The sequence below is a fragment of the Lissotriton vulgaris genome, chromosome 2_2, assembly GCF_964263255.1.
Source record: "Lissotriton vulgaris chromosome 2_2, aLisVul1.2, whole genome shotgun sequence".
In the NCBI taxonomy this organism is placed as follows: domain Eukaryota; kingdom Metazoa; phylum Chordata; class Amphibia; order Caudata; family Salamandridae; genus Lissotriton; species Lissotriton vulgaris.
The window spans coordinates 310,266,105-310,410,283 of record NC_141688.1 but is presented as its reverse complement, the minus strand read 5'-3'; the positions used below and the strand labels follow the sequence as shown (position 1 = coordinate 310,410,283).

Sequence of the window (144,179 nt, the reverse complement as noted above, 5' to 3'; positions counted from 1 at the left end):
CCTGAACCCCAAAAATACCCCTTTACCCAAAAACTAAAAACTGACCCTGAACCCTAAAAATACCCCTTTACCCAAAAACTAAAAACTGACCCTAAACCCTAAAAATACCCCTTTACCCAAAAACTGAAAACTGACCCTGAACCCTAAAAATACCCCTTTACCCAAAAACTAAAAACTGACCCTAAACCCTAAAAATACCCCTTTACCCAAAAACTAAAAACTGACCCTAAACCCTAAAAACACCCCTTTACCCAAAAACTGAAAACTGACCCTGAACCCTAAAAATACCCCTTTACCCAAAAACTAAAAACTGACCCTAAACCCTAAAAATACCCCTTTACCCAAAAACTGAAAACTGACCCTGAACCCTAAAAATACCCCTTAACCCAAAAACTAAAAACTGACCCTGAACCCCAAAAATACCCCTTTACCCAAAAACTAAAAACTGACCCTGAACCCTAAAAATACCCCTTTACCCAAAAACTAAAAACTGACCCTGAACCCTAAAAATACCCCTTTACCCAAAAACTAAAAACTGACCCTGAACCCTAAAAATACCCCTTTACCCTAAAACCCAAAACTGACCCTGAATCCTAAAAATACCCCTTTACCCAAAAACTAAAAACTGACCCTAAACCCTAAAAATACCCCTTTACCCTAAAACCCAAAACTGACCCTAAACCCTAAAAATACCCCTTTACCCCAAACATATAACATTTAAAATATAATTATATACTTACCAATACTTACGTTGTAATGGTATGCGTTGTAAAGGTACCTGCGTTGTAAAAAAATGCGTTGTAAAAACATGAGTTGTAACAGTATCTGCGTTGTAATAGATGCGTTGTAACAGTATTGCGTTGTAAAAAATGCCTTGTAACAGGTGTATACCGTCGTGTATAGGTACCATGTCCAGTTCCCTTTTTCCCCCCTCCATCGGTCGTTCGATCATTACTTAAGTCACGCACAAAATAATTCTCTCATCCATCCAAATGTGTGCAACGTATATTTAGTCGAGCTATACACATCAGGGCATGCACACGTGTGTTCACATCACACAAAAATCGTCACACTCTCAGGGGCTGTCCCCTCAGACAATCACGATTCTTCACAGTGCTAGCCTGACTTTCGCGCGGGACCGTGGCGTGTTGCCTAGCTCTTCTCCATACTTTAGTCGACGTCCCGACATGACCTGCAGAAAGAAGGGAAAAAGAAAGGGGTGGGGGCAGCGTTTTAAAACACATCAGCGCGCATAAACCCGAAAATGTTTTTACCTACCACATACTCGGCCTATCTCCACAGGATGCGGTCTCTACGATCTCGGCGTTTAAGCCCAGAGGGACCGGTTGCGTGGGAGAGATAATTATTGATGGACTGAGGAAGAGGGATGGTCTACAGTGGTATAAGGTCGTTTTTGTCTGTCAGGCACGGAAACTAAAGGGGCTAGGTGGTATTTCCTTCGGAGTGGTTTAGGACATTTTAAAACAACTTCCTTGATACATGCGGCACTTAAAATAGGAGCTAAATACCAGGGCCTTTATTGATCGCTTTATGCTGCACAAAGAAGGAAAAATACATATATCAAAAACCTGGAACATTCATATTCGCTGCTTCTGTGCACTATGCTTTTTAACCTTCAACCTTAATCGAGCTGCTTTATTTCACCTATATTTCTCTTATATCGGGGACAGTAGCCATACATTCGAAGCTTATCAATCCAAACACTACAATTATACTTGCTCCTTTAAAAACCTTTAATTAAAAATGTTGGTGCACAAATATGGGCCTACAACCCCGTGGGCCGGCCACGGAGCAGACTGGAACTGTGCATGAGGGGAATGGAGTCGGCGGTCATTGATTTCATAATGGAAAGTGCGACAAGTGCAATAAAATCATATCGAAACTTCATTTGTGAGCAAATATCATAAGTGTTGGAATTCAAACTTTCAGTAACCATGGTGCATCAAAACTTAATATCAATTCATTGTCCGAATGTTCAATCAGTACCCATTCTCATATCAATTCATTGTCCTAACACATAATCAGTACCCATCTTATATCAATTCATTGTCCGACTACATAATCAGTACCCATCTTATATCAATTCATTGTCCAACTACATAATCAGTACCCATCTTATATCAATTCATTGTCCAACTACATACATATCTCATAACATCAAGGCTGAGCAATCGGGGTACAACAAGGAGTTGAAAGTTCTATTTGTACCGGCGCCATTTTGGGTGAGGTCAGGCTGGTCCCGGTATAGTCAAAAAAATGTCTCCACCAACTCGTGGTTGGACCTGGACCTCTTTCGGCAGTTCAAAAGTCTTATGTTGAAGGGTAACAGAGGGGACTGGCGATATGAACCATCAGTCAAAAAGTGGGGGGAGACAACAATCTTTCCTACCGGGTCATACTGGTGTCCCACCGGAACTGATCACGTTGGTAGTCTTGCAGGATTTTGGGCATTTCAAGACTGAGGCTGGTGCCGGCATGAGTGCGCCGACGTCTCGTGGTTCCCATCGGGGGACGGGGGCGCCCGCGTGGAGGGGTCGGGCCCCCCGGCTCTTCTAGAATCTTCAAGGTCGAGGAGAAGAGCACAGGAAGTGCACCGATCCTGGGCAAAAGCGCCGCTTTTCGATAGGGACCCTTTAAATGGAGCGTTGGGGTGTCGCTGGGGAGGTGGGGGAGGCTCGTTCGCGCCGCCTCCTCCTCCCAGCGAACCCACGCTGTTTCTCGGTTCCAGCATTTCAGGATGGCCGTACCAGGCAAGGAAGAGGGGGGGGGTCGGTGGCATATGCAAGACATCCCCCCCCTCCCACTGTCGCAGCCATCATTGGAAGTGCTGTCGCAGGCAACAATCCAGTGTTGTCGCAGTATGGTGCTGTCGCAGCCAACAGTCCAGCGTTGTCGAAGCCATTATAAGAAAGTGCCGGTGTAGCCATAATTAAACAAAGGAGTGTTGTGGCAGCAATGATTGAAGAAAAGGTGCTGTCGGCCAGGGGACCCTGTCGGCCTCGGCTCCGGTTTTTCATGGCCAGAGCAGGCGATAAAGAGGGGGGGGGGGGTTCGGAGGCAGAGGCAAGACACCCCCCCCGTGGCCTGCAGGGCGGCAGAAGAAGGGAATGGGGAGAACAGTACATTTTCGGGCCTTCCACCCCACGGCCTCTCCTTCCGATGGCGGCCAGCCGGGCGATGCTCTGCACGCGTCGAGGCCTCGCCTTCCGGATGGGCGTGACCGTGGACCTGTTGCACTTCGGGAGCTTCCGGAATGGGGGTAGGTGTCTGCTGATTTGTATCTATTTCATTTTACAGTTATTGGGCGTGGCGGGCGGTGGGACAGACATGTTTGGAGCAGTGAGGGGCGGTGAAGCCTAACTACCTTGTGTCTGCCTTGGTGTCAAGCTTGGCTTCCCTCGCCATTTTTATGTTTCTTATTGCGGGTTATTTCTAACGTTTCTTATTTTTAGCGAAGTCGAAAGCTCATCAGTGGCCTACTGATTTCGCTCGACTCCTTTTTCCTTCCTTTCCTAGTGTGTTTCATGCTAAAGTTTCTGTTAACAGGATATGGTGTTTACTTCATATTTTACATATGTCCTTTTTACTAGGGTGGGTGTCCTCCGGTTAAACCAGACGATCCACCTCTAATAAATGGTCCGGGTGGAACTAGTTAATCAATCAGTGGGGAGTAGATAGGCATGACAGGTTACAACAGGGGACAAAAGTCTGCATTACCTATCCTTCACTATTTGCAAAGAGAGAGGAACGTTCCTATTCGTCGCTGTTTGCAAACAGAGAATGTCTCAAAGAGAACCAATGCTTCAAGTAGCAACCAAAGCTAAATGAATCAATCAAGATCAGTATTTAAATACCGATTCCAATACAAACAATCAATCAATCAATCAGATGGGTAAAGCCATCCTACCAATCAGACGTAAAGACGTCCTACTTAACCTTACCAGGACTGGACCGTGTGGACAGTTCTTCGCCTTCCCTTTCCAGCGCCCGATCGTTCTCTTATTCCATGTTTTTACCGCAGCATTCCTTTGGGATTCCAGTCAGGACAATAGGTCACCTGAGAGAGGTCCGTTCAGAATCGGTGAAGTTCATTCAATCGGCAGCCGGGCGAGGGCCCTCTCAAGGCAGGTATACTCCAATCGTTTCGACGTTCACCCCATCGTCTAGACCTCTCTTACCGGACCTTATGTCGCTGATGGGCCCCGCGTTGGGCGCCAATTGAGGAAAATTCAGCCCAAACTACTACAGGTGCCCAGGCTGCTGGCGCAAGGCGCCTCTTAGTTCCCATCTTGAATAGTTACCAAACAAAGAGACGGGCGCTGGGAACAGGGACACAAGAACAGAGTTTTATTACTCATTAGGAGAGCCTGTCATTTCAGACACGAAACACAGTGTCTTCGGGAGGTGCTCTAACAAGTTCTCTGAGACTGCGTCTTTTATACACAAGTTGATGATGCATAAACATTCCTTATTACAATAAAGACATTGTGAAGCAAGGAAAAGGCATCCCCGGTACCCCCCCTGTTCCGGTGTATTCCAACACGTGGCTACAGTAGAGGTCCTCACCCCCCATACAATAGGAGGGGGCTACAATGCAGCAGAGTGTTCCGCTGATTCCTTTGGAATGTGTGCGCCTGATCGGATCTCAGGGGGTGGGGAGGTCATGATCAATAGTAGCTCCTTTGAAGAGGGGCGAGTGCATACAGTAGCGGGCAATAAACTGTATCCTCAGGCTAAGGGATGACCAGCGATCCGTGCAGACAGTCGGGCTCAGTGGAAGGGGTCATCAAAGGAGGGGTATTCATGAAAGGAAGGGAGGTGTTGGTCAGGCGCGGGGTGTGATTCCCAGGGGCAGAGTCGCACAGAAGGAGAAGTCTTATGACCCGTGCAGGAGAGAGCGGGGGCAGCCAGAGTGCGCGGAGGAGGGGTGCCGGGAGTTTAACAAATGGGCAGAGAGGCCATGGTGTCTAAAATGGTTGTTTGTGTGTGTGCGTGCATGGGTCTATGCTGGCGAGATGATGCGGTCAACGCTTCACGGTATTCATTCTGCTTACAGTGAGGGTATGATGAAAGCAAATGAACGCCGCTTATGTGCATTAACATTGTCATTTTCCACACTGCTGCTGGGAGGCCTTCCAGCGAGGGATGCTTGGACAATAGGTTTCCTGTCTTGGCAGGTGCTAACACCACCCCAGACAGGCTCTTGTGTATTGGGGTAGGGAGGGTTGAAAGAAATGAGACACTGCCTGGGGCACACAAGGTGTCCCATGCATAGTCCATTTCAAACCGGTGCTGGGGCACTCCAGCCCCAGCTCTGGCGCGAAAATGGACAAAGGGAAAGGGGTCCCACCCATAGGAGGGACCTAGCAGGTAACCCAGCCCCTAGATTTGGTATATAGGTAGGAGCTGAGTCCCAAGACTTTAGATTAATCCTGACTGAAACTTGAAATGAAACTCTGGACCTTCGACGTTCTACTTGAAGATAGAAGACTGAAGAATCTCCCTTGTGGTCAAGGAGTGACCACCCTGCACATGCAGGCACCATCCAGTGATCAACGGCTTGCTTTGTCGATGCTCCCGCCAGAGCCCGAGCACAGAGCCTGACAAGACTTGGACTTCCAGACTTCCTTCAGCCCGATCCACAGCCCCAGCAAAGCTGAGACCCGTGGAGGCGATGCGAGACGTGGGACCGGCCATCTTGGAAAGTCAGCGAATTGCTTTCGTGCAACTTCTGAGGCACCCTCGAAGTTGTGCATTGGGGATTGAGAAGCCCCAGCCCCGAGCACCAACTGCACCGAAGACCAGCCCTCCACACTCCACGAGTTCTGCGTGGGGCCCTTCTGCATTTTCCTGCTCAACACATCTGTCCGGTCACTGTTGGCTAGTGGCCATCTTGACGACAAACCTTTGAATTTACACCACTGGTCTGGTTGCTCCAGACTGGCCCTTGCTTCCCTGAAAAGAAGAAGCCCATCAGACCTTGCTGGTCTAATTAAGAAGCCATCTTCGATTCCTGCGTGGGTTGCCTTTGCCTAGGCTTGTTAACTCCAATCCGGAAGCCGACAGCGAGAGCCTTCGTGGGACAGTCCGTGCCTGACTCCTGGTCATCGTCCACGTGGCTGCAGAGACAAGCTTCACGACATCACCTGTTGCTTCGCGACGTCGCAAGGTTCCTTCCTGGTCACTGTCTAGTGACCCAGACTTTCCCCTCTGCTTTCAGGTACTCTTCATCCTTGATCCGCCCTTGGATCCAACCGGACACTTCTCTCCTGGTCGCCTGTAGCATCTTTCTTCAAGGCTCCATAGGATTCAGCGACGAAACCCGACACACTTTGACACCTATGCACCTGCTTCCTGTGGGTGAGGTAACGCGAGTACTCCGGTGCTCCTGTGGGTATTGACTATCCTAGTGTCTAGGTTTCATGTAACTTTCATCGAGTCCATTGAGAAGTGCCCTAAAAGAACTAGTTTTTAATTCTTTTGTTCCCATTCTATCTCTATGATAACTTGCGTGTGAGTAAAGACTCTGCACACGCCTCCCGTGGGCCTCCTACTTCCTATCCTTTGGTAGTACAGCGTAGCCCCAGCGATTCCCTAGGCCCTAGGCCTATCCTTTGTTTGTGACGTGGTTCTTATACCACTATTTTAGTATATGGTTTAGCGTGCCCTAGGGCCCTCCTGCATTTTGTGCAACTTATTGTATGATAATTAAGTATCTTGTTATGTGCTTGTGTCTCTGACCTCATAAAGAGTTCAGAGGGGTTGTTTAGAAATAAATACATATATATTTTATATATATCCTGTGTGGTGTCCTTTCATCTGGTATTAAAGGGGTTACATATGGTAAAACAGCTGGCTTCACATGCCCTCTTGAGTTTAGGCTAAGACTGCTTTGTCCATGCTACCACTAGGATAGCTGGTCTATAAGATTGACTTTACAACCATCACCATAAGGGTTGTTTGGACTCGTGCAAGGTGCTCCCTAGAATAGTGAACATCATATACCAGGCCAACTCTCACACTGGTGTGCAGCGGTAGGGATTTGAGCTTGCTGTTGTTTTACCAATTGTAATCTTTCCAATATCACTTGAAAGATCACATAGGTACCTATAGGTACATATAACAAGACTTAGAATACTTAAGTTCTACTGAACGTAGTTGTTGTAGACCAAAGGCCTTAGCACACCTGACTGCAACTCCTAGGGAGGTTCAGTAGGAAAACACTTAGTGTAGGTAGTTGCACACACCTACACCTCACTAGATCATGGCAAGGACAGGTGAACCAAGTGGATCTCTACCTGTGGTAAGTGACCCTCCCAGGGCACCCTCCAAATTTGATATACTCAGCTTCAGAGAACTGAGACACTTGTGTACTTCAAGAAGGCTGAAACAAGGGTCTAACCCTACCCTTCAGCAACTAATAGAACTCCTAGAGGAATCTGAAGTTCTAAAAGCCTCTAGTTTAGGTTCTACAGGGAATGCAGATGAGGCCTTACCCTCAACAGATGATGATACTGACCCCCCAGTCATAGAAGATGAGGAGGATGAGGTTGATGAAGATTCTGGAGAAGAGGTAGACAACCAGGTACCAGTCAGAAGACTGAGCCAGGCTAACCTAAGCCAATTTGGGACTGAGAATGGGACAGCCCCATTCAGGCCTTCAAGTGGGCTTAATCAGAGGTATAGGAGGAATAGATCTCCCTCAAGGGAATCTCTTCGCTCCAATGCTTCTAGGGGTTCTTAGAGGGGAATGACTTCTACTCAGAGGAGAGCACACCAGGCTAGGATGAAGGAGGTCAATCTCAGAATTGAGAGAGAAGAACTTGCCCAAGCCAAGGAAAAACTTGCTTTTGACAGAGAAAGGACGTTAGGTGGGCTAGAGCCCACTGGTGGCAGCAATATCCCGAAGGATAAAGACAGGTCCTATGATCATAGAAACCTGAGTAAGATTGTGCCCCCTTACCAAGTAGGGATGACATCCACAAATGAATAACTGCTTTGGAGAGGGCCTGCAAAGTACAGCAGGTACCCTAAAGTCAGTGGGCAGCAATCTTGTGGCTCTCCTTCTCAGAAAAGGGTAGAGATAAGCTCCTCACAGTTAGTGATGATGATGCTAACAATTACACTGTCCTGAAGAGTGCTCTGATTGATGGGTTTGGCCTTACCACTGAACAGTACAGGTTAATAATCAGAGATACCCAGAAGACACAGACTCAGGACTGGACTGATTTTGTTGATTGTGCCACTAAGGCTCTGGAAGGCTGGTTGTTGGGAAGTAAAGTTAAGGACTATACAGATTTGTATAATTTGATCATGAGAGAGCAAATACTTAACAATTGTCAGAACCAGCTGTTGCACGAACACCTGATTGACTCAGATCTGACCTCTCCCCAAGAATTGGGAAAGAAGGCAGACAAATGGGTCAGAACCAGGGTTGAGCAGAAAAACAATGTCCTAGGTGGTGATCAGAAAAAGGCAGACCAAAAAGGTGGGGATCAGAACCAAAAGACCAGAAGTCTTCTACGGGGCCCCAAAAGTCCAATGAGGGGGGGTCCCAAACTTCCAAGAAGAAGAAGAAAGATGGCCAAAGAAAATCATAGTGTAATGTTTGTAAATCCACTAGTCACTGGACCAGTGACATCACCAAGAAAGATTCAGCCCCTACCACTGCTGCCCTTAAGGCAACTGCACCCCCTAGTTCAGCTGGCAGTAGTAGTTCTCCACCCAAGGCTATAGTAGGGTTAACCCTGGGAACTGAGATGGATTCTGGCCTAGTCAGAATACCAACTCAGGCTGTTCTTGTCTGTGATGGGGACATGGGTATGTCCTCTACTGTGAGTCCCAGTACTCTGGGCAAGTACAGGCAAACACCTTTAATCAATGACAAAGTGGTTAAGGCCTACATGGACACATGTGACAGTGTCACCATGGTGACACCTAACTTTGTGGACCCTGGACAGACTGTACTGGGTGATAATTACCTGGTGACCAATACTAGCAACGTCACTACTACACATAGTGTGGCAGTTGTTAATTTCTCTTGGGGAGGGGTAACTGGCCTCAAAAGAGTTGTGGTAAGTGCAGACCTCCCAGTTGAATGTCTGTTGGGCAATGACCTTGAATCCTCAATATGGTCAGAAGTGGAGTATAGGAATCATGCGGATATGTTAGGTATATCATCACATGTCCTTGCTGTGACCAGGACATAGACAAGAAAGTGCCAAACTGAACAGGCCTTGGATCCTGAAACTAAGGACCAAGTGCCACCCAAGAGAAAGAGCAGTAGGGTAAAGGCAGTGCCTTCCCCCTGCCTACAAGTGAAGATCAGCCTTCCCAGGAAGCTGATTTTGAGACTCCTGAAGGAACTGTCCCAGAAGAACTTGAGCCTGACCAGGTTGAGTTTCTTGGGACAGGGGGACCTTCAAGGGCAGACTTGAGGCAGGCACAGTTAGACTGTTTCTCTCTTGAACCCCTCAGACAGCAAGCTGCTTCTGAGGCTAAAGGGAATGCTGCAGGTTCCCACAAAGTTTACTGGGATGAAGGACTCCTTTATTCTGAGGCTAGAGACCCCAAGCCTGGTGCTTCCAGGAGGTTGGTCATACCTCAGGCCTTTAGGGGTTTCCTTCTTACCGTAGCCCATGATATTCCCCTCGCAGGACACTTGGGCCAGAATAAGACTTGGGAGAGGCTTGTCCCTCACTTTCACTGGCCCCATATGTCAGAAGATACCAAGGAGTTTTGTCGCTCCAGTGTAACCTGCCAAGCAAGTGGCAAAGCAGGTGGCACCACAAAGGCCCCCCCTCATACCACTACCTGCGATGGGGGTACCCTTTGAAAGAGTAGGGATTGACATTGTTGGACCAATGGATCCTCAAACAGCCTCTGGGCACATATTTATACTGGTGGTAGTGGATCATGCCACCAGGTATCCAGAAGCTATTCCCCTAAGGACCACAACAGCGCCTTTTGTGGCAAGAGCCCTCCTGGGAGTTTTCTCAAGAGTGGGCTTTCCGACGGAGGTTGTCTCAGACAGAGGTGAAAACTTTATGTCTGGATATTTGACTGCAATGTAGAAGGTGTGTGGTGTAAATTACAAATTCACTACACCCTACCATCCACAGTGCAATGGACTTGTTGAAAGATTCAACAAGACCTTAAAGGGTATGATCAAGGGTTTACCTGAAACGCTTATGCGAAGATGGGACATCCTTCTACCCTGTAGGTTTGCTTACAGACAGGTCCCACAAAAGGGGATTGGCTACAGCCCTTTTGAACTTTTGTTTGGGCATCCTGTAAGGGGAAACCTATGTCTGGTAAAGGAAGGATGGAAGTTACCTCTCAAAAAGCCTAAACAAGACATAGTGGACTATGTACTTAGTCTCCGATCCAGGATGGCTGAGTATATGAAGAAGGCTTCTAAAAACCTTGAGGCTAGCCAAGAACTTCAAAAAGCTTGGCATGACTAAAAGGCTGTGCTGACTGAGTACCAGCCAGGACAGAAGGTGTAGGTGCTGGAGCCAGTGGCCCCAGCAGCACTCCAAGACAAATGGTCGGTACCCCACACAATTGTTGAGAAAAAGGGAGAGGTCACCTACTTGGTGGACCTTGGAACTCCCAGGAGCCCCCACAGGGTGCTCCATGTCAACAGACTCGAAGCATATGTTGACAGGGCAGATATGGGCTTGCTCATGGCTACAGATGAGGGGCAGGTGGAAGAGAGTGACCCTCTCCCAGACCTGCTGACTCAGAATCCTGATGATGGTTCAGTTGATGGTGTGGCCTTAGCTGGCAACCTCACTGACCAGCAGCAACAGGACTGCAGACAAGTTCTACAGTCCTTCAGACATATGTTTTCCTTAACACCTACTCAGACTAACTGGTGCACCCGTGAGGTGGACACTGGTGACAGTCTGCCTGTGAAGAATAAGATCTACAGGTAATCTGACCATGTCAGGGACTGTATAAAGACAGAGGTTCAGAAAATGTTGGAACTGGGGGTAATTGAGCCATCAGAGAGCCCATGGGCCAGCCCAGTAGTCCTTGTACCAAAACCTCACACCCAAGATGGTAAGAGAGAGATGAGGTTCTGTGTGGACTACAGAGGTCTCAATGCTGTCACTAGGACAGATGCTCACCCAATTCCAAGAGCAGATGAGCTCATTGACAGATTGGCTTCTGCCAAGTTTTTGAGCACATTTGATTTGACAGCTGGCTATTGGCAAATCAGGTAAGCAGAGGATGCAAAGGCCAAAACTGCTTTCTCAACCCCAGGAGGTCATTATCAATTTGTGGTGATGCCCTTTGGCTTGAAGAATGCACCTGCCACTTTCCAAAGGTTGGTGAACCAAGTCCTCACTGGGTTGAATGACTTTTGTGCAGCTTATCTAGATGATATTGCTGTCTTCAGCTCCACCTGGGAGGATCACCTGATCCACCTGAAGAAGGTTTTAGAGGCCCTGCAGAAGGCAGGCCTAACTATCAAGGCCACAAAGTGCCAGATAGGGCAGAGTAAGGTTGTGTACCTGGGCCCCCTTATAGGTGGGGTCAGGTTCAACCACTGGAGAGTAAGATCCAGACCATCAAGGACTGGGCTCCTCCAACCACCCAGACACAGGTCAGAGCTTTCTTGGGCCTGTCTGGTTACTACAGAAAGTTTGTTAAGAACTATGGGTCCATTGTGACTCCTCTTAATAGCTTGACTTCCAAGAAGATGCCAAAGAGGTTTCAGTGGACAGTAAGCTGCTAAAAGGCATTTGTTGACCTGAAGAGGCCATGTGCTCTGCACCTATCTTAAAAGAGACCTGACTACTCCAAAGAGTTCATTGTCCAAACAGATGATTCTGAGTTGGGGGTGGGAGCTGTGCTTTTACAACTTAATGTAGATGGTCAAGACCAGCCCATTGCTTTTATTAGCAGAAGGCTGACCCCTAGAGAGAAACGTTGGTCAGCCATTGAGAGGGAGGCCTTTGCTGTGGTTTGGGCCCTGAAGAAGTTGAGACCATACTTGTTTGGCACTCACTTCAAGATTCAGACCATAAGCCCCTCTTGTGGCTAAATCAGATGAAGGTTGAAAACCCCAAACTTCTCAGGTGGCCCATTTCCCTTCAGGGGATGGACTTTACAGTGGAGCACAGACCAGGGACTGACCATGGCAATGCAGATGGTCTCTCCAGGTACTTCCACTTAGAACATGAAGACACAATTGGTCAAGGTCAGTCTAATGTCCCTGCGTTGGGGGGGGGGGGTTGTGTAGGAGAGTAGGGTCTGATTTCCTATGGTCCCCCCACTTTTTGCTTTTGCTTCACTGGTTTTTGACTTAATGTGGCTGTGGGCCTGCTAATCAGACCCACAGCCCAGCTGTGCTCTCTCTAAATTCACTACAATGTACTTTAGGTACCTTACCAATTGGACATTGGGTCACCTTATGAGCCCCTGTACAGTGTACTATAGGTACCCAGGGCATAGGTGCATCCAAGGCCTACCAGGGGCTGCAGCATGTATTATGCAACCCCTGGCGGGCCACTCCCATTGACACAACTGGCTGATCACTTAGCTGGGGCAAGGTTGTGTAATCACCCCTTGTTTAGATATAGTATTCCTATATCTAACCTTATATCTAGACACATATACACCTATAATTCACTCCTATGGCAGGCCTTAACAATCCAGGAGGCAGACTGCTTGGTTTTATGTGAGATGGTGCTCTGGCATGAGCTGAGCCTGTCTGCAGCTTTCTGAACCATGTCCTTATAGCTGTTCTAGGATATAGCCATACCATTTATTCTTACGTGCATTATGAACCTCGCGGTTAAATGCTAACTCTGGTTTGGCTTTATCAAAACATGTCGTGTAAGGTTTCATACGCTTTGGAATACTACCCCCTCACCAAGACTTTAGATTAATCCTGACAGAAACTTGAAATGAAACTCTGGACCTTCGACGTTCTACTTGAAGATAGAAGACTGAAGAATCTCTCTTGTGGTCAAGGAGTGACCACCATGCACAAGCAGGCACCATCCAGCGATCAACGGCTTGCTTTGTCGATGCTCCCGCCGGAGCCCGGGCACAGAGCCTGACAAGACTCAGACTTCCAGACTCCCTTCAGCCCGATCCACAGCCCCAGCAAAGCTGAGACCCGTGGAGGCGACGCTAGATGTGGGACCCGCCATCTTGAAAAGTCAGTGAATTGCTTTCCGTGCAACTTCTGATGCACCCTCGAAGTTGTGCATTGGGGATTGAGAAGCCCCAGCCCCGAGCACTAACTGCACCGAAGATCAGCCCTCCACACTCCACGAGTTCTGCGTGGGGCCCTTCTGCATTTTCCTGCTTGACGCGTCTGTCCGGTCAATTGCCCGTTGGCTAGTGGCCATATTGACGACGAACCTTTGAATTTACACCACTGGTCTGGTTGCTCCAGACTGGCCCTTGCTTCCCTGAAGAGAAGAAGCCCATTAGACCTTGCGGTTCTGATTAAGAAGCCATCTTCGATTCCTGCGTGGGTTGCCTTTGCCAAGGCTTGTTGACTCCAATCCGGAAGCCGACACCGCCGACAGCGAGAGCCTTCGTGGGGCAGTCCGTGCCTGACTCCTGGTCGTCGTCGACACCTCCTGGTCTAAAATCAGTAGAAATAATTGCCCATGGTTTAGAGGAGTCAATGGCAAATATGCTCTTCTTTGTGTTTCAGATTTCTTTTGAGCACAGAGCTTGTAGGAGTTGATCAATCTTGTTACAAAGCAGTGTAGAGAAGGGCATCAGAACTTGCTTCTCAGTGACTCCTCAGTGACTCTTTGACCCCTGTGTTCAGCAATTAAGAAATCATGGCATACTTGAAGTATACATCTATGAGAATGTTTTTGCAGAATAAAGAGTTTGTCTTGAGCAAAAATCAGACCATTTGTACTCTTTATCTGGAAACGAGGAATATGCCTTTCTTGGTTGTGGAGGGGGAATGGCCTCATTTATGAGGTTTTGACGTAGGGCAGCGCCACAAGGCATTTTGATGCACTGCCCTGCGTGAAAAAAGAAGGGCGGATTGTGCCGTTTCTATGTGATACGGCGCATTCGTGTTCTTTTCGCCAGCGCCGATGCCGAATGGGCTGCCGTGCACCAATGCAGGCACCCTTGCACCATGGTGCTCTGTGAGGCAGATTAATTTTGTGCGGGAATGGACACTTTCCTGCACAAAATCAATCAATTCAGGCAATAAAGGCTGCAATTTCAAGTAGCTGTCTACACTGACCACAGAAATCTTCAAGTGATCGGACAGGCTGAATGTCAGAATAGTATACAAGCCCGCTGGTTTTCTATTTTGGAGAAAGAACTTCCAAAATAGAATAGTCTCTTTCTGCTGTGGATATGTTTTTAGAGAAGAAGGATGTTTGATGTTCTTCTCCATCTCTAACAACTTGAATCAAAACTACTCATATTGCTAGATCTGAGGCATCAGTGTTGAAAATAAAAGACTTAGAGAAATCAGGTTGTTGTAATGTGGAAGCTCGAATGAACTCCTTCGTAAGCCTTTCCTAGGCTAGCATGGCACTTTTGTTGCACAGAAAAGTATTGTTCTTTTTTAGACGATCGGTGATCAGAGAGACAAGCTTAGAGACATTTGAGGTGAATTTCCAATAGAGATTGGTTATGCCTAAAAATCTCTCTTTTTTTATCACAGTAGGAGTGGGCCAATACAGAATAGCTTGAACCTTCTGAGGGTCCACGGCTATTCCTTCAGCGGAAGGAACATAGCCCAAATAGTCTACAGAATCTTGTTCAAATAGTCTATAGGAACCTGGGACTGATGTAGAAGCGAGGAGGCTTGATGTGATTTGGTGTCTTATATTATTTTATAAAAAAGTATTTTTCAACATGGCATTGTATCTCTCAACAAGACCATCTGTTTGGGGGTGATAGACTACCACGTATATTTGGATAACCCCCACCATGTGACATACTTGTCGTATCAACTTGGAGACGATGGGGGGACCTTTATCTGTCAAAAATTATTTTGGAAAGCCAACCATTGCAAATACATCTATCATGGCTTTGGCTACATTCAGAGTATTGGGGTTACGTAGAGCAATGGCTTCGGTAAAGCGTGTGGCATTGTCAACAAGCACTAATGCATGTCAACAACCACTCCTAGAGTGAGAGGACCTATAAAATACATCCCTACCCGGCTAAAGGGAACCTCTATTATTGGCAAGGGCATCATGGGCACTCTATACCCACTAGACCTTTGGCAGATAGGACATTCTTTGCAGTATTTTTGTACTTGTTTTTCTCTTTACCAAAATGTCCTCCCAATAGATGGCTAGAAGCTAGGAGCAGGCCTTCATCCCTAAAAGGAGTGGGAATTAACAACTGCGCAGGATCCTTAGAGCCCCCTTTTCTATATAATAACCTGTTGTGTACATAAAATTGGGGACCTACTTTCATTTGGTCTTCCTGTTTAGAAGCAATACGCCATGCCTCATGAAATATGGGGTCTTCCCTTTGAGCTGCTTCGAAATTTTGGTTGGTGTCCCAAATAAAGTCCTCAGATTTGGTGGAAAAAACCCTCAAAGGGGTTGGTCCTTTATCCTCACTTGCTTTTTTCTGATTTTTCGCTGTTTGGGGGGCGGCCACTCCTGATTGTAAACATGAGAGAAAAGAGCAGTGCTCCACCTTTCATTTCCCTCTTTCCAGGTTTCTTGTACCAGAGAATTGAGATGAGGATAATCACTGCCTACAACAGTGGTTCAGATGACATTGGCATGAGACCTACTTTGAGGCGATCAACAGGCAGTTCTCGGTGCTGTAGGCGCACTACTGCTACAGGATATCTCTTACTGTCCCTGTGAACACACTGAATGGTCACCATTTAACTGTTCTCAAGGACTTTATTTGCCAAGCCTTGGGGTTGCATTATGCTTTGTAGACATCCGGTGTCTTCCAGAGCAATGACCATCACATCGTTTACCGATTGGTCACAATGGTTAGAAGGCTTTTTCCCGGGATGATTTTTATACAAAATGCGAGACATTCCTATTTCCATCACCTCTTCCCTTTAAGGGCACTACCAGGCAATATAGCCAAACCCTCCACATTGGAAGCATTGGGGGCCCAGGCGTAGGAGTCCTTTCTGTGGGACCAGACAGTAGAGTCACTAGTTCTGTTTTTTTCTGAGGAAGAGGATGGGAATGACGAATATAAGCAAAGACCTCAATCTTCTCCAATTCGGTTCTTTCTTTCCTTTCCGTAGTTCCTGAGCCTGACTGTGGGCACTATCTATTTCTACAGCTCGGTCCAAAGCAAATAGTGTGTGTTGTCTGACACATTTTTGTATTGGGAGATGAAGGGAGGTAAGATATTGCTAAAGACATATTTTCTGTATTATTTCATCCTTGGTTGCTGAATGAGGTATTAGCCATCTGTCTGTCAGATCTTTCACCCGGTAATACATTGCTTTGGAGGTCTCTTGGGCTCCTTACTTGAGGTGACGTAATTTTATCCAGCAAGTCTTGTTGTCTACTACAAGTCACTCGAGAATTTTCCTCTTAATGTCATTATATAAAGTTGTCCCTTGTGGATTTGAATCCTGGTAGGCGGACTGTAACACCCCGATAGTAAAGGACCTAGATATAGACCCCATCGGTTGGCAAGCCAGGCAGTGGCTTGAGCCATCCTCTTGAAGTTGTTAAAAAGAGAAAACCAGATCCTCTACGCTACCAAATTTTTGTAGTACTATTGAGGGCAACGCAGTATGCCCCCTTTGTTGTCCTAGGGTAGCAGTCAATCGCCCAACGGCCGTCTATCGAGTAGTTGATTGTGTGGTCAGAGCTTAGTGTATGGATTCTCGATCCTCTGCTGCACTGCTTTTCTTGTGGTTTTCAGCCATCCTGCTCCCCGTGGCTTCCATACTTCCTGATCTCACTTCTGGCACCCCTTGTAGGAGACTGGGATGGATGTGTAAGAGAGGAGGCTTGCTTTGTTTCACAAAGGTGTCTTTATTTTGAATTTATTGCGGTGGAAACCTACATGTGGATGTGAGGAATCTTCCTGAAACGATGTTGAGCCTTTCTTCCTCTTCTTCTTTTCACTCCCTCTGGGTCCTCATATGTGGACGGACTCCCTGGATTCTCAAACAAAAGTAAGGAGCGGTAAGTAACTATTCACAGGAAAAAGCAATAACTTCCCTCCACCATCTCCTTGGCTGTGCAGGAGGGAAAGGGGAGTGCCAAAGTAGACTCAATGAAGAAGATAGATAAAGCTTCATAAGACAGGAAGAGTAGCGGTTATCCTCTCTGTTTTCTCTTTTCAATAATAATACTTTCCTCTCCTTGTTTCTTTGCCTGTCTTTCTTAGAGTATTAGAATGGATTTGGTACCCATTTGTGTCATGGGAATTTCCAGAAAATATCAAGGGAGACTTGAGAGTTTCGAAGGGTTCCTCAATTATCCTTGTCCCTTTTAAAAATAAGGAATCTGTTCTTAAATTATATTTCTTACCCCAGTACCTTCTGGGATATGTAGTGATCCGCATGCAAGGTGCTTTTAACTAAATATACAAACAATAGTCTGGCCAGTCTGGCCATGTAACCCACCACCAACACCTTCTGTGTACAGCGTCCCCTCCCATGCCCTCCTCCCTCTTCCCATCTCGTAAATAACCCCAACAATGCTGTCCCTGTGTACTCACTTGCTACGCAGCAACACTACAGACTTGTGGCAGCTGACCAGCATCCTCTGGGGCGATCCACCACTCCTTAGGACCGGACTCATCTTCTTCTCCTTGAGGACCAGATCCTTTGGCTCTTTCCTACTCAACGGTTTCTCTGGTGGCCTCCTGGATAGACGGCGCCCTTCCTCCACTCCGCGGGATCACAAGTGGTGGTCCCTTCTCCACTGGTGGCTACCGTCTTGTCTCTCCTGATGTCGGCGTCTTCCTTCTTCTTTTCCTCTTCCGGTTTTTGTGGTGTAGTTTTTCGCTCTCCTGCCTCCTTGGGTTGGCGCTCCTCTTCTGTGAACCCTTCTTCCTGTTTAAAGAGACAGTCACCTTTTTGTGTCTGTGTGACTGTAGTGCAGGCTGTTTAACACTTTTTCCTTTTCCCTTCCAGGTCTCGTGAAACTGAAGGAGTCAGTCTGGAGGACGACATGGCGAGTTACATCTAAGGGAATAATCTGAGAACACAACCTCTCACACCGACATGTTTAGGTTTGGGGAGCAATTTGTTTTCTCTCTGATGCTGTAGGACTTGCTTGACATGAGATGTATGATCTACTGGGTTTTAGGAAAAAACAAGTATGTCATCTAAGTGGACGAACATCGTCTGAAGGATAAAATCTGATAAAATAGGCTTCATAAAAAGCTGGAAAACAACATGGGGGGTTACAGAGGCCGTATGGCATCATCTTCTACTCAAAGTGCCCAAATGGTGTTCTGAATACTGTTTTCCACTCACCACCTGATCATATCTGGATTGTGATAGGCTACTCTCAAATCCAACTTAGTTAACACTCTAGCCCCTTGGACAGCCTCCACATTATCAGAATTGAGAGGCAAGGGATAACGGTCCTTGACAGTCACTAGATTTAAACCACAATAATCAATGCAAAGCCGAAGTTCAGAAGTACCCTTTTTCGGTATAAAAAATAAAGCGGCTCTAGCAGAAGGTTTAGATGGAGCAGTCAGACCATTCTCTGAGTTAGCGTCATGGTACTTGCTTAGAGTTTGTCATTTCGCAGGAGACAAGGAAAAAATGCACTGATAAGGAACTGTAGCCTCAGAAAGAATTTCAATGGCACAATTAAAGGGACGATGAAGAGGAAACTCCTTCATAATGAACTGATGGACATCATAAAAGTATTCACAATATATGTCAGGGATTTCAGACAGTTGTCTAACTCACTGGGAGGGACTGTTATAAAGAACTTACAGTCGCAGAAAGGTGATTGTTGGAAATTGCCCTTTTTGCAGGGTTATCCCCAAACTGTTTACTTCTTCCTCCTATTTTTCCCTGACTTGTTTGTGTTGGTTTTAGGATCCTGGGCACTTTACCACTGCTAATCAGTGCTAAAGTGCATATGCTCTCTGTGTAAATGGTGTTATGGATTGGTGTTTCCATGATTGTTTATTTGATAACTTGTTAATCCCTAGTAAACTGCACTGAGTTTGCCAGGGCCTGTGAATCAAATGCTACTGGTGGGCTGGTAGCACTGATTGTGCCACTGACGTGAGTAGCCTTAAAAAGGTAACTCAGACCTGCCATTGTAGAGTCTGCGCGCAGTTGATAACTGCCATGTCGATTTGGCCAGTGCACACACTTGCCAGGTCCTAAACCTTCCCTTTTCTACATGTTAGTCACCCCTAAGGAAGGTCCAAAGTACCTTCTGTGGGCAGGCTTGCAGTGTATGTGAAAGGTAGGACATGCCTGTGTGTGTGTGGTGTGTCCTGATAGTGACTAACAGCCAATTTTGTTTTTCACTATTGCAAGGCTATCTGTTCTCATAGGCCAGAATGGGCAGTTTGATTATAACATCTTATAATCCTAAATTGACCCAGGGAACAAGGTAGAGTTTCGAGTTTAGTATGCCTAAACTCAGAATGTTAAAATACATCTTCTAGTGAAGGTGATTTTTACATTCTGTGTTTGAAAATAACACTTTTAGAAAGTAAGTATTTTCTTGCTCAGTCATCCCTTGTGCCTCGGCTGGAAGGTGGATTGCTGTCTGGGTTTCGGATGACAGAAGGCTAGGGAGCAGGACGGCTCCAAATAATCTAGGCAGGGACAGGAAAGGGCTGAATAGACCTGGGCTGCAATGAGAGGAGATTTCCTTGCACCTCAAAGGGCCTGGTTTGCCTCTGACAATGCCGTCTCCACCTCCTGCCAGGAATTCACACCAGAGAAGGCAGAACTGGTTCTGGCTGGGCACAGACACCATCTGTCTAGAGGATCAAAGTATTTTTGATACAAATACTGGGCCCAGACCCCTGAACTTTAGAACTCATCTGGATCAAGAAGACTGCCAAGAAGAAGAGCTGGAGAAGCTGTGAAAAGGAACGCCTGCTTCTCGAGGTGCTTTTCTGGACTGACCTGCAGTGTCTGCTTCTGTCTTGGGCAGTGAAAGGCCTGGACTGGACTTTCTGCAACCTAAATTGTGAGTCTCTCCAAGAGCTTGAGGTAGAGCTTGCCCCCTGTTCACGAAGTCTCAGGAACAACAAAGACTTCAAGCTCTTCTGCCCGCAGCGCTGGGGATTGTGTGTTTTGTGCTGCAAACAGAGGAACAGCAACTTGACACCGTCTACGACGCCGCTGCTGACTCCGTGTCCTGAAGGCACCGCAGAGGGCACCGCCACAACGGGGCACTGCGACCTTGGTCTCGCCGACGATGCCTGTTGACCCTGCCACCGAGCCGCTGCTCGCACCGCGACCTGTGGGCACCGCACTCCGCACCGCCTGGCTTCACGACGAAGCCTTGGCACTGCAGAGGGCATGGCCGCACCACGACCCTGGTCTCACCGACGACGCCTGTTGAGGCTGCCACCGAACAGCTGCTCGCACCGAGACCTGTGGGCACCGCACTCCATACGGCCTTGCTTCACTAGGACGTCTTGGGCTCCCTGATGTTGCCACTCCATGCCAAAATCGACCCCGCTGCTTGCACAGTGGTACGAGGGCACCGCTCTTAAGTCATCCGACTCACCGCCCTCATCCTTGGCCTACCGACGTCGGTGCCGTCGACTCTAGTTCGTCAGCCGCCGACAGCGTTTCAGCAACGACGACGACGCTGCTTGCACTGTGTCCTGCTAGCACTGTGGCGAGCATCGCTTTCATCTCGCACCGTGACTCTGGTCTCACCGACGACGCCATTGGACGCTGTCACTGAGCCGCTGCTTGCACCGTGATCTGGGGCACCGCACACCGCACTTCCCACCGCAGCACCGAAGCCTGCCGGCGTCAGGGCCCCTGATTCCAACAGAGAAGAGCTCGACCTGCAACACGATTGACTTAAAGGGCCTCATCGGCCTGCATCTCTCACAGGTACTGTTTGAAGGTCTTCCCGACACCCTAGTTGGCCAGTGACCCCGGGACCAGCCAGAACTGTCGGATTTGTTGTTCATGATGCCATGATAGTCCCGGACAGAGCTATCGACAACAAGGAACTGTGTTTGAAACTTATTTTGATAACTGCAGATTTTTAAGTATAGTATTGTGGATTTTTATCGTAATTAGTCTTGCCTTAAAGTATATAAAAATATTGGCTATTTTTCTAAACTGGTGTGGTGTCCTTCTGTAGTGCAAACACTGTATTACTGTTAGTTATGTGCAAATGCTTTACACACTGCCTCTAAGATAAGCCTGACTGCTCATGGCAAGCTACCAAGGGGGTGAGCAGGGGTTATTTTAGGAGTGTAACTCCCTTATCCTGACTAGAGTGGTGGTTTCTGCCTCGCTTTGACGCAAGTCTCAGCTAGCCAGAAATCCCATTTTTAACACTGGTTGTCAGCGGTGAGGATAGGACTTGCGTTTGCACTTGATCTACAGTGATTGGTGTGCACTACTACCATATCGTAGACATTATGTGCCACATACTGGTTCTTTTTCTTTTTGGCCTATTTTTTGATCTTACCAGTTTGAACTTGCTGCTTCATCATGCCTGAATAAATTGCATCATCTGTTGCATCCGTGGAAGTGGCCTTTGAGTAGGAGAGGTTAGAAACCTACAATGTGAATTGAAGACGATCTGCAAAAAACTCAAAATCCAAATCAGGGGTCTCACCAGAAAAGAGAAGCTACAAAAGGCGCTGAGGGCTTGGGTAGCAGCCAGACATGCTAGTGTGCTGTCTGGAGATCTTGGCATGAAGCCAGAGGAGCCTATTCCAAGGGTGGATGATCTTTTGGGAGGGAGGGAACCCTTCCGACCAGGCAGGAAAGGTGGGAAGCAAAGAAGTTCGATTTGGAAAAACTCAGGATAGCCATGGAAGAAAGGAGGGTGATGTTAGACCATGAGTTTAAAATGAGAGAGCTGGACTGGGAAGCCAGTAGAGCTAGGCCCAGCCCAGATGGTGGCATCAAAAGTGTTAGGTCCAGTACTGAGGACGAGGTACCCACACACCCAGGTTTGGGTCCGTGCTTCAAGGAGGGGGTTGACATACACAGGGGGTTCAGGATTGTGAGGCCAGTGGTACGCAGTGTCCTTGAGGTGGATTGGGGAACTGGCACAAGGGATCATTTTCCTGGTAGTGGGAGGGACATTCTACTGACTCTAGATGAGAAGTGCAGGGAGAGGGGTCCCCCCATGATAGAAGCCCTGGTAAGTGAGTATGGAGACCAGCCAGAAGAGTATGGGTTCAGAGACAGCAACAGTCAGACACTGTCTCACCAGTCTTGTGAGAATGATGTGGGGATGATTGGGTGAAGGGTAGTTTGGTTAACACCTGTGTGGAGCTGTATGATTGAATTGTTAGAGAGCATATTTTAAGTCCCTGTTTTCCTGAGCTATGCCAACACCCAATGGAGTGTGACGTATCTGACCCCAGGGAGCTTGCACAGGAGGCAGGCCTTTTGGTGGATTCCAAAGGGTCTGGAGAAGCATCTGGGGGTGATCTGGAAGGGAGTGGCTTAGGTATTTCCCACCCAAGGGTGGTTGGAAAGGTTTGTGGTAGCCCAGATAGGTCCTGGTGTCGTAGGAAGGGTGTAGGGGCACACGTCCTATCTCTGCGGAGTGGAGTGGGGATGGACTGTGGCCCAAGGTGCCCAGAACCCAGTCCCAGAACCTGGGTGGTTCTTGGAGGGAACACCAGGTGGGGAGCCTAGGCTGTACTGGTAGGCCGTCCTTTTGAGGGGGATCTCCTAGTGTCAGGAGAACGTGGAGGGTCTGTAAACAGAGCTCCACTGGTTCTGGTGTCTGGCGGTGCTGCTCCTATATGGAGGGTGCAGAAGTCCAGATGGAGGGGTGAGAGGGGGATATTTCCCCAGTGAGAGAACCAATGGGTCAGGGGCCAGCCAGAAGGGCTGAGCCTCCTCGGAGTGACCATGGTGACACCACTTCTGTCCTGGGGATCTTCGCGCACTGTCAGATGAACAGGGGTCAGGAGATCTGCACCAGGCAGACTGTCACACAACCCATGAGTCATGTGTTACCCATGTGTTACCCTCAGGGGGGGGGGGGCGTGCCTGCTCCCAAGGAAGTCTTAGTGCATTGGGCAGGTGCCCAGTAACAGGGGTTGGTCTCTGGGTTGGGAGGTCATGTTCATTTCCTGCCTGACCTGGAGGGAAGGACGACTGTAAGCAGTGTCCTGACCGGTTTATCTTCTAGGGGTACCACTCCAGGTGGGAGGGTGCAGAACTCTAGAAGAGGGTGCAGAAGGAGGGAGTCCTCACCTCTCATCCCGGGTCAACCCGAGGGTTTAGATCCTAAGGTGGTGGATCAGTTGCAGGGTCAAGGCCCTGAAGTGGTGGAAGAATTGTGTAGGAGGTTTGGTTCCAGCATCCAGTTTTTTTTCTGAGGGTGCTTCTCCCGGGAGGAGAGTGCGGAACCCCGGAAGGAGAGGTAAGGGGAGAGCATTGCCTGAGACCGCTGGTCCACCTGAGGATACAAACCCTGGGTTGGAGGACCAGGTTCAGGGTGTCCCTCCTGATCTGGGGGAAGGGGCGACTTCTAACGGTGCCCCTACCAGTTTGCCTTCTGGGGGTGCCGCTCCATTTGGGAAGGTACAGAGCCCCAATGGTGGAGGACCAGGTGTGGGAGAGCCCACCCCAGTCCCTTGTTCAGCCTCAGGGTACAGACCTTGGGCTGAGGTACCAGTTGCAGGATAGTCCCCCTGAACTGGTGGGGGAATTGTGCAGGACACCTGACAATTCCAGGTGGGAGGGTACTGAGCCCCAGTGAGAAGGAGAGGGTGTGGGGGAGCCCATCCCACCTCCTGTCCAGCCACAAGGTACAGACCCTGGGCTCGTGGGCCAGTGTCAGGATGCCATACCTGAGTTGGCAGGGGGGAGAGTAGAGAAAGGGTGCCAGGCACCTGGGGCTACCGCCCCCCACTCTCTGACACCACAATGGTTGGAGTGGCCTGAAAGGCATAAGGCCTGGCTCTCATCACTGACAGTTGTCAGTGGCCACTGTGGCGGGCTGTCCGGAGGGACAGAGTTGTCCCTGGGAGGGGAAAAGGAGTCACACCCCGGGGTGGACTGGGCCACACCCTTATGTTGGCCATGTGGGTACTATCTGCCTATTGGGACACATCTGTGAGCAAAGTAAGTTTAGGTGCTGCACTGATGGGGTCCACAGGTGAGGAGAAGGATTCCCCATGGGTCAACTTAGTGGGCCCTGAGAGTATGGATAGAGGCATCCAACTAGGTTCAGGAAGGCGTAGAACGGGAAAGAAACCCTGCTGTTGCGGGCCAGGTCCCATGTTCTATCGCCTCTAGTAGGGAAGTCCATTGAGGTATGGATTGGTCTACTCTGGCTTTAGGCTGGAAGGGGGTTGTGTTGGAAATGGCCCTTTTTGCAGGGTTTTCCTCAAACTTTTTGCTTCTTCCTCTATTTTTCTCTGACCTGTTAGTGTTGGGTTTAGGACCCTGGGCACTTTACCACTGCTAATCAGTGTTAAAGTGCATATGCTCTGTGTGTAAATTGTGTTATGGATTGGTGTTTCCATGACTGGATATTTGATTAACTTGTTAGCCCCTAGTAAAGTGCACTGAGTTTGCCAGGGCCTGTGAATCAAATGCTACTGGTGGGCCGGCAGTACTGATTGTGCCACTGACATGAGTAGCCTTAAAAAGGTAACTCAGACCTGCTATTGCAGACTCTGCGCGCAGTCGATAACTGCCATGTCGACTTGGCCAGTGCACACACATCCCAGGTCCTAAACCTTCCCTTTTATACATGTCAGTCAACCCTAAGGAAGGCCCAGGGTACCCCTGTTGGCAGGATGCAGTGTATGTGAAAGGTAGGACATGCCCGGGTGTGTGTGGCGTGTCCTGATAGTGAATAACAGCCAATTTTGTTTTTCACTATTACAAGGCTATCTGTTCTCATCGGCCAGAATGGGCAGTTTAATTATAACATTTTATAATCCTAAACTAACCCAGGCAACAAGGTATAGATTTGAGTTCAGTATGCCTGAACTCAGAATGTTAAAATACATCTTTTAGTGAAGGTGATTTTTACATTCTGTGTTTGAAAATACCACTTTTAGAAAGTAAGTATTTTCTTGCTCAGTCACCCTGTGTGCCTCTGCTGGAATGTGGATTGCCTGTCTAGGTTTCGGATGACAGAAGGCTGTTGTGAGAGGTATTGTATTTGTTGTATGTGGTTCTTCCTAGGCGAGTATTCTGTAGCAGAGAGGATCGGTAAATTGCTTCACGCGCAGCACCTGTCGCTAGGAAAATTGTTATTGTGTGTGAGTCCTCTCAGCAAGGGCTAAGGTATAAATTGTGTAATTGTTCCTATCTTGGGTAAGTATTGTGGAGTGTTGTATCTTTTGGGTTCCAAGAGGAATGAGCTTGCATGTCCTGATTATTGGCAAAAATCGGGCCATTACATTTTGGCGTCGTGACTTACAGGATCGAAGGGGTGGATTCTAAGGGGAGAAAGAGATTATGGGCCATATGTATCAACACATTTCCCCATAGACACAGAATGGGCAAAACCCTTTGATACATCGGGCCCTATGTTTTCTAGGAAAGCAAAAGTTGACTCTCAGTTGTCAATGGAAATTCCCGGATGGGAATCGACTCCGTATGGAGAACTGGTCCATGAGTGGGCTAATGGTGCTGGTTTGAGGGAAAATTGGAATGCCTGTTTATTAGAAGCCGAACCGGCTCAGGTGGTTACATGTCTACAAAAAGTGCCTGTAAAAAGGGGAGAAGAGCTTCCTATATTAGGAAGGAGAGTTTGGGTCCTCTTAAACGCTTATAAAATAATATATGAGAAATGTGTACAGTTACAGCATACGTGTAAAGCGTTTAAAGAACAGTATCTTGAAACAAAGAATGCCACCTAGTTGTTAACATGTCAGAATACATTATTGCTTGATAAGCTAGAGACTTACCAGACCATAGCTGAGAGGGCTGCGGTGCGCATTGCAAAGGAACAGGAGAGGGAGAATTAATAGGAGGAAAGTACATTCGGCTATTGCAAAGGCAGGACTTGACTGGGATCCCGAGGAGTGTGATGGGAACATTTGGGATTCTTTTGAGTTTTCAGGCTCGGTGAGGAAGATAACAAGCAAGAGGAGCCTATTAAGACTGAGAAAGAGAATAAATCAGAAGGGCGCAGAGAGGTCCATGCGCAGCCGATACATCGAAGGAAGCTGCAGGGTGGTCCACAATACCCACAGGGGGTAGCTATAGATAGTTTGGAGGATTTTACGCAACAAGAGATTAATGACATTTTGGCAGAAACCTGGTGAACATTTACTTACATGGATGGTTCGCATCTATGATTTGGATACTGCAGGCGTGATGTTAGACCAAGGAGATGCAGTAAAATTTTGTACATTGAGCACAGATCCAACAGTTCAAGACAATTTAGAAATTACGGACTTAATGACCAGGTTAGTTTGTTGCACTTTGCTGTGATTGGATGCAGTCACAAATACCCGACTGAATCAGAATGGCCAATGAATGAGAAACCCTGGTATACTCTGATAGATGCGATACAGAGATTGAAGGAAGAGGTCACGAAAACCTCTATTTTCTTATACTAAGCACATAGACTGATGGAAGGATTGCTTAATACTTCTGTGCGAAATAAAATCATTTGTACTGCTACTCCTGCTTATAAGCAGGTGATGATGACATTATTGATAAATCAGACTGGAAATACTTTAGCGCAGGTAGTTGAAGCAGTTCGTGAGTTGAGCGAACTAGGAGAATGGATGAAATTCAAAAGACCTTCTAGACCTGAAACTCACACAGATAATAACAGATTGACCAGACAAGACTTGTTTACAGCTTTGTTAAACCATGGGGTGGAGAGAGAGTCAATAGATGGTATACCTACCACAAATTTATGGAGCATGGTTCGAAAAAGGGGTTTAGACAGGAAGGAAGGGAGCAGAAGAGTTAACAAACAGAATCATGAACGAAGACATTCAGACAAAAGCGGTGATGAGTCATACAGAGACAGAAGGGAAGAATCCCTGGAACATAGAAAGAGACTTGAGAGGGAAAAATCTTTAGACCGCAAAGTCAGAAGTGAAAGAGGTAGGTCTCCAGAACAGAGAATGGGGAATGAAAAAAAGAGATCCTTAGATCGAAGAACGCAAAATGACAGAGACATGGGAAATTCATATTATGAGGAGAGAGTGTACGAGGAAGATGTGCTTCCCAAATGACAGGAAAGTCTCTACCCTGATTTGTCTTAGGCGCAGAATAAATGTAAAGATGACTAGGAAATAGGTCAAGCTCCGGTACAGAATTGGGCTCGCAAAGATAATAGACCCTATGTGGATATAGAGATTTATTGGAAACATCGTAATGTACAAAGGGCCCGAGCCCTAGTAGATACGGGAGCTGAGGCCACTTTAATATTTGGAATTCCCAAGAAATTTAAAGGACAGTATTTCACAATCACAGGTTTAGGTGGTAAAGAGACCCCGGCAGTGCAAACTAATGTTAAATTAAAAATTAGAAGGATACCAAAAAGAGAATATATTGTATTAGTTGTGCCCCTTTCTGAATATATCATCGGAATTGACATTTTGAAAGGAATGACTATGTGTTTAGATGACGGGTACTATCAGCTTGGAACAAAACCTTACATTTCTGCTAACGCAGTGAGAGTAGGTCATTTGAAAATTCCTCCTGTAAAGGTGCCTCAGGTGACTTAAGTGATTTCGATGAAACAGTACAGAATTCCTGGTGGGCATGATGAAACCAGAGCCACAATTCAAGATTTAATGGATGCAGGAGTAGTGGTTCCAATTAATAATGCTTGGAACAAGCCCGTTTGGCTGTTGCGAAAAAGTGACAATTCATGGCGCATGACAGCGGATTATCGCAAACTGAATAAACACACGCCACCTTTGACTGTTGCCGTCCCTGACACTGTTACTTTGATAGAAAGAATTCAGAGACATACAGGGACTTGGTATGCGACTATCGATATTGCTAATGCTTTCTTTTCAATCCCTATAGCTCCCGAATGTCAGGAACAATTCAGTTTTTCATGGCGTGGCAGACAAATGACATTTTGAAGTTTGCCCCAGGGCTATTTACATAGTCCGACGATATGTCACCGGCTGGTGGCAGAGCATTTAGATGAGGTATGGTAATTTCTGAAGTACAGCTTTGTCATTACATTGACAACATAATGATACAAGGTGAGACACAAGAGTTAGATCGAATCGTAACTCATTTGCAAAGCAAAGGAGGGGAGATTAATCCTGACAAATTGCAAGGTCCAGCAGACAGTGTAACATTTTTGGGTATTTAGCGGCAACAGGGAAATCGAGAAGTAGTTCCTCAAGTGAGACAGAAAATTAAAGAATTTGCAGTACCCTGAAACAGAAAAGAGACTCAGAGGTTCATTGGTTTGTTTGGATTCTGGAGACAGCATATTCCCCATTTAAGTCAGATTTTGGCCCCTTTGTACAAAGTCACTCGAAAGAAGAATGCCTTTGAGTGGGGTGAGACACAGCAGACTGCATTTGAATTGGCGAAAGAGGCTATTCCGCATGCTTTGGATTTGTGGCCGGTGCGAGACGGCGATGTTGATTTGAATGTGACTGTACAGGGTCCATATGAAAATTGGAGTTTATGGCAAAAGCAAGGAAGAACGAAAGTACCTTCAGGGTTTTGGACGAAAAAGTTGCCAGACGCTCGTGAGCGCTATACACCTTTTGAGAAACAATTGCTTGCATGTTACTAGGCTTTAGTGGATACTGAACAATTGACTTTGGCACATGATGTTGTTTAGAGACCTGAGATTCCAATAATGCAATGGGTTGTGAGCTCTCCTAAAACTCACAGAATTGGACATGCACAGGAAGCCAGAGTGAATAAGTGGAAGTGGTACACACAGGATAGGGCTCGGGTGGGTCCTAAAGGCACAGCGATGTTACGCAGGTGCCAATAGAAGAGACAGATATGGAATACAACGTACCTATAGTATAGGTATCTCCTGTTAAGTGGGGTAGACCATTTAGCGATCTTTCCGCGGAGGACAGAAAGCATGTGTGGTTTACGGATGGTTCAGCCAGGTATGTTGGAGCGAAGAGGCAATGGAAAGCAGTGTCATATAATCCTAATACCCAGAAATTGTTGAGCACGACTGGTGAAGGAAAAAGTAGTCAGTTTGCAGAACTTTATGCTGTTTACCAAGCTTTGAAACAAGAGTTACCTGGAATTTGTCACATTTACACAGAGTCGTGGTCCGTTGCCAATGGGTTAGCCACATGGCTTCCCACGTGGCATGCTCACAATTGGTAGATTCACTTGAAAGAAGTATGGGGAAAAGAAGTGTGGGATATGCTTCCCCAAAGTACTGTGACTGTATATCATGTTGATGCTCATTGTTCAATTGATTCACTTGATAGGTGGTTTAACCTCATTGCAGACGAAAATGCTAAAATCTCTGCGGCAGAGGTGGAAACGCAGAATTCTGATCTTGTTGGATTGGCGACGTGGGAACATCAGAAGTGTGGACATTTTGGAGAACAAATCACTTGCAGGTGGGCAGCAGATAGAGGGATACACCTTCCCCATGATATGGTTAAAACTGTGGTTTTACAGTGTCCCATTTGCCAACATTCCCGATGTCGAGTGATACCGCAGATAGTGAGAGGTCAGTTGAATAGAGGTAAGTTACCAGTACAGATTTGGCAGATAGATTACATAGGTCCCTTACCAGTCTGTAGAGGTTGTCAATATATATGCACCATTGTAAATACCTATTCCGGATATTTGATTGCATCCCCATTCAAACGTGCTACCCAGATGAATACCCTTAAAAGTTTGGATTTGTTGATTTTATACTATGGAATTCCTTTACAGATTCAGTCAGATAATGGTTCACATTTTAAAGGGAGGATGGTACAGGAATATTGTGGACGACATAATATTGAATGGATTTTTCATATTCCTTACTACCCACAAGCTGCAGGCTTCATTTAGTGCTTAAATGGTCTTTTGAAAGATCAATTGAAAAAACTTTCTGATGGTTCTTTGAAAAATTGGAGAAATAATTTATTTGATGCTTTACAGATTTTGAATAATAGACCTTTGACCAATGCTGAGACTCCTTTAATGCGAACGTTAACTCCATCTGTGAATGTTCAGCCTCACACAGCTGTTAATACTGTGATTTACTGGGAAATGACCCCTGGAGCCTTGGCTCCACATAGAGCGACTCCTGAAGCTGCTGGTCTGGATTTACACACTTTGAAGCAGCATACTTTGAAACAAAGGAACATTGTTCTTATTGACACTGGAATTGGTGTCCAAATACCAGCAGGACACTTTGGTTTCATTGCCCCACGCTCTGGACTAGCGCTTAAAGGCATCCAGGTGGTGGGTGGTATCATTGATTCTGATTATCAAGGTGAAATCAAAATTATCCTGTTGAATAGTGGTGATCTTGATTTAACAGTCCAGCCCGGAGACCGAGTTGCCCAGTTGGTTATAATGCCCGTTTTGGGAGGTGTGGTGAGAAAGGGGACTGCCCCGACCCTCCTAACTGTACGTGGAGAAGGAGGTTTTGGCTCAACTGATAAAAATCCAGGAGCCAGAGTGTGGGTTCCGTCACCCAATCAACCCCCCGAACAGGCTGAAGTAATCGCCACGGGCAGTGATAATATTGGTCATGAAACCTGGGCAGGAAAAATGGGATTGCATCCCAGCAGATAAATGTTACCTTCGTGAATGAGTAATACCTGTTTTTACTTTTTTCTTTAGGTCATTGTATGGCTTGCTGCTGCGGGATTTGTCGTTGCTGGACTCCTTTTGGCATGGTGTGAATGGGGCCGAGAAGGGCTGGAGGGGTCCCAAGGCGAGGCGGTGGACCGTCAGCGCAGAGTGAATTCACTTTTGACCAACAAACTGAATGTCTGGGAGTACTTGGCGCAAACAGTATTGAACCGCTCCTATTTCTGCATGACAAACATGAGGAGTGTTCTTGATATAGTTTCCACTTGTTTTGTAACTGTGCCGACTCTTGCTGCTGTTTTATTGCAACTCTTCAACGTTACTCATGCTGACCTGAACATTGGCATTGATGATGTTCGAGCACACTTGTCCATTTATGAGTTTTGAAAATTTTGCCCAGCGACGACTGACTCTAACGAGTTGCGCATGTTCAAGATAAATACTTACAATGTCACTGAAGGTGACGTCTTCTACAATTTCACTTGCGATCCACAGTTGATTGGTAAATTTGTACAGACTAAACTGGAAAATGCTTCTACGCTTTCTCAACATGAACAGACTTTGTGCTTCGATCGTAGAATTAATATGTGTTCATCAGTGCATAACTCTATGTTTTGCAATTATGCCACTCTTGCTATTAGTCACTATAGAAATGTCTTCTGGCTCTTTTCATGTGGAAATGTATCTTGGTCCTTTAGTCCAGCGAACATTTCAGATGGGCCATGTGCCTTAACAAGACTCACTTTCACTTTTAATTAGTCTTTATTCGATATATTTCAATCATAAAATACATTTTACAAAAAAAGTGTTGTTTTTGTCCCACCCCTCCCCCCAGCCCCACAAGTATATAGGATCCACAATGAGTTAATACAATAAATAGACAAAAGTAAGGCATCTTCCTATCTCATCCTATTTACATTTTTACACAATCTTAAAATTTCCTATTTACATCATTACATAATCTTAAAATATCCATTAAAATACCAAAAACGATAAAATTTAGAAAGCTAAGTTCATTGGTGCCAACCGAAAGGGTAAGTAAAAAAGTAACAATTACTTATGTGGCTTGCATAGTTTATCACAAAAATATACTGATCAGAAGTTCAATTAATCACAAGCAGTGCGACAAACAATAACAATCCTAAGTTTATTCCAGACACATTTTGCGTGCCCGAATTATCCACATCCAGTGGAGAAATTTTGCCATAGCTATAACAACAGGCTGGGAGGTATCTGTTCTTAGGATCCTGACAGCCTCGTTTGACGTTTTTAAACCTAACTGGATGCAAATTGGTTTAAGCCATGAACGTCTAGGCATTCTCTATTCGGGGCAGGCAAACAACACATGTCCGATGTTTTCATTATGGTCCGGACAGAAGGGGCACCTTGGAGTTTGTACCTTATTCCATTTCACTATTAGGGCATTTGAAGGAAGTGTCCCCACCCTCAACTGGTGGTACCTCTTCCGGTCCCCTGGGACCGTAATCCAATCCCAGTAGGATTCGAGGGCCGGTGAGTGCTTGAGCTCCAAATAATCATATGTAAAAGTGCGATCCATATGATTCCTAAAGCACTTAATCTCCACCATGCTCCAATAAAGTTCTCGAAGTGTCTTTTTAGGTGGAAATACACTATTTAGGGGATCATCCCACAATTGAGGTAAGCCCAGTGCCCTATATAATAGTTTAACCTCTTTCATCCAGACTATCTTACAGCCAATATCCAGGGTTCTCACCTCTAGGAAACCTTGGGCATACTGGGAGAGTTCTGGGGTTACCCATAACCTTCTCCAGTAGGCCACGATTCTATACCTGGCCATGTCCCTAAAACTATAAAATCCCAAATCATAATTTAAAGGTATCAGTGGGGTTGACATTGGTAAACCAGTAATGTTGCGGAGAAATTTGTTCTGTGCTACCGTCAACTTGGTAAGATTACTGGACCCCCAGAGTTCAGCTCCGTAAAGAACTGCTGCTCCAACCTTGGCGTTATAAATTTTTAGGACAGGTCTAATCGGTTTGGTATGAGATGAAAAAAGCTCCTTTGTGAGAACTCCTGCTAGTTGTGCATGTTTTGTATCTAGTTCATTTGTGTGCTGTTTCCAATCTAGATTATAGGACAAATTAATACCAAGGTACTTAAAGACCTGGGTCTGTTCAAGCTGCACCCCATCCATAATAACTCTACCTCTAATGTGTTTCCGCTTGTGCATAACCATAAATTTAGTTTTACTTGTATTAATTACAAGTCCATGGTCAGTGCAAAATGCTTCAAAAACCCTAATGGCCCTTTGAAGTCCCTGCTGAGTCTTCGATATCAGCAGGGTATCGTCCGCAAACATCAACAGGGGGATCAGTTTTCCTGCCAACCTTGGGGCATCCGTGGGCTGATGTTCAAAAGACTCAGTTGGATGATGTTTTCTTTGAACCCTTCTATTCATGGTTGGACTGTACGTGAGAATCCTCAATTAGATGAACACTGCAAGTCTAATTTGCATTTGCTTTCTAGATCTGAATATGTTAGTTTAGCAGCCTCAATTGTATGGATTCCTGGACTGTCAATTTACAATTCTAGAGCTATTAATAGACTGGCTTGTCTTATGGTTAAGTCAATTAACCACACTTCCGTTGCCTTATCAGAATTCTTGCTTGATGCACGTGGTGAACGACGAGCCATTTTGCAGAATAGAGCTGCTATTGATTACCGTTTACTGAAATATGATCATGGTTGTTCTCATTTTGAAGGTTTATGTTGTTTTAATCTTCCTGACCACTCTAAATCTATCCGTCTCACATTAATGCTTTACATGAATATCTTCTGAAGTTCGTCAAATCTTAGACCGAGGATGGTGGGATTGGCTCTTTGGGTGGTTACCTGATGTTGGTTTACTTCGTTCTATCTTGGGTGGTGCGCTATTAGTTATTTGCTTTTTAGTTGCGATATGCTGTTGCATTCAATGTGTACCTAATCTTTTGAATATGCTTCGACCTGGGATTTCTTTTAACAGATCTGTCAGCTATGTTTCCTATTATTCAAGCAATGATTTGCGTACTGTTTGATGTTTCTGTTTGTTCGATGGTGTTGGACAACGGTCATGGGTGGAATGGAATGAATGTGCCATTTATATGGTTGAATGGCCTGATTATGACCGTTGCCCACCACCATCTAAGTATATTCTGAACTAATATAGTGATGTGTAGGCCTGCCTAGTAAAAATAAGCTACAAAGTAGGGCTTGATTATGTCCTTTCATGTTTCCGACTTTATCTTGCTAAATGGCAGTGCCTGCTATTGGCTTTGGCATACTCTTATGCCGTCTTGCATACTAATTTTGCTCGTTTACGGGAATAGTGGCTTATGCTTGAGCGACTCCATTTTCTAAGCTGTTGCCATCTTCTGAGCCTTTCTAGGTGAGAAGCCATGCTTTGCTTTTTACTTGTTTTCTGCACTTCGTATACTGGTAGGAACTGGTTCTTGTCAGAGGAATGTACTTGCTCTGCTCTGAAGTCATAACAGACGCCTGTCCACTGTAGCTGTGGCCTTGGTGCGGAGTGGTACGGAATCTGATGGGAAAGAGGGGGCGAGGCTAACAGGCGCTTTGTCTTACGTTTCCACTGATACTAAAGGAGGTGTCTGGGTTCCGATCGTTGGAAGTCCACCACAGGGCAGACGTGCAGCTGTGACGGTGGGATGAATGGTGTCACCCTGTCTCCTGATTCGACCGGAGAAACTGGCTTCCCTCTTGCAAAGTGGAAGCGGGATGAATAGACAGTTGGTGAGGTGTTCCACTAATTCTTATATTCCTACTGATGTTCCCTAACTATCCACTTCTGTTTTCAGGTTCTATACATTTATATACATATGAGTTCTATATATGTTTTACTGATTGCGTTTAGCAATTGCCTAGGTATTAGTTTGAGGATGGATATTTGCATATCGTACAATTTGACCTACCCCAGAGCATACAATTATTGGTCTGTTTTCCCTGGGACGGGTGGTGTGGATTCTTTTTAGCCAAGTGCTTATGTATAGAAGGATGATAAGTTTCCCTTCTAGCAGGTAATTGTGTATTGGGAAGTTGTTCTACTTCTAACCAGGGAGTATAAATTCTAATTCCTCCACCCCCGGCCTTGTTGTGAGAGGTATTGTGTTCGTTGTATGTGGTTCTTCCTAGGCGAGTATTCTGTAGCGGAGAGGATCGGTAAATTGCTTCACGCACAGCGCCTGTCGCTAGGAAGATTGTTATTGTGTGTGAGTCCTCTCAGCAAGGGCTAAGGTATAAATAGTGTTATTATTCCTATCTTGGGTAAGTATGGTGGAGTGTTGTTTCTTTTGGATCCCAAGAGGAATGAGCTTTCATGTCCTGATTATTGGCAAGAATCAGGCCATTACAGTAACTGACTTATCCTAGAGTGGTGGTTTCTGCCTCGCTTTGACGCAAGTCTCAGCTAGTCAGAAATCCCATTTCTAACAGTGATCAGCTGTACAATGAGAAACATAGAACTTGAAGCCCAAGGCCAAGGTTTTTGCAGACCAGTTTATATAAGAATTTGTCTAGCTAGACAGTTGATATTTGAAGCATTAGGATAACAAGGTGAAGAAATGAAATCAGGATGAGTTTCTCATAATGGGGGGGCAGCAATCCGGAGAGGCAGGGTTTGAGTCTCTTCAGTGACTAGACCCGAAGCCACTAATGTTCCATTAACAGCTTCTACTGCAACTGGAACCTCTTTCTTTCTGAAGCCAACTGAATATCAATGTAGACACTGGATGCTCCAGAGTCCACAAGAACGGGCAATAAAAGATGTTGAGATTGAATTAGTAGTTCCCCTTGCAGCAGGACAAAACTAGAAGATTTCAGAGGAGAAGGCAGGAATGTTTAATTGATAATGTCTCTATTCCCTGTACTAGGGATTTGCTTTCTGGGTTTACGACTGCTAAGGAAAACAGACAAGCACTCAAAAGATCTTTCTGTCCACAGTATGAACACGTGTTTTTGCCGTCTTGATCTTTCTTCATCAGTGAGAGGACCTCCAGTAATACCCACTTGTATGAGGTTGTCTGCAGGATCAGAGGCCTTGGATAATGCCTTGATTGCAGGTATGGAAAGAGGTTTAAACTGCGACTCACATTCTTTAGGATGACGTTTAATCTGGATGGAGAGTTGAATAAGGTCTTGCAAGAAGGATGTCCTCACTACTCTGACAAGTTCGTCCTTCAACTCATCATTCACCCTCTTTCGAAACAAGGTGAAAAGAACTGAGTTTGAGTTTCATCCTCGTTGGGAACAGTCAGGAGTGGAGCCTATCATCTTGATGCCACTGCGACCGAGGAAGCAAAGGCACATAGCTTGTTGTCACTTAACAAGAGCTTAAGAGGTACAGTGCGATTTCATACCAGGTATAATACTTTTCACAACTTCGTGGGAAAGTGACACACATGCTATGTAAAAACATCAGATAAATCTGACTAAAGGACTAAATATACCAGTGACCATTTAGATAGCACTTACAAGAAATATTTATTACTACCCAAAGGATGAATTATTTAGGTCTGGCCTGCCTGAGCATGCGCTAGCACATACGCTCTTGCAAGCAAGACTATTGTGTTGAGTAATAGGCTTGAGCCCACCCCAACAGGCTGATTCTCTTCACGATTGGGCACACAGACTCGTCTCAGCAGTGAATGCATTGAAATATGGTGTCGCGCTGTGCCGTGACGTGGGTGGTGACTATCCTTATATAATATTGTTACCTTATTATAACCAGATGCGGAGTACCCAAAGGATCATCGCTCAGTCCCATGCCCTTCAACATCTACATGGCCCCCCTCGCCGCCATCGCCAGACAGAGCATGGGCTCAGCATAGTAATATATGCCCACGACACCCAGCTCAGCCTCTCCCTCATGAAGAACCCTGAAGACCCCAGACTCCGCTTCCAAGAAGGAATGAAAGACATTGCAGCCTGGATGAGCGACAGCTGCCGAAAACTAAACTCAGAGAAAACAGAGGTCTTTATCTTGGACCCTCCCCCACTGCGTGGGACATCATCTGGTGGCACGCCACCCTCGATGCCCACCCACCCCGATGGACCACGCCCGGAACCTCAACATCATTCTGGACTCCTCCTTCACCATGACTCGCGAGGTCAACGCCGTCGCCTCCACCTGCTTCAACTCCCTCCGCATCATATGCAAGACCTTCAAGTGGATCCCACCTGAAGCCAGAAAAAACGGCACCTACGCACTCATTACCAGTAGATTGGACTACGGAAAACCCTCTCCATGGGAATCAACAAATCCCTGCCACAGAAACTCCAGACCATCCAGAACACCGCAGCCAGACTCATCCTCTGCACCCCACGACACAAGCACATGACCCAACACCTGCGAGACCCTCACTTGTTCCACATCGAGAAGAGAGTAACCTTCAAACTACTCACCCACACCTACAAATCCCTCCATGACATCGGATACAAATACCTCAATGAAAGAATCTCTTTCCACGTACCTCAAAAGAAGCCTCCGCTCTGCAGACCTCCCCCTAGCAACGACCCCGTGCATCCGCAGAACCAGAGCCGGGGAAGGGCCTTCTCCTATGTTGCAGCTAAAGCCTGGAACGAGCTCCCAGTCGACATCAGACGCTCCCCCGCTCTGCACACCTTCAGGATGAATCTCAAGACCTGGCTCTTCGGCTCACCCAGAGCTGCACCCCCTCCCCCAGAGCTTGAGACCCTCACGGTTGAGTAGGGCGCTTATTAACCCCTGATTGACTGATTGAGATTAGCAGCTACTAGAGCTGCAACTCTGGTCCAGCGCCCCCCTCTGGAGCAGCATGCGCAGTTTAATTTATTTATTTAGTATATTTATAGAGCGCAAACCTGTCACCCAGAGGGCATCCTGGCGCTTGAACTTGAGCGACAGCACTATTCACTTACACAGCAATTATAGGAAACAAGTGCGTTTTTAACGCTTTCCGGAACGGAAGATAGTTGCTGTGACTTCTCAAGGAGAGAGGCAGGGAATTCCAAAGTTTGGCCGCTGCCACACTGAATGAGCGGCCACCCATCCTAACTCTCTGAAACCGCGGGACTACCAACAAATGCGCAGAAGAGGAGCGGAGAAGTCGCGGGGCAGAGTACCAGGTGAACATATTCTGCAGAGGTATCGGGCCCAGATGATGTACAGCTTTAAACACTAAACAAGCGGCTTTGTACAGCACTCTCAGATGTACCGGGAGCCAGTGTAACTCTCTCAAAGATAGGGTAGAAGAGCTAGACCTAGGCCGTGAGAGAGCCAACTTGGCGGCCATGTTCTGCACTCGTTGTAACTTCCCCACCAGATTCTTTGGGGCCTCCAGAAGTAGCGCGTTACAATAGTCTAAGCGACTTAGTATAGTACCGCGAACTACTTGGCATGGGCGGGGAGAAGGGGCAGAACTTTACGCAGCATGCGTAACAGCATCATGCACGTAGACGTGGTTTTATTGACGTGCATGTCAAGCTGTAAATTTGGGCCGAAGATCACCCCCAAGTTGCGAGCAGATGACGCAGCCGAAACTGGCTCGGGGAAGTAGGCAGGCCAAAAGTTCTCTGGAAGTGCCCGCGAGATCCGATCTGTGGAACAGTAGAGGACCTCAGTCTTAGCTCTGTTAAATTGTAAGGAGTTGGCCCGTAACCAGTCCGCTGTGGCTGCCATGCAGCGATGGAATGTCTCCAGCGAGACCGCATTATTGCCCTCCAAGGAAAAGACCAGCTGGGTGTCATCGGCATAATTAAAAGCCGAGACACCAAAAGATTTTATAAGCTGGACCAGGGGGCGGAGGTACAGATTGAAAAGTATTGGGCTGATGGCCGAGCCCTGTGGCACCCACTGCCCTACTTTCCTTGGCTCAGAACAAAATGGAGGAAGCGAGACCAGCTGTTGCCGACTGTCAAGATAGGATATGAGCCCGTCTCTTGCGTCCTCTGTGACCCCACACTCTTCAAGTCTCCTGATAAGGGTTCGATGGCAAACCGTATCGAATGGGGCCGACATGTCGAGCAGCACTAAAAAGGCTGCCCGACCACTGTCGACACGCGAGCGAAGGTTGTTCAGTACGGTTACAAGCGCGGACTCCGTCCCGTGCCCGGGGCGGAAGTCAAACTGTGCCTCATCGAACCAACCGATGTTTTCCAGGAAACCTGAGAGCGAGCGGGTCACCCATTTTTCCATGATTTTAATAAGAAAGGGGAGCAAGGAAATTGGCCGATAGTTGGACAGACAAGTCGGGTCCAGCGTTGGCTTCTTAAGCAGAGGTGACACTACTGCTAGCTTCCAACACTCGGGGACGGATGCCAACTCCAGAGACTGAAGGCAGATGGAGTGCAACGGTTGAAAGAGTTCCGCCTGAAAAGCCTTCCAAAATTTGGGAGGCAGTGGATCACACGGAGAACCAGAGGACACCGTGTTAGCCAAACTGCAGAATTCCTCAAAAGAGGGACGAGGAAAAGATTTTAGTTGGGGTCGACTGGAGAGAAAAGCCGGAGCTCCCAAACTAAAGGCTGGAGTACTCAACTGGGGTCGACTGGATGAGCCGTCCGGAGCTCCCAGATCAGGGCCAAAGGCACCTGTCTGGGGTCGACTGGGCAGGTCAACCGGAGCTCCCAGGACAGGAGCTGCTGTTGGAAGGCACGATTCGGTCGGCTGGGGTCGACTGGATAACCCGTTCGGAGCTCCCAAGCCAGGACAAAAGCCGACTGGCCGGGGTCGACTGAGCAGGCTAACCGGAGCTCCCAGACCGAGAGTATTGGGCAAGGGATGTTTTAAGCCCTCTAAGATCTTAGCAGTTTTCTCTTCGAAAGCACCTGCCAGGGAATCGCACAGGGCCTGCGATGCGGGGACTGTATTAGCCACGCATATAGGGTGGGACATGTCCCTGACGATTTTAAATAGTGCTTGCGATTTATTGGGCGCCTGATTCAAGGTGGATTTCAAAAAGGCCGCCTTAGCAAGCTTAATCTGCGCTTTATAGCCCTGCAATGCGAGCCTGAACGAGGCCTTTGCTGATGGTGAATATTGCTTCCTCCAAGCCCTCTCAGCACGTTTACAGCTCAACTTCAGCTGTCGAAGCTCTTCCGTGTACCAGGGAGAAGCCCGGTTCACTCTCCCACAAGACTTACGAAAAGGGGCCACCTTGTCCAGCGTGTTAGTAATCGACCGGCACAAAGTCAAGTAGCTTTCCTCCACTGAATTACTCAGACAATAATTGTCTGGTAGTAGAGATGGCAGAGGAGATAGGCTGAGTAATCGAGACCAGGGTCTACCCAGTTTCGCCACTCCTACCCCGGCTGTCTCAGAGGAGTAATCACCTGTACGAAGGGAGAAGGCCACAAGTGCGTGATCCGTCCAACATTGGTACAAGATATTGGTGACCACTGCTAATTGAGCGTCAGCAAATTCAAGTCCAGGACATGACCTCCCTTATGAGTTGCTGAGCAGACCAGTTGCTGCAGCTGAATGTCACCAAAGGCCTGGCAAAGTGTCGTAAACGCCCCATCCAGTGGACCCCCCTGCCATAAGTTGAAGTCTCCCAGGACCAGCAGCTTAGAGTGAGTGTTGGATAAATCATATATTAGGTCAAGAAAGTCTGATAGAGAGGGCGCCGATCCCGGTGGACGATAGCAGAGCACACCTGAGAGCAGTGTTCTCTCCAGACCTCTAATGGAGAACCCCATCAGTTCAAAACCCGACCCCTCACCAATTTCATGCTGAAAAAGACCCAGCTTTTCTCTGTAGATAATACCAATTCCACCACCTCTGTTCTTCAGCCGAGGGGTGTGGATGATTTTAAAGCCTGGGGGACCGGCAAGTCCCAACTCAACTAGGCAGTCCTCCCGAGTCCAAGTTTCAGTTAGAAACAACACGTCCAGACCTGGGGATTCAATCAGGAAGGCAATCTCTGTATGGTGCTTGCAGAGCGACCGCACGTTAAGCAACCCGCAAGACAGAGATTGAGATGGGAGAGAAACAGGAGTCTTCTGAGGCTGAGACATCAGAGTCGGTCTGAGTTCCAAAAGAGCAGCCCGGGAGTAAACTAGGCGAGGAGTATGTGAGAGTCCAGAGGAAGCGGCCCTAGGCGCGCCCGTTGCGCGAACGGGCGCAAACGGGCTTACCTCTGGCGCACCTCCGGCGCGTCTTCGGCGCGTCCGCTGCGCGCACTCGCTGCGCGCCTGTTCCTCCATGTCTCTATATAGTATTACGCCGCGCGGGCTTCCGGCTGCTAGAGCCTCCACACCCGAAGCAATATGGCGCCTAAGAGTGTCCCAAGCTTCTACACTCACCCAAGATGGCGGATGAAGCACCACGATCTAAATCCTAAGATCCCGCAAAATGCGAGTGAGGACACAATTATAGTGCAGGTGAGCCTACAGATGTCCCTAGTAGCTGCAGTAACAAGCGCCAAGCAATTAGGTGACAAAAGCAGCAGCGCGATTATAAACAGCGCGAGCAGCGGAATTAGAATTAAAAATGCCCAGGAATATCTAAGCACCGGTAAAATGCTGTCCAGCAAAGAGTGCGGTCAGTTAAGGTTTTTTTTATATTGATTACTAGTGCTACTTGACAGCTCAGGAGGCGCTATTATGCGTCACTTAGCATTTCAGTACGGTGATGCGGAACACCACACTGAAATGCGTTAGTCTAACGCCTGATGCGTGGTGCTTGGCAGGCTCTCCATTTATGCACTCACCCTGAGGTTGAAAAAGAACTCTTAACCTCTGCAGCAGTGCCACCCTTCACTGCGGCGGAGCCCAAGGACAGCAAAGCTCCGGCGGCGCGCCCGAGCAAGCTACACCGCACCAGGGCGGTGCCGGTGTCTCGCAGCCCGCCTGCCGCGTCGGATCTCCCCACCTCTAACACCGTGCAACAGGCCCATGTCCCGCCACGCAGCTGGGTGCGGGGCGCGGACGCAGACCGGGACACTACTGGGCATCGAAAATGGGCCCAACCAGGAGCCACAGCCCACCCTCCCCAGGGCACGGGGTGGAGAGAAAGCAGCCGTCCACTGCAGGTAAGGCCCCCCCGCACCACAAGGTCCTAGGTGCCCCGGGCCAGCCGGAGCAACCCCCCAGACAAGACCACCACACGCTACAGAACCCCTCCACCATGCAAGGCCGCAGCGGTCCGGGCAGCGTCTCCCCAGGCACCACCCTTCCCTTGCTGCCCCCACCCCTGCAAAGTGATGAATCCACCTGAGGAAAGGAATCGGAACGGGGAGAGGTGCTGCCCAGCTTCCAGAGGACAAACCACCCTCCCCTTGCTGGCCCCACCCTAACAAAGAAATACATGCAACGGGGGATAAAATGCATTCAAATGCGGTCGAAGGAGTCGCCTGGCCCCCGGGGAAGAGCACTCACTCGTAACTTTTGGACTGGAAACACGTGTGCGCCCTGCCATTTTGGGACCGTCTTCTGTTGTCGCTCTTGTCCTTGGTCCACCATCTTGCGTTGGTCCACCATCTTGCCAAACAGCAGACATTCTACTGCCCTCCCTTGGTGCTGTGACTGCGTCCCCCCTCCGACCCCACTTAATGGAACTCTGCTCTCCTGTTTTTTTGGGTCTTGACCTGAGAAAATCTATTATTTGTATATATATGTATATAGAGATAACTCTAACCACTAGTATATGTTTAGACCTTTGTACTCTCTGCCATTCCTATGTGACTCTTAGAGTATATCCATGTGTATCCCTTCCCTATGTATATAGAGATAACTCTAATCACTAGTATATGCTGTAGCCTATGTGACTCTTAGAGTATATCCATTTGTATCTCTTCCTTGTGTGACTCTACAACTTGTACATTTGCAATTTTTTCTGTTTGTATCTTTTATGTAACTCATGTAATCCTTAGTCCTTATATTACTTATGTAAAGCTCTCTGACACCTTCGGGTAATGTTCGCGCTATATAAAATCGCATTAAAAAATAAAACTTCAAAGATACTCCTTATAGTTCTTTCCCAGTCTCATCATTTCATCTGAAGCATTTTCAATATTCTATTCTATGAAGCCTTAGTTGTTGCTTCTTTATCATATGCAACAAACAACCGCTGGCACAGGCGATATTGCTGTTTTTTGCAGGTATCATGTTACTTGTATTATATATCTGGTCGCATTGACAGAAGCACATTACCAGGCTGGCGACACACTATGCACAGCACAGATGTGTGCTGACTTTTTAGGCCACGCCCTAACTTGCATCGGCCGCGCCCCTTTACGAGCTCCCTCCCTACTTGAAGCCCGGTCTCCGCCTCCTCCTCCGGCCCCTCCCCCGTATGGCCACGCCCCTCCCTCTACCCCGCCCCCCCTCTTTCAGGCCCCGGATGCAGGAACAGGAAGCGCCGGGTCCAGGGTGCACCCCCCGCCGGAGCCATGGCCGCGCGCTGCGCCCAGAGGCTGCTGCTCCTGCCGAGGCGCTACCAGGACTACGTGGCGCGGACCCCGGGCGCGGCGGCGCAGCTGGAGGGCGCCGTGCGCGCGCTCTCCTACCTGCTGGCCAGTGAGTGCGCGCGCATGGCTCGTGCACGTCAGCGCAGCGCTTCGAAGCGCAGGCATAGCGCCCTGAACGTGCGGTGAAGGCTCCTGTGCACGTGACGCGGCTCCTCGCCTGCGAGGGACCCGTGCACGCGCTCCGAGCGCCCCTGGGCACGTGGCACCTGTACCTGGTGCAGCAGCACACCTGGGCTCACGTGCCACACACACCTGCTGATGGAGGCGACAGACATAAGTCTGTGCCATGAAGCCGGGGGCACCCGGGGCACGAGTCCCCTCTGCTTCTGTGGGTCACCAGTGCATGTGGGTGAAGCGAGGGCACAGTGCCTGTGTGTACAGACACAGCCTATGCACAGAGGTTCACTTACATGTGAATACATCTACACGTGTAACTTTACTCTTGCACTATAAGCTGCTCACCATTTAGAAGTCTGCATTCACTACAGAACATAAGCTTAAATGCCAACTTAATTTCCAAATGTAAAGTCACTACTTGTCATTTTTGACATGTAGGCAGAGATGTCCCTATGGTAAAGCATAGAGTAAGCCTATTAACGTTTAAAAAAGTTATATGGGCTTGCGAGTATGCCTGTTGTTCTCCCATGTTTAGTTTGTGCAGAACGTATCTTGAAGGATTTTTGGGAGCCAGGACTGACGCTAATCTTGTTGGTTGATTGCGTTGATTATGTAGAATTCAATCTCAGGAGACGCTAAAGGTGGTGAGAGATGAGAGGTTGGTAGCAACCATCTTAGGGGGGATTGTGTGGATAGGAGGAGTGTAGATAGTTTCTTGTCTCCAGCTCTTCAGATCAGTTCTATTGACATTTGTCCATATAAGGCTCGCGATTATGCAACGTCTGCACTTTGACACTCTGGATTGTCTTGTGGAGTTCCTTTGATGGGCACTCCGCATCGGTTAAACATGTGGAGTAGTGTTGTATTTTTGTGATTCTGATAGCCTCCTTGTAGGCATTTTTGCCTATCTTGTTGTTCAGGCACGTGGCTTTCTTCTTGTTCGTAACTCTGCAGGCCTCAAAAAATCAGATGTAGTGATAAGAGTAATTTACTCGACCTAACTAATGCGTTTCATCCATAAACTTGGCTAAAATTGTGTGATCCTAAGCAAATATTTATTTCACTGAGCCACCTTTTTCTTATTAGGTCTCGTAGCGAAAACACAGCGCGTGAGCGCTGTGTCTCGCCAGAGATCTTTTGTTGCTGACTGTGCTTCCCAGGAGACCGTACCGGCCGCGCGCATCGCCTTGGAGGCGATTTAAAACTGCCACACGCACGCGAACGCGCGCTGTGACCAGGCGCTGTCTCCTGGGAAGCTCAAGCACCACACACGCGCATACTCACAGACACACACACAAGCGCCCACGCACGCACATACATACATACAGAGACACCCCCCCTCACACATACACACACGCGCGCACACACACACACACACACACACACACACACACACACACACACACACACAAGTGCACCGAGGCCCCCCTCCCCCGCCGTCACCGTCACCGTCGCACACATACATACACACACGAGCATACACACACACATACACACAAGTGCACCAAGCCCCCCCAGCCTTTTGGAACTTACCTGGCCAATGTCGGGGACTCTGCTCTCAGCACGCGGTGCCCTACCTCCTGCTGGCGCGGCCCCGGGGCTCTACACCGCTCACAGGAGCCCCGGGCCGCGAGACTCATTGACTCCGCCTGCCTCCTCTTCCGGTCTGGACGTGGCCCCGCCCCGTCACAGGCGACTGTGCCTGACTTCCGGGGCGGCCGCGGCGGGATTCCGGGGGCATTTTAATAGCAGCCTCCTGTAGTAGGGGTTGGTCTGGCCATTTTGTCAGCTATTGGAACTTCCTTATCTCCAACAAAACACCGGCTGCCCTTGTCATAGTTTCTCGGGCCAATCCGCTCCTAACGATACAGCACCGCGTGCGACCGATGAACTCGACTTTCTGCTGTAGGCAGAGGGCCTTGTGACTTCCTCGAGATTATTTTGCCTGCTCAACTCTTTCGCCACGAGAGACAGGCAGCAGCTATATTATTAATCTGAAAACGTGTTCTTCCTGGAACAACGGCCCACTTACGGTTGTACAATCATTGTTGGCACGTTCTGTTCCGGGACAGCACGTTTTTTTGTCTCTCTGAGCATATGTGCGCGTGCGTGGTCCGTCTCACACATAGTGCTTAGCATGCAGATGCTATAATGTCTGGAGTTAGATCTTTAGCTGGTAAGGAGCTAGAGAATACTTATTTTGCGTATCTATACTATATGTGCTGCATTTAGTTCATATGCATTAATGTGCTTTTTTTTTTTTTTTTTTACAGTTAAGAACGGATGACAATCCAGTCAAAGAGGCACTGCTTTGTTTTTCTGTTGCCTAAGTGTGTACGCCTCATCACTTCCTTCATTAACATTTGGGCTGCTCTGTTTTTTTACCTTTTCACCCCAGACCGTCAACTACTCAATGCTCATCCAGCAAGAGTAATAACAATGATTTTGGTGTAGGGCTGTAAATACATTCTTTTGATAAAAAGACAATCTCTGAATGGGCACTATTCACAAGATCCAAGCTAAAGAAGATATACTATTGTCGGCGTCTCATTCAGAACCACACAGTCGCAACAATCACAAAACACAGTCTTCGATTAAAAAAATCTCTGTTCGGAAAAGTGCACCTTGAAGTCCATTTCGACACCACCACTGCCATGCACACACAGACACCACCACTGCCATGCACACACGGACACCACCACTGCCATGCACACACGGACACCACCACTGCCATGCACACACGGACACCACCACTGCCATGCACACACGGACACCACCACTGCCATGCACACACGGACACCACCACTGCCATGCACACACGGACACCACCACTGCCATGCACACACGGACACCACCACTGCCATGCACACACAGACACCACCACTGCCATGCACACACAGACACCACCACTGCCATGCACCACATCACTCAGGGGCACCGCCACATCACTCAGGGGCACCGCCACATCACTCTGGGGGCACCGCCACATCACTCTGGGGGCACCGCCACATCACTCTGGGGGCACCACCACTTCACTCGGGGACACCACCACATCACTCGGGGGCATCACTCGGGGACACCACCACATCACTCAGGACACCACCACATCACTCGGGGACACGACCCACTTCACCCTTCCACCAACTCAATTACAATAACTTTTATTTAAGTATTAAAAAAATGAAAAGCTATTGTTATTTGTAATATCAATACATCTAAGTCATGTAAATACAACTCATATTGCATTACAAATGCTATAGGGGTCACATTTGCAAATGTTATAGCTATTGGCATTGTCATACACAATGCCAATAACTCAAACTTTAATGCTGCGAGACCTATTGCATTGTAAATGCTTGTTTATTATGTACAAGAGCGCCTGCAAAAGTGTGAGTTGGGCATGTCGGCTGTATAAAAATAGCGGTGAGCGAAACTCGCAGAGTTTCACTCCACGGAATTCTGCAGAGTTACATGAAAACTCCACGGAGTTCTGTGAGCGGGCAGAATTGGCACGTTCCACTGATATTTAGCACCAGGAACTTGTTTCACCCTGTAAAATCAGCGTGAACAGCACCATGCGGTGCGCCAGAGGACATTGCTTCCTTGCTGCAGCTCGAGTAGATTATCTTCTCGAACTGCAGCTTTCTCGCCTGCGGACTGTCGCAGCTGCCTGCATTGAGAAAATGTCACAGAGTGCTGTCCTGATGCCGAAAATCACGCCAGGGGGCTACAGTTCTTACTCGTGAAGATAACGTCGGTGAGCCGCACAAAAAAAAAATAACTCCGCCACACAGCTGTTTGTGGAGTTTTGCCGAAACTCCACATTATAAGTGTCAATCTGGTGGGCAAAACTCTACCGGCAGAGCAGAATTTATTGTCCACGCCTACACAAAAACTCCCTTGTTTTGATTTAATAGTCTAAACTTTTGCTAAATGTATAATAATTAAAATGTAGTCCACATCTAGGGTACGCACGACCCCTGTCTTGCCTTTTTATTTCACTAATAGCATTGTCATCGGGGCAGAAATGTTAGTGCATATTTTAAAACTCTCACATTTAGTAAATATATTATTAAAGCATGATGTGGTAGCAGACTGTTATTGACTGGCAGACAGTTTCCATTGAAATAGCCACAAACATTTCTACTGACCTGCAGTTTTACTGAAAACGCTACATACATGGTGTATAAACAATAATCTGTGGAAATTGGGTTTCAACAAAAATATTTACTATTTGCAGATTGCAAAGTAAATTTTTCAAATTTATTTTGATCCTGTTAAATCCTTGTTTTCATCTCACTTCAGAAGTACAAAAATGTGCTTTCTACCTAAATATATTTTGAAATATTTGTACAGTTTATTTACAAGTTATTAAAATGTATTGTGTCCAGCATACTTCTAAGACGGTTTACTTAACAAAACCCTCTAGCTTTGCAGTCAGAGAAAGAAAAATAAACCACAATCTCCAGGATAAAATAAGCAGCAATTTGTAAGAAGACATAATGTGCCGTATGACCTCTGTCTTTGATCGCATAACAGATGTAGCAAGATCAAATCAAGCTTTAATGACCTCTACGTTGATCCTGTAGGTACTAACTCTCTGGTTGGTCCAGGTGACTGTGTCAGCAGTCACCAGTGCGACCCTCTAGGAGGGTGTGGGGTGACTAGGACACCCAGGACGTGATCACTGGAACGGGCTGCACCAGATGTGATTTGTTGGCGGTTGTAACTAATCGAGATTGAACTTTGTGGCTATCATTGTTATTAAGTACGTGTTGTCTAACCAGGGGCTTAGGTAACCTAGGTTGTATGGGTCAGGGTGGATTAGTATAGTCTTGGACGTTGATTCTAGTCACCTGTCCTCAATCTCTCCGTTGGTAGAAGGCATGCTATAGATCTAGAGGCGGGAACCAGTGAAAGCTGGAGGGGCATCTTACCACCAAGGATTTGCAGCTGGTGGATGGCTGCTTGGCCTTCCCCAATCTTGCTGATACCATTTTCGTTGATGGTGCAACATACAGCTGGAATGGCTTTATGGCGCGTGGGCGCAGAGTCCTCACGTGATGGAAGCGAAGTCGGGCGCTGCTTCTGAAATAGATTAGATATGTTGAGACAGTTCTGGTTCACGCCTCTAACTCTGAGTAGTAGGGTGCTCGCCTCTGCTCTCTTGTTGATGCTTTGCAGAGGTAGCGCCTGGTGTAGAAGGAGTAATATTGGTGGGGCAAGGGATGGGGTCAATATGGAGTACTTTGGCTGTGGCCTGAGCTAGGATTGGAGTGTGAGCTGGTGGGGTACAGAGCTGGGGGATTATGTAGGCGAGTACAGCTGTGGCGACTGTAGCCCGTGACTGTTGTATCCACAAACAACCTTAGTGGGCTTCAAGTCCAGGCGCAACTAGTCATGTCCTGTGAACCTGACCTGGCATCTGGTTATCACTGGGATGTCCTGGGATTGCCGTTCTTTTTCTCCGGGAGTTGCATTGGACCTGGTGGCGGCTCTGTCCCTAGTTGATCTGGTGGGCTGGATCCATGGTGATAAACCTCAAGTGCCCAGGAGGTGGTCTGTAGTCAGGCATGGTAATCCTTGGAACCCAAGTGGTGGGTCAGTGGAGTGCCCGCGCCCTGGAGCCCATGGAGAGCCACCCCTACCCTCTGGATGTGTATGAGGGGTGTATCCAGGAGTGACAATCCCCTGGTGTTCAATAAAGGGGTGTATGCAGGAGAGCAGACCTCATAGTGCCCAGTAAGGTGACCGGACCCAGAAGCGATAATCCCCTACAGCCGGCAAGTGCTCGCTGTCACCGCCCTGTGGATGTGTAAAGGTGTCTGTACCCAGGAATGATAGCCCCCTCCAGCCAGGAACAGAAGTCCCCTGTGATGGTGAGTGGCCGCTTACGAAGGGTCTGGAAGTGGAGTGGAAGAGTTTCTTGTCGAAGGCCATTTCCAGGCCCAAACAGGCGATGTCCTTAACCTGTCGCCCTTTACCTAGAAGCCCTACCTAGCAAGGACAGGCATAGCTTCCACGATTCACTGGAGCAAACTTTTAAAACGTTTATCGGATATCTATAGGTTTAACTCCCCGGTCAGTATGAGCAGTGGTGAGAGCAGTCTAGCTGCTGTACAAAATCCCTCATTCTCTTTCAAAACTCAGAGCAGTGTGGTGCCCGGGCTTTCTATACATTGTGGAGTTTAAAGAAGGTCCCCATTTTTACTATGTCCAGCCATGAGTATTTAGAAGGCTGCGGAGAAAGTTACTGTTGGGCGAAATCGCTGCACACCCAGTCTCCAGCGTTTGCTCTTTGTAACGTTTACATGTTTTTCCCTCCAGGTCGCTCTTCGGATTCCCATGAACTCTCAGAGCTTGGTATGTATGGAGGATGCGTTGATTATATACTGTGGGTATGATTTGGGGTCTGAATCGTTTTCACTTGCTTGGGCGCATGAGGGAAATGGCGGGTGTTGGTTTGAGGCGTAGCAATGTGGTATTCTGTGATGAGGCGTGGAGCTTGGTTGGGATGCTTTCTGGAAGGTGTTTGTAGGGATTGACTTATGTTCCGAAGTTGGGATGAGTTAGTAAGTTGTGGTGTATCTGATGGTCTTAAAAGTGATTTCGGGTTGAGGGTACTCTACAAGAGTGGTGTATGGTGTTGTGCAACAGAATATAGGTGGCGTTGAGTGGGGTCTGTTATGTCTGTACGGTTGGTGTCCAGTGGCAGTAAGTTAAGGTTTTTGTGGAAAGGCGCTGCAGGGTGGATGACTGCAGAGGAGTGGGGGGGTATTGGGAGTTGGTGGTCGGGTGACTGTTGCGGCTGAGGTTTCAGAAGGATGATGGCTGGGTAACTGATGGTGCAGTGTTTGGAGTGGAGTGCACTGTACGAAATGGCGTTGCAGATGCGGATGCTTGGGGGGTTCTTGTAGTTGTTGGAATGAATCCAGAGCTCTGATATACAGTAGAGTGAAGTCCCTCTCTTGCTCTTTAGTCTACTCTGCATCCAATCTGCTTGTGCTCCTGAATGATGCAATCCTGCGGAAGCAGCTCCGGCAGTCCCTTCCTGTGGTGAGTTGGTTCTTACTCTGCCTCTTGTCGCTTCTCTGGATGTCCATCCTCAAATAACAACTACGCTGGGACTCTGTATCCTGGGGCACTCGAAGACGCGTCTCCTTTCTTCCCTTGCACAATCTTCCTACCCTGGTGATCTTCTGTTCTCATCTCATTTCTCTGTCTCAGTGCCTCCCATATCCCCACCTCCACCATAGGCCTTGTTTCTTTAACTCCTTCCTGGTCCCTTCCTTCCCCTCATCCTCTCTTGCAGCCTCTCCACTGCTCTGCTCTTCGTCATCTGTGGCTCCTGCCCCCTTCTCATTTTTTACCATCCTTGCTCCTATATCCCTCCACATTCCCTTTCGCCCTCCCCACCCAGAGGCCCTTCTCCTAGGCCACAATCCTTCTCTCTTGTCCCTTGTGGTTACTGCCCCAATCATATCTCACATCCTGTCTCTCTTTTTTGCCAGCCCCTGTCCCAGCAGAAGCTGATGACGTGGCTTAGTGTGCTGGAGTGTGTAGAAGTTTTTATCGAATTGGGCGCTGCCAAGGCGTGGGGTGACGTGGGCCGGTGGGCAGTCATCGTTCTCATTCAGCTGGCGAAGTAAGTATTCGTGTAGGGGAGCGACTGCTCAGTCCTGTGGGTTTTGGAAAGATAGTCCTTTCCAGCACAAGGAGCTGTCCCTCTGCCCTTCTTTTTCTTCTCTGCCTGTACAGGTACCATTTCCAGGCTGGAGTGTTTGCTTCTCTTCTCCACCCACTCTGTCTCTTTCCCTTTGGGCGTTTTCTGTTGGCACACACCTCTACCTCTCAAGTGGTTTTGAAACCTATAAGTCGTACCTTCTTTACTCCCCTCTCCCTCTTTTTCTGTAAAGTCTTGAATGAGAGATGACCTTACTACATGTTTTGCTGTAAGTGTTCTTCTGATGTGCTCTGTATTACACTAAGCCTTGGCAGCTACCAGACTCTTTTGTGACTGCATGAAAGGCTGTGTGGATCTTTCCCTAGCAGCAGACCTGCCTGGGCTTTAATGTGGCACCTACAGTGCCATCTGTGGGCTCTCCTGTTTACTGCTCCTCTGCCATGTTTGCGCAGCTCCTGATGATGTCCTACTGGTAGTCTTGTTGCTTGGCCAACAGTCAGTTGGTGGGCAAGGAAGGGTGCACAGGTCTCCTGGGTGAGGGCTCATAAACGTGCATTTTACCACATTAGTTGGGCAGAATAACTGCACCTGGGAACAGTGATCGAACAGGAGAGGAGTGCAATGAGGGACACAAAGGTTGGGGATGCAAGCGAAGCAAAGGGCTCCGCCGCCTTCTTCACTGGTACTGGCAATTGTTTGTTTGCACATCTCATCTCCCTGCCTCAAAATAGTGCAGGACCAGTCCCAGGATTGACCAGCAGCAAAGGTCCCAGAGGTTTGGTGCCAGTCTGCTCAGGCAGTGTCTTCATCTTCCACCAGCCCACTCTCACTGGACCTGGATGGAGGCTGTGGGATCATCGTCAGAGGTGCAGCAGAGGCACCAGCCGGTAACTCTGGAGCAAGGGTATCCCTGAATTGGGAGAAGGGTTTTGTAGTAAGGCTGAAGAGTACGCATCCTCGGCTGGGCAGTTTTGCGCATTCCTCCTGCGACATTAGCTCTTGGTGAGGGAGAAGCTCAAAAAGACACGGACAGTTGCTTCAGCACCACTCCTTTGTAGGCAATTGGTCTTGTCCTATTTTGGATTTGCAGAAGAAGCGCCACTTCTGGCGCCCTCTGTTACAGAGGATCAGGCTTAACTGGCCTTATCCTCTGTAACAGCTGCCATTCTGTGACCGTGTCCTCGCTGTAGACTTTACAGGCCTGTCCTCCCCCCCCCCCCCCCTGTAGCCTTTAGAGCCGCTCCTTCATGTGCACCAGTAGTGTTTGTATTCTGTGCCTTTTATCCCTTCCTCTCCTCTTCTCTGCTCATTAGAATGATTTATATTCTCCTTTGTTAATGCTTTGGCTGCTTCCCCGGCATCAGTGTGGTTTTGTGCATTCTGGATCTTTTAAAGTGTTCACTCCTTTTTCAGGGCCATTTTAAGGATCCTTCTGCTGTGGTACCACAAGGCTGGCTTACAGACGTCCCCACCCATCGTGCCGCTGGACCGGGAGCTGCAGCTTGAGGGCGAGGGTGAGTAGCACTGCCCATCCGTGGTCGAATGCAACCCTCTGCATAGACCGAGGAGCCTCAAGCACCCAAATTCGGCTCAGCTACTGACATTTTCTGGCTTAAATCCGTAAATTTGGCAAATATCTCTCCAAACCCGACTATCACTGCTAAAACTGGGGGTTTCCTTCATGGCTAATCTTAATCTTGAAAGCTATTCCCAAGCCATGGCTACACTAGCCTGATGTCACCGCCAGAACCTCAGCAATCTTAGACCTATTCTCTGTTTCCAAGATCTGAATCTAGCAGTGGAGGCCGCGGTCCCCTTCTTTCTTTAGTAAGGCTCCTCCATCATCACTGTATCACCCCACAACCTCAAGAATCTTAGACACATTCTCTATTCCAAGATCTGAAGCTGGAAGTTGAGGCCGGGGTGCCCTTCTGTCTTCAGTAAGGCTGCACCACCCTCCATGGATCACCAAACATAGACTCTGTTCGCTGCTATGTTCTCCGGCAGCGCCCCAAGAGTACAGGACGCCTGCTCTCTCCATGTTAAAAATACCCCCTTCTTTCAAGCTTGATGCTCTTCTCAAGAACTTGCTCATTGAGGAACCCTTGCTGGTCTAATCCCACTCTAATCCATTGCCTTTCTCAATAGTCTACATCTGCGTATCCTGCTGTGAGTCTTGAGTTCAGTCATTATAATAATTTTGAGTTTCTACTGTATCGTATCGTATTATCCGTCTTCTATTCTATGGTTTCAAGCCTGCGCCTTCTCCAGACCCCACTCCTCTCCCAGCTCCATCACTTCCCCAGTGCCAGTCTCTTACCCTTAACTTTTAGTGCCGTCTTCTCTTGCTTATTGGCTACTGCTTTTATGGCCAAGTTACAGTGGTTAATTTGAGCCAGTTCTTGCAGGTGGTTCCCACCTGCACTCATTGTTGGGGACCAGGACTCATTTTTCATCTTAAACTTTGACTCAAAGTTGGAGAGAGAAACACAGAAAAAGGGAAAAGGAGGAAGAGCAAGACAGAAGAATCAGTGATGTGAGACCGTGGGGGTGAAAAAAAGACTCTGCAAGAGTGAGATCAAGGGCCTGGGAGTGTCTGGATGAATGCCAAAGGGATAACCTGGATCAAGGGTGACAGCATTGTTGAGCAGCAACCCCGACATTAGGCAGTGCCTGCGACAGGTTCCTGGCACTTATTCTTTTACAAGTTAAGCACTGCCACTTAGCTATATGCTAACTAGAGCTCTGCTGTTTATGTATTTATTCTTGGTCAGGCTGCACCTATTCTCTGGAAATCAACTTATCTCCCTCAACATACACGCAAACTATATTTATATATATCGTTACAACTGACTGCTCCAGCATCAGAAACAGACTCCAGCATGACCGGGCTCGCTGTGGAGAGAGTTGTTTTTTTTTACCACCCATAACCAGGTAACGCGTTTCAACCGCCCAGGGGTCTTTGTCAAACCATATATAAATAGTTATACTGTACTGTTGTCTCTCATTGTACTGTAATCCTCTGTTAATTACTGGTCTATACCATATTGTAGACAATCTGTTCTGCAGCGCGCATTGAAACCTTGTGGCAGGGAGATCATCTTGAATGTGCCCACTGCGGTGCCCATCAACGAATCCAAGCGGGATCTCAGTCTCCTACTTCTCCAGCAAGGCCTCCCTGTCTCTTGTTATGTAAACACCTAAATACCGAAATCCCTGATTGGACAGTGTAGCAGTATTCACAGTGCCATGCCTTTTTAATGGAAATACGTTGGAGTTCCCCAGTAAATTTTGTATCCAGAATATTTTCCACAATTCCTAAAAACTTAGAGCTGTCTATTGACGGTCTGCTCGGGGTCTGCATGCAACCATGTTCGTTCCTCACAGGATCTGTCCCAGCTCAGTTCTTGGATTAGGAGGTCCGCCGTGATCCATGCTGCCAAGGGTTCTATCAGCAGTATTAAAAATCATTTGAGACAAAGGGCCGCTTGGCCTTGTTCCTCTCTGTAGCTGGAAGGGCCTTTTCAATGCACCTTTGACCCTCACTCTGGCTGTCGTTTGACTGTACAGATGCTCAGTCCACTTGGGACCCATCTTGTCCAACACCTCAAACATTTGCTTCCATGATGGCGTGTCTAACTCCATTGTTGCATCATTAGTGCCGGCTCTCCTACTGTGCTCATGTGTCTCGTGCATCCATACAGCCTAGGCAGACTTAGTTTAGCTGTAAGCATGAAGTTCGATTGGTTGGGATACTCCAGGGTATGAATTACTCGTTTTAGCCGGGTCACCAGCACTTCAGCAAGAAGTTTGGGCTTGGCGTAGTAGGAAGCCGGCTCTTTATATAGTGGACCTAAAAGAGGTACACTGGGTAAAGAGTCCAGGCTAACCCCAAAGGAATTACAGATGCACAAATGACTCCTCAAATGCTCTCTTTTGTGGCAGTGTGGGTGAGCAGTTGGGCTTATCAGAGGGCAGTGCTAGGCATTTATTACACACACAAAAACAGTAAGAGAGACACCCACGCAAAAAAGAAATCCGTCACCAATTTATAAAAATAACACATACTTTTATATGAAGTTAGATACCAAGATCATCGGAATCAGGTAAGTACTTTTCTAGTTATGAATTTTTGTAGTTTAAAAAAATGGACACTGCAATTTCTGAAGTGGTAATGTTATCTTATGGAGCAAAGACGTACACTGCATACGGTTACTTCACAGCGACTTACAGGACTAATCTCCTGGACTGAAGGTAGGTGTGGGGCAAGGTCAAGGCAGCACCTGCAGGTCACCTCGGAAAGCACTGGGGCGGCCGGGTGCATAAGTGCTATTCAGCATCGGGTGCCCAATGTTATTATATGGGAAAAAACATGTACTGCATTCAGGCAGTTCACTGCGACTTACGGGACAAATCTCCTGGACTTAAGGGGAGTATGAGGCAAGATCCAAGGCCACACAAACCAGTCACCTCAGGAGGCTCTGGGGCATCTGGGTGCGCAGGTGTGTTTCAGCCTCGTGCGTCCCATTCACTTTAATGGGGAATGGTCTGGTTGCAAAGAGGCTGCAAGCTGGGCCTGGGAGACCAGCCAGGCTGAAACAACAAGGGGTTCATATCTTCCGATGCTCTAGGACGTGGGGACACCTTTGGTTCTTTTCTCCTCTGGCAGGGTGGTCGGTGCAGAGGTGTTCGGTTTGTCGTCACTGGAGACACTCCAGGTAGAGTGGGCCTGCACAAAGAGCCTGCAGGTGGCATCAGTAAGTCCACTGTGGGGAAACTCGCGGTGGGCTTTGTGTCAGGATGGTCGGGGACCACGCAGGCACCATTAGCCCACTTCAACTCGGGCAATGGCGTTTTCTGGTGTCTGGTTTGTGGCGGTCCGGACTCTTCACAGTTCTTTTGTAGTGCCTGCAGGAAGCAGCTCTGCTACTCCAAGGGAGTTCCTGAGACTTTGTTGAAGGCAGGCAGTCCTGCCTGGCTTTTGGAGGCACAGCGGCTGCAGTACGAGACCACTTTAGCCCAAGTTTGTCTGAAAAGCAGACAACCTGACCGCGTTAGCACCAAGTCAGTTGCTTTTACAGACTCCTCGCAACTCTTCGGTGTCATCCTTCTTAGGTTGTTAGGAATCTGATTTCCTGATGCATGGGGCTCCTCTAAATACTAGATTTAGGGGCATTAGGGAAGTGTAAGGTAGTAGCTAATGAGCTACTTACCCTTGGTGTCGCTACGCCCCCTATGTGCCCTCTTCCTGTGGGAAGTGGACATAACCAGTCCCAGAGTTCATAATTCTGCCATCACCAAGATAGCAGACCTTTAAATTTCGTGTCTACATCAGGTAGCCCACCTTAGGGGTCGAACTAGCCTGAGGGTGAACACGCCTCTCTGACTACTTATTTTCGCACTTGTCCAGGTGCTAAATGGGCCCTGGTCAGGGGATGAGGTTGGCATCCCCTCCGTCTGACGGAACCAGTTTTGCACACCAAAGGCCATGGGCTCTTTGAAGCTCCCTGCCTTTGAATGCACACTTACCAGCCTTCATGGAAAAGGAGGTGAAACCCCACACCCAGAGCAGGCATTGTTTCTGTCCTCTGAGAGCAGGGGTTTCACCTCCTGGGGGGGCACAAACTGGTCAGTGGTGACGGACTGGACCAATCAGCCAGCACACTAGATATGCAGATATGTCCTCACATAAAATATAATGCATCCTCTCTTAAAGCCCTGCTGAGGGGTGACTTACATATATTAGATATAGTGACTTTAGCATGACACACAGCTGTGTGTCATGTCATCTTTGCACCATGTCACACACCCTGCAATGGCAGTCTGTGTGGAATTTGTAGTGGGTTCCTTAGCGTGGCATAAGATATGCTGAGCCCGTGGGACCCTCTTTAGCACTCATACCCTGGGCACCTGTGTGAAGCCAGTGCAGGCTCTTCCTGGCTAATGTGGCAGAGGAAAGCCTGGGGCCATCCAAAACAAATCTGGCCGCTGCTTTCTGTACAATCTGTAGGTGCTGGATGAGCTTTTTGTTTATGCCTGAGTATAACGCGTTACAATAATCAAGTCTCGAAGAGACAAGGGCCACCACGATCTGCTTTCGAGCTTCTAGAGATAGATAATGTGCTATCCTTCTCGGAATCATGATGACACCACAGCAAGTGGAGACTGTCCTATTGACCTGAACGTCCAAAGAAAGTGTAGTGTCAATCAGCACCCCCAAATTCCGGGCGGATTGAGGGGGCAAGCGGCACACTCTAAGGGATGGAGGCCACCAGTCGCTAGACCAAATATCCTGATCTCCTCCGAGTGATCAGGACCTCGGTTTTCTCTCCATTCAACTTTAGTGAATTCAAGATCATCCACTGTGAAACTGCCTCCATGCAGTTCCTAAAGTTGAGAGCGGAGGAGCTCACCGAGTGGCAGAAGGAAACCATGATTTGGGTGTCGTCAGCATATGACCACACCTCCAACCCGAAAGATCTTACTAACCTGGCAAGAGGGGCCACATAGATGTTAAAGAGTGTGGGGATCAAAGCCGACCCCTGAGGGACCCCACATTGCACAGGTTTAGCAGGGGACAGAAACTCTCCCAGCTTGACCCTCTGTTCTCTCTGATTGAGAAAGGAGGTCAGCAGGCCCAGCGCTGGACCCTCGACCCAAATGTCCCTAAGATGTGTTACCAGGATAGAGGGAGACAGGGTATCGAAGGCAGCTGTCAGGTCGAGGAGGACCAGAAGGGAGGTCTGGTCGCTGTCGACCTTCGAGCAGATGTTATTAGTGACTACCGTAAGGGCAGACTCCGTACTATGGGCCCTACGGAAACCATGTTGAGATGGGTCCAACAGGCTAAAGGCATCTAAGTATGCGGTTAGGTGTTTGTTAAGATGAGCCTCCAGCATTTTTGCTGGAGCAGGCAGCAATGAAATAGGACGGAAGTTCTTCAGTGTCTCAGGGTCCAAGGTGGGCTTTTTCAACAAAGGTTTAACCACCGCCATTTTCCAGGAGGAAGGAAAAGTGCATTCCGTGATTGCACAATTCATCACCTTTAAGAGGGGAGGCAGCAAGGCCTCCCTGCAGCCTTTGAGGATCTTAAGGGGACATGGGTCCCAAGGGGATCCGGATTTAATTTTGTCCAGAAGCAGATCCAGCTGCTGAGCGGTAAGAAGGGGAAAGTTGAGAAGACTACTATGGGGTTGATCCTTCGCCTGGCGTTCTACAGGGGGCGGAACACGTAGGGGAAAGGGGACCCAGTTCGCATTTAAGAGATTCGAGAGAGGTGTGGATGTCCACTACTTTGGTGTGAAAAAAGGTCGAAATCTTGTCACACAGCTCTTGAGAGTCCACTATAGGGTCCGGCGTTTGCAGGGTACAGAGGAAGTCTACAATCTTAAACAGTTCCCTAGGGGAGTTGAGGGAGGCCGTCAGATGCGAGAAGTGGGCCTTCTTTTCCTCTATTATCCTCGCTTTATACCCTTTTAGGAGGAATCTATGTGTTCGAGGCATGTGGGCTGCTGAATTCATATCTGTGCATAGATCGCCGCCTAGTGTTGGGTCCGGATGATTGCACATTGTTGTCCTGGAAGAGTCTTCGAAGTATCACGAGATAGGTGGCTCCTCCCCTGGACTACAGTGCGCATGGGCATCGCCTCCATCCCCAGATTGTTTTTTTCCGCCATTGGGTTCGGATGTGCGTCGGTTCCCTCTGTCGGAACCGATAGTTGTTTAACTCATTTAACTCGAGACCAAAAGGTCTTTAGGCTTGGCGCCGGTATAGTTCTCGTTCGGGTTTACTGTTTCTCCAGCTCCGAACTTTCGCTGCCCTTCCGCGTGCTCTCGGCGCGGACGGGCCCACACGACGCTCAGGCCATGGAACGGACTCCGTTTAAACGGTGCCCGGTTTGCAACGCGAAGAACTCGCACCTCGACGTGCACCCAGTGTGCAACACCTGTCTGTCGCCGGACCACAACGAGGCCAGGTGTATGGCCTGCTCGAAGTTCCGGTGCAAGAAGACCCTCAAGATTCGTCGGGCTGCGAGACTCCAGGCCAAACTGTCTGCGCCCCCGCCGGACAACATCTTCGAGGAAGACGTCGGAGACGACGATGTCCAGCAGGTTTCGGACTCTAGCCCTGCGTCCAAGGGGGAGGCCTACGACGCAGGGGACGAGGAGTTTGGCGAAGCCGACGACGAGGTAGGGGACGACGATACGGCCTTTGCCACCGTGGGGGACAGCTCTGAGGACGAGCACCCCCGGACTGACTCAGGGGTTGACCCCCTTCCTACGGCCCAGGTCGAGGGATCGCCTTCGGGCCTTACCCAAGATCCTGTTCTAAGTCCAGCAGCCCCGCCTACGAGCCCGGCCACGGACATTTTAGAGGTGCCGCTCACTTTTTCAAAACCGAAAGTGAAGCCATCGGGTTCAACAGCTACGGCTTCGAAACCGAAAGTGAAAGCCGTACAGAAGGCTTTGGAGGCGTCAAAACCAAAGAAATCCAAAATGGCCGACATGGGCGGCCCAGCCAATATGGCCGACCCTAAGTCATCTGGGTCGGGGCAGAAAGCAAAGCCGGCCGACGCGGCTGCATCGGCGCCGAAGGTGGTCGCGGTCGACGACCCAAAGAAGGCTTCGAAGAAGCGTCAAGGTGAACCCAAGACTCAGGCTTCCCCGGCACCGGCCGCCGGAGCCAAGGAGGGTCCCAGCTTCGACTCCGAAGACTCTGCCTCTCGCCGACACAACTCCCAAATCGGGGAAATCTGGCGAAACGGTCGCTCCCTCTCCAGCCCTCACAAAGAAGGTCCAGGAGTCCCTGCACCGGATTCGAAAGGCCGCGGAGCTTACAGGCCCAGAGGCTGGGGTGTCGAAGCCCGCACTGAAGCCGTCCAAGGCGCACACGCCTATCCACTTCACCCTACCGCCGAAGTCGGCGCCGAAGGCATTCGCCCCGAAGCAGGTGGTCGGGGTTCCCTTGAAGGAGGTGTCGACGCCCAAAGCGTCTCTGGTGGTGGCTAAGCCTCGGCTCCAACCACTCGCGGAGGAAGAACGTCGTGAAGTTATCATCGACGCCAATACTGGAAAACTGTCCCTCCTCAAATGAAAAATCACCACGGAGCCGGTGCTGGAACACTTTCGTATTCCTCTAAAAAATAAAAAGGACTCTGCGGGCACTGCAGCGCCTCCGGCGCCGGCGTCACCGAGTGACCTGCCACGATCCCCGAATCGCTCTACCGCGGGGGATGACGACGAGGAAGAGGTCGAGTACAACTATCCGGCGTACTCGGATCCGGAGGAGGAACATGAACCTTGGTCTGCCGGAGGCGACCCCGAGGACCCGCAGTCAAGTCTGGAACCGCATTTCTTTGCGCCAAAAACTTCGCCAACGGAGGACTCTGCTGCCTTCAACGCGCTGATCGAAAGAGCTGCAGCTAACCACGATGTCCAGCTGCACTCAGATCCTGTGGATGTAGACTTTCTGTTCGACACTTTCTCTGTGGCCGAAAAGTCAATTAAAACCTTGCCAATGCTCAAGGGGGTGCTCATGTAGACAAAAACAATTCCCAACTGGTATCATGTAGAGACAGTTTCAATTGTGTATGCCGTGGGCATTACAAAGAACAGAAACAAGGAGTCAAATGATTCAGGAAAAAGTGGTATTATTCACCAAGAAAACAAATTTTTCTTTCATATGAAATTACAGTTAGGAACAGCACTGTAAAGATCAGATCTTATAACAACCCGGTGGCACTTGGTGCAAGGTGCTATATACAGTTTAGTGAGGTGAGTGTGCAAGTGCTTTAAAAACAGCATAGACGACGCATTAAACAAAGTATATACATCAGATAAAACTCCACAACACAAGTTACAGTCACTTGGAAGAACAATTATTCCTTGTGGGAGCTTTAAGCGCGGGATGCGTCATATGATTCAGGCTGTGTGGTCGACGGCGTTTCGATCCCCTTTAGTCGGGATCCTCATCAGGACAGGGTTGTTGATGGGTACAGCGCTGTAGGCAAAGAAGGGCAATTTAGGGAGGCTGCTGGCAGTGGGAGCGGGTGGTGCGAAGGTGAACAGTGGCTAATTAGGGCTGTATCACTGAAGGTATACTGTGCTAATGAAGTGGTAGTAGTGGTGGCCGGAGAGGGAAGGAGGGTGACAATTGGGGGTGCCTAGTGTGCAGGTGTGGCCGGTCTAGAATCAATTAGCCGGGCAGTGGAGGGTGGAAATCAATACAACTCAACACTCACAAGGTAGCCAGGCAGGAATGCGTGGCTGGCGGCACTTCGAAGTAATTTTGATCGAGTGCTGGGGGAAAAAAATAATGTTTACTAGGAGGCGCGAGGGCGTCTAGTAACTTGGGTCAAGGGTAAATACAACATGCGAAGAGTTACCTGATCGCGGTTCTAAGTAGGACTGCTCGCGTGGTGTTGGCTGCGTCTGTACGGGCAAAGGGAGAGAATTGGGTCAGTGAGATACACGCCGTCGCGATCTGGAAGGCGTGAAAAGACCGCGGTCGGAGCTCGCACGCTCTGGGAGTCAGCCCACCAGGACCCCAGTTCTGTACGTGCTCCCCAAAATGCACAAGGATGCCAGAAATCCTCCTGGACGCCCGATCGTATCAGGGTGTGGCTCCATTTTGGAACCCCTTGGTAAATACGTGGACTCTGTGATCAAAGAGTTTGTGCCTATTACAGACACTTACATACGTGACACCATGGACTTAATCAACACCATCGAAGACCAACACTTTGATCTGGATAATCAAATAATGGCTAGCTTGGACATCGAGTCCCTTTACACAAACATCCCCCACTGTGAAGGACTCACCGTTATCAAAAATCTGTTGATTGCCAGACCACAACCATCCAAAATTCCCACCGACTTCATTATGGACCTTCTACGAGTGGCCTTACAGAACAACTACTTCTTGTACAAAAGCACATACTATCTACAAATCAAGGAAGTAGCCATGGGCGCTTGCTTCGCTCCAAACTTCGCTATTCTATATGTACACGCCCTGGAGAAGTCTCTGTTCCTCAACCCGTATCGACCCCAAATCCATTTGTGGCGTCGATACATCGATGACATTTTATTAATATGGAATGGCACGGCTGACTCCCTACAGCCCTTTATTGCGTGGTTGAACTCTTCACAAGAACATCTCAAATTCACGAGTGAGACCAAAACAAATGATTTACCCTTCCTTGATGTCACAATACATGCAGAAGATGGCAAACTTGGAACATCGCTCTTCCGTAAGCCCACTGAACGCAATACTTTGCTGCACTACTCAAGTAACCATCCCAGAAGCTTATGTGATGGTCTACCATTTGGCCAATTCCTTCGGATCCGACGAAATTGCAAGTGGCAAGGATTACTTTAGGGAGGCGGACATTCTGGTCTTAAAACTGATTAACAGAGGCTACCCACGACGCCTGGTCAAACAAGCAAAGAAACGAGCATGGTATAACCACCGGGAGGATCTACTTAGGCCCAATCAAAACAAAAAAACTTTGAATAGGATCCCCTTTGTCTCAGTTTTCAGCCCGGATAGTAACAAAGTAGCCAAAATAATTAAAAAGAACTGGAGTGTTCTACGATCTGAGGAACAATTTACTACACCACCCCTGTTTTCATACCAGAGAGGAAACAACATCGCTAACCATCTGGTTCGTGCCATTACTTGGCCGACCCCCACCGCTGAGACACATACCATCACAGCAGCATGGGGCATGCCCCCAGTCATCGGACATTTCAAATGCCAATCCTGCAGCGTCTGTGAACTGACACTGAACACTAAGGAATTTACTTTCAATGGGCAGACACACCAGCTCACTCATCATTCTAATTGCAAAACCCAAAATGTTATTTACGCTATCCGCTGCCCATGTGACCTCATTTACATTGGGCAGACCACCCAAATGGTGAAACAACGGATCATCCAACACAAAAGCAGAATCAACTGCAAAGTACTCACAGCGCCATTGGTCTCTCACTTCCTTGAGCAATCACATACAGACACAGATCTCAAGTGGTTGGTAATTGACAAACCTACTTTACCCCTCAGAGGAGGTAACATGGCTGCTCTACTCAATAGAGCTGAATGCAAATGGATCGCCAGAGTCTATTCGGTGAACCATGGGCTTAATACCCTTGATGAATGGACCAGTACTATCTCCATCTAATCTCATTGCCCCTTAATCGTTCTCTGTCTCCATTTACCCTGTATTTATACTGCACAGTAGAGTATATATAATATGTATAGGACTTGTATAACTGATACAATTAACTAAGCGGGCTCATGTATTTTTTGACCAATTGTATAGACCATTCCCTGTAATTAACTGCCCGGTTTCAAACCTTACACCATTGAATGTAACCAGACTTTGTTTTTCCCGCGCCCTCATGGGTTCTATGCATGTATTATCAACTTCGTCCATATTTGATGTAATTACAATATGGTTCATATGCCCCTTCAGGGATGTACTGGAAAAGCATCACCTTGGTTTGCCTTCTCTTCAACCTCGTCCCTAATTGCTGGACAGGCCGATACAACGCCGACCGCAATTTTGAATCTTCCCCGGTCCCGACTATCTTCTGCACTAGTTACTTCCTGTTTGTCCAGGTTGCCTCGGCAACCGCGCTTCTGTCTTCCTGCCCCCCCCCCCAGCCCTCCCAGTCCACGCCCCCCGCTCTGCCCACGACCTATGGCCTCCTGACACCACCTAGACACTCCCAAAACTCCGCCTCCCGCTTCCGCACGGACTCCGCCCCCTCCTCGCGTTTGCCGGGTTATTACTCTTGGCACCTAGACGCGACGGTCAGCTCCAGCATTCACTGCCGTGAGACGCCAGATGAGCTATTGCCTTCTGTTGCCCTGAATTTTCAGGTAAGAGCGTCTCTGACTCCCAGAGCGTGCGAGCTCCGACCGCGGTCTTTTCACGCCTTCCAGATCGCGACGGCGTGTATCTCACTGACCCAATTCTCTCCCTTTGCCCGTACAGACGCAGCCAACACCACGCGAGCAGTCCTACTTAGAACCGCGATCAGGTAACTCTTCGCATGTTGTTTTTACCCTTGACCCAAGTTACTAGACGCCCTCGCGCCTCCTAGTAAACATTATTTTTTTCCCCCAGCACTCGATCAAAATTACTTCGAAGTGCCGCCAGCCACGCATTCCTGCCTGGCTACCTTGTGAGTGTTGAGTTGTATTGATTTCCACCCTCCACTGCCCGGCTAATTGATTCTAGACCGGCCACACCTGCACACTAGGCACCCCCAATTGTCACCCTCCTTCCCTCTCCGGCCACCACTACTACCACTTCATTAGCACAGTATACCTTCAGTGATACAGCCCTAATTAGCCACTGTTCACCTTCGCACCACCCGCTCCCACTGCCAGCAGCCTCCCTAAATTGCCCTTCTTTGCCTACAGCGCTGTACCCATCAACAACCCTGTCCTGATGAGGATCCCGACTAAAGGGGATCGAAACGCCGTCGACCACACAGCCTGAATCATATGACGCATCCCGCGCTTAAAGCTCCCACAAGGAATAATTGTTCTTCCAAGTGACTGTAACTTGTGTTGTGGAGTTTTATCTGATGTATATACTTTGTTTAATGCGTCGTCTATGCTGTTTTTAAAGCACTTGCACACTCACCTCACTAAACTGTATATAGCACCTTGCACCAAGTGCCACCGGGTTGTTATAAGATCTGATCTTTACAGTGCTGTTCCTAACTGTAATTTCATATGAAAGAAAAATTTGTTTTCTTGGTGAATAATACCACTTTTTCCTGAATCATTTGACTCCTTGTTTCTGTTCTTTGTAATGCCCACGGCATACACAATTGAAACTGTCTCTACATGATACCAGTTGGGAATTGTTTTTGTCTACATGATACACCCATCCCAACGTGGTATATGGGTTTTCTCCTGTCATTCCTATAACAAGGGGGTGCTCAAGCATGCACAGGAGGTATTCAAGGAGCCCACTCGGGCACGTGTTATCAATCCACGCATTGATAAAAAATATAAGGCAGCGCCCTCGGATCCAACATATATCAAGGGACACTTGCCACTGGACTCTTTGGTCGTTGCCAACGCTCGGAAGAGGGCGAACTCACAGACAACTGGTGACGCTCCTCCCCCAGACAAAGAGTCGAAAATATTTGAGGCCTCAGGAAAGCGGATCGCTGCACAGGCAGCTAACATTTGGCGCATTTCAAACACTCAGGCCTTACTCGCACGTTACGATAGGGCTCATTATGACACCCTAGAGACACTACTGCAACACTTGCCTGACCAGTACAAGGAAGCAGGGGAGATGATAATTCAAGAGGGGAAGCTCATCTCAAACGCTTCCATAAAGTGTGCGCTGGATGTAGCTGATACAGCTTCCAGGGCAATCAACACTAGTGTGTTGCTCAGGAGGCATGCTTGGCTTAGGATTTCAGGTTTTAAACCCGATATACAAACGACCATCCTGAACCAAACGGTTAATCCTGATCATTTGTTTGGCCCTGAGGTGGATGCGACGCTTGAAAAAATGAAAAAAGACACTGACACTGCTAAATCGATGGGGGCCCTTCAATCTCAGCAGTTTCGGGGTGGCTCCTTTCGCCGCTCCAATACCAGAGGCACCTCAAGGGGTCAGGCATCGCAATCCACTCAATACTACAAGGGCAATACCCATACCTCATACACCAACAAGGGTAGAGGTGGATACAGAGGCAACAACATCAAAGGCAGGGGACGTGGAAACAACAGCTCCAGGTCCACCGCCGCCAACAAGCAGTGACGCCTTGTCACTGCCCCCCGACCACACAACACCGGTCGGGGGGAGACTCCAGCAGTTCCTGCCCGCGTGGAAATCCATCACCACGGACAGGTGGGTCAAGTCTCTTATCCAGTACGGTTACTGTCTGGAACTTACCTCCACTCCACCAAACATACCTCCAAGAAGCTGTCCTATGTCCGGCGAGCACTTGCTCTTGTTGCAGCAGGAGGTTCAGGTCATGCTGCAAAAAGGCGCAATAGAGCTCGTCCCGCTGCAGGAAAGGGGTACAGGTGTTTACTCTCTGTACTTCCTAATCCCCAAGAAGGACGGTTCCCTGCGGCCCATCCTGGACCTCAGGCCCCTCAACTGGTACATTCTCTCGGAGCATTTCCATATGCTCACGTTGCAGCAGGTGCTCCCTCTGCTTCAACAGGGGGACTTCCTGGCTACGTTGGATCTAAAAGACGCATACTTTCATATCCCCCTGCATCCTTCACACAGGAAGTACCTCAGATTCACGATCCAAAACCAGCACTACCAGTTCAGGGTTCTGCCGTTCGGGGTCACCACAGCGCCAAGAGTCTTTACGAAGTGCCTGGCGACTGTGGCGGCGCATCTGCGACGCCAGAACGTCCACGTCTACCCTTACCTGGACGACTGGCTCATTCAAGCAAAAACAGAACAACAGTGCGCCGACCACGTGTCCCGCACCATTCATCTCCTGCACGATCTGGGATTCTCTCTGAACTACCCGAAATCCCATCTCCAGCCCGCCCATGTACGACAGTATCTGGGCGCGACAATAAACACTCTGGCAGCCACTGCGCAGCCAAACTCAGTGAGAATCGCCAGTATCCAAACGCTGATCCAACGATTCAGACCCCAACACTCGCTTCCGGCGAAGGTGTTCATGCAGTTGATAGGCATGATGGCCTCCTGCATCTCCATTGTCCCGCACGCGAGGCTACATATGCGTCCGCTTCAGGAGTGCCTGGCACGTCAGTGGACTCAGGCGCCACTAACAGACCTAGTGTTGGTGAGCGGTCGGGCATACAACTCTCTGCATTGGTGGAATCCACAAAACCTTTGCAAGGGCCGACCATTCCAAGAGCCTGTGCCGCAGATTATCCTGACAACGGACGCTTCTCTCCAGGGATGGGGAGCGCATGTACTCCACCACACAGTGCAGGGACTATGGACACTACAGCAAAGGAAGATGCACATCAATGTGTTGGAACTGATGGCAATCTTCATGGCCTTAAAGGCGTTCAAAGTACAGCTGTGCAACAAGGTCGTGTTGATCCGGACGGACAACATGACAGCCATGTACTACATTCAGAAGCAGGGAGGCACACACTCTCCACAGCTGTCTCATCTGGCTCAGAGCATGTGGAAGTGGGCCATTCAGAGGAACATCTTCCTCATGGCGGAGCATCTCCCGGGCAAGGACAACCAGATGGCGGACCTGCTCAGCAGGCACAGCCATCAAATGCACGAGTGGGAGATACATCCATCAGTACTCCAACCGTACTTCCAAAGGTGGGGTCATCCAGAGATAGACCTGTTCGCCACAAAGGAGAACGCAAAATGCCGAAGCTTCGCCGCCAGATTCCCACACCCGCAATCACAGGGCAATGCGATGTGGATGAACTGGTCAGGCAGATTTGCGTACGCTTTTCCCCCAGCACCTCTGATACCGCTGGTGGCACGCAAGCTCAGGCAGCACTCGATGACTCTCATCCTGGTTGCTCCGACGTGGGCTCGCCAACCATGGTACACCACGTTTCTAGAACTGTCCGTGGTACCGCATCAAAGGCTTCATCTCACTCTCAGCCTTCTGACGCAGAGCCATGGCGACATTCAGCACCCAGATCCGCAACAGCTCAACCTGGCGATCTGGCTCCTGAAGTCCTAGAGTTTGGCTACCTCAATCTTCCTCCCGATTGCATGAACATCATTCGGGAGGCAAGGAAGCCCACTACTAGAGCTTGTTATGCGGCTAAATGGAAGAGGTTCGTCATTTACTGTGTTAACCACAATATTGATCCGCTGGATGCTTCCATTCAAAACATCATTTGTTACCTGTTCCACCTGTACCAATGCAATTTGGCGTACTCTTCCATCCGCATTCACCTGTCTGCTATGGCAACATACCTTCAGAACAGGCAACACCTGTCACTTTTTAGGGTTCCTGCTATCAAGGCTTTTCTGGAAGGACTTAAAAGAGTCATTCCGCCAAGGACCCCACCAGCTCCAGAGTGGAACCTCAATGTGGTTCTTACGAGACTGATGGGTCCTCCCTTCGAGCCACTGCACTCTTGTGAGCTACAGTTTCTGACTTGGAAGGTTGCTTTCTTAGTAGCAATTACATCGCTACGGAGGGTTAGCGAGCTGCAGGCGCTCACCATCCAAGAACCTTTCTTCCAGGTACATGCTAACAGGGTTGTGCTCCGCACTAACCCTAAATTCTTACCCAAGGTTGTGTCTCAATTCCATATGAACCAGACAATTGAGTTGCCGGTGTTTTTCCAAAACCCTGAGACGCTAGCGGAGCGGATGCTCCACACCCTTGACGTTAAGAGAGCCTTGATGTACTATGTGGACAGGACAAAAGATTTTCGCAAAACCAAGCAGCTTTTCGTTGCTTTTGCCTCACACCACAAGGGAAACGCTATCTCCAAAGCTGGGATCGCTAGGTGGATTGTGAAATGCATTCAAATCTGTTACGCTAAAGCTAAACGCACTCTCACTATCCAACCAAGAGCCCACTCCACCAGGAAGTTAGGGGCCTCTATGGCTTTCCTAGGTAACATTCCCTTAGAAGACATTTGTAGAGCAGCCACATGGTCTACCACACATACTTTCACTAAACATTACTGTGTAGACGTGCACTCCAAACAGCAGGCAGCTGTTGGTCAGTCTGTTCTCAAGACACTTTTTCAGACTGCTGCAGCTGGCACGGGCAGCCGCCGTTAATGGAGGGACTGCTATGTATTCTATGCACAGATATGAATTCAGCAGCCCACATGCCTCGAACTGCAAATGCTACTTACCAGTATGCATCTGTTCTTGGCATGTAGGGCTGCTGACATTCATATCGGCCACCCTCCTCCCCGGCGCCTGTAGCAGCTGCAGTCTTCATATATATATATGCTCAATAGCATGGTCATCACTCACATACTTCACTCCATCTCTGCCAATGGCTAAAAACAATCTGGGGATGGAGGCGATGCCCATGCGCACTGTAGTCCAGGGGAGGAGCCACCTATCTCGTGATACTTCGAAGACTCTTCCAGGACAACAATGTGCAATCATCCGGACCCAACACTAGGCGGCGATCTATGCACAGATATGAATGTCAGCAGCCCTACATGCCAAGAACAGATGCATACTGGTAAGTAGCATTTGCATTTTCCTTCTCCTTAGGATCTAGAAAGGTTCGCCAAAGCCTCTCCTGCTTTCTGCATCCCTGCCTTAGAAGCCTAAGCGATTCTGAGAACCAGGGGGCTGAGGGTCCCTTTCTGGCCGAATAGCGCTGTTTAGCAGGGGCCACCGTGTCTACTGCATTTGCAATGGAAATGGAAAAATCGCGAGCAGCGGCATTAGCATTCCTCAGGGGGGCTAGCCTAGCTCTATTCATAAGAGGAGCAAGAGTCTCATTGTTAATCAACTTAAAATTTCTTTTCAGTTCCCATTTCCTGGGATCAGAAAGTGGAACAGGAGTATGATAGGATTTTGATTCGAGGGGGACGGCCATATGGTCTGACCATGCGAGGGGAATGGGGGAACCTATCGTAAGTCTAGGGTCATTTGAGAAAACCTCCTCCAGTGTGTGGCTCGCTAGGTGGGTGGGGCTATCAACCAATTGCAGCAGGCCACATGAGGCTAGGGAGTCCACCAGAGCAGAGGTGTCACTGGAGCCCAGACTTTCCAGATGGAAATTTAGGTCACCCAAAACGGTCAGGTGCGGTCTGTCGATGTAAGGCTCTAACATTTTCAACAGATCATGGCTGAAACTCGACCTAGGGCCAGGGGGCCTATCGAGCAAGAGACCCGAAAAAAAGGTTGTGGGCGAGGAGTTAAGAGTGAAGTGAATGATCTGGAAAGGGTCTTGAGGAGTGGAGAGGGGTTTCATTCGGCATATGGAGGAGCACTTATACACTATGCCCAGTCCTCCTCCCCTACGACCAACTCTATTCATCTGGGCTAAGGCGTATCCCTCTGGGATGGCATTGACCATCTCAGGGCCAGCAGAGTCTGATTCCCACGTTTCCATAACAAAGACCCACGAGGGCTTCCTAGCGGAGACAAAATCCCTGAACGCAATATTATTCTTAACTAAAGATCTAGAGTTAATAAGAAAGCCGACTTCAGAAATTATTGAGGGTGATTTTTGCCTTTCAGGGGAAAAACGCTTGCTAGGATGGCCAAAATGTTTTAGGGCAGGTGCCCTTGGTAGTGCAGCTACAACCAAAGTTCCCAAGGAAAGCTTCTGGGGGAAGTTTGTGATGACAGGGGCCTAAGTGTCAATAAATCGTATACGGAAACAATGGGACCTACTTGAGAGCATTTGAAATTAGAACCAACCTCCCTGGCGCATCCTCTGCACGGACGGGCGCAGACGGGCAGGACTTAGACGCGACTTCGGCGTGCGCCCGCTGGGCGCGGAAGAAGCCATCTAGCCTAAATATTAAAGGAGCCTGGGTGTCGATCCCCACGTGACCCTGTGAGAGCCAATCAGGTCAGCGGGAGGAATTGTTTGCCGGCGCCCTCCACCACAATCGGTAAATACCGTGGTGGACCGGGGCGCTGGCAGGGCAAGAATGGAAACAGGTAGGGGGGCCCTAGATGCAATGGCTGTGTTAGAAAATGATCAGGTTATCAGTAATTGTCAGTAAATACACCACCACATCGCACCCTCTGAGCAAATATAAAAAAGACATAACTTTTGTTCTTTTTAAAACCCCACCGAAAGAAGGGTCCTGCTTAGACACTTACTTAGCCTGTCTTGAAACTAAGAAGAATGGGCATAACCGTTCTATAATCACGACCGCACAGATCTGCAAGAATTCTCATAATATGGCGTTTTCTTTGTGCAAGAGTTTTATGTCCTTCTAGAGTTCACCTGCCCTACAGATGCTGAACATCGAAGCCCATAACCTTGTTGAGCGTGTCCCCCACCCCGGTACAAAGCTCTTTACCATTAAGTGGAAGAAAGAAACTGGATGTATTTATCACATGGTTAAAGAATCACAAATCTTTATATGGGTGATGTACCCGACCATACAGAATGAATCACTCCAGATACAGTATGAGTGATAGAGTGCCTCAACCATACACATCTGAAAATATATGCTTATGTTCTTCTAAGTGCAATAACATGTGGGATAAGGAACTGCGAACCATACATAACCCTTGCAATGAACTACTCCTTACCGCACACGTGTATATAATATATGGAATAAAGTGTTCCTGTCCTGACATGATCACGATAATGTAAGTTAGCCAAGAGAGTTCCTTGAGAATGTTCATCTGTTTGGAAATAATTAGCACTACTCAGTCATTTTTGTGCCTTCAGTAGTTCAAGTCAAGTGATATTTGGAGAAATGGAGTTAAATTTGAGGCGCGTTGGAACTCCTGTGAGTTAGTCTTAAATAAGTAACACCTTTTCTTGGTGGTGTGCTGCTGAAGGCCTGCCTAAAAATATATCTTCTTATCTGGTTTGATTCTGCACTAACGGTTATGTTTGAGGTATTCAACAGGTGTCAGCCCTAAACTTCCCGCGGACCAACTTCTATGTTTGAGTTGTTGAAGACTTGATTGATGCTCATTTGTGCAATAGCTCCGGTTCCTAGCTGGCTATTTATTAAGCCTGGGCGGTGGACTCTGCTCCGCTCGCGTAGTTTTTCCACACTCCGCGTTACACAGAGCTCGCGGAGTTCCGAAAAACACCGCTTCACGCAGTGGAGTGGAGTCTTTTTCCTCTCACGTTCACCAACGTCAAGTTAGCGATCGAAGAAAATCAACCTCCCGGCAAAATTTTTCCTCGTTCGTGATCGTCAACATCAAGTTGGCGAGTGTGAGCATGGAAAATAAACATCCTGCCGAGATTTCTCAACGCAGGGTAGTTAGGTTTCTCATTGGATTGGGCGCATATGCTCGCGATGAGAAACTGCTTGTTCGTGTTGAGAAAGCTGCCGCTCAAGTAAAAATCTACTCGAGCTGCAGAAAAGAGAAAGAAGGGACAGCTTGTGCTGTGCAAGGTGCCATTCGGAATGATTGCACAGTGCGGACAAGCATCTGCACTGGGTAATCACCGCGAACGCCATTTTTCGATGGAACTCTGCCGCTTGCGGAGCTCCGCGTAGTGCAACTCTGTGAACTCCTCCCAGGGTTACTGGTTATTAGGTCCCTGGTGGTTTCAGTTACGCTGGCCCTTCACTCCAGTAGACCTCATCTATGGTGCAGTGAACTTTACACTTGATCCTTGCATCCTTTACGGTTGGCATCAAGCTAGCAAGTGTTTGCAGATTCAGGTTTTATAACCATTGCAACATGTTGAGCATTTTTTTTAGCTGCACAGTGAAATGTTACATTGCCTGAATGGGCTGCTGGACAGTGCTCTTGTATGCTCTGTTCTGTATCTAGTCTGAAGATGGAGCGGGATGTTTCAAATGGAGGCTTTTTGTAGGTTAAGCCATTTAATTTCTCTTTTGTCCTAAGGAGGAAAGGTCACTGTTTAATAGGACTCCCAAGGTTCGTACCCGTATGCAGCCAGTCTTAGACTCGGAGACCATCCGAACGTCCGCGCTTCAGGCTCCACTCCTTCCAGCACCAGGATCCATCTCTCAGTTCTGTTCATTTATAGCAACTTCAACGCGCAGTCGGACCGGACAGACCTTGCTAAACGCCTCCCGTTCTTATCCTAAGAACCAATGCTAACCACATCACCTCAAAAGAAATCGCCGCCACCATGTAGTCCATCCAGGGACCCAATGAGATATCTGCTCTCACTATGCCTACTCAGAGGATTGCAACTCCTCATTGCTATGCCCACACCAATTCTGAATACATCCACTGTTTCCGCAACCTTCTGAGATGCATGAAAGCAGACAACTGTTCTCCCATTGCTGAAAAAACTCTCCTTGGACAGGCAACGCTCGCCAATTACTGACCAATCGCCCTGCTTCAATTCCTAGCCAAGGTCTTTAGAGAAACTCATCAAAAGACACCTCAACGATCACCAACTCCTTTATCACTCGTGCACAGTCAGACCAAACCACAGCACGGAAACTGCCCTCATGGCCTCCATGGATGATATTCGCATAACTTTGCACAGAGGGGACATGGGGGCCCTCATCCTCCTGGACCTCTCTGCAACATTTGACACAGTCTCCCACCCCATCCAATGCCAACATGGCTTCAGAATCCAAGGGCGCGCACTCTGATGGAACCCTCATCTGTGGAGTTTCATAAGGATCCTCCCGATACCTGACCCTGTTCAACGCACACAAGGCCGCTCTAGCCATCATTATCCGCTCTCACAACTTCAACATACAGTCCAATGATATGCAACTCGATTCGATTCGAAATCTTTATTCGGATTACAAGAAATCCATAAAAGCACAGTTAAAATACACTTCAACATTTTTTTTAAATTACAATAGATGTAATAGATATTATAAAGTGCATATCAATACAATTACAAAGTAACATATTTCTCATTATATAGAGTGCAAAAGAGGTCAACAATCATGGAAAGTGCAAATAAATCAGGGGCATTCCATAGTTTTACGTACATTAAAAATAACTTTTAAGAAAGTGCTTGTGCGGAATATAAGTTCATCATCCTCTAATTTTAGGAGCATTAAATAGGACTGATTCAAGGAGAGCGGTCTATGTTTTTTAAAATATGGGGCTAAAAACCATTTAATATATTTCATATAAAACTTACAAATAAAAAAAGAAGTGTAAGTCATTTTGTTTACTGACTCCGTCGCAAGGGCACGGATATGCAACTCATTCTCTACCTCCTGGACAAGACGCCCTGTACCTGGATGAAGTTCAGTGCCTGCATGACGGAAATCGCCCACTGGATGAAGACCAACTATCTGAAGCTGAAAACTGACAATACCAACATTGTGATCTAAGGGAAGAGCTCCGCAGGCAAGGTGGACATTTTTAGAGCAGCTTCTCTCGTTCTTTGAAAATGGTGAATGCAGACTCCACTTGTTGATTTGGGACCTTCATATATGCCTCATGAGGGATCCTTCTGTTTTTGCAGTCTCATGCATGGCCTGAGACCCAATGTGCCGCAGTTCAGATGCTGCAACAGCTGATGAGAGCCAGCCGCTGAGGCTCGAGCATGAGAACCACTTCTCAGTGTTGCAGCTTTTTGACAGTTATGATGCGTTTCAGCTCGATGCTCTTTTTTATTATGTTTAAGCTCCTATTTCTTTCAATATCATACGACTTGGGTTCCACAGGTGCCTCTGCGAAAGGATGCACTGTATCCTCAATCTTCAAGCTGACGACTTCTTCTGAACAACCCCCCCCCCCCCCGCCCAGAAGAGCATCTCGCTGTGTCTTCTGGTTTGCAGCTGTGCACAAAGGAGAGCCGCTACCATTGGACAGCTGAGCTCCATCCCACGTTCGAGCCGCTGTGCTCTGTTATTGTTTCAAAATGTCTTAGCGGTATTCAGAATGTCAGATAATGCCACCCTATGCAATCTGCGGGAATCCAGATGGATGCTCTTTCTAGCCTGGACCTGGGCTTCTGGAGGTTTCTGCCTTGAGAACTTTTATTGGTGCCCAATGTCAGCTAAGGGGAGTCCAAGATCTCTCTCTACCTCTTCTATGCATCTGGTGAAATTGTGACTGGTCCTCGAAATCGCATTACTCGGAGTATAAAGATCTAGTCCTTTTGTTGAATTGCACGTGGATGTGTGCAGCACATGATGTAGGTTGGTCTTGTGATTCTATTGCATGTGATGCAAGAGTCCCCCTCTCTCGTGCACCTCTACTTCTCAGTCATGGCCACCCTGGCTTGATAAATGTGCTTCTTTTCAGAGTTTTTAAACTGGGTCCATGTGCTCCTGTTCAGCAGACACTGTGTCAAAGGCCGGTTAGTGTGGACATGTTTTTTTGGGCAGCTCGCACTCCCACCAAGCCCCACCAAGAGGTCTGTGCCTGAGTAGGCCCCGTAAGTGGAGCAGCAGGAGGGTCATGAACGCGCACCAGCCAGGGGTTCGGCATAGGGGGTTACATCATGCTAAATGGCTCCTACAGGGTTGAAAACCTTATTACTGGGTGCAAAAGTAAACTTTATTGGGGGTGTGACCCAGTGATGCACAGTGTAGTAAATAACTGGGCATAGCAGTGAAGCATGATGATACCCAGGACGAAATTAAAGATGCCACAGATTCCAGTTAGTTTGTACTCCTAAGAATGCAAACATGTCCTCGAAATGTTAGTATTGTTCCTCTTTTTGGCTTTCTAGCATTTTCTTGGCTAGATAACTCTGTGTGTGTTTATTTTAAAAAAAAACATTTTTTCGCAGGAAGGCTTGATATATTTAGTAAAAATTCCTTTTTTGGTTATCTTCACAACTTTATCACCCCTTCTGTGGCTATTGAAGCATCATTATTGTTCTCTTCAAGTAGCAGATGTGTGGCAACAGTTTTTTCCACTGAATGGAATATTATTTTTAATGTGACCTCTTTCAACAATACCATTTTTGCTGGATGTGCTAAAAAACGTTGTTGTGAACATTCCTGGGTTTTTGCTCCCACACCAAATAACCTGAGCCCCACCCCTTTTCAGACATATTAGGTCCCCTGCCTCCTGGATTCAACATTTACCTGGTGATCTGTTCCTCCTAACCTTCCAGATTCTATCCGGAGTACTGCTGCCAAGTCTATAGCAGGCTACTGTCCTCCAGGCCCAGACCTACGTGGGGCTCTGTCCTTCCCGACTCAGAGCATAAACCTTTAACTATAGTGGGTGGCGGGCGTGATCTACGTTGGTGACATTTGTACTGACCTGTGTCAGTTTAATGTAATACCTACTGTGACAAGGCGCTCCTGGCCAAGTGGCAATGCTTGACTGAAGCCAAGAAATCCGACTCTTTCTACCAGCTGCAGGTTATGTGCCCAGCCGCACTGGTGGATAAGTTGAGCATGGGCTGTATCAAAGTGTAGTGTGCTTGCCAGTTGAGGCATGCCTGTGTAAGATCTTTAGGCCTGACGAGCCTTCTGTAGAATCTGTTATCAGGTTGTAGCCCGTGCACTGCTGCTTTGTAGACAGTTGTGTTCTGCATAAATTGCATACATTGACCTTACGCCCAGGCCCCTCTGAGAGCTTGGATTCCATATACAAATCTGGCTTTACTTCCTGTAGGGTCAGCATCCAAGCCCTTGACCTCTAATCCCACCTGCTACATCCTCATGTCCCTCTACTCATCCCTTTGCTTTCACTCCCTACAGGCTCATTTTCCAAACACCTTTTCTGAGGCTCCTGCCTCCAGCTCTCTGTGAAAAGCCTGTCCCTCCATCTGTTCCCATCGCTCAGTCCTCTGCTCCCTTCAGGGCATTGGCCAGCATCCACCCAGCATTACTCCTCCGCTCCCTTAAGGCCATTGGCCAGCATCCACCCAGCACTTACTCCTCTGCGCCCTTCAGGTCATTGGCCAGCATCCACCAGCACTTACTCCTCTGCTCCCTTCAGGCCATTGGCCAGCATCCACCCAGCACTTACTCATCCGCTGCCTTCAGGGCATTGGCCAGCATCCACCCAGCACTTACTCCTCTGCTCCCTTCAGGGCATTGGCCAGCATCCACCCAGCACTTACTCCTCTGCTCCCTTCAGGGCATTGGCCAGCATCCACCCAGCACTTACTTCTCTGCTCCCTTCAGGACATTGGCCAGCATCCACCCAGCACTTACTCCTCTGCTCCCTTCAGGGCATTGGCCAGCATCCACCCAACACTTACTCCTCTGCTCCCTTCAGGGCATTGGCCAGCATCCACCCAGCACTTACTCCTCTGCTCCCTTCAGGTCATTGGCCAGCATCCACCCAGCACTTATTCCTCTGCTCCCTTTAGGGTATTGGACTGCATCCACCAGCACTTACTCCTCTGCTCCCCTTAGGGCATTGGCCAGCATCCACCAACACTTACTCCTCTGCTCCCTTCAGAGTATTGGACAGCATCCACCCAGCACTTACTCCTCTGCTCCCTTCAGGGCATTGGCCAGCATCCACCCAGCACTTACTCCTCTGCTCCCTTCAGGGCATTGGCCAGCATCCACCCAGCACTTACTCCCCTGCTCCCTTCAGGGCATTGGCCAGCATCCACCCAGCACTTACTCCTCTGCTCCCTTCAGGGCATTGGCCAGCATCCACCCAGCACTTACTCCCCTGCTCCCTTCAGGGCATTGGCCAGCATCCACCCAACACTTACTCCTCTGCTCCCTTCAGGGCATTGGCCAGCATCCACCCAGCACTTACTCCTCTGCTCCCTTTAGGGTATTGGACTGCATCCACCAGCACTTACTCCTCTGCTCCCTTCAGAGTATTTGACAGCATCCACCCAGCACTTACTCCTCTGCTCCCTTCAGGGCATTGGCCAGCATCCACCCAGCACTTACTCCTCTGCTCCCTTCAGGGCATTGGCCAGCATCCACCCAGCACTTACGCCTCTGCTCCCTTTAGGGTATTGGACTGCATCCACCAGCACTTACTCCTCTGCTCCCTTCAGAGTATTGGACAGCATCCACCCAGCACTTACTCCTCTGCTCCCTTCAGGGCATTGGCCAGCATCCACCCAGCACTTACTCCTCTGCTCCCTAGAGGGCATTGGCCAGCATCCACCCAGCACTGACTCCTCTGCTCCCTAGAGGGCATTGGCCATCATCCACCCAGCACTTACTCCTCTGCTCCCTTAAGGGCATTGGCCAGTATCTACCCAGCACTTACTTCTCTGCTCCCTTCAGGTCATTGGCCAGCATCCACCAGCACTTACTCCTCTGCTCCCTTCAGGGTATTGGACAGCATCCACCCAGCACTCACTCCTCTGCTCCCTTCAGGGCATTTGGCCAGCATCCACCCAGAACTTACTCATCTGTTCCCTTCAGGGCATTGGCCAGCATCTACCCAGCACTTACTTCTCTGCTCCCTTCAGGTCATTGGCCAGCATCCACCCAGTACTTACTCCTCTGCTCCCTTCAGGGCATTGGCCAGCATCTACCCAGCACTTACGCCTCTGCTCCCTTCAGGGCATTGGACAGCATTCACCCAGCACTTACTCCTCTGCTCCCTTCAGTGCATTGGCCAGCATTCACCCAGCACTCACTCCTCTGCTCCCTTCAGGGCATTGACCAGCATTCACCCAGAACTTACTCCTCTGTTCCCTTCAGGGCATTGGCCAGTATCTACCCAGCACTTACTTCTCTGCTCCCTTCAGGTCATTGGCCAGCATCCACCAGCACTTACTCCTCTGCTCCCTTCAGGGTATTGGACAGCATCCACCCAGCACTCACTCCTCTGCTCCCTTCAGGGCATTTGGCCAGCATCCACCCAGAACTTACTCCTCTGTTCCCTTCAGGGCATTGGCCAGCATCTACCCAGCACTTACTTCTCTGCTCCCTTCAGGGCATTGGCCAGCATCCACCCAGTACTTACTCCTCTGCTCCCTTCAGGGCATTGGACAGCATTCACCCAGCACTTACTCCTCTGCTCCCTTCAGTGCATTGGCCAGCATTCACCCAGCACTCACTCCTCTGCTCCCTTCAGGGCATTGACCAGCATTCACCCAGAACTTACTCCTCTGTTCCCTTCAGGGCATTGGCCAGTATCCACCCAGCACTTACTCCTCTGCTCCCTTCAGGGCATTGGCCATCATCCACCCAGCACTTACTCCTCTGCTCCCTTCAGTGCATTGGCCAGCATTCACCCAGCACTCACTCCTCTGCTCCCTTCAGGGCATTGACTAGCATTCACCCAGAACTTACTCCTCTGTTCCCTTCAGGGCATTGGCCAGTATCTACCCAGCACTTACTTCTCTGCTCCCTTCAGGTCATTGGCCAGCATCCACCAGCACTTACTCCTCTGCTCCCTTCAGGGTATTGGACAGCATCCACCCAGCACTCACTCCTCTGCTCCCTTCAGGGCATTTGGCCAGCATCCACCCAGAACTTACTCCTCTGTTCCCTTCAGGGCATTGGCCAGCATCTACCCAGCACTTACTTCTCTGCTCCCTTCAGGTCATTGGCCAGCATCCAACCAGCACTTACTCCTGTGTTTTCACCTCTGTAGTTTGTGGTTCTGCTTTGAAAAATTGGAGATTATAGTTTTTTACTTGATGCACACTTTTCTGCTTTCTCCTTCAGGTCCAGGTTCAGGGTCAGACGAGCAGGAGGAGGCGTATGTTGGAAAAAGATCCCACAGGGTGGTGCGTCCTCTCGCCGACAGTGAGTAGCAGCTGTGATGGAGTGTGGAGAGTATGAGACTGTCAGTTCTGCTGGAATTCTTGGTTGGGCTGGCTGTACTCTGGTAGACACCTGCTCTGGACTCTCTCCACTGCTCTTCTCTTCTCATCATCCTTTTGTTGTAGTTTCTCTTCTGTTAGATTACTTCCAGAATGAGCTGTTCTTGATTTTTCAGACCACAATATACATCAGCTCAAACAGTGTGTGATGTGTTAAAATACTAACTTGAGAGTTCCTTGCACACTTCTCCCTGGCCTGTATATGTGCACTCTGTCTAACGCATGCTGCTTATGTATATGCCAGACACCAGGTTTCTTTATCATTTATAAATTGGGCCATATATGTTATTGCAATTAGTCTGATTTAAGCTGTTGTGACGATGGGCATTACTGCCGCATGCTTGTAATAGAAGTGTATATGCACGAGGGTGCAGCTGTCCTGTCTTCCATTGCACAGCACTCAGCAAATTAGTGGCCATTGTAAAAAATACTTGTTTTCAATGTATCTTTTTGTATTAAGCCCTGAGGATCAATCCCCAGGTCCAGTGGTTTTGACGTAGCCAGGTTAGGGACCCATTGAGTCGTGACTACATAGCCAGGGAGGGCGCCAACTGAATTATGATCCTTACACTGAGCTACAAAACTCAATAAGTCAAAACGCCATCTAGTCCTGGGGCAATCTTCCTTGTAGGGAGGTGAACCTAGAGGAAGGATCCATCAGAGTTACAATCCAAAGACGGAGTACGCCAGTTTATGTTCTTCAGTTCCTTTTATTAAATTTTAGTTCATCATAAATATCAAAACAGGCAGCATTTGTTTCGAGGTCAAACCACTTTATGTATGCCAATATATACAAATCCATCCATACATCTAATTTGTCAATTTTATTCTCTCAATCAAGAGGATCAAAAGATCTAACTTCCCCATGAGCTATAAGGATTTCAATCAATCAACCAATCAGGGAATTGTAAGCGTGCTACTCACCCGTGAGGGGCTCAATGCGCTGGGAGGGTCTCAAGGCGCTTCTGAATGGGCTGGTAGTTGCAGTGCTGCTGCGCCCAGGTGACCAGTGGTATCATTAGGGGTCCCGCAGCCCAGCGCCTGGAGACCCTCACGGGTGAAGGGCTGTGCTATACAAGTACCGCATGATTGATGGAGAGGTGTACGGGATAGCTCTGCAGTGGGTGATGAAATGCCTGTGGGCACAGTGGGGAGGGTAGTGAGGGTACAGGGGAGGGGAAACCCCCACTACCCCCTCCATGAAAAATAAAAAACATCACTCACGCAGGGCAAAGACCGGCGTCCAGAGTGTGTCGATGTTTGATCTGCAACAAAATGGACTCAAATCAGTGTCTGACGCAAACAAATGAGTCTACAATTTTGCTTACTGTTTACATCTGTCTATGTTTGTGTATGTGTATCTATGACTTCAAGAGTCTGAAGCAAACATGGATATAGAACGCACACACTTTACAATTGCTCTTTGCAGGTGGCCCCACCAGTTTTATTTGTGGCCCAGTTTGTGCTCCACCAATAGTCACTTCTAGAGATGCCACTGCCCAGGCCTTGAGTGGGAGCGGCTGATGGCCGCTTAAATAGCGTGTGCGGTTCTGTACACAATACCTTTGTGGGAGATGAGCGGTTCAGGGATCCCTCTCTGGGAGATAAATGGATCCTTCTGTGGGAGATGAACAGAGATCTGTAGGAGGCTGGACATGCAGGGATCCCTCTGTGGGAGATGAACGGATCCTTCTGTGGGAGATGAGAGGTTCAGAGATCCTTCTGTGGGAGATGAGAGGATCAGGGGTCCCTCTGTGGGAGATGAGCGGTTCAGGGATCCTTCTGTGGGAGATGAGCGGTTCAGGGATCCTTCTGTGGGAGATGAGAGGATCAGGGGTCCCTCTGTGGGAGATGAGCAGTTCAGGGATCCTTCTGTGGGAGATGAGCGGATCCTTCTGTGGAAGATGAACAGATCTGTAGGAGGCTGGACATGCAGGGATCCCTTTGTGGTAGATGAGCGGTGCAGGGATCCCTCTGTTGGAGATGAGTGGTTCAGAAATCCTTCTGTGGGAGATGAGGATCAGGGGTCCCTCTGTGGGAGATGAGTGGTTCAGGGATCCTTCTGTGGAAGATGAGCGGTTCAGGGATCCTTCTGTGGGAGATGAGATGATCAGGGGTCCCTCTGTGGGAGATGAGCGGTTCAGAGATCCCTCTGTGGGAGATGAGAGGTTCAGAGATCCCTCTGTGGGAGATGAACGGATCCTTCTGTGGGAGATGAACAGAGATCTGTAGGAGGCTGGACATGCAGGGATCCCTCTGTGGGAGATGAACGGATCCTTCTGTGGGAGATGAGAGGTTCAGAGATCCTTCTGTGGGAGATGAGAGGATCAGGGGTCCCTCTGTGGGAGATGAGCGGTTCAGGGATCCTTCTGTGGGAGATGAGGATCAGGGGTCCCTCTGTGGGAGATGAGCAGTTCAGGGATCCTTCTGTGGGAGATGAGCGGATCCTTCTGTGGAAGATGAACAGATCTGTAGGAGGCTGGACATGCAGGGATCCCTTTGTGGTAGATGAGCGGTGCAGGGATCCCTCTGTTGGAGATGAGTGAGTCAGAAATCCTTCTGTGGGAGATGAGGATCAGGGGTCCCTCTGTGGGAGATGAGCGGTTCAGGGATCCTTCTGTGGGAGATGAGATGATCAGGGCTCCCTCTGTGGGAGATGAGCGGTTCAGGGATCCTTCTGTGGGAGATGAGATGATCAGGGATCCCTCTGCGAGATGAACGGATCCTTCTGTGGGAGATGAACAGAGATCTGTAGGAGTCTGGACATGCAGGGATCCCTGTGTGGAAGATGAATGAAGGTCTGCAGGAGGCTGGACATTCATGTATTCCTCTGTGGGAGATGAAGGGAGATTTGTAGGGTGCTGGACGAGCAGGGATCCCTCTGTGGGAGATGAAGGGAGAACTGCAGGAGGCTGGACGTGCAGGGATCCCTCTGTGGGAGATGAAGGGAGATCTGCAGTAGGCTGGACGTGCAGGGATCCCTCTGTGGGAGATAAACGGAGGTCTGCAAGAGGCTGTACATGCACGGATCTCTCTGTGGGAGATCAAGAGAGGTCTGCAGGAGGCTGGACGTGCAGGGATCCCTCTGTGGGAGATGAATGAAGGTCTGCAGGAGGCTGGACGTGCAGGGATCCCTCTGTGGGAGATGAATGAAGGTCTGTAGGAGGCTGGACATACAGGGATCCCTCTGGGAGATGAATGAAGGTCTGCAGGAGGCTGGACATACAGGGATCCCTCTGGGAGATGAATGAATGTCTGCAGGAGGCTGGACATGCAGGGATCCCTCTGTGGGAGATGAATGAAGGTCTGTAGGAGGCGGACGTGTAGGCTGAAGCTGGAGCTCTTGTGAAGACCTGTGAGTCTTGTGGTAGCTACCAACACTCCATCCTTTACTTGAGATTTCTCAGTTTTCTGCCCTAAACGTTATAATTTTGTAAAGCTTGTTTTATTGGAAAGTTTTTCATATTCAGTGGACGAGCAACGTAAGCTTTTATGATTCAACTGCTTTAGGCAAATGTGACATTGCTCGTGAGAGAGATCTATTTTTCTTATGTTTTTTATGTCCCTGTGTTTGAATGCTTGGGTCTCACTGGTTCACATAGGTGACCTTGTATGAGAGGTTGGCTTGCTGTTCTTGAAGGCATAGGTAGAATGTACTGGCGCGCCATGTGACCACAATTCATGGTCAGATTAGCACCCTGTGTTGTAGTGTGACTGATCATCAAAGTAGTTGTGTTCAGGTTTGATTGTGCTTCCCATTTTATTTTGGCATGTGCTTAGTGGCGCCTTGGTTGGGCAAACGTTTTACGCTTATCTTGTGCATTTGACCACCCTTCCTTTTGGGACGTACCGTGTGGGACAGGCCTCCTTTTGGTGTGGTGCCCATACCATGTTCTTTCACCGCAGTTGCTGGTGTTTTGACTTGGGCACTGTTACATCACTAACCGGCCTCTTGGCGCATGTGCTCTGCACATTAAAATATGTGTTTGCCCTATTGCTGTAGTTTGATTTTCAGTCAATGTACTGCACTGGAGCAGAGTTAAATGTTCTATGTGGAACGCAGGGAAGATTTCAGCCACATACTAGGACGGTGGACCTGACTTTCGAAGACTACCTATAATTTATAAACCTCTTTTAATGACCTATTTGACCTCAAACCTGAAGGTCTTGATCTTCATATGAGGCCATCATGGTTCTGTGTAAGTGTTCCCATTAATGGGTGTCTTATCCGCACCAGTGAAAACTGCCTCTGTCACCTGAAGAGGTTGGAGGAGTGACCTTGAATCAGAGGCGAAGTAGATTAAATATTAACCACTCGCCTGGCAGCCTTTGGTACTACAAAGTGGTGAAAGGCGGAGACAGCTCTGGTAGAAGCAAAACGTTATCTCATGAATGTGAAGGGCAGGATGAGCGAGGCTGACCGTTGGGGCTCCTGGAGTGGCACCGAGCAGCACGAAGGATATATATGGTGCTGCCTGTTTGTCCGGGGCGCCGGGTTAGGGTTCTGTCCGTACTGGTCCCATAGGGGAGGAATTGCCTCCAGATAGGTCCACCAGTGGTTGGTCCCCTGAGCCCCCCTACAGGGTCCAAAGGCTACTGAGATCTTGAAATGTGTCACCATGGGTGAGTTCAGGTCGGAAGAGGTTTAGATCACCAAGGGGGTTCCTCAGGGATCCTGTCTGAGCCCGACCCTGTTTAATACCTATGTGACCCCCTTGGCAGATATAACCAGAGCCTTTGGTTTCTGTCCAGTGTCCTATGCTGACGATACGCAGCTGCTTTTTCCCTTCAAACAACTAACACCGGAGATTATACAATCTTTCTCCGAGGGGATGAAGGCAGTAGCTCGGTGGATGTCTTCCAACTTTCTTCAATGTAATGTTGGTAACACAGAGGTGATGCTTTTCGGTGAAGCCATGGTCCAGTGGTCCCCTGATTGGTGGCCACTTGACTTAGGCCCAGTCCCTGAACCCAAGCTAATAATCAAGAACCTGGGGGTACGATTGGAACCGGAGTTGACTATGAAACAACATAGCAACAGCATTGTGGGATCTTCTTTCCACATGATAGGTCTCCTTCGTAGGATATTCCCTTTCCTCCCTGACTCCTACAGAAGAACTTTGGTTCAGGCTCTAGTAATCAGCCGTCTTGATTATTGCAATGGTCTCCTGGCAGGTGCAAATGAAAAGGTACTAGATCGTTTGCAAGTAGTGCAGAATACAGCAGCTAGGCTGGTTCTTAATGCCCCCCCCCCAGATCTCCATTCAAACCTCTGTTGAATAAACTTCACTGGTTGTCCATACGCCAACGAGTGAAGTTTAAGACCTGTTGTATTATACATAAAGGTCTACACGATCTAGGACCGGAATATCTGGCAAGAAAATTTGTACCATATGTTCCTACCCGCACCCTTAGGTCTAGCGAACAGTTGCTACTGAGTGTACCCAAGATCAGTAGAACTAGACTGGGTGGTAAGGCCCTGTCTGTGGTAGGTCCCAATTTGTGGAACGCGCTCCCACTCTTACTGAGACAATGCCCCAACCATCTCCTTTTTAGGAAGCAATTGAAAACTTTCTTGTTTAGTCACTACTAGCTAAGCAAATCTCTATTCTGGAACTAGGTAATAGTTGTAGCGAGCTTTATAATTTCAATGCTACTACCTCCAGCCCCTCATGCCGGCTGTCTCAAGCACGGATATACTCCTACGGGAGTCTATTCCTAGCGCTATAAAAACCTGCAAATAAATAAATAAATAAAAGGCTCACGAACGTCCCTGCCTAAGAGTGTCTGTTGTGAACCGAGGAGGCGACCAGGCAGACCTACAGTAAACCCTCTGCTCCTACGGTTTTACTATGTCTCCAGGCCCTTTGCTTCTGGGAATCAGAACACGGTTGGATGTTGGACTGTGGCCACTCCAGGGTCGCGCCAGTGCCCAGCCGCATTCCTCTAAACTCCCGACCCCATGCTCCATTACTGTGGCTCTTACAGGGTCATCTACTGACTAAGGAAAGAACACTTCAAAAGCAAGTGATGCATTGAACTGTTTAATTGACTCTGTAGTTGTAAGGCTGGGTTGGAGGGGCAGGTATGATTGGTCACCAGGCTGCCCCTCCGTCACTTAAGGGAGTTATAGAGAGAGCAGGTGGTGGCTGTGTATCGAAAGTAGAGAATCTATCTCTGCTGCTAAAATTTCCATGTACCTATATCAGGCTCTTACCCACAGACTGGAGAGCAGTGCAATCCAGAGGGTAACTCTGCGTGCGGTATGCAGAACCTGGGAGTAGGGACCCTCCGGACTGAAGCTTTGTGTCCCTGGGGCGCCTCCTCAGGAGTAGGGACCCTCCGTCTTGAAGCATTGTGCCCCTGCGGTGTGCCCCTGCGGCACGTCCTCAGGAGTAGGGATCCTCCGTCTTGAAGCATTGTGCCCCTACGTGCCTCCTCAGGAGTAGGTACCATCCGGCCTGAAGCATTGTGCCCCTGGGGAGCATCTTCTGGAGTAGGGACCCTCCGGCGTGAAGCATTGTGCCCTTGGGGTGCCTCATCGGGAGTGGGGACCCCCCAGCGTGAAGCATTGTGCTCCTGGGGCGCCTCCTCTGGAGTAGGGACCCTCCGGTGTGAAGCATTGTGCCCCTGGGGCACCTCCTTGGAGTAGGGACCCTCCGGCGTGAAGCATTGTGCCCCTGGGGTACCTCTTCTGGGGCAGGCACCCTCCGGTGTGAAGCATTGTGCCCCTGGGGCACCTCCTTGGAGTAGGGACCCTCCGGATTGAAGCATTGTGCCCCTGGGACGGCTCCTCGGAGTAGGGACCCTCCGGCCTGAAGTATTGTGTCCCTGTGGGCGCATCCTCAGGAGTAGGGACCCTCCGGCGTGAAGCATTGTGCCCCTGGGGTACCTCCTCAGAGTAGGGACCCTCCGATCTGAAGCCTTGTGCCCCTGGGGCACCTCCTCGGGAGTAGGGATCCCTCAGCGTGAAGCATTGTGCCCCTGGGGCGCCTCCTCGGGAGTAGGGACCCTCCGGCGTGAAGCATTGTTTGCCTGGGGTACCTCCTCTGGGGTAGGGACCGTCTGGCGTGAAGCTTTGGGCCACTGGGGCGCCGCCTCTGGAGTAGGGACCGTCCAGCGTGAAGCATTGTGCCCCTGGGGTACCTCCTGGGGAGTAGGTACCCTCTGGCGAGAAGCATTGTGCCCCTGGGGTGCCTCCTAGTAGGGACCCCCCAGCGTGAAGCATTGTGCCCCTGGGGCACCTCCTCAGAGTAGGGACCCTCCGATCTGAAGCCTTGTGCCCCTGGGGCACCTCCTCGGGAGTAGGGATCCCTCAGCGTGAAGCATTGTGCCCCTTGGGGCGCCTCCTCGGGAGTAGGGACCCTCCGGCGTGAAGCATTGTGCCCCTGGGGTGGCTCCTCGATGTAGGGACCCTCCGGCGTGAAGCATTGTGCCCCTAAGGCGCCTCCTCTGGAGTAGGGACCCTCCGGCGTGAAGCATTGTGCCCCTGGGGCGGCTCCGCAGAGTAGGGACCCTCCGGTCTGAAGCGTTGTGCCCCTGGGGCGCCTCCTCGGGAGTAGGGACCCCCAGCATGAAGCATTGTGCCCCTGGGGTGCCTCCTTGGGAGTAGGGACCCCCCAGCGTGAAGCATTGCGCCCCTGGGGCGCCTCCTCAGGAGTAGGGACCCTCCGGCGTGAAGCATTGTGCCCCTGGCGTGGCTCCTCGATGTAGGGACCATCCGCCGTGAAGCATTGTGCCTCTAGGGCGCCTCCTCGGGAGTAGGGACCCTGAGGGTGAAGCATTGTGCCCCTGGGGAGCCTCCTCTGGAGTAGGGATCCCCCCCAGTGTGAAGCATTGTGCCTCCTCTGGAGTAGGGACCCTCCGGCCTGAAGCCTTGTGCCCCTGGAGCGCCTCCTCAGGAGTAGGGATCCCTCCAGTGTGAAGCATTGTGCCCCTGGGGCGCCTCCTCGGGAGTAGGGACCCTCCGGCCTGAAGCATTGTGCCCCTGGGGCGCCTCCTCGGCAGTAGAAATCCCCCCAGTGTGAAGCCTTGTGCCCCTGGGGCGCCTCCTCGGGAGTAGGGATCCCCCAGTGTGAAGCATTGTGCCCCTGGGGCACCTCCTCGGAGTAGGGACCCTCCGTCTTGAAGCATTGTGCCCCTGGGGTGCCTCCTCAGGAGTAGGGATCGTCCGGCCTGAAGCCTTGTGCCCCTGGGGCACCTCCTCGGGAGTAGGGAACCCCCAGCGTGAAGCATTGTGCCCCTGGGGTGCCTCCTCGGGAGTAGGGACCCCCCAGCGTGAAGCATTGTGCCTTTGGGGCGCCTCCTCGGGAGTAGGGACCCTGAGGGTGAAGTATTGTGCCCCTGGGGCGCCTCCTCGGGAGTAGGAACCCTCCGTCTTGAAGCATTGTGCCCCTGGGGTGCCTCATCTGGAGTAGGGACCCTCCGGCCAGAAGCCTTGTGCCCCTGTGGCGCCTCCTCGTTTGTAGGGACCCTCTGTCTTGAAGCATTGTGCCTCCTCGGGAGTAGAGACCCTCCGGCCTGAAGCCTTGTGCCCCTGGGGCGCCTCCTCTGGAGTAGGAACCCTCCGGCATGAAGCATTGTGGCCCTGGGGCGCCTCTTTGGGAGTAGGGACCCTCCGTCTTGAAGCTTTGTGCCTCTGGGGCGCCTCCTCGGGAGTAGGGATCCTCCGTTGTGATGCATTGTGACCCTGGGGCACCTACTCAGGAGTAGGGACCCTCCGGTCTGAAGCATTGTGCCCCTGTGGTGCCTCCTCGGGAGTAGGGACTCTCCGGCCTGAATCCTTCTGCCCCTGGGGCACCTCCTTGGGAGTAGGGACCCCCGAGCGTGAAGCATTGTGCCTCTGGGGCGCCTCCTTGGGAGTAGGCACCCCAGCGTGAAGCATTGTGCCCCTGGGGCGCCTCCTCGGTAGTAGGGACCCCTCCACCGTGAAGTTTTAAGGCACCTCTCTGCTGACCTGTTCCCAGACCATGAGGCCGTCTTGGTAACAAAAGCTTGTTTTTCCTTTTAATTCCCTAGGAAAACTGATAAACTTTTGTTTAAAGTTATAAGAAGTTAGCAGCTAGAGCTCTAAACGTGCACGTTAAAGTTCATGATAAAACCGCTTACTGCCACTCTGGTGGTAACTGTGCCCAGTGCTGCTGCTACAGCGCGGCTCCAAAAATTATTTCTAATCATTACTCACCATTTCCCTGAAACCTTTGAACACTCAAAACATGCACCAGTGGGGCACATAACATTGCACATTCACCCTGTTCACTTACACTTGGCTTCAAGGCTTCTGGTGAATCGCAATGGAGAAATGCTGTAACATTTGGTGGAGGGTCTAAAACCTATTTAATATTTACACTAAAAGTTAAAAAAACAGTTTACCATGGTTTCATATTAAACACTTATATTCAGACACACCACCATAATAGCAATGCCTCTGCTAGAACGAAAATTAGGCGTTGGAAGAAACAAAGACCAGCTATTAATTCTTCATTTCTCTAATTTTTATTCACAGAAATCTTTTAGTATGTCTGACATTACGCATTTATTGATTCTTTATTCAGTAATTCTTAAACTTTATTTCAAAAACATGATCATTTTATAAAGAGCTCAGAAAATCGCTTTATTATAGAATTCAGTAAAGTTTTAGCAAAGAACAGATAGTTCCAAATTCAGTCTCTCCTAACATCCCTGACTAACACCCTCATCTTATCCTAACAGTCCTGCAAAGCAAACAAATAAAATTCTTACATCCAGGAATCGGTCAGCAAACGGGCAGCATCTCCGATAGAAATGGAAAAAGCGACCCCAACCTTACAAGTCCAGGGGTTTTTATACCCTAATTCTCAACCTAATCTATCTAGAAAAGTAACTAACATCACCATCTTGTGTTCTGATTGGATAAATTCGGGTGGATGTGCACTTCCACGCCATTACAGCATTTGTTATTCACATGATTCAGCTAATATTATAAACGTCTATTGTTTAGGCAGTCCGTTGCCTAGGCACATTGTATTTCGGCAACATTACCCTTCTTTCCCATGGCTTGGATATGCACTCGTTCATGCTTGGCACCCATCCTAGGTTCCGGGTGTTGCAACCTTGAACTTCTCTCTCAAGCACAGTCAGCTCACTTGCGCTGGCAGAAATCTTTGGCGCGCCTGCGCAGACCAATACCCACTCGCAGTAGCTTAGAGCGGCCATTTTCTCACTAGGCCTCACAGGCCACATTCGGAACTATCATAGAAGCAAACATAAATCCATGTTAATTTTAATAAGGAAACACATTCTGTTTACCTCCCCCCATGCTTATGTTTCCCATTAGTCATTACCTAGCAATATGCCACACAAATGCGTTTTATACTTACATACCCAACCCTATCCTTTCACAAAACATATACAAAAGCACATTTAAATAGCATTTTATTTATACTAAAGCTATGCATTAGTCCGCAACACAACAACAATACATTATTAGTTAGTATTATTGCAAAATATAAGCAGAATTAGTATTCCCCGTGTGTAATTAAAAAACAAAAAACAAAAATAACGTGTGCATCTTATTCTATGGTTGATTAATTTCACAAAACATGCAATTAGTAAACGTTATAGTTATGGGACATTGATCTCATGAGGGGTACACAAAATTTTGTGTTTGCCACCTCGCTCCATCACTGCCTTCAGTTATCACATGTTCACACAGGTGCCACTCACAGACGCACATCACACGAGGCCTCTGCTTCCAGCCTTTTTTAAACAACATATATTTGCCTACTGGGACTTGAGTTTGTTTGAATCTATATTAACATTTGCTTCATAGCCAGCAGAGAGTCGTCGGACATAAAGGACGCTGGCTTATGACCTGGTGCCACGTGGCAGCCGCTGGGCACACCTGCACGGGGCTGCCCATGGTGTACCTTGTTTGAGGCGGATTCACGCAAACAAACAGAAAAGTTCTTGAAATGTGGTCCTGTTTAGCCCCATTTGTATCTGTAAAGAGTCTGACTTTCATTGGCAGTACGGAAAGGGTATTCATACTCTGTTTTCAACGGTAGGAAACCAGCGCAGAGGAAGATGCAATGACTTGTAGATGACTTGGATTTTGTGACTTATGCTCAAAAAATGTTGACTTTAGACTGACGTATCCAATTGTTGGCTTTCAGGTTTTATTTTATATATTTCTGTTGCACTTTTACAGGTACCCTTCTGGTATGTCTGTAATGCCCTAACTGCGTCTGGTCTCCCAAAAATTGTTTTCAAAGTAAAATTCTGTTGCATTTTACACAATTGGGTTTTACTGGTTGGTTTCTTGACTCAAGTGTTAGTTTACAACTGTCTCCATCCTTATAGAAACGATAACTACCTAACAAGGGGGTAGGTTACTTCAGTGATTTAATACTCAATCCTTCCCTCCCAAATAATCCGTGTTCCTGCAGGCACCACAGCTGTTAGTTTGTTAAAAAGTGACTGTATTTCACCATGGTACTTTTTGGCTCAGCTTGAGGGGCTCATAGTAGGCGTTGGCAGAATTATTTTCAGCGTAGACAGGATGACCAGTGGATTGGCTCTCTTTTCTCCTCCTTGGTGTAGTGTATTGGTTTGACTTGGGTTGTCTTCAACAGAAGCCTTCTGCCAAGGTATAAGCTGTGTAGTTACACCTGTGAGTGGCAGAGGGGGACATTGGTTTTACTCTAGAACTCTTTAGATGAACTGAGGGACGTATGGATGTAGCCGCTGGCACAGGAGGGGTGGTTCAGAGAAAGAGTTTCCAGTTATTTTGCTATTGTGGGGTGGCACGCTTTTAGGTCGAGCATTCAAGACCTCTTGTATATACTTTAGTGTATACTTATTATATACCTATGTGTATGTACTTTATGGGCTCTGGAGAGCAGCCCTAGGTCTTGTCTGCTTCCGCTCAGGGCCGTTTTCCCGGTTCAACTGTCTCAGGGTTCCTCTCTGTCTCCCCTGCTTTTTAATCTTTATCTTCGCCCGCTCATCCATTCCCTGAAGAGCTGGGACTTCAATTATGCAGATGACCTGCAAATCATCTTCCCTCTTAACACCCCTAACGCAGCTCTCGACTGTCAGGCGGTAATGTTACATATCCAGCAATGGGTGAACCTCAATCAGCTTAAGCTGAATCCAGGGAAGACTGAGCTAATTCTCCTGGGGGTTATCATAGACTCAGAGCTCTCCCTCAAGCCTCAGGTTGGTGCAGTCGTATCCTCGTGTATGTTTCAGCTTCGGAGAGTCAGGAAAGTTTCCCACCTACTCTCGCATGAAGCCCTGATACAAGTTTTAATCGCCCTTGTGCTCTCCCGCCTGGATTTTTCCAACTCCTTGTATCATGGCCTACCGAAATACCTGCTACATAGGCTGCAAGTCGTGCAGAATCAGGCGGCCCGACTAGCCTATAAGACCCCGAAGTGGCAGTCTGCAAAACCACTACTCTGTAAACTCCACTGGTTGCCGGTCGAACAGAGAGCTGCATTTAAGATCGGGTGCCTGACCTACAAAGCTGTGACTGGTATGTCCCCCATCTTTCTGAAGTCCCTAGTGACTCCTTACCGTCCGGCACGCAACCTTCGGTCGTCCCACCGTCAACTTCTGACCGCAGTCCCAATCAAACTCAAAAAATATGGTGGTTGCAGATTTGCTCATCTGGCTCCCAAACTCTGGAACCAGTTGCCGTTATCTTTCAAATCTTCCATGTCTCTGCTGGAATTCAGAAAACTTCCTAAAACCAATCTTTTTACACAGTCTGGCTAGCTCCCCCTCTCTACATCTCTCAGTACCACCCAGCGCCAGGAAACCTATGGTGACAGAGCGCTAGACAAGTCCCTCTTAAGATAAGATAAGATAAGATATTTAACGGTCTTGATCGAAAACGACCAGCAGAGGTCAGTAAAATAACAGAATCACTTTAGCATTCTCTAGATTGCAGTCCATAGAAATTGTATTCCACAAGCACCCATAGACAATATTATTTTCAAATCTTGTATTTTCAGTGATTTGACCATCGAGGGCACTGATTTTATATTAAAAACAGAGCTTTGGACTGTACCATTTTCAGCCGAAAGGCAATATTTCTCTCCATGTGTTCCCATACTTGGCGTGTCACGTAGTTTGGTGCTTACTTTCCATCCATGCTAAAGAACAGTAGATGTTTCTGCACCCAGGCAAATGTACTGCATAGTAAATACATATAAGGTCCCAAAGGCGCTATCGATTACATTGTAAATGCTTGTTGGATACTGGCACTTTGTGGCACAGGTGGCAGGATGCATGGTACCTAGCTATGTACACCTTAATGTTGACAAACTGGCACATGGTTTTAAAGGTATCTTTCTCTTGCAGCGGCCTCCTCTCGCGAAAGACTCTGGGGGTGCCCACAGCGACAAGAGCGAAAGAAGAGCTGGCGGCGGGCAGCAGAGTGTGAGCGGACCCCCACACCCCTGGGCCTACAGGAGACCATTGCAGAGTCCATCTACATCGCCCGACCCCTGGTGCATTGTATCCTCGGCCTGCAGATGCCCTGCTAGGGCACCATGTCAGGGACAGGGGGGGTTCCCTTGCACTGGCGACCAAGCTTGGCACTGGAAACAGCCCAGTCCCACATGCCAGGCTCTTTCCAATCTCCCCACTCACCTTGTCTCTTTCTCTACTTGTTTCAGTTTTCCCTTCTTTCTGTATCTGAAATCTGTCTTAAAGAGGGGGCTAAAGCCACTTAAAAAAAACAAAAAACTGTTTAAACTTTGAAAACAGTTTACACTTTAAATATTAATAGACTTTAGGCTCCCTTTGCCCAACGGGTACAAATCCGTCCCAGCTGATCCCTTTTAGACCGCTTGTAAAACAGTGTGGGGGTCCTTTTTGACATCCAGGGGTCCGAATTTTATTTCATCGAGTTCACTCAGCCATTCCTCTTTCAGCCGCTACGAAGAGCCCTTTGAACCCCTGAGCATTTATTTATTTTATTTATTTTTTGCACTTATAATGCGCGCAGATACCCACAAAGGGTTTCCCGGCGCCAGGACTGAGAGGCCAAAAACACAGAAAGCAACCCGGTCAAAGACCACAATTATTTATTAAAGAGCCAAGTTTTAACGTTTTACTTAAAACTGGCGAGGTTTTCCTCCTTACGTAAGGCTAAGGGAAGGGAGTTCCAGAGGACTGGTCCCAGATGGGAAAAAGACTTTCCCCCCACTCGGGCCAGTTTAAATCTAGGAACCACAAAATTTGCTCCATTTAAAGAACGGAGGTTACGTGCAGGAACGTAGGGCCTAACCAGTTTTTGCAGGTACTTTGGTGCGGTCCCTGCCTTGATCTTAAACATGTAGGTCAACGCTTTGAACCGGACCCGGTTCTCCACTCTGAGCCAGTGCAGGTCCTTAAGGTGCTTCGAGATCCTTGCTGTCCTAGGGATCTTACACAGCAGCCTGGCTGCGGAGTTCTGGACAAGCTGAAGCCGCCTAATCACGGCTAAATTGGAACCCAGATATAAGATGTTACCGTAGTCAAGCCTAGATGTAATCAGTGCATTGACTACGGTCTTCTGGGTATCCACAGGCAGCATCCAGATGATCTTCCGCAGCCATTTGAGGATAGTGAAGCACGTACCAGCCACTTTATTGACCTGCTGTTTCATCGATAAAGAATCATCGATGCACACCCCTAAATTTCTGACCTGGGTAGCCGGGATGGGAAAAGCACCCAAGGATGGCGGCCAATGGGTATCCTGCCACAGATCTCTCTTTTTACCTAGGAGAAGAATCTCCGTCTTCTCCCCATTGAGCTTCAGCTGGTTCGTTGACATCCAGCTGAAGACTTCGTGAAGACCTAGTTTCAGCGCAGAGGGGGATGAAGGCTTTGAGTTGGTAAGAGAAAAGATAATCTGCGAATCATCCGCATAGGTCATAAGTTCTAGACCTATGCGGGATCGGCATAGGTCATAAGTTCTAGACCTATGCTAGATCGGCGAGAGGGCGGAGATACAGGTTAAAAAATAGCGGACTCAAAATTGAGCCCTGAGGCACGCCATGGGGTGAGAAAAAGGTGTCTGACTGAGCTTGCGAGGACGAGATCTGAAACGTCCGGTTGCTCAAGTAGGACCCAATCCAGTCCAGCGCTTTCCCTCAGACACCATCCTCACTCAGCCTGGTAAGCAGTCTGTTGTGTGAGATGGTGTCGAAGGCTGCGCTTAGATCAAGCAAGACAAGAGCAACCGTTTGCCCCTCGTCCAAGAGACCCCAGATCTTCTCGGTGACTCCCAAGAGGGCGGATCGGTGGAATGGCCCGCCCTAAAACCTGACTGGGAAAAATGGAGTAAGTTGTTATTCTCCGTATATGTTGAGAGTACACCGTGAATGTGCTTCTCCAAGATTTTTGAGAAAGCAGACAACAGGGATATCGGGCGGTAATTGGCCAGCACCTCGGGATCAGCAGCCGGCTTTTTCAATAGAGGGCTGACCATGGCGTGCTTCCAGGCCGCTGGGACAGTTGCCAGATGAATGGAGGCATTTAATGTCTCAGCAATAATCCCCAGAGCTGAGTCATCCAGTTGGCTCAGAATGCTAATAGGGAGAGGGTCGCAGGGAGAGCCCGACTTAATGGAAGCAGCTAAGGATTTCAGGGTGTCCAAGGAGATGGGTGGCCAAGAGTCAAGCCGATGTCCTGTTGGACTTACAGGAGACGGAACTTCCCTGTCATCCCTCACCGGGGGATTAATATTGGCGATAATGGTCTCAATCTTTTCCACAAAATATGTGGCAAGATCTTGACATTTTTGAGGGGTAAGGGGGGGTGCAGCCGCCATAGAATTAGCTCTGGCTAGTTCTTTGACTGTATTAAAAAGAGTCCGCGCTTTATTGGCGGCAGTGTAGATGGTCTCTGTTACATAGCATGCTTTGGCTCTGGTGCAGGCTGTATGATAGAGATTTCTGGCCTTACGATATGTTTCTTTTTTTAGAGGATCATAATGTTTGCGCCATTTCCGCTCGAGTGCCTTACACTTGGTTTTTTCTAGTTTCAATTCTTCATTGTACCAGGGAGCCGGGGGGCGATGAACATTCCCTCTGCACCTGGTAACAGGCAAACAAGTGTCGACTGCTCTCTCCAGCCAAGTGTGGGCTTCCAGCGCATTTGTTTCCATGTCAACACCCAAAACAGGGGGGTATGTCTTTAATGCATTCTGCAACTCGGTCAGGTCCAACCTTTTCCAATTTCTCATGAAAATCGGAGGCCGAGCAGAGCATGGCAGCTTAGATTCTGTAGGAGTAATACTAAAAAGAGTTAAAAAATGGTCCGACCAACAAATAGGGTCAGTTTTTAACCATTTTAACTCCTGTATGTTGGATATAATGGGATCCAACAAATGCCCAGCTTTATGAGTAGGGCCCTCATTTCGCAGTATCATGTTCAAAGTAGTGAAATCTTCCAAGAGATTGACAACTATGCTATTAGATTTGTCCTCCAAATGGAGATTTAGATCCCCCAATATAGTCAGGTTTTGGGCATTCAAAAAGTAAGGTGAAATGAAATTAACCAAATTCGCAGCCCAAACATTACTGTCTCCAGGAGGGCGATAAATTAAAAAACCAGAAAACATAAAATTTGGGTTCAGTGAAATTTAAAAAAATGCTGCTTCGCATCCGGGAATGTTGACCATTTCAAGGTCACAGTTCAACTCCCTGTTAAAAATCACAGCAATACCCCCTCCTACCTGTCTTTCTCTATCTACTCTAACAATAGCATAGTCAGAGGGCAATGCGGCAGCTACATCGGGACCTGCACCGTCATGCAACCAGGTCTCCATTAAAAATACCGCACATGGTTTTTCTTCAGCTAAGAGGTGGTAAATGTCTGCTTTATGTTGGGGCAGTGACCTACAATTAACAGTGTAGAAAGTGAAAGAGCAGGGATTTTGAACAGAGGTTTGAGTATGTGCCTTAGGATTGCTTAATACCTCTGGGTAGGGCTGAACATTGGATAGGGCAAAAGCACAACAACTGTTACTTTAGGACACTTTCTTTTCCCCTTTCGTGCCCTAACCTTGAGCTCTTGACATTTTTGAGATGTTTGTAAGTGATTCTGTAGACAATCAGAATCATAAAATACCAGGACTAGAAACCCTTTCACCTAAACTGTTACAAAAATATTTTCAAGCTGGGTGGTATTTACCAATCGATTGAAACCAATTCTTACAAATACATTTTTTTTAAATTGCATTTTATATGCACTGTTAAAGGTGTAAATATTATCTTATCTTAAAATTGGGTTCTCTTTACTGGTTTTTCCCTTTTCCCTTCATACATTCTGTCACTGGATGACATTTCACTTTTTATTTTGACATTAAAGTGCCCACTGTCCTTCACCCTCCCATTCTGACTGTTTTTTGTGTGAGAGCGGTACCCTTCCCCACTTCTCTTTTGTACCTATCATCTTTTTTAAAATTATTTTAATTCTGTCGGATGGGGTTCTATCCGTACTGTTTCCTTTAAACCTTACCCTACTCCGCCCCACTCTACCTTTGCAACTCCTCCCCAACACCACAACATTCCCCCACAAGCCCAAACCTATGTTTCCTAACTGGGATTCACAATTAGATACACTTTTTTTTGCAAATCAATATATTTTACCTCTGTTATTTTTGAATTATCTATATTTCTAATTATTTTTTGTACACTAATTTTTAATTTCTTTTACTCTGAAATTTAAATACTGCAGGTCGCTCCTCTAGTATGAGTTTTACTCCGCGTGTCTGCAGTGTATACCGCGCTCTTCATCGTGGCTGTAGTTCTTTGTTTTTCCACAACGTAAACTTCACTGCGTCCCTGAGTGCATCCCTCCTCGCAGGAGACTCTTCCTGGCCCCAGTGTCCTTGCGTATCTTCCACCCCATCTGTTCTCCAGCTGCAACATTATACCCTTCCCCACCAGGAGCCATGCCTTCCCTTAGAGCCCACTCTGCTGCTCTTCAAACTCAGTGTGCCTATCACCTACGAACATGGATTCTAGCTGATGTCTAACCATAGCCTGCAGTGTGCCTCGGTGACCCACCCATACCTCTTCAGCTGTAGTGACCCACCCATACCTCTTCAGCTGTAGTGTCCCAGCCAACCTTGCAGTATGCCTCAGTGACCTACCCATACCTGTTCAACTGTAGTGTCCCATCCAACCCTGCAGTTTGCCTCGGTGACCCACCCATACCTCTTCAGCCAACCCTGTAGTGTGCCTCAGTGACCCACCCATGCCTTTTCAGCTGTAGTGTCTCCATCCAACCCTGCAGTGTGACTCAGTGACCCACCCATACTTCTTCAGCTGTAGTGTCTCCATCTAACCCTGCAGTGTGCCTCAGTGACCCACCCATACCTCTTCAGCTGTAGTGTCCCAGCCAACCTTGGAGTATGCCTCGGTGACCCACCCATACCTCTTCAGCCAACCCTGCAGTATGCGTCCGTGACCCACCCATACCTCTTCAGCCACCCATACCTCTTCAGCCAACCTTGCAGTATGCCTCCGTGACCCACCCATGCCTTTTCAGCTGTAGTGTCTCCATCCAACCCTGCAGTGTGCCTCAGTGACCCACCCATACTTCTTCAGCTGTAGTGTCTCCATCCAACCCTTCAGTACGCCTCGGTGACCCACCCATACCTCTTCAGGTGTAGTGTCTACAGCCTACCCCGCAGTGCGCCTCGGTGACCCACCCATACCTCTTCAGCTGTAGTGTCTACAGCCTACCCTGCAGTAAGCCTCGGTGACCCACCCATACCTCTTCCAGCTGTAGTGTCTACAGCCTACCCCGCAGAAAGCATCGGTGACCCACCCATACCTCTTCAGTTGAAGTGTCTACAGCCTACCCCGCAGAAAGCATCGATGACCCACTCATACCTCTTCAGATGTAGTGTCTACAGCCTACCCCGCAGTGTGCCTCGGTGACCCACCCATACTTCTTCCTGCTGTAGTGTCTCCATCCAACCCTGCAGTGTGCCTCGGTGACCCACCCATGCCTCTTCAGCTGTAGTGTCTCCAGCCAACCCTGCAGTGTGCCTCAGTGACCCACCCATACCTCTCCAGCTTTAGTGTCTACAGCCTACCCCGCAGAAAGCATCGGTGACCCACCCATACCTCTTCAGATGTAGTGTCTACAGCCTACCCCGCAGTGTGCCTCAGTGACCTACCCATGCCTCTTCCAGCTGTAGTGTCTTCCGCCAACCCTGCTGTGTGCCTCGGTGACCCACCCTTACTTCTTCCTGCTGTAGTGTCTCCATCCAACCCTGCAGTGTGCCTCAGCGACCCACCCATACCTCTCCAGCTTTAGTGTTTCCAGCCAACCCTGCAGTATGCCTGTGACCCACCATACCTCTCCAGCTGTAGAGTTTCCAGCCAACCCTGCACTATGCCTCAGTGACCCACCATACCTCTTAAGCTGTAGTGTCTCCAGCCAACCCAGCAGTGTGCCTCAGTGACCCACCATACCTCTTCCAGCTCTAGTGTCTCCAGCCAACTCTACAGTATGCCTCAGTGACCCTCCCATACCTCTCTAGCTGTAGTGTTTCTAGCCAACCCTGCAGTGTGCCTCAGTGACCCACCATACCTCTTAAGCTGTAGGGTCTCCAGCCAACCCTGCAGTCTTCCTCAGTGACCCACCATACCTCTTCCAGCTCTAGTGTCTCCAGCCAACCCTACAGTATGCCTCAGTGACCCACCCATACCTCTCCAGCTGTAGTGTTTCCAACCAACCCTCCAGTGTGCCTCAGTGACCGACCATACCTCTTAAGCTGTAGTGTTTCCAGCCAACCCTGCAGTTTGCCTCAGTGACCCACCATACCTCTCCAGCTGTAGTGTTTCCAGCCAACCCTGCACTATGCCTCAGAAACCACCATACCTCGTAAGCTGTAGTGTCTCCAGCCAACCCTGCAGTTTGCCTCAGTGACCCACCCATACCTCTCCTGCTGTAGTGTTTCCAGCCAACCCTGCAGTGTGCCTCAGTGAGCCACCATACCTCTTCCAGCTCTAGTGTCTCCAGCCACCCCTACAGTATGCCTCAGTGACCCACCCATACCTCACTAGCTGTAGTGTTTCCATCCAACCCTGCAGTTTGCCTCAGTGACCCACCATACCTCTTCCAGCTCTAGTGTCTCCAGCCAACCCTGCAGTATACCTCAGTGACCCACCCATACCTCTTCAGCTGTAGTGTCTCCAGCCAACCCTGCAGTATGCCCCAGTGACCCACCCATACCTCTTCAGCTGTAGTGTCTCCAGCCAACCCTGCAGTGTGCCTCAGTGACCCACCCATACCTCTTCCAGATGGAGTGTCTCCATCCAACCCTGCAGTGTGCCTCAGTGACCCACCCATACCTCTTCCTGCTGGAGTGTCTCCATCCAACCCTGCAATGTGCCTCAGTGACCCACCCATACCGCTTCCAGCTGGAGAGTCTCCATCCAACTCTGCAGTGTGTCTCAGTGACCCACCCATACTTCTTCAGCTGTAGTGTCTACAGCTTACCCAACAGTAAGCCTCGGTGACCCACCCATACCTCTTCCAGCTGGAGTGTCTCCATCCAACCCTGCAGTATGCCTCCGTGCCATCCTCACATCTCCTCCCGCTGCAGTGCCTGCCTCACATCTTCTTCCGTTGCAGTGCCTGCCTCACATCTCCTCCCGCTGCAGTGCCTGCCTCACATCTCCTCCTGTTGCAGTGCCTGCCTCACATCTCCTCCCGCTGCAGTGCCTGCCTCACATCTCCTCCCGCTGCAGTGCCTGCCTCACATCTCCTCCCGCTGCAGTGCCTGCCTCACATCTCCTCCCGCTGCAGTGCCTGCCTCACATCTCCTCCCGCTGCAGTGCCTGCCTCACATCTCCTCCCGCTGCAGTGCCTGCCTCACATCTCCTCCCGCTGCAGTGCCTGCCTCACATCTCCGCCCGCTGCAGTGCCTGCCTCACATCTCCTCCCGCTGCAGTGTCTGCCTCACATCTCCTCCCGCTGCAGTGCCTGCCTCACATCTCCTCCCGCTACAGTGCCTGCCTCACATCTCCTCCCGCTGCAGTGCCTGCCTCACATCTCCTCCCGCTGCAGTGCCTCTCTCACATCTTCTCATCTGCAGTGCCTGCCTCACATCTTCTCCTCTGCAGTGCCTCTCTCACATCTTCTCCTCTGCAGTGCCTGTCTCACATGTCCTCCGGCTGCAGTGCCTGTCTCACATCTTCTCCTCTGCAGTGCCTGCCTCACATGTCCTCCGGCTGCAGTGTCTGCCTCTCCCACTCCCATACACACCCTACGCCCCCATCAGTCACACCTCTTCTGGCAGTGCTTCCAGTCCTCATCATGTCTACTCTACTGTTTGCCACTACTACCCACCTGCACTGCCATCTGTAGTGTTCACCCTTAGCACCCACCTCTAGCTGCAGGGTTTGCCCATGCAGAGTAAGGTTTGCAGTAACATTCACTCTGTGATGACTTGCACAGCACTCTATCCTTTCACTTTATTTCCTCTCAGTGTGTGTCTCAGATTTCATAAATCCGCACATTAATGCCCCCTAGCTCCTGCTGCCAGTGCAGCTCTTTTCCGATCGGTTCATGTTACAGGCTGAAGCCCTTTCTCGGGGTTGCTGAGCAATATCTGAGCACTTCTACCCGCGTACACCGGTAGTGTCAGTAAAAGTGATATTCTATTTCACACTGACCGCAGTTCGTATGACGCGTCAGCGGTTCAGTGGTGTCGCGCAGACAGTGCCAGACATATCCGTCCCTGCGCAGCCGAGGAGTTGCTGCAATGCACCTTCCGCAGGGACACACTCCTGCCCCCAGCAGCTCTTTACCCTATACTGCAGGGACACACTCCTCCTGCCCCCAGCTCTTTACCCCATGCCACAGACACGCACTCCTTCTGCCCCCAGCTCTTTACGCCATGCCGCAGACACACACTCCTCTTGCCCCCAGCGCTTTACCCCATGCCGCAGGGACACACTCCTCCTGCCCCCAGCTCTTTACCCCATGCCACAGAGACACACTCCTTCTGCCCCCAGCTCTTTACGCCATGCCACAGACACACTCCTCCTGCCCCCAGCTCTTTACGCCATGCCACAGACACACTCCTTGTGCCCCCAGCTCTTTACCCCATGCCACAGACACACTCCTCCTGCCCCCAGCTCTTTACGCCATGCCACAGACACACTCCTCTTGCCCCCAGCGCTTTACCCCATGCCGCAGGGACACACTCCTCCTGCCCCCAGCTCTTTACCCCATACCACAGACACACTCCTCCTGCCCCCAGCGCTTTACTTCATGCCACAGAGACACACTCCTTCCGCCCCCAGCTCTTTACCCCATACCACAGAGACACACTCCCCCTGCCCCCAGCTCTTTACCCCATGCCACAGAGACACACTCCCCCTGCCCCCAGCTCTTTACCCCATGCCACAGAGACACACTCCTCCTGCCCCCAGCTCTTTATGCCATGCCACAGACACACACTCCTCCTGCTCCCAGCTCTTTACCCCATACTGCAGGGACACACTCCTCCTGCCCCCAGCGCTTTACTTCATGCCACAGAGACACACTCCTTCCGCCCCCAGCTCTTTACTCCATGCCACAGAGACACACTCCTTGTGCCCCCAGCTCTTTACCCCATACCACAGAGACACACTCCCCCTGCCCCCAGCTCTTTACCCCATGCCACAGAGACACACTCCTTGTGCCCCCAGCTCTTTACCCCATGCCACAGAGACACACTCCTTGTGCCCCCAGCTCTTTACCCCATGCCACAGAGACACACTTCTCCTGCCCCCAGCTCTTTACCCCATGCCACAGAGACACACCTTCTGCCCCCAGCTCTTTACCCCATGCCACAGAGACACACTCCTTCTGCCCCCAGCTCTTTACGCCATGCCGCAGACACACACTCCTCCTGCCCCCAGCTCTTTACCCCATGCCGCAGGGACACACTCCTCCTGCCCCCAGCTCTTTACCCCATGCCACAGAGACACACTCCTTCTGCCCCCAGCTCTTTACGCCATGCCACAGACACACTCCTCCTGCCCCCAGCTCTTTACGCCATGCCACAGACACACTCCTTGTGCCCCCAGCTCTTTACCCCATGCCACAGACACACTCCTCCTGCCCCCAGCTCTTTACGCCATGCCACAGACACACTCCTTGTGCCCCCAGCTCTTTACCCCATGCCACAGAGACATACTCCTTGTGCCCCCAGCTCTTTACCCCATGCCACAGAGACACACTCCTTGTGCCCCCAGCTCTTTACCCCATGCCACAGAGACACACTCCTTCTGCCCCCAGCTCTTAACGCCATGCCGCAGACACACACTCCTCTTGCCCCCAGCGCTTTACCCCATGCTGCAGGGACACACTCCTCCTGCCCCCAGCGCTTTACGCCATGCTGCAGAGACACACCTTCTGCCCCCAGCTCTTTACCCCATGCCACAGAGACACACTCCTTCTGCCCCCAGCTCTTTACCCCATGCCGCAGACATACACTCCTCCTGCCCCCAGCTCTTTACCCCATGCCGCAGGGACACACTCCTCCTGCCCCCAGCTCTTTACCCCATGCCACAGAGACACACTCCTTCTGCCCCCAGCTCTTTACGCCATGCCACAGACACACTCCTCCTGCCCCCAGCTCTTTACGCCATGCCACAGACACACTCCTTGTGCCCCCAGCTCTTTACCCCATGCCACAGACACACTCCTCCTGCCCCCAGCTCTTTACGCCATGCCACAGACACACTCCTTGTGCCCCCAGCTCTTTACCCCATGCCACAGAGACATACTCCTTGTGCCCCCAGCTCTTTACCCCATGCCACAGAGACACACTCCTTGTGCCCCCAGCTCTTTACCCCATGCCACAGAGACACACTCCTTCTGCCCCCAGCTCTTAACGCCATGCCGCAGACACACACTCCTCTTGCCCCCAGCGCTTTACCCCATGCTGCAGGGACACACTCCTCCTGCCCCCAGCGCTTTACCCCATGCTGCAGGAACACACTTCTCCTGCCCCCAGCGCTTTACCCCATGCCGCAGGGACACACTTCTCCTGCCCCCAGCTCTTTACCCCATGCCGCAAGGGCCACACTCCTACCCCCAGCGATTTGCACTATGCCGTAGGGACACACTCCTCCCCCAGCTCTTTACACTATGCTGCAAGGAAATTTCAACAGGTAAGTAGTGAAATGGGTGTTGAAGGTCACAACAGGCTTTAGTGAAATGTGGCATCTAGCCTCTGGGTGTATAAGTTTCTGCCCCCTTCACGGTTGTAGTGAGTGCCCTTCTTTCTTTTATGGTGGATGTACGTACCACCCACCCCCAGAGTTGGTGTCCTCACCCACCCTCTTGATTCTGGCTATAATGTCTGCCGCCATTGTCCTCTTGTCTCGTTAGTCCGTCATGCTGTCCCCTCCTTTTGTCCCACCCTCCTCTCATGATTCCCGCCTCCTTCTGCCGCTCCCTCTCCTCATGCTGTCTCCCTCTCCCCTCATGCTATCTCGCCCCCCCCGCTACCCTCCTTCTGCCCCCCATCTCCTTCTGCCTCCCCCTCTCCTCCTTCTGCCTTCCACCCTCAACCCCTTCTGCCTCTCCCTCTCCTCCTTCTGCCTCCCCCTCTCCTCCTTCTGCCTCCCCCTCTCCTCCTTCTGCCTCCCCCTCTCCTCCTTCTGCCTCCCCCTCTCCTCCTTCTGCCTCCCCCTCTCCTCCTTCTGCCTCCCCCCTCTCCTCCTTCTGCCTCCCCCTCTCCTCCTTCTGCCTCCCCCTCCCTCCTTCCGCCTCCCCTCATGCTGCCTCACCTTCCTTCTGTCTCACCCTCCACTCATGCTTCCCGCCTCCTTCTGCCTCCCTCTCCCCTCATGCTGACCCACTCTTTGTCTCCCCCTCCCCCTCTTTAGGTCTCCCTCCCCCTCTTTCTTTCTCACCCTCCCCTCATGCTGGCTCCCCCTCCTTCTGTCTCCTCCTCCCCTCATGCTGTCCCCCTCTTTCTGCCTCTCCCTCCTTCTGTCTTCTCCTCCTCATGCTGCCCCTTCTTTCTGCCTCACCCTCCTCTCATGCTGCCCCCCTATTTCTGTCTCCCCCCACATGCTGCCTCCACCTCCTTCTGTCTCCTCCTCCCCTCATGCTGCCCCCTTCCTTCTGCCTCCCCCTTCCTTCTGCCGCCCCCTCCTTCTGCCTCCACCTTCCTTCTGCCGCCCCTTCCTTCTGCCTCCCCCTTCCTTCTGCCTCCCCCTTCCTTCTGCCTCCCCCTTCCTTCTGCCTCCTCGTACCCTCATGCTGCCCCCTTCCTTCTGCCTCCCCCTTCCTTCTGCCTCCCCCTTCCTTCTGCCTCCCCCTTCCTTCTGCCTCCCCCTCCTTCTGTCTCTGCCTCCCCCTCCTTCTGTCTCTGCCTCCCCCTTCCTTCTGCCTCTGCCTCCCCCTTCCTTCTGCCGCCCCCTTCCTTCTGTCTCTGCCTCCCCCTTCCTTCTGCCGCCCCCTTCCTTCTGCCTCTGCCTTCCCTCCCCTCATGCACCCCCTTTCCTTCCCAGTTGTTTCACTCCTTGACTCCAGGACGCCCAGTGCTCGGGCTGGCTGTGTGGGGACAGAAGTCGTGGAGGCCGTGGCTGCTGTCAGGAGTCCTGGATGTGACCAGGTGAGTTACTCAAGACTCTAGGAAAATATCTCTATTTGTTCGACACAAGTCATGCAATGTAAAAAAAAAACCTGTATAACGTTTCAACACTGACTATAAAATAAGTTCCTATATAAATATCACAAGATTAACAATGCAGTTAATAGAGAAATCTTAAAACATGGTGTGCTCCTGGAGGTCCTTCGTAGTCATCCGTACTGGCAAGATGTACGATGCCACAGCACAGTATATTATTTGCGAATGTTTGGTATAGAAAGAGGCCATGGCTCCTGGAGAGAGACTCTTCTTTCTTATACTTTGTGATTTTGTGCAAAACAACGTAAAGTCAAGGAGCGACCCTTTTAGTGACACTGGATCTGTGTAATCTAAGTGTGGTGGGTTGGGATTGACCTGTGGGTAATCGTGTCCTGTAGGCGTCATTGGGGCAGACGAGGCTGCTTTTAAATGGAATATCTGGATCTAAAGGCCCCTTGTCTCTCCATAGAGCTAGTGCATTGACCTGGTTTCTAGCAGCTATCCATCACTGTGCAAAGTTGTGGACAAAGCTGTTTGTGCCACATCTCCTAACTTGCACCTATGCTCACTTATGCCAGACCTTCTCATATGCACGTATGCCTGTTGTGCTACAACTTCAATGTCTCCCTGCAGAGGATCTGTTAGTGTAGGCCCCTGTTGTCAGCTGTACGTCTGCTTGATACTTGTTATGGAGCCATGATTAGCCTGCTACATCACACAGACTGTTGTCCGAGCTTCACATCAAGTGCAAGCTTCCTGAAGTGGTGTTTTTTTGCTTGCATGCTCTTGGGCCCGAGCCCTTTCCTCTTGCAGGTAAAACGATATGTTGAAGGCATGTGTGCTGTAGATACACATGGTTTGCATACTCCTGCCGTCTAGTGTTCGGTTCGGATGTTTGCAAGTTGTTTTTCCTCGAAGAACTCTTTTCCAGTCACGAGGTAAAGTGACTCCTCCTTTTGGTTTTAGTGCGCATGGGCATCAACTCAATTGTGAGATTGTTTTCTTTCCGCCATCGGGTTCGGATGTGTATTGCAGCGCTCTGATTTGAAACAGTCAATCTGGATGCCTTCGATGCACAATTCACTTACCCTCATCAGTATTGTTTCGATCGCATCACCACCTTTTTCGTGTAAAAATTAATGGAAACTCTAACTTTCGAATCGAAAAAACTCCAACTGAGGCCTTCGGGCCCAGCTTGTTTCTTCGATCGACATCTAATTCAAAACCCAGCATCCAACCTTCCGCTGATGGAACGTATGGCATTTCAATTCTGTCCTCGATGCCATTCCAAATTCCCGCATACTGACCAGCATAAGGTCTGTAACCTCTGTCTCTCCCCGGAACATAGAGGAAGACTGCAACACATGTCGATTGTACTAATCCAATAAGACTCTTCGGGAATTTGGGGCTTGATGAATAGACATGCAGTGGCAAACTATTGAGGACGCCCCTGATATCTTTCGGGAAGATGTGGTGCAAGACGAGATGGTAGTGTCTGCAGCGGAAGAAGAGACCTTCTTCCTTCAGGACTCCAATTCCGAGTTGGAGATCGAGCTAGAGTCCCACGATGTTCCAGCTGGACAGCGAACCATGAGTAAAAAAAAAGCCCCTTTACCCACCAAACCAGTGTCCACTAAACCAAAAGCTGTTGGGCCACTACTGCATCAGGCCATGGTAGGCACAGAGACTCTGCTTCAAATGCCCCGACTTCCCGCTCGGCACCGAAACAGCAAGTCTAGCCTTCCGGCTCGGGCCTGAGCCGAGATGATACCCCTTCGGTTCAAAAACATTCCGGGTCGTAGGAGAAAAGAGACAAATGTAAATGTACAGGAATTTATATAGCGCAAATCACCGAGCGGTTTCTAAGCGCTTGCTTAGGGAACCCGTCCTGGTATTCCCCTGTGAGATAACCCCGGCAGGGTATCCGCAAGGTGAAAGCCAGGCATCCCGCCGCGAGGGGCCGTTGTGGAGATTAAGCAAGCTATTGCCCAGAGTCGCAGAGTGTGAACCCGTGAATCGAGTAGGCACCGGAGTGAGAATTGTCGAGTCCATGGACATTTTAGGACTCAAGACCCCGCCAAGCCGGGAATTGAACCCTGGTCCCGGGCTGACCTCTGCTTCCAGGTCTGCCTCCTCTAACCAGTGAGCCACACTTCTCCACAAATCCAGCTCGGCACTGAAACAAAATGATGTTCCCAGAAAACCACCGGAGCCAATTTTGGATTAAATGAAAGAAAAGCTGGATCCTAAACAAAAGAAGATTCATATAAATCCTGATACTGGACACAAATGCCTTCAAAGAGGAAGGCAGACACTGAATACAACATCCCTCTGAAGTGGATAAAGGACAGGGTAACTAGTCCTATTAACATTCCTCAAACCCCTCCACATTCTTCACCATTACCCATTTTACAACATACAGATCCTCTACACATTACACTATCAGGTTCTCCTAACACAAACCTTGATCTAGGAGCGGATGATGAAAATTATAATCAGCCACCACCAGATCAATGGGATGACTACAGTATAGATTCACCTCAGGACACAGACCCTGATCTATAACCAGCAAAACCTTCCCCTCCTGATGATGATACAGCATATCAGGAGTTGATTGCTAGGGCAGCCAATTACCACGCAGTGCCTTTACACCAAGAAGCACTAGAAGCTTTCCTATTCGAAACCTTAGGAAGCACACACAAAACAACACAAATGTTGCCTATGCTGAAAGGCATGAGGAGGCACACTAATGATATTTTTAAAAACCCAGTTGTACTGCAGATACTAACACCTAGAGTGGACAAAAAATATAACCCCTCACCCCCCATCTGTCCCTGGTTTCATTAGGGGTCAGCTGCCTTTGGATTCCTTAGTGGTCTATAATGCCCATAAGAGGGCAATTTCACAAACCTAAGGGGAGGCACCACCTCCGGATACAGAAGCCAAACTGATAGATGCATCGGGGAAGAGAGTAGCTGCTCAATCAGCCAACCATTGGCGTACAGCTAACACACAGGGTTTGTTGCCCCGATAGGATAGAGCTCACTCCGATGAAATGGAAACATTATTAACATATCTCCCAGAAGAACACAAAAAGAGGGGGCAGGATATAGTACAGGAAGGGTAAACTTAATTCTTATCCCTCTATCAGGTGTGCATAAGATGCAGCAGATACTGCAGCTCGAGGAATCAACACTAGCATTCTGCTTAGGAGACATGCATGGCTCAGAATTTCTGGTTTCAAACTAGAAGTTCAGCAAACCATTCTTAATGCACCTTTTGATAAGGAACACCTCGTTTGGGCCTCAAATAGACCAATCCCTTGAAAAGATGAACAAGCATTTGCAATGCAACAGGTCTCGTATTAGAGTTAGAGATTTTGGCATTGTTTATATTTTGCTGGATTTGTTTGTTGGTTTGTGTACTGAATGTGTTGGCTAACTACAGTTTTGTGTGTATCTGTAGAGTAAGTATGTGTTTTTATACCTTTCGCATTATATATTTACTGATGTAATATTATATGTTTTACACACCAAGAGGGGTGGAGAGGAAAACCATACTAGACAAAGCATGCAGGGGCACAAATAAAGTTAGTAAAACTGCCCTCACTCACACACAAGCCTATTTGTAACATGCTTCATCATCGGGTCTGCTTACAACTGACTACACGGCGGGTCCGAGACAAGCTAATGGGGCTAGAACCACCTACGGGGCAGTTGTCATTAGGGGTTCTCCTTGCCTGCCGTCATTTCAAGCGTGTAACACTAATAAACTCGTACATGTATCCTGTGTCAGGGGAATTACCTCCACACGCCAGAACTGCTGCATGTATGAACCCTGGGCATTAACTGGAATAAGGTAACACAGGGTTTGACTGGGACTGGTAGGAGTCCTGAAGAAGACCGGCGTGACTCGTTAATGTGGGCACATGAAATTCGGTCGAAACATGTTGACTTTGGCAGTGCTAGGAGGGTTGATGTGAGTTCTTAACATTCTCACAAATAAGCCCATCCTTCTTATTTTTTAATCCTGTCCATGGGACCCAGGAATAAAAGGTTTGATAGGGTACCCACGAGGCAGTTTTAGATTTATTTCTCACTGCACTTATTTCTATCATGGTTCTCAGTCAGGGTTGGTAGCACTTTGCACTCACCCATTTATGCGTTTTTGTTCCCCCTCCCCTATGCTCCATCCTGTGCGTGGCTACGCCAGGGTGTTTTGTAAGCAGACCCGATGATGAAGCATGTCACACACAGGCGTGTGTGTGAGTGAGGGCAGTTTTACTAACTTTATTTGTGCCCGGCATGCTTTGTCTAATATTGTTTTCCTCTCTACCCCTCTTGGTGTGTAAAGTTTGTAATAGAGGGTTCGGGGTAGCTGAGTGGTTGACCCCATCCCCTTCTCTTTTGTGTTAAAAAGTAATATTATATGTTGCATCAGTTAGGGTAGCAATATTGTGTATTTGTAGTTGTGTTCTAGTATTATTTGTCGATAGTGTTGTAAAATTGGTATGTGTTTGTGTTAATTAGTATGTAGTGTATGTTTTTAGGCATTGTGAGCATAAGGGTTGCATAAATATGTCCAGCACAAATGTTGTGTTTTTATATATTTTTTTATTAGACATACATTTTTGCTGCGATTAATTAAATATTAGTAAATAGTTTCTGAATTATTTTAGATACAGTTTTTATTATTAGCAGTACATTATATTTGCTCAATAATTTCTGTAATACATCCACGGAGAGACACACACACACAGACAGACACCAGAAAGACAGAGACTGAGACGGAGAAATACAGAGACAGTGAGACATAGACACAGAGAGACACGGATATAGAAAGACACAGACAGAAACACATACACAGAAAAGAAGACCCGCAGACAGAATCACGCACACCGAGACAGAGACGTGCACACAGAGACAGAAATGCACAGACCGAGACAGAGGTGTATACATAGAGACGTACACACAGAGACATACCGAGACACACAGACAGAGAGACACACAGACAGAGAGACACACAGACAGAGAGACACACAGACAGAGAGACACACAGACAGAGAGACACACAGACAGATATACAGAGAGAGAAAGAAGAGGAAAAGGGGCTGGGGAAGGGTCCATCTATCCAGACTGCTGGTGAAGAAGCCAGTGCGAGTGTCCTGTGAGATGTGCTAGACAGACGGGTGGCATTCTGACCGAGCATCCACCCCCAAAAATAAGCACAGGAGCAGCAGAGTTTTGTTTAAAGACCAGAGTAATGGCGATATTAGCAGTTCAGAAATACCCAGCTTCTATTGTGTATGCATACTTCCTTAACATATGGTTGTAACATGTACTGCTCGGGTACACATTGAAAGGCAGCAGATGTTGCCCTGTGTATGATTTATCAACCATGCAACTAAGGATCAAGAGCTCTAATCCCGGATTTCCCGTTCTGTGATTGTGGTCAAACCACCTTATCACCTCCGTTTCCTCATCTGGCAGATGCCAACTTTGACAGCTATAATTATATCGTTTTTTCCTCTATCTGGATGAAGTGTTTTATATACATCTCAAAAGCAAGGTCTGTTTGTGGTGCCAGTCTATAAACATGTAACCCACTACCATTCTCTTTCCAGAGAGTGCGTGACAGCACTGGTGTAAGGTTAATGGCGCCCTGGGCAGGGCTGCGGACCCGCACATGTTCCACCAGCTTGCAAGATCCCATCAGACGCGGGGGCAAGCCCGTGCGCTGCCCATCTCCGGGCATTAAGAATAGACATTAATGCCACTGATCTCTGGCACAATCTCCTCGCCTTCACCCACTGTGCGTGCAACACGTTTACCACTGATATAGGCGTGAGAAATGAAAGGGGGTAAGACAATAGGGGCACATTGTGCGCCCCTCTTTCACACTGCTAATCCGGTTTACACATCTCGCCTACCCGTCTCCACGGGGCTCTGCGCGGTGTGTGGCAGCGGAGTGAGCCTGAGGTGTGTGAAAGCGGGGGGCGCAGAGTAAAAAAAAACCAGCAATCACTTCTTATAAATATTGCATTCCTGCGATAAGTGTTAGTGTGCTCCTTTTTAATTTAATGGGGTGCACTGACAGTAACTGGAAACATTCCACGGGCGATGTGTGAGGAAGAACACATTACGTCATAGTGCCTGGTGCATCACCGAATGGAGACGCGCCACAGTGACCCACCTGCTGATGTAGTTGACGACCCGGAACTCGTGACCCTCCATGCGGAAGCTTTCGTTTGAAAACATGCTGTAGCCCCCGCAGCCCAAGTTACAGCTCTCCAGGTGGTCCGGCTGCTCCATGGGCTGCAGCTGCAGGTGCTCGGGCTGCATGGCGAGCAGCTGCTTGAGGAGCAGCAGGGCCAGCTCGCAGTTGCAGGTGGTGAGCGTGCGCAAGTCCCTGGAACCTACGGAGACAAAGCTCCGCAGCTGCGGCCTGGCCATCCCGGCCCCGTCCGCAGCACACATACAGCCCTGCCGCAGAGCCGAGGGAAGGAAGCCGCAACAGCACCGGGACCATAACGGGTAGCGCAACGCTATACACCAACAGATATGATCAACAATTCAAGTGATGTCAAGTGATGCACCAACATCACTTGAATTGTTGATCATATCTGTTGGTGTGTCGGCTTGCGGCGTCTTTGTTCACTTTTTTCAATTAGTTGCACTCGCTTTCGGTAATGATGGGTTACTCAAAGTACACGGATCGCGAGGGGATTACTCATATTCACGCCCTCTGAAACCACTCCCAAGGAAGGACAAGACAGTAGGAACCTTAGCATCAGACAGTCAAATAGGCAGAAGAATTCTTGAGATCTGTATTGTAAAGAAAATTATTTAAAAAAACACCCCGCGTGTGGTGCGCACGCCACTGCAGACATATGGTTTCAATTATCGCGCCCGTGTCTGGGCACGATAATTGAAACCATATGGCAGGAAATGCACGTAATAGACACCAATAGGCCAGGGGCGGAGCTATGTGCCCGCCTCTGGCCAATAGTGTGCTATTTCACAAAAGAACATGCAGGGAAAGGCCAATAGCAGGCCGCAAAGGTAAAATCATACGCACGAGCGTGTGCATTTCCCAGGTCCATTTTCAAAACCTAGACAAATAGACTCTCGCTGCGCGAATACTGCTGCGCAGTGTATCGCTAGGCCCGAAACCTAAAAAGCATACCGAAGTGGCAAAATCTATGGGGGCACTTCAATCTCCATCTATCAGAGGTTCCTTTTGTTGTTCCTTTTACAGAGGAGGCTCCAAAACAAACACCATAGATGCCGCTGCATCTTCGTACAAGACACAAACAATATCATCCCCCCTCTAGAGGGTTCTACTAGGGTGGATATAGAGGGAACAATTTTAAAGGGAAAGGCAGTGGTACACCAACACGCACCTCCCAGTCCACTAACAAGCCGTGACTTGTTAACACTTCCCCCGGACCATTTATCACCTGTCGGAGGAAGATTACAACAGTTTCTTCCCATTTGGCAATCAATAACATCAGACAAATGGGTTATGGCTATTATCCAGCATGGTTATTGCCTGGAGCGTACCAGCAATCTTCCCATTATTCCACCTCGCATTCACAAACTCTCGATGCGACACCAACAGCTCCTTAAACAAGAAGTACAAGCTCTTCTAACAAAATGAGCTTTAAAACCACTTCCTTTACAACACCAAGGAGCAGGAGTTTACTCACTTCACTTCCTAATCCCCAAAAAGGACGGGTCGCAAAGACCAATCTTGGATCTCAGAACGTTAAACCTATATATGCTGTCAGAACACCTCCATATGGTTACCCTTCAACAAGTGCTTCTACTTCTACAACAAGGATATTTTATGTCCACACTAGACTTAAAGGATGCATACTTCCCCTTTCCTGTGCCCCCAGTACATCACAAATATCTCAGATTTGTGATAGCAGGAAATCACTATCACTTGAAAGTACTCCCATTCGGAGTGACTACTGCACCCGAAGTATTCACAAAATGTTTGGCAGTAGTAGCAGCTCATCTAAGAAGACAATAAATTCATGTCTTCCCATATCTGGACGATTGGCTCGTCAAAGCCAACACACAGCAGAAGTGTTTACTACACTCTCAAGATACCATAAACCTTCTACATCAATTAAGATTTACAGTCAACACACAAAAATCCCATCTTCTACCCTCACAACTGAAACCATATCTGGGAACAACACCAAACACTCACAGCTCCAGCCTCTCCCAGTGCAGCCACAATTCAAAACTTTCAAACTTTATCACTACAGTTTCAAAACAACCATTGCCTTACAGTCAAAACTTTCATGCATCTGTTAGGGATGATGACATCATGCATTACAATAGTGTCTCATGCGAGATTACACATGCGTCTTCTGCAAGAATGCTCAGCATGTCACTGGAATCAATCACAGGGTTAATTATCAGATCTAGTGTTGGGAGACCCATCGCTCTCTGCAGTGGTGGGACACACAAAACCAAAAGTTCAGCCATTCATCAACCCCATTCCACAAGTCGTACTCTCACAGTTTGCGGTGCCCATCTTTAACATCTAATAATTCAAGGTTTATTGGACACCAAACACAAGAGTCTCCACATCCATTACTTGGAGCTTCTAGCTGTTCAACCAGCACTAAAAGTTCATCACCCTCACCTAGTAGAGGCGGACAATATGACCGCTATGTACTATGAACAAAAGCAGGGGGGACACTCCCTGCAGCTCTCCCACCTTTCTCGGACCATTTGGCGTTGGTCAATACATCACAAAATTCATCTTCTGGCAAAACACCTTCCAGGCATGCACAACCAGTTTACCGACCTCCTCCGCAGAATGCGGCAGCAAGTACATGAATGGGAACTTCATCACCAGGTTCTCCTTCCTTACTTGCAAAAATGGGGGTTCCCACAAATAGACCTTTCTGCCACAGCAGAAAACTCAAAATGCCTTAACTTCGCCTCCAGATTCCCACGCCATCTGTCCAAAGGCAGTGCCCTATAGATGAACTGGTTAGGGATATTTGCTTACACCTTTCCGCCTCTCCCTCTCCTACTATTTGTTCGGAAACTAAGGCAGACATCACTCACACTGATTCTAGTGGCTTCCACATGGGCTCGTCAACCAGTGTTCACCCCACTACTAGAACTGTCAGTGGTTTCCCATCAAAAGCTGCACCTTGCTTCAAACCTTCTCACGGAGAACCATGGAGAAATCAGACATCCAAACCCCAAGGAGCTCAACCTAGCGAATTGGCTTCTAAAGTCATAGAGTTTGGATACCTACACCTATGAACAGATTGTTTGACAATTCTTAGAGGCAAGAACGCCTACCACTAGGGCTTGTAATGCAGCAAAGTTGAAAAGGTTTGTTATATATTGTATTAATAGCAATATTGATCCACTAGATGCATCCATACAAAATATAATTTGTATCTTTTGCGTTTTCAGTGAGCTGGCTAAGCCTAGATATCTTTTCGACTACACCTTGCGGCAGTAGCTGCATATCTGCAAAACGGACATTTATCCTTTTTCAAAGTTCCAGTAATTAAAGATTTTATGGAAGGCCTTGAAAGAATAATACCGCCTGCACCTGTCTGGAAACGTAACATTGTCTCACAAGGCTTATGGGTCCATCTTTTTAGCCTCTACACAATTGTTCATTACAGTTTCTTTCATGGAAGGGTGCCTTTCTAATTGTTATCACTTCATTAAGACCTGTTGGTGAGCTCCAGGCATTAACCTTAGAAGAACCTTTCTTTCAACTTCATAAAGTTAGTGGTTCTTCGTACAACCCAAAATTCCTTCCAAAAGTAATTTCTGCTTTTCATATTAATCAGTTGCTACCTTTGTTCTTCCCTCTACATGATTCAGTAGCAGAAAGAGCTCTACACACACTTGATGTCAAAACAGCACTATTATACTATATTGTTAGAACAAAAGATTTTCACAAAACAACTTTTTGTTGCATTTACTCCACCTCAAAAAGCAAATCCTATCTCTAAAGCCCATATTTCTAGATGGATTGTGAAATTTATTCAAGCTTGCTATATGAAAGCTAAAAGAACTTTATCTATACCTCCTAGAGCACATTCTACTCCCAAAATAGGAGCATCTATGGCCTTTTTAAGTTACATTCCCATAGCTGACACATGTAAGGCAGCTACATGGTCCACACCACACACATTTACCAAACATTATTGTGTGGATGTACTTGTACTTCAACAAGCTAATGTAGGACAAGCAGTGCTATAAACAGTGTTTGAGGCATGTGGGCTGCTGAATTCATATCTTCGCATAGATCGCCGCCTAGTGTTGGGTCCGGATGTTTGCACTTTGTTGTCCTGGAAGTGTTTTCGAAGTATCACGAGATAGGTGACTCCTCCCCTGGACTACAGTGCGCATGGGCATCCTCTCCATCTTCAGATTGTTTTTTTCCGCCATTGGGTTCGGATCCTATTCCTCAACTCCAACTTCGGAACCAAAACTTTTCAACTTTCTAAGGTCAAAAGTCCTTCTACCTCAACGGTATTGTTCTCGTTTGGTAAACCTTTACTCGATAACACTTTCCATCTCGATCCGGTCGTCGACGCGGGTCGTTGGGCCTTTTCTAAGCCACGTGGGCCTGCTGCCGATGGAAAGGACCCCGTTTCAAAGGTGCCCACAATGTCACTCCACCGGAACCGGAGAACATTTTTGAAGACGAACATCACCTCCCAGAAGCACGGACTCCGACCTAGAAATTGTCACCGTAGAGCACCAGTCGGACTTCGATGACCAGATCACACCGGGGCAAACCGTGAGTACCAAGCCCCCCACCCTGCTTCCATCTCAAGACGAGGCTCCGGTCGAATCATCGCCTAAAGGCCTTAGCTGAGATTGACAAACTCCTTCAGAGACCCCGCCTTTCGGCTCGGCTCCGAAGACCAAACCCAAGCCTCCTGATACCCCGGGAACGAGCTAAACTCTTCCCAAACAGGTCGCCCAACCGAAAAAGGTTGTCGAGCCGAAGAAAATCGTTGATACAGAAAAGGGCGTCAAAACGAAAAGGGTAGTCGATCCCAAAAGAATAGTCGACCCGAAAAAGGCCGTTGAGCCAAAAAAGAATGTCGACCTCCAAAGAACAGGTCACACTAAAATTCCTGTCGACCCGAAGAAGGCAGCTGAGTCGACGAAAAAAACGGTCGATCCGAAGGTTATCAAACCGAAAACACCAGTCGGCCCGAAAAAAGGTATCGAACAGAAAACACCAGTCGATCAAAAAAAGGTGATCGAGCCAAAAAACAAGGTCGATCCGAAAAAGGTTGTCGAGCCAAAGAAGGTCACCGAACCAAAAAAGGCAGAAAAGCTACCAAAACACGTCGAACAAAAGGGAGTCGCCGACCCTAAAAAAGTCACCAACACGAAAACAGCAGTCGAGCCAAAAGAAGCTCCACACCTGAAGGCTCTTGAGCCAAAGACTCATAAACAAGGGACTAAGCCAAAATCATCGGCGCCAAAACCACGGACAGTTGAGGAAGAACTTTTCCACCCTGATCCAGTGGAAGAAGAACAACCTAAACTGTATATAGACCCTAAAACAGCACGGGTAACAGTTTACCACAGGAAGAAGAGACCTTTGGACACTGACACTTCTTCCCCTGTTCCGCTAAAGAAGAAAGACTTTGCAACATCTCCCTCAAGGCCTTTCACCCCTCCTTTCTTTCCGGACATGCCTTATGTACCTTACTCTCCCTCAAATTATGATGAGGCAGAAAACATAGGGGACGATCCTCAAGGTAACTTTGTAGAACCTGAGGATCAGGATATACAAGATAACACATGGGATGACCAGAATGATCCTTATGATACATACGATCCACAACCCATCCCTGACACTTCTACATATCCTACAAAGCTGTCGCCTACTGACAACACCATTGTCTTTAACCAACTAGTGGATAGGGCAGCTAAATATCATAATGTAGACAGGCACACTGACACAATAGAAGAGGATGTCCTATTAGACACTTTTCTGACTTCAGGAAAGAGCTTCCTATGTTAAAAGGAGTACTAAAACATGCGCCAGACATATTTAAAGATCCAGCCAGAGCGAGAGTCCTCAATCCCAGAATTGAGAAAAAGTATAAAGCAGCCCCTACAGACCCTTCTTATATTAAGTCACAGTTGCCTTTAGACTCATTGGTAGTAGCAAACGCTCGAAAGCGAACTAATTCACAAACACCCAGAGATGCTCCCTGTCCTGAAAAATAGTCAAAGATACTACAAGCCTCAGGCAAAAGAGTGGCATCCCAAGCAGCAAATACTTGGAGAATTGCAAACAACAGGCTCTATTAGCACGATACGATAGAGCACATTATGACCAGCTGGAAGGTTTACTAAAACATCTCCCAGAACCCTTTAAAACTAAAGCGAACGACCTAATACAGGAAGGCAAATTTATAACAAATGCTTCCATTAAATGTGCACTTGACGAAGCTGACGCAGCAGCTAGGTCCATCAACCCTAGCGTATTACTACACGGGCATGCGTGGCTATGCATTGCTGGATTTAAGAATGAAGTGCAGTCAACCATCCTCAACCAGCTAGTTAACCAAGACTTTCTGTTTGGCCCTGCATACCATCTTAGAGAAGATGAAAAAAGATACTGATACTGCTAAGTCTATGGGCGCACTTCATTTTCAACAATCTAGAAGTTCCTTTCGCCACTCCTGCTATCGAGGCTCAGGTAGAGGCAACACATCCCAAACTTCCTCTACATTTAAAAGTAATACCCAGAGCACCTTTAATAAAGGCTCCAACAGAGGAGGTTATAGAGGCAATAATAACAAGGGCAGAGGACGTGGCGGCAACAACACAAGAGCCTCCACCGCCACCAAACAGTGACTGGCTCTCACTCCCTCCAGACCACTCAACACCGGTCGAGGCCGACTAACACAATTCCCACCAGTCTGGAATGCAATTACCACAGACAGGTGGGTGAGACAAATTATCCAGTATGGTTATTGCCTGGAACTCACTTCTACTCCACCCAACATACCACCCAAACACCGTCCTATGTCCAAAGAACACATCACGCTGTTACAACAAGAGGTAACATCCATGCTAGAAAAGGGGGCCATAGAGCCAGTCCCTTTACTTATACTTCCTTATTCCCAAAAAGGACGGGTCCCTCAGACCAATATTGGACTTCAGACCTCTGAACCAATACATACTCTCAGAGCATTTCCGTATGATCACTCTTCAACACGTACTCCCGTTACTCCAACAAGGTGACTTTCTCGCCACATTAGACCTTAAGGATGCATACCTTCACATACCTATACATCCAGCTCACAGAAAATACCTCAGGTTCACGATAAAAGGTCAACACTATCAATTCAAAGTTCTCCCCTTCGGGGTAATTTCAGCACCAAGTGTTTTTACAAAATGCCCAGCAGTAGTAGCAGCACACCTAAGAAGGCAACACATCCATGTGTTCCCCTACCTGGACGATTGGCTCATAAAAGCCAACTCATACGCACAGTGTGCAAACCACACATTCCGGACAATACAGCTGCTGCACAGTCTGGGATTTTCCATAAATTACCCCAAATCACATCTGCAGCCCTCCCACATACAACTATATCTGGGGGCTACAATAGATACCTCAGTAGCAAAGGCATACCCAAATCCAGCCAGGATAGCCAACATGCAGTCTCTAATGCAAAGATTTAAGCCACAACACTCTCTACCAGCTCAAGTCTTCATGCAGCTCATAGGCATGATGACCTCCTGCATATTCATTGTCCCTCATGCCCGACTTCAAATGCGTCCATTACAGGAATGCCTAGCACGGCAGTGGAACCAGGCTCAAGGACAACTAAAAGACCTAGTGTTGGTAGACCGTTGCACTTACCGCTCTCTGCAGTGGTGGAACCCACAAAACCTTTCCAAGGGGCGACTGTTCTAAGAGCCTGTTCCACAGGTTGTACTAACAGCGGACGCATCACTGGCAGGTTGGGGAGTCCACCTACTTCAATACACAGTCCAAGGGCTCTGGACAATCAAACAAAAGACACTGCATATCAACCACTTAAAGTTGCTAGCAATATTTCTAGCGATGAAAGCCTTCCAGAAATACTTGTACAACAAGGCTGTATTAATCCGGACGGACAACATGACAGCCATGTACTACATCCAGAAACAAGGAGGGACACACTCTCTGCAGCTATCTCACCTAGCACAGAGCATATGGAGGTGGGTAATTCCCAAAAACATCTTTCTCCTGGCAGAACACCTCCCAGGAATAGACAATCAGATCGCAGATCTACTCAGCAGACACAGCCAACAGCTACACAAATGGGAAATTCACTCTCAAGTCCTCCAACCATTCTTCAAAAAGTTGGGGGCATCCAGAAATGTTTGCCACAAAAGAAAACTCAAAATGCCAGTCCTTTGCCGCCAGGTTCCCACACCTGTTGTCACAGGGCAATGCGATATGGATTAACTGATCAGGCAGATTTGCGTGCGCTTTTCAGGCAACCCCACTGATTCCATTAGTGGCACGCAAACTAAAGAAACAGTCCCTCACAATGATCCTGGTTGCTCCCACATGGGCAAGACAGCCATGGTACACCTCACTCCTAGAACTCTCTGTAGTTCCACACCAAAGACTGCGCCTATCACCACAGCTGTTAACGCAGAACCATGGAGAAATCAGGCACCCACATCCCAATCAGATGAACCTAGCGATCTGGCTTCTGAAGTCTTAGAGTTCGGATATCTTAACTTGCCTCCAGACTATATGAACATTATCAAGGAAGCAAGACGCCCAACTACTAGAGCATGCTACACAGCTAAATGGAAAAGATTTGTAATTTACTGTAATAATAACCAAATCAATCCATTAGATGCCTCCATCCAAAACATAATCTGGTACTTGTTACATCTGCAAAGATGCAACCTAGCATACTCTTCCATAAGGCTACACCTTGCTGCTTTAGCAGCATATCTCCAAAACAGACAACACATGTCCCTGTTCAGAATACCACCTATCAAAGCTTTTATGGGGGTCTTAAAAGAATTATCCCTCCAAGACATCCACCTTCGCCAGTCTGGAACTTAAACTTAGTACTTACCAGACTTATGGGGCCACCTTTCGCACCACTCCATCCATGTGAATTGCCATTCTTAACATGGAAAGTGGCATTTTTTGTTGCCATTACCTCCCTCAGGTGAGTGAGTGAGCTACAGGCACTAACCATTCAAGAACCTTTCATGCAAATACATCATAATAAGGTAGTGCTCCATACTAACCCTAAGTTCATGCCAAAAGTTATATCAACGTTCCATATCAATCAGTCAATAGATTTGCCAGTTTTCTTCCAAAACCCGCAGTCAGTGGCTGAAAGAGCCCTACACACACTAGATGTAAAAAGAGCTCTGCTATATTACGTTGACAGAACTAAAGCTTTCCGGAAAGACAAAACAACTATTTGTTGCTTTTACTCCACAACATAAGGGTAACCCTATTTCAAAAACAGGAATAGCCAGATGGATAGTTAAATGCATTCAAATATGCTATCAAAAGGCAAAGCGCACTTTAACAGTTCCCCCAAAAGCCCACTCAACGCGTAACATGGGGGCATCCATGGCTTTCCAAGGAAATATTCCCTTAGAAGACATATGTAGGGCAGCTACATGGTCTACCATACACACTTTCACTAAACACTACTGTGTTGACGTGCAAGCTAAGCAGAAAGCTGCTGTGGGCTAGGCTGTCCTTAAAACTCTTTGTCAAACCACTGCAGCTGATACAGGTGACCACCACTAGAGGAGAAACTGCTATACAGTCTATGCTAAGACATGAATTCAGCAGCCCACATGCCTCGAACGGCAAATGCTGCTTACCAGTATGCATCTGTTCTTGGCATGTAGGGCTGCTGACATTCATACACCAACCCTCCTCCCCGGTGCCTGTCACAGCTGCATGGATATCTTCCTTATACACATTTACATGGTCATCTCTTACTTTCCTATACTCCATCTCTGCCGTAATGGCGAAAAACAATCTGAGGATGGAGAAGATGCCCATGCGCACTGTAGTCCAGGGGAGGAGCCACCTATCTCGTGATACTTCGAAGACTCTTCCAGGACAACAAAGTGCTAACATCCGGACCCAACACTAGTTGGCGATATATGCTAAGGTATGAATGTCAGCAGCCCTACATGCCAAGAACAGATGCATACTGGTAAGTAGCATTTTCCTTTTCAAACACCTACAACATCGACTAGTTAGCCACCGCTTTTGTAAAGTACTGCTATACTGTCTATACAGAGCATTTGTATCTACATCACACATGTCTCAAATGGATTATTTTACTTTCCGTGTAAGCATCTGTACTTTGCATGTATAGCTGTAGAGTTGCATGCGCCCTCCCTCCTCCCCAGACACATGTGGTTGTTGTTGTGTTTATTCACATTACAAACGCATCAACATCTCTAAACTACACTCACTTACTCCATTCTCACCTTCCTGATGGGAAAACAATCTAACAAGGAAGTCGATGCCCAGGCTCACTATCACCGAAAGGAGGGGTCACCTACCTCGTGACTGGAATAGACTTCTTCCTAGAAAAACAACTTGCAAAAATCCGGAATTAATACTAAATGGCAGGAGTATGCAAAGCATGTGAATCTGCACCTTTACAAGGCAAACAGATGCTTACAAGTAAAGTAACATAATCATTTTAGGTTCTTCCTTACCTTTGGTGCTGAGTGACACTAAAAAATAAGGTAGGTCTTTCATGAATGTTTGTGGAAGACTGTTGTTTGTATGTTACTACAGCTGTTCGCTTTCTAGGTGGACAACAAGTCTTCTTAGCTACACTGTGCAGAAACTCCAAAGCCACGAGTTCTGTCTGTGAAGGAAAACCCAAGCCATACAAAGTAGAAAACTCTTGAGTATGTAAAAAGGGGAGTGTTTATTTATCTATTTAGACGAAGTGTAATGGATTGCTTTACAACTTTGGGTAAAAAGATTTTAAACAACGGGGAAATAAAATGAGTTCCACTTACAACAAAAGCATGAACCGTACTAACACTTTGTAGGTTGTCAAACGAGTAGATCAGAATACCTGGTGCCTTAGGAGCCTTCTTTGGAAGATTTCTAAAAGTTTGCTACCTTCAGTCTCAGGGTATTGTAGTGTAGACACAACTCTTCAAGAAATGTTTTGTGTTAAGTGTTGAAGTGCAGTTTGCTTTTCAAGTAACTCACCTCTTTGTTCTTCCTTGCTGCACAGCAGCTAAGTAAAATAAAATATATGTAAACAGTTACATAAAAAGTGTCAAACTTACATAGGACACTATAAACAAAGCTAGTGGTACAAACATTAAATATTGACTCCGCTCTATAGGTCGTTTGAAGGTTATACTGCTGCGGAACGGCAAGCGTGCAGGGCAGCTAAATGTGCCGAGCTTGAGGCAGTTTATGCATTTTGTAAGACTGGAGATCAAAACTCATAAACCAGTTTCCACCATTTCCCAATTCACCCTTTGCTAAGAGCTAGGAAATAAGACCTTCTATGGATTGACAGGGAGGTGCAGTCCATCCTAGTCTGGTAAAGTGATGCCACCCTCCCTTGCTCCTTGTTGGCAGTGGTGAATTCCATGGGCATGCATGCTAACAATATCTCTGTTGTGTAGCAGGGCTAATCCGCGTATCGTTTCTCTTATGACGTGTATGTACTGCAGATGGTAATTTTGACCAGGTTACTTTCACATATTATATTAATCTCTTTAACCCAATAACTCCAAAATGTTATTAAGCTCTTGAAACTTTTGATATCTCTTGTAAGCAGCTCTAATATGTTGTTCTGTCTGAACCGTGAAGTACAAAGAATCAGGAGTTGCACTGAAAACTGGGCGCTTCCAGTTTCAATATCTTGCCTGAGCGCAGCCCCACGCTGTACTAAGAGATTGTTCAGCGTTCTAGCATCAAGAGGAACTGAGCTCCTCAGACTGAGTGCCTTTCTCCAGATCGGGTGTTTACTGCATCCAGGTTGTACCTACGGTCTGGAAACCAGATTTCACAAAGTGCGGAGAAGCTATAAGTTTGCTAAGTAGTCCTTTCTGTAGGTTAAACGAGAGCAGCTCCAAAGACCCGGTTACATTAGGCAAGAAAACCAGCGGAACTCTTCTTTTCGGAGAACTTAAGGCTTCAGTTCAATTTATTATCAAAAGTGCAACCCAGACAATGCTAAGTGTCAGTGGCTTCCAATATGCCTCATCCACCCCCATTGGTACCTGGTTGTGCCATGGAACAAGCCAAGGACTTTGCCTTAGATAAGTTAACTATAAGGCTCTTTGCCTTTGACTACATTTCCAGATAACTCAGACCTTGCTGTAGACCCTCTGGTGTCCTCTCCATTAGGACCATGTTGTTGGCATAAAACAAGCAGCCTGTGTGTTCGCCATCGAGTTTTCCTTGTAAGATCACGCCGGCAAGACCACTCATGGATCCTGAATGCACATCAGGTGGAGAGGCAAACTCAGCACACCCACCATGTATGTCTGTACCGGTTACTAAGATAAACACACCCGCTCACGACGCCCCAAGCACATCTTAGTTTCCGGAGAACGCTCCTCTCAGTATGTTCTAAGTCTGTGGAGAATCCCACAAAGGCATGAGCCCCAGTTTGGACTTCAGGAACAACTTCCTTTCTGTCAAGCCAATCCTGCAGCTTAATTACCTATATGTTTTTTTTTTAAATCAGGCATGGACTGCAAACAATAATTAGAGGGTAAGTTTTACCTTTTTTGCATATAGTTCCAAGTACTGCCCTGCAGTGGGCTAGATGTGTTACCAGCAGCAAGGATTACCCATAACAAAACAGTCTGTATTATATCCCTCTTTCTATTTAATTCTTGAGATTGTTGAAGCACAAACCTTATGGGCAAAATCCCATGGAGCTTTTCATACCTGAGATAATCCTGAGAATAGTATCTGGGCTGTGGTTATCCTTGAAGGATCTTGGGGCGGGGAGGCTGTCCTTGTGTTCGCACCTTACTTTTAGGAAAGAAACCAGAATTCTCTGTGTGAAACCAAGGCCGCTTTGTGGATACCCTCATGCGGGAACTTCTCCGTATTCTTAGCCATCCCTTTTGCTTCCTATAGCCAGGAAAACTTTTTTCCCCTACTCGTATTGTATCTACCATCCAGTGAGTTTTGTATAATTCTTAGTTCTTGAATTTAAAAAGGTTTTTATCTTGCTGCTCAGCAAGGTGGACTGTAGCCCTGTCGGGATTTCAGTACTAGCTTAGAAGAGTCTTAAGCTGACTAATTCTAAAGAGAAGGCTTCTCTTAGTAGCCTTTGTGCAATACTTCCTTCGTCATAGTCATTTTCGTCTTATCGTCCCCTACTCTGAAAGCTGTGTCTCCTTGGCTCTTGCCCAATTGTGGAGTTATTTTCATGTCTGTACTCTAGTGTTACTTCCTCTACCACCTTGATCAAGGTTTACATACTCATTGAATCTACAGGGGGCTTCTCTTCTTTAGATTTAGCTTGGCTTGTCTCCTGGGTACACCATCTTTCTATAAAGACGCCATGTTTTCCTAGTCTCCTATTGGCCAAAGATTGCCTAAGACAGCATCTGTTTTGGGGGACTGCTCTTGTTAGGTAAACAGATGCATGGATTTAAGAGGAAAGTTAAAGGCTTATTTGCAGAAAAAGCAGTTCCTCCGCCGTATGTCAAGATATCAAGGTATATAATATGGACTAACCGCCTCCGCACCCCCACCCCACCAGTTATATGTCAATGAGTGGTAGATCGTGTGATATCAGTTTGCCTTTTCAGGGTAGCAAGAACATTGAAATGTGGTTTAATAGCAAGGAGGAGACATCGTACACAATACTCTGCTCCATTGCATCATGCTGAAGCCTTTTGTATTAGGGGATTCCGCTCGCAGTCTAGAGAGCACAGCACCATTGACCAATGATGGAATGGCTACTGTGTTTACATAGCTCCTTGGTGCCAATCGTCTCTAGTAGCTTGACATCCGTTTGACTGCAAAACACTGGATCTGGCTAGAGGATTCTCCAGGAGAGAGATACTGCAGACAGCCCTAGCACACATCTCTTTCTGTAGCTTAATCACAAGATGGTGGATAAGAGGCTGTGTCTTAGTTCTTGTGCACTGAAGACAAGTTGAAGAGCAACGTCTGATACTCTCAAGAAGCGCTTCCTGGCTACAGGTGTTCAACATCGGGGGCATTTCAGACAAATGCTTTGCCCTAATCTGGTCTCAGCTGTGAGGGTCGGACTACCAAAGAACCCAGTCCTTTTTATAGGCAATAAAAAGAGAGATAGAATGAGAGGTTTGAGGAGGTCTTCAAACCTGTACATTAATGTAGGTTGACCCCAGAAGAGTGTTTGCTTTATGTTTCTTCTACTTCAGTTTTTTTTTTACTAACATTTCCCTGTCTGATGTCCCTAACCTCTCCCCACCCTCTTCCCCATTCTCATTTCCTTCTCACCTTTAGCCTTGCCCCCTGTTTCCCATTACACATGTCTTTCTCATTTACCCTTCTTCCATACCCTTTCTCTTCATTACCCTCTTTCACTTTGTTTTTCCTCTTCGACTTCTTGATTTTCATTTCTTTCTCGCATGTTCCACCACTACCATTGTCTGCTTCTTCACTTTTGTTTATGCTCGCTCCTTTATTGTTGGTTTTTCCCTACACATTGCACAATGATTTTTGTCTCATTCTCTTCATTCATCGTTTTGTCCTTCCATATCCCCTCTCTTTTCAACACTGTTCCCTCGGCTACTCACAATCCTCTCTCCATGCTCTTGTTTCCTTTCCTCGTCTCTCACTTGTCCTTTGGCTCAGTTTTTTCCTTTTTCAACTGTGAACACCCTCTTCTTGCCCATTCTTCTCTGCTCTATTCTATTGTCAGTTCTTGATTCCCTTTCTTGCTCCCCACCCTTGTTTCAACTCTACTTTTCTCTTCTTTTTGCAGCCTTACTTTAGTAGGTGACATGAAGGCCTTGAACCGGAGAGAGCGCTCGGAGCTGAGGAGGCGAAGCATCTTGCTGCTCTACTACATGCTGCGTTCTCCCTTCTATGACCGATATGCTGAGTAAGAGCCCATATGCTGTTTCCTCGCAGTGAGGTCAGGTGGGGGGTGGGCGGAGAAGGAGTCTGCGAGACTGTGGCTTTTTGTTTTTTAGTGGGAAAACACAGCTCTGATTGGGCCGTGCCCCGATTTTTAAGAGCGAGATGGATGATGAGACCTGTCCCATTCCTGGGATTGGATGAAGATCCAGAGGGAAGGATGGTTGGTAGTTGCCTCAGTGGAACTAACTTTCTTAACCTTGCTCTAGTTGGTGGCATGCTGTGATGTTATTTTGGTGTCTTTTTTTCTTCAGGCTTTATGGGGTGGGTGAAGGTGCATTTTCTGTTTTTGTGAAGGCTGATTATCTCGAAGAGCTGGAAGGTGGCTTCCTGTCATTTATCTACTATTCAGTTTTCGTGAAGTGGGTGTAATTTTCTTGGGGTGAACAGGATGATTTTCTGTTGTAGGGTTGCATGAAGCCATCTCTCTTGTGAAAGTTTTTGAGGCTTCAGCATAGAGGAGGCGTTTCTGTAACATTTTTCAGACTGAGGTGGTTCCTCGTTACTATGGCTCCGGTTGGTCATCTTTGGTTTGAGGGGAATGAAGAGGCTTCTTATTAATATTCTCTCTGCGATCTTCTTGAGGAGGTTAGAAGCAACTTGTCCGATGATCTTCAGGGCCAGGAAGTGTTCCCCTTTGGTGTTGATGTGCGTAATTAAGACGCTTTCCCTTATTACTGAGGCGTACAGAGGTCGATTTCCTGGTGGATGAGGTACCTGGAGGCTTCAAAGCCATAAGAATCTAGGTGTGACTGATGATAAAACATCTCTAACTTCAGCCAAGAATGAAGACGTTATTGTGTCTTACACTATAACAGCTGAGTATGACAGTATTTTCTTGTCGTTCAAGGTGTGGTTCTGATTTAATTAAGATCATTTTCCATTGTTCTGTATCTCCATAGTCTGGTGACACCGGACATTGAATATCATGACGTCTCTACGGCATCGCAGTTATGGTGCTAGTTGCCAATTCGACAGTGTGTTGCTTTCAAGCCTACATGCAACTGTCAAGCGGCCATATCTTCTTGTTTTATAAAAACAGGGTTGAACAATACCACATTTGGCAATAGCATTGGAAGGTACTTGACCCTTAACTCTTCTTTAGATATTACTATTGTCCAGTTACTTTGTTCTCATTTTGTGGAGGAGCCGTAGTAGGTCCACTCTTTGTTACACAATGGGTTGAAGAACTCTATTTTTTCCAGTCCATTGTGACATCACTCGTAAAGAGTTTAATAATTTTTTCATTGGTCGTGAAGAAAGCCTATTTTGCATTCGCGAGTGGCGTGCATTTCAGGGCTGAAACATGTCGACCTCATTTTATGTTGAACTATCTCCTGTCTTTTAAATCATTCCCATTAGGGGACAGTAGGAGAGCATGCTTAGACCGCCTCAGAGGTATTTTTATCAGTGATTTATTGCCTCTGTACTCACCCGAAAAGAGGACCATTTCACCTCTTACTACCTGTGCACATGACTCCCCCACAACCTTTCCCCACAGTGCTTCCTCCGAGGACATCCGGCGAGCTCCCCTGCTTAGCAAGGTTGTAGCCCACAGCATCAGGTTTGGGGAGGAGCTAGATGATGAAGCATGCACCATGTCGGTGGGTGAGGGCCTTTGTCCTTTAAAGAGGAAATTCTTTAGGATCGAATGGAAGGGTTGTCCGCACTATGTCATGATTCCCGCTTCCAGAGGGTACTTTTGGTTGTGTGTGTGTGTGCGTGTAAATACATTTGCCCACATTTTACAGTATATGGTTCATCTTTTTTCACTGCAGAATTGGAACCCTTGAAATATTAAAATATTTCAGGTTCTGCCACAGAACTTGAGCAAAAGATACAAAGATGATGGACGGAATGCATAACAAATCAAACATCCACCCCCAGTCCAGACATCTGGGTAAAATCCATTGTTCTTTAGCTCACTTTGCCACCTCAGTTTGGGCCCACCCATATGCAAATCAGTCTTGACTCTGTGCCTCATGGGAACAGTCCAGCCCGAACTGCCAAGCCAGAACATAAGATCATTATTTGCTGAGACAGCAGCACAACTTTTGTATGTCCATAGGAAATGCTTGCCTGAGGCACAACTCCGTGTGAGCAACACCAGTACCAGGTGCAGCTCCGTACTCCGCTGGAAAGGGCCATTGATATCTGGTTTTCAACTCTGTGCCTGTTAATGGCTCATGTAAATGGAATGTTTCAGAAAATCTACTTGAATTGGTATATGCCAGGCAGTGCCTCGTATGTCAGGGTGCTCCTAATGTGCCTGGTAACGTCCTACCACAATCTTCACTTGACCGTCTCTTTCACCCTTGTACCACCGCCAAGCTCTCACCTTGAGTCCGATCTCGGTTGGATCACCTGGGTGAGTCTCGCTGGTCTTCCTTGAGACAGAGCACGCCCCTCGCTGTCAGACACGGTGGTGAGTTTCTAGATTGGGGGGTGGTGAGCTTGTCTTCGCCATTTCAGCTGTGTGATGTGGACGTTGTAAGTCAGCGAGGTGAAGGTTTTTCCCCCAGATGTGATCTTGTGTAGGGTAAAAAGGTCTCCCTTTGATGTGGTTGCTGACAGAGATTCTAGAGTGGGCTCTAAGGAGGGGGCTACTCCGCTCTTGGAATCTGTGGTGTTTTACGTCATGGATGGAAAATATATATCCTGTTCTACAGCAAAAATCCTACGAGTTGCTGGTGTTGCTTTCACAGATGTAATAAGTGTATGGCATTAGTTTGGTACATGTGCTCTTGAGGATGGTACTGTTGTTGCTGATGCAAGGTCTTTGTTGAGACAAGACGAGGATCGCCTTGGTAAAGTGTTAGTGTCACCTACACCTCTGTGTGCATGTCATGTACACACGTGTATCCGCATATGACGACTGCAGGTGGAATTAAAGGTTTATTCGTCTCCTTTCTCTTCTCTTAGGGCTAGAATCCAGTTCCTCCTGCGGCTGCTGGCAGACTATGTGCCTGGAATCGGCTTTGTAGCACGTGAGTAAACCGCATTTAGAAGAAGGCAAGGGGCTAAATGGTTGTGAAGGGACACTGGGGCACAGGGACTTGGCTGCTCAGGGGCGAGGGTAAGCACCGGCTAGAAGGGGGGCATGAGGGAGCGCAGTCCACAGGGAGGCGTAGAGAGTGACCAGCTGCTGGGACACCTGGTGGTACGTGCTGCAGAGGGGTACAGATTGGTGCAGTGTGTCGATGGATGCATGTTTCTACAGACCAGTCCTTAATCTGAGCTGGTAGTCTCCGGTGCTCGGCACCAGCACTCAATTGTGAGCACCTGCGCTTTTGGCGGTCGCAAACGGCTCAATTAGTTCGTAACCTCAAAAAACCTATGTACATCTGCCCTGGATGAGGCCAAACGAGAGTCCAGACCAACAAAGAGGGTCTTCTCCCTGTCCGGATACAAGAGTTCGGCACCGCCTCTAAGGTGGATAAAGGGGGAAGAAGTCTTGGGGCAATGAATATCTTCTCTTTTGGAGAGTTTCAGATAGAAATGTCTCATATTTGTCCCTTTACGTAGATAGTTTTTGGTTGATGTGCTGTCAGTCAACGCTGTAGCTAAGCACCTCTCTCAGTTAAGCGGTAGACAAACTGTGTAGGTCTACAAAGAAGACCAGGATTATCACCACCAGTGCAGCACATTAATGACAGCTGCCAAGAAGAATGGAAGAAAGAATAATAGAAAAAGAAAATAAAAAAATGTAATGATGATACTTGTAAAGCGCACTGTTACCCCATCTCGGGGTGTCCTGGCGCTGAAGATCCCTGGGGAACCCGTCCTGGCTTTCCCTGTGAGATGGTCCCTTTCTGTGTATCTCCAGGGTGAAACCAGGCATCCCCGGCGTCTGTGGGGGGCCGTTGTAGAGATGAGGCAAGCTTAATGCCCAGAGTTGCCGAGTGTGATCCCTAGTTAGAGTAGGCACCGAGGCGAGAATTATTGAGTCCGTTGACCCTGGTCCACAACCCTGCCGCGTCGGGAATTGAACCCTGGTCCCGGGCCGTTCTCTGCTTTCGGGTCTGCCGCCTCTAACCAGTGAGCCACACCACTCCACAATATTGAGTAGGCGATTAAGACGAAATGGATGTAGAGGGTTAGGTCTGGCTGAAACTGGGGACCAAGGCCCTGCATCCAAAGAACCTTCTTGGAGCCTTGGCCTGCTCAAGCAAGCAGCAAAGCCTGCGTTCCATGGACAAAGCAGGTATGGCCACAGAGGGGTGCAGCCACAAACTTTATCCACGTGCAGTAGTATCCGTAAACCACGCTGTACATGTAAGCTGACCCAAGGCAGCAAAACTTGCACCAGTGGTTGAGAACTGCTAGTTTGTGTTTCCCAGTTATGGTTCTACTGCTGGCACAGGTTCACAACTGTGCTGATGAGTTTGTATTTTTTTAACCTCTTGCGGGCTTCGGACGGCCTCCCGCCATCCGATGTCACAGTGGGCGTGTGCTGACGGCCAGGGGCCGTCTGAGTCACACCCACTCGATAAAACCCCCACACAGCGCCAAAACTCACGTGGAACGGGTTAAAAATAATTTATTACACAAACTCAGTCTGTGCTAGATGGACCTAACGAGCGTCCATCCGGCAGGGACCCGGATGTGCTCCATTTTGTATTACATCGTCTCTGTACACACAGGTAGGCAATGTCTAATTAGCATGACTTTTCTCAGGATCTTTGCTTCAACATTGATGAGTGAGATGGGTCGATAGGTACTACAATGGCGCTGATTCTTTCTCCGTTTGAAAATTATGGTTAATAAGACCTGTATTGTTGTCGCAGCATTAAGCCACTCTGCTGGTCGCTATAGAAAAGCTATGCAAGATGAGGGAGCCGAACACATCCACGTGGTTGGTGTGAAAATAAATTGCAATGAATCTACCGTCCTCAGTTGCTTACCCACTTTCATGTTTTAATTGCTCGAAACACCTCTTCATTGGAGATGGAATCATTGATGTTATTTGTTTTCAAACCCTGTCCCAGCTCGCTTCCTATTCCTTGGGTGAGACTTTGCCTTCTCTTCCTTTCTAAGCCTGATTTTGTGGAGTTTACCCTCCTGTTGCTGCACACGTCGCTCTGCCACATGAACTGAGTCCAATCTTCTACGCTTTTCATAGTATTTTTGCTTCAAGAATTCACTTCTGTACAGCTTCATCTGTGAGTTATGCGCAGTTTGCATATCAGTAATCTTACCAGCAAAAAGACTGATACGGGTCCGATTTATATTGCGGCGTATGGAGGTGTCAGTTAGGGCGCTGGAGTAATTTACTCCACTGCCTTGACTGTACCTCCGCATGCTAAATCAGGAAATGACCAGCAAGCTGACGGTCATTTCTTAAAAATTTGTCCGGAACCGCTGTGACGTCGTTCCTGTCATTGCTTTTTGCAGTTTGGTTCAGGCTCCGTCAACATGGTGCAGTTTGGTGCTGGGCTCTGTCAACATAATGAAGCCTTGCACCAAACAGTTCTTTTTTTATTTTCAAAAAGAAAATCCAAAAGCTGGATTTTCTTTTTGTAAATAACAAAGAAAATTCCCTCCTCACCATGAGAGTTGACTCCCATGGCAAGAGGGGCATTCTTTGATTTTACTGCCACGGTTTGATTGGCTGTGACAGACCGTAAATAACGGCTAAATGTTCGCCCATCCTAATAGGGCGGATGGACATATTGCCTGTTCTCCAACAGGCCTTAATTTGTCGGGCTGCCAGAGCAGTTTGGCCTCGGCGGAGATGAAGTACTCTCCGCCATAGTCAAACTATGGTCTGCCCACTTTTAAGTTCGGCGGGCAGACCATAATGCTGGTGTAAGCACACACTGTCACTGTTGCACAGAGTATGCTTACCGCCAACATTAAATTCGGGCCCAGAGTCATTCACATCAGCATCCTCCAGGGCTGCTATTCTAACATCATCATGGGATGCTGTCCCTCGTCTCGTCAAGACTGTCGCACAGCATGCACCTCCTGAATTGACCATGTTGTGCATTACAACCTTGCCAAAGAGTGACCTTTGACCCTGCCTGGTTGTATATAGAGCACAGTAGCATTGAATGGCTTTCTCAGATCTCTCCACACACAATGTTACCCTGTAGGAAGGATTCATTACCTATCCAGGCTGGCCCCCAAGTGTCCCATGGCCAAGTAATGATCTGCGCTGTGGTCGGATCGTGGCACCGAAAGTAGATCAGGGGCCGCCTCCGGAGCCAGACTTTCTTTTGAGGAAGAACTGAGCGAGGTGAGCATAGGACCATGAGCCGGTGAACAGAAAGGAATGTGTTTACTCCCATGTGGCCTTGCCTCTACAGAGCCATTATTTGTCCTGTTAGTTAATCAATTAAAAGTTGGCTCACCTTTCGTCCCTGAGTCTCCAGCCATTTCTCCCCCATTTTGTCCAGTTGCTTTTAACCTACCTATTTAAGTCGCCACCAAGAGTTCCCCCTCTTGGAAGGTTACGACTATTCTACTCCACAGGTCTGCTCAGAGCTCCGCTTGACCTTACACGGAGAGTATCCTGCAGCGAACTACTCTTTGAAGGACTCTTCGTGAAAAGACAGCTTCCATTACCCCCCCAATGCGTGGCTGTCTTTTCTCCTGGGAAGTCTGGGGCCTTCATAATCCAAACTCTGACCTTTTATACGAAGTACCTGCTGGCGTCCTCTCCCTGAGGGGAACTTTCTCTCTGGTGAAATGCTTCTCCTGGACAGAAAGAAGAAATAGGATCATCTTGCAAATTCCTCCTCAACATAGGTATTTTAGTTGGGCAATTCCGCCTTTTGACATTAGGTGTACCGCATTTTATTCTGTCTGAAGAGCTGCTCCTTATTCTGGACCTGTTGTATTTCCATTGGAGTCTCTGCAGTCCGAGCATCGGGGGAGGGCTCCACCACCCGCTCCACCAGCGCATTTAATATAAAGCGTTCAGAGGCGCCACCGTGCACTGACATCAACCATTGTGAATAAGTTAAAGAACAGCACAGATACAGCAGAAAGAGAATAGGACAAAAAGATTTTATTGGAATCTAATAACTCTCCATACCCATTCACAGGCGTGGAAAACCATCTACAGAAGACTTTGCGGTTTTAGCACCTGTTATAGCCTTGGTAGTAGCATTTCACAGGTTCTTAAAACATCCTTATCACAGAGCTTAGTCCCATTCTGGTTACAGTTTATGATTAGAGTGCGCAACCTATGCTTAAGATTCAAAGTTACTACCTGTATCCGTAGATTTGAGGTATGGTGGTTCACTTCATCTTTTTATACAACCTGTCTATCCACTCCTCGTCAGTGGAGGGTTTACCTGCTTTCTGCAGAATCTGAACTAAAATGGCTGCCATGCAGGAGGAGGGTGTATGGGGAGTGCCTGGTTCTGGGATCTTCTGTGGGTATTTTCACAGTAGATGAGACTGGGCAGGATGGGAAACTGCTTTTTCATCATGGCTCGAACCACTCTGTTCCTTAACAACGCGGTCCAAACCACAAATGCATCTTTACAATCCATTCATTTACCACTCAAGTCATTACAACACTTGCCTTAAGAAAAGCCTTGTTGGACTAATGTTGGACTTTAAGTCCAGCACTTTTCTACTGTTGCGCAGACTGGAGTTGGAAATAAGTTATTCTGTCCCCAAGTCCAGCTCCTTCCCTAAGGAAAGTCGTTGTAATGACTTGTGTTAGACTTGGGCACATGGGCACTCAGGGGTAACTGCGCTCCAATCGCATCAACTGGAGTGTTCCCCGCTGGTGTCCGGGGGCCTCAGTACCAGTGGACCCAAAACTGGATAACCAAGTACTCCTGAGGCACTTGACTCTCTCAGGGTAGCGAGACAGAGCAGTCCAAGGCGTACTCAAGGAGGTGAGGTGGGGTTAGACATTCAGAATACAGTGCACACCGTACCACCAGCTGATCAACTCAATGTCCAGTCAGTGCTTTACTTTATATAAAAGAAAAGTACTTTAATACACACAAAAGATATATACAACACAAGCAACTAGGATAAACAGTGAAAACCAGATGTCTCTACAACCCTCTGAGCCAGAGTTCTGACCCCAAACAGTATTATAGCGCCTAGACGTCAAGCACTATAAAAGCACAGTTAACATGAAAACACACAACATAGCATCTTACAGACCATGTTCCACAGGGTTGCTCCCATTTGCCAGAGCCTCGATACCAATCTCTGGATATAGTTTCAACATATGATGTGAAGTCAAAGGTTCTTGATCAGCCCCATAACCCCCCACCCAAAGCAAAAGAAGTGCCCTCCCGTCCTGAGTGAGGACACCGCTCTAGTGGCGTCCGGGATCTGATCTCAGGCAGCTGATGTCTTGGCACAGTTTACTGGAGTCCCACTAGTCCAGGAGCCACTGGCTAGCTGTAGGAGGGTAGTGGCTTGTCAGAGTGCCAGCACACCCTGTTACCCCCAGTTGTCGCAAAAAGCAAGGTTGGAGCATGTACCATGGGGCTTTCCTTCACCAGTTACCAATTGTAACTGGAAGTACCACACAGGCTCCCACAGCACAGGGGAGGGATCTGGGCAAAGTGATCTCCCACTTCAAGGACTGGGATCAAGCTTCCCCATCTCCCCCTGCCTCAGTTGATGGTCTGCAAACTTCCTTTTTTCTTTGCGCAGCTGTCTGCACTTTCCTTGTTCAAAGCGCCAGCTCCATAAGCCTCAAACTCCTGTGCAGCATAGTTAATCAGTCACAGTTAACCCCCATCCAAGGGTGTGCAGAGACGCTGTGAGCAAGCCTCTTATATCACCTTTACACTGTGGGCCGTAAATGGCTCCCTAAGAAGGATCCTGTTGAGGGTTGCCTCTTCAGAATTGTAGACCAGTCTTGAACAAAAAATGACCGCTAAGGCCTGACTATCACCTCTGATTGGTAGGCTGATCCAATCAGAGGGCCTGCTACTTTTGAACCCTGGGTTCCCCTCCAATCCCGCGGCACATTTTCGGCATGTTCACTGCATGTACAAAGCATGCAGAAGATGACTTACTGCCAGCCGGGCGATTCCCCGCTGTGAAATCTTTATTTACTCCAGACCAGGGGGGTCTGACCATTACCCTTCAGAAAGGGTCCCTCCTAGCAGAGTTAGTGCAGCTAAGCACAGATGAGTGAGTGTCTACCCCCAGCCCGTCCGGCTTCTCCAAGGAATAGGGAGGGGCGCGGGGGAGCTGGGATGTCCAGCAGAACAGCTCACATTACACACAATGGCTCAGCTCACCATCCCGCCCCAGTACACACGTCTTGTAGACGAAGGCAACAGGACCCCAGGCAAGGGATGGACTGCGCAGACTTGGGCAGGAGGGTGGCTAGTGAGTCACCACATGTGACTAAAGATTTATTGCTGCCACCTGTGGCTATCCCAGCCTGTGCAGAGAGGGCAGTAGCCACTCTCTGTTACATAGGGGTGCACTATACATTCCTCCCCTTGACCTCTGTGCTAAGCTCTCGGTTCTCAATCTATGTAAACAGGGTGACCCTCAGTGGACATGTATGACTGTCATGTTCACTGAGGTAGGGATCTAGAAAACATACAATGACTTTTAAGTGACTTGCCTGGAGATAAGCATAACGCAGGGGAAGCACACTTTCCAAAGACACGCAGAAGACGTCCGTCCCAACAATTTGCGCGGTAAAGGAATGTGTTGTAAATAAGCCTTTGTGGTTTGGACCGCACTGTTAAGGCAGGTCTGGCAAATTAAAGCGATGTTCTGACATATAGCCGGGTAGGATGCCTATGCTGGAGAAGTTTTGCTACAGGTAAGTAACTTTTGCTTCCTTATATGGTGGCCTCTTTATGCTGACTTATATCTTTTATGCCTCCACTTCCACAGGGCCACTAATGGATTACTTGCCTTTTTGGCAGAAGGTGTATTTTTATAACTGGGGATGAGCAGAGATGCAGCTGCCATGAAGAGCTGTCACACGAATCGCCTTCCATTCCTGGTGCGGAGACCGCTGGGCTAGGATGATGAAGGCAGCTGCGCTCAGCATTCCTGAGCTATTTCATTTCTGTACAGCAAGACCGTCTCTTCAGGACCCCCTGATCCTCCTGGACAGCCCATCCATGGCGTTCTTGGGCTTTGGGGTTTGCAAGGTGGACTGTTTTGTTTTGCCCCAACGTGGAGAATGTACCGGATGGCTAGAGATTGTATTTACTTGTTAGCCAACAGGCCACCAGTGCCTGAGAAATAGGATACACTTCCCAGGACAGTGGGCCTTGGCATATTTGCTTTAAAATGTTCTCTAAAAGAAGAAAGTGTTTCCAGTCTCCCAAAGAAAGATTCCTGATCGGTCAAAGGGGAAGAAGCTCCTGGACCTGTGGTGGTACACCGAAAAAGACGCCGCCGTATAGTACAACACCCGTCAACTCCCCACAAACCGACCCTTCTCAGCCAGATTTCAGCAGAGAAAGACAAGGACACTCCCGATTAAGGGTAGATGGACAGCTGAGTGATGTGCTTCTATAGCTCCCTGTTCCCTCCTCTCTTGCTCGGTTCCATCTCTCTGCTTTCCTCGCCATTCCTTAGCTTTCTCTTCATCATTCCTTTCCACTTCTCCTCAACACCCCTATCTAGCTAGCTTATTTTCATTGTTCTCTTTTTCCTGCCTCTTACCTTCTATCATTTTATTCCCTCTGATTTCTTTCCTAATCTTGTCTATCATATCCTCAGTCTCTCTTAACCTCAGTCAACTACCCTCACCCCCTCCCTTGTTATGTTTCTCACTTTTTCATCCTGGCCTTGTCCTCTTCTAATGAACGTTAGCAATAGTTTAGGGCGATCGATTGCCCTTTTAGCCTCTCTCATTCTCACATTGAAAAGCACATCAAGAATTAGACTGTTCGATATATAAATCTACACTGGGTTAATGTCAATCATGGACGCGATGCCCTAAAACACACAGCAACTGAAGGGACTCCAACAAGCTCACTGTCAACAGCTGTGGGGGAGATGGAAAATCATGGATGTTATTATTTGCACTACTGTGGAACAAATCAAAATTGTTCACCTCTCCATCGATCCTTTTTATAAAACCTGCTTCAAGTCCTCAGTGTTTATTTGCACATTGATTTGTAATAAAAGGGTCTGCGTCTTTAACTTTAACCATGCCCTAATACTGTTCATCTTCAGAGGGATCATGCTTTGCTGTGGCCAGTCAGTGCTTGGGCTGACAAATGTACACTTAAGTGGCTTGTCTTTGTTCAAATCAATGATGTTGGGGGACCGTCTGGTGCAAAAGGTGTGCATTTCTAGACTGACGTGTATGCCTGTGTCTTGGTTTTTTTGTTTGGTGAGGCACAGGATGTAAAAAAACCTTTCTTGTCATTCATTTATTGAAAACCTCTGCTCACTGCCATCAGTGTGTGCCCTTTCTAAGGGATGTTTTGGGTAGGTGGGCATTTATACCTTCTTCACGTGAACTGTAAGGCATCAGGACAAAATCTGTGTCCCTCAGGTGGGCAGTTAATTCGTTGTGCTATACACCCATTACAGTTCTCCAAATACACACACTGGCTAAACCCAATGACAGTTGTCACACAACAAATTCCAACAGCGCCGTCCACATACCACTTATTAGCACACACAACACCAGCATCATACACAGGTAAACTGTTACTTATCAGTGCACAATCAGGAGTCATCCGTGCCCTTGACGTAACTTATATCCTCAGTCAACACATCCTAGGTGCGCTCTTCGACCCAGAAACATGATGCGCCTCCACCAAGTCAAGTCAATAAAAGTCTCTGCATCATCCCTAAGCATACCTGGCCCTGTACCCTGACTAACTCTGCGAGGGTTAGTCATTCCAACCAATACAATACTAAATATTTCCCTCATGGCCTAAATATCATTTCATTCAGACATTGTTCATTTACATATGAATATATAGCAAGGTACAACAGTGATACATGTAATCATTCATTATTTTTTTATTATTTTATCAAAACTTGTTTCTCTTTTTCTTAAAAAACACATCTTTTTATCATTTCATTTTAGATAGTTCTTTTTAAACACATATTGTACGTCAACAATTCTTTAATTTATAATGGTTATAAATCCATCTAAGTTAATAAGAAATTTCATCAAAAAGAAGTCTTTTTCATAAATACACAAAACAAAAATTATACTTTTATAAAGAAAACATATACAATCTCCCTGATTAGAATTTAATAAATACAAATATACTACCAAACATTCATTCAACCACTTTCACACCAACCACAAACATTCAATATCTGTACACGGTTGAGTCTAATGTGTGGCTAGGAAACTCCCTGCCACAACTGGGACCACAGTGCCAAGTGCAGTGTTCCACGCAAGGTCGACTCGCGCTTCAGTGGGATTCAGATCTTGGTACCACCTTCCTCAGTACCTATCCAGATGAATGTTCACACTTTCATTTAACCAGGGAATCTATAAATACATAAGAGGGACACTGTTGTATCTATACTAAACCACACAAGTCTTAAATACACTCCATAATACTAATATCATTGGATCCAATATGAACCAACACATCTCACCATTAGGAGGGAGAATACACCTCAAGTTGAAATTTCTTCATCCAGAGTCCCCAAACTGGGAATTGTATATACACTCACCCCCCTTGTTTTCGATAAGAGTAACATTCATTGTGCCCATCAAAGTGGTAGCAAAGTAACCTCCAACATAGCGTCACAGAAGAAAACACCATTAGTGTACTAATAAGAATTATTCTAAGAGAAAGAAGCAGGAGTTTTCATTTTAGAAAATGATCAAAGAAAAAGCGGAAAATAGAGGAAATAAGGTTTCAACACCCTCAATGTTTGTAATTACACTTACACAATGAATTGTGCATAGAAAAAATCCAGATTTGAAAGGATTCATTTGCTAATTCCAATACTGGAGTCCATCCGGACTGCCAGTAAAAAGTATCCCTATAAACCTGGAGTAGCAAACATGCTATTAGATGTACTCATGTACAGAAGTTCTTAACTAAATAGTTCTGTCTACCGATATTAGCTCATTCTTACCAATCGTTTTAATTGTTGTCACATGTGATTTTCCTTAACCTTCATTGTAATTTTTTAGACCACATCATCTCACGTATATACTTGTGAGTGGATTTGTTAACAGCGATCCTGCAAAGATAATAATAAAAAGAAAGTTCTCACCCTAGTGGGACTACCCTAGAATCAAAACAGAGTCCTAATATTCCTAAACAGTTCATATTTAAGGATCCTGACCCCAAGGCATATGGTGATCTTGGTATAAAACTTTCTTTTCATCAATATATGGTTCGGTAGGGAGCCGACCCTTCTTCCACTTCTGTCCCGGAGAAACCAAAAAGAAAAGTACTCCACCAGCTATTCTTTTAAATAGTGCCAGTTACTAGGTGGATTGGCCAATCTTTTTTTGTTGTACAAAGCGGAGAAGGCAACTTATCTCCCTAAGATGGAACTATTACACGAGTACAATCACTATAACGCTCACTATTGATATCGTATATCATATGTTAAGGGGCCTGAAACGCATTTCCTTATATTTTTTCTCAGAGTTCCTACTGCGTGTAAAATGGTGCCTTAAAAAAGACCTTCCCTTTATTAATAAAAAACGAGGAGGGAGACTTGTTTCCCTATGAATGGATCTATCAAGGTCTCTTATTATAATTTTTTCTACGGGGCTCGTGCTTCACGCAACGAGGGCACGTATAAGGCAAAACCTTCCATATTAAGCAGCGTTACCCTCCTCTTGGACCTAGTTTGCTGAGCCCACCATTGCTGGAGCTGACTCTCATCCCAATGTACATGTACACGCTTAAGGAAACATCAGTGCAGCTACTAACAATAGAACTAACAGAGCGTGGAGATGTTTATCAGGACGAGGGTCAGTTCAAGTATAATGCGGCTCAGGAACTTGGGCGCAAAATGAGGGAAGCACTGTTTAATGCTGTAGGCTTTTTCTTAAACAGTCCATTTTTGTGCTCAACACCAGCTCACTGAAATTTCATAACACCTGAATGTAGGCTCCTTAACCCCTTCCATGCTGATGACGGCCCCCAGCCGTCATGCACTACGGTGCTCGTGTGCTGATGATGGCTGGGGGCCGTCATAAACCCGCCCACTTGTGATTCTGCCGCACAGGCGCAGAATCGTGGCCTCATGGAAGGGGTTAATAGACGATATATGTTATAAATAGGGGGCGCTGCACTGATGTTACCTTAAGCGTGTACTTGTACATTGGGACGAGAGTGAGCTGCAGCAATGGTGGGCTCAGCAAACAAGGTCCAAAAGGAGGGTAACGCTGAGACCTTGATAGATCCATTCATAGGGAAACAATTCTCCCTCCTCGTTTATTATTAATAAAGGGAAGGTTTTTTTTAAGGCACCGTCTTACATGCAGTAGGAACTCTGAGAAAAAATATAAGGAAATGTGTTTCAGGCCCCTTAACATATGATATACTATATCAATAGTGAGCGTTATAGTGATTGTACTCGTGTAATAGTTCCATCTTAGGGAGATAAGTAGCCTTCTCCGCTTTGTACAATAAAAAAAGATTGGCCAATCCACCTAGTAACTGGCACTATTCAAAAGAATAGCTGGTGGAGTACTTTTCTTTTTGGTTTCTCCAGGACAGAAGTGGAAGAAGGGTCGGCTCCCTACTGAAACATATATTGATGAAAAGAAAGTTTTATACGAAGGTCACCATATGCCTTGGGGTCAGGATCCTTAAATATGAACTGTTTAGGAATATTAGGACTCGGTTTTCATTCTAGGGTAGTCCCACTAGGGTGAGAACTTTCTTTTTATTATTATCTTTGCAGGATCGCTGTTAACAAATCCACTCACAAGTATATACGTGAGATGATGTGGTCTAAAAAATTACTATGAAGGTTAAGGAAAATCACATGTGACAACAATTAAAACGATTGGTAAGAATGAGCTAATGTCGGTAGACAGAACTATTTAGTTAGGAACTTCTGTACATGAGTACATCCAATAGCATGTTTGCTACTCCAGGTTTATAGGGATACTTTTTACTGGCAATCCGGATGGACTCCAGTATTGGAATTAGCAAATGAATCCTTTCAAATCTGGATTTTTTCTATGCACAATTCATTGTGTAAGTGTAATTACAAACATTGCAGGTGTTAAAACCTTTTTTCCTCTATTTTCCGCTTTTTCTTTGATCATTTTCCAAAATGAAAGCTCCTGCTTCTTTCTCTTAGAATATTTCTTATTAGTACGCTAATGGTGTTTTCTTCTGTGACGCTATGTTGGAGGTTACTTTGCTACCACTTTGATGGGCACAATGAATGTTACTCTTATCGAAAACAAGGGGGGTGAGTGTATATACAATTCCCGAATTTGGGGACTCTTGATGAAGAAATTTCAACTTGAGGTGTATTCCCCCGCCCCTAATGGTGAGATGTGTTTGTTCATATTGGGTCCAATGATATTAGTATTATGGAGTGTATTTAAGACTTGTGTGGTTTAGTATATATACAACAGTGTCCCTCTTATGTATTTATAGATTCCCTGGTTAAATGAAAGTGTGGAACATTCATCTGAATAGGTTCTGAGGAAGGTGGTACCAAGATATGAATCCCACCGAAACGCGAGTCGACCTTGCGTGGAACACTCCACTTGGCACTGTGGTCCCAGTTGTGGCAGGGAGTTTCCTAGCCACACATTAAACTCAACCGTGTACAGATATGGAATGTTTGTGGTTGGTGTGAAAGTGGTTGAATGAATGTTTGGTAGTATGTTTGTATTTATTAAATTCTAACCAGGGAGATTGTATATGTTTTCTTTATAAAAGTATAATTTTTGTTTGTTGTATTTATGAAAAAGACTTCTTTTTGATGGAATTTCTTATTAACTTAGATGGATTTATAACCATTATAAATTAAAGAATTGTTGATGTACAATATGTGTTTGAAAAGAACTATCTAAAATGAATGATAAAAAGATGTTTTTTAAGAAAAAGAGAAACAATTTTTGATAAAATAATAAAAAATAATAATGAGATGATTACATGTATCACTGTTGTACCTAGCTATATATTCATATGTAAATGAACAATGTCTGAATGAAATGATATATAGGCCATGAGGGAAATATTTAGTATTTTATTGTTTGTAATTCCCCTCTTTTTACTGGCCTGAAGTATTATTAGATGGGGTCCCCCTTTTTTTGTTATAAGTCATTCCAACTCCTCACCTTTCTCTTCCCACTTGCAGCGCAGGCAGCTTCCTTCAGTCCGATATCCAGCCTTGTCTTCTTACCCAATAGGACCTTCATAGAAGGAATGTCGAATCTCATCTGTCTCTGTTTAGTACACCCACTCAGCAGCCTACCCAAGCACAAAGTCATTGCATGTCTAACTCTGTGCACTCCTCAATAACCTGGACATCAACCAACACGTCCAAAAATCCATGCATTCGACATGATCTTGTTGGCCTCGACTTCATTCCACTGCGAGGTCTCTGATACCGTCTGACTAACACACTACAATGCCATCTCCACTGCCATCCGCCACACCACAACCCACATCTGAGGTCAATCGATAGAAGAAAAACTAAAGTTAGACTCTCTCAAAGATCCCTTGATGGCTTCCTTCCGAGCACAACATATTAGTCCTCTGAGCACTGTGCAGCCCACAACAGGTGTTATCCTACTCCTAGAAGTTTACAACACAACTCTGAAAAACCTTTGTAGAAGTCGAACTACAGCTGAAATCCTTCAACCCAAATAATGACCACCATTCATGTGGTCATAAGGGCAACCAATGTCCTCATTAAGTTACCGGTCTTGTAGCACTCTGCTCTGCATTCCAGATTCCTCATCACCACAACTAAGGCCCCATTGTACAGGAAATTCATTAACGAAGCCAGTAACTGCGTCAGAGCACAGTGTGAGGAGGATGTCAACCACTGCATCAATCCACTCCCACACACTAATACAACCATCAGTCAGTAGAACAACACCATTATTTAATTCTTCATCAAGCAGATCAACAAAATAGAACATCGGAAATGCAAAACATCCACACCACCTCCTATCCCACATCACTCCATAACTGATTCTGAATGCCCCCTCAAGAACATCTTCTGGTCCCCTGTTGAGAGAACTACATTGGCTCCCAATACGCCAACGGGTTAAATTTAAGATCTGCTGTACTGTCCACAAATGTCTACTCGGAAATGGTCCCAACTACCTAGCCCAATTACTACAGCCTTATAAACCGGACCGAGATCTACGGTCAAGCAACCAACTCCTGCTTAAACCACCTTTTATCAAAAAGACCAGACAAGGTGGCCGAGCCCTCTCCTCAGTGGGGCCGACTTTATGGAACAACCTGCCTCTTAGCCTCAGACAGACCTCCAATCACCTTACATTTAGGAAAATGTTAAAAACTAATCTGTTCATGGAAATATAACTAACTGTTGTTCTTTTGCAATCTCAGGTTATCTATATAGTAGTCTTTTACCACCTTTGTTGCAGTCAAAGCGCGGAGATAACCCAACCGGGCTCGATTCTTGTGCTATAAAAGCAATTAAATAAATAAATAAACAAGTGAGCAGGCTTTGGCAACTCACTAACATCAAGGCTATTGATGAAGAACACGGCATTCTACCATCATTCATCAGTAACTTTCTTTTAAGACATGCCTTCTTGATCATAATGAAATGATATTAGGAGTTCGAGGCATACGAGCTGCAGATTGCACACTGTGTATAGATCGCCACCTAGTGTTGGGCACAGATGTTTGCAGTTTGTTGTCCTAAAAAGTTCTTTGGAAGTCACGAGATAGGTGACTCCTCCTTAGGACCACATTGCGCATGGGCATTGGCTCCATCCCCAGATTGTTATTTTCCGCCATCGGGCTCGGATGTTTTTCCTCCGCTCCAGTTTGG

The 144,179-nt window shown here is 48.0% G+C and overlaps 1 protein-coding gene across 1 annotated transcript; it reads left to right on the top strand.

Annotated features, from left to right (window-relative positions):
- Positions 1-43,187: 43,187 nt before the first annotated feature.
- On the top strand, positions 43,188-137,381 carry PEX16 (peroxisomal biogenesis factor 16). The gene is made up of 11 exons (XM_086959646.1): positions 43,188-43,405; positions 49,801-49,836; positions 50,453-50,529; positions 50,985-51,118; positions 52,571-52,671; positions 79,317-79,397; positions 92,822-92,977; positions 105,020-105,092; positions 126,112-126,231; positions 129,189-129,253; positions 136,110-137,381. Exons 1-11 carry the CDS (start codon positions 43,279-43,281, stop codon positions 136,166-136,168), a joined length of 1,029 nt encoding a protein of 342 aa, XP_086815772.1. The 5' UTR covers positions 43,188-43,278; the 3' UTR covers positions 136,169-137,381.
- The last annotated feature ends 6,798 nt before the right edge of the window (positions 137,382-144,179 follow it).

Coding starts and splice junctions, on each gene's coding strand:
- PEX16 (XM_086959646.1), top strand. CDS start 43,279: ATGGCCGCGCGCTGCGCCCAGAGGCTGCTGCTCCTGCCGAGGCGCTAC. Junction 51,119..52,570: donor GTTCTCATTCAGCTGGCGAA/GTAAGTATTCGT, acceptor CTCCTTTTTCAG/GGCCATTTTAAGGATCCTTC. Junction 52,672..79,316: donor GCTGCAGCTTGAGGGCGAGG/GTGAGTAGCACT, acceptor TTTCTCCTTCAG/GTCCAGGTTCAGGGTCAGAC.